Raw genomic sequence first — 144,179 nt, forward strand, 5'->3', positions numbered from 1 at the left:
TTTCAAGAATTGGTGGCAATTGGAATAGAACATTGATTGCTACATTTGCATAGCAATTTACACCAGTTGTATTGAAACATTTGAATGGACAGTTCTGTGTCTGAGTCATTTGATGGAAGTCCATGAGGTATGTTTGTAGAGGTAGTGGCCTTTGTTTGAGGAGTTTGGTATGCATTTGACTTTTCAGTACATCCTTTTGTGGTTTTGGTAGTTAATGGAATATGAGCTGATTTCAATTTTTTGGTGGTACTAATGGGAGATTATGTATAAGTTCTGGTTGCATGAATTTTCTTTTACAAAGTTTGTGTTTTTGAGGAACAGGATACATCTTCAGATGGGGTGTGTAGAGTGAACGTAGTCTATCGTATTGTACAGTACAAGGAATGTCAGCATTGACTTTACTTGCATAAAAATGTACTAGAAATAGTCCTTCAAGTATACGTAGGAGTGATAGTGCTACATAGCTCATACCTTCTTTAAACACTTTGCTGCCAATATCAATCAATGCTTGATCTAGGATTAGACCTTGCGATTTATGAATGGTGACTGCGTATGCTACAAACTGTTCTCTGCGTACATACATGTCTTTGAAAAGAAGGAATCAGGCTGTTGAGCGTCCTATCCTTTTTACGTCTGAAAGTTTGTTGACGTGAACATTGACAATCTGAATGGTGTTGTCACGTGGGTATGTTTGGAAGCCAACAACTGTACCCAGTGCTCCATTAACTAAACCTTGCTCCACATCAAGGTTATGCTTCAGCATCACTCTAGCATTTTCTCTAAACCAGCTGTGTAAGGTATTTAGTAATGCTGTGGCTTGTTGACACATAGGTATCATTTATTTTTTCAGCATTATTTCATTGAATTTTCCACAGCTTGCAAGAGTTGGCATTAAGGAAATACATTTTACATTTTTGTATGCTAATTGTTCCATGACATCTGTACTACATGTGTTATGGCCGTATAGGTAATGGATGTGTCTGGTATTCAAGATAGACTGTGCTTCCTTAGATAGTACACCAATCCGAATACTTTTCAAAATGTTTGCATAGGTGAGGTCTGCAGACTGACACATGTTTTCTGTTAGTTCTTTGCATTGGAAATGTTGCCAGAGATTTACATTTCCTATGCTGCCTAGAGTTTTGCGACACAGTTTGTGTCCTAAGGTTTTAAAAATGGGTTCTCCTTTCACTGGTGTTAATTGAAGATCTCCAAAAACAATGACATGTTTTCCACCAAAGAGTTGTTCGTAGTCTGTTTTATGGACCTCTTGCAATCTGGGTGAATGAAAGCCAACATTAGGTTGGAGACCATGCTCATCTCATCTATTAGGAGAATTTATATTTGTTTTAAAACTCTTCGTAGCTCCATAGCAGCTTCTGGTGAAAGTTTGTAGTAGTCCAATTTGTTTTGGTGCTCTACTGGAAGGAGTAGCAATCAGTGTAAAGTGACACCACCTATGTTGTAGGCCGCTAAACCTGTGGAGGCAGTTACAACAGCTGAGAGCGTGTTGTTTGTTCATTGTTGGAAGAATTTGCTGATGATTTCTATTAGGAATGTTTTGCTTGAACTAGCTTGACCACTTACATAGAGCAGTATAGGTTTATAGTCTTGGCAGGTACAAGTTTTACTTTTGTGCTGTACACCATGTTCAAATGCTTCAGTTACTTCTAGGAAAATGCTACGCTGCTCATTGTTTAAGTGTGATTTCAGTACAGCAAAGTGTTCTGTAGATTGCTCATACTGACACATGGTGTTTTCTACTTCTGTTGTGGCTAATTCTGCCTCATTATGTATGAGTGGTTGTCCAAGTGGTACTTGGCTTCCTGTTAGAGAAGGTTGACTGCTCTCAGGAGTGTCTATATTTTATTTGTTCTTGAAATTCTTCCTCTTGTTGGCGTTCATTGTCCAAAATGTTTTTCTACTGTGTAAAATGTATGTCTGTTATAGTGATTTCCCTTGCATTGAAAGCATCTTCATAGGAGGCATGGTGTTCTAATAAATCTTCTTCCTTTCTGCATAGTTTAAAAAGTTGGTGTAGGGACATGTGGTGTAGTTCTTTATGTTGAGGAGTTTTTAAAGATAGCTTCATATTATTAATGAGGTTGACTTTGGTAAGTTTAACTAGGCTGCCCTCACAAACTTTCACTATGTATTTACCTTTTTCTCATCTGGTTTAATATTATTTTTGTATGAGACATTTTGGGCTATATGGTATGGGCACATAGTTTCCAAAGCAGTACTTCTGTTTGGGTAGTATGTGTCTAATAAGTTGTTTTTCACAATGTCCTGGCTGTTCAGGTCATTTTTGGCTATTGTTTCTATCTCTTGGTATGATTTGAGAACTATTTTTCTGGATGTAGCTGGACCAAGGCTTAGCCAGACTATGTTTTCAGATTTCCTATGCAAGGCGGTGCCGGTTAAACGGTCCACTACGGCTTCGTAGCAGCCATATTCTCTATGGGAGAGCATTTATATACTGACGCTGTACAATGTTTATGAAATAAAATGATATTTTATTTATATCGCGCTTGTACACAAGTGTTTCAGAGCGCGACCAGACAAAAAGGGAGGGGAACAAGGGAGAGAAAAATCAGAAAAAACAGCGATCTTAATAGGCCCAGTGACATTTAAGAAAGCGCAAGTGCATGGGAAAGTAAAATGGGGGAAAAGTGCAAGGGGGGAGTGGAAAGTGCAAAGCAGAGGAGTGAAAACATAAATCAATATTAACGGAATAAATAATAAATAAGGGCGTTAAACCATGGTAGCACAGCCAGCAAGTGGCAGTTGAAAGTTAGCCAGAAAGGTATATCTGATAAGTGCAGATGAAACGTGGGAGGGAGACTGTATGGGTACAGATACAGAACCCTAATGCAGATGATGGCTTGGAGGCAGTGAAGGAGGGTGGCAGGGTGAGCAGATATCTGGGCCCAAAAGAACAGAGGGTGGCCAGGTGCACAATGCCATGAGAAGAAACAGATCAACAGGGAAGAAGGGGGGCAAAGGCAGAGGCAAAGAGGAAGGTCTTGAGAAGTTTCCAGAACCAAAGATGTTTTTCCTCAAGTTTCAAGGTGGCCCGGGAGGCTGTTCCAAAGGGAGGCACCAGCCAAAGACAGGGATCTACCCCCAGCTCATTTCTTTGCAAAATGACTAACCCTGAGGGAGTTAGAAGTAGAGGAGCGAAGGGCTTGAAACACTGTGTCAGTGTTTTGTCAGATGATATGTCATCCCAGAGGTCTTTCAGCTCTGTTTTCTCTGCTTTGGGTAAGTAGGCTGTGCCATATTGTGCAAGTGCAGTGGAATTGTCTTCAATGTACTTCACATCATGCATTTCATAGGAGGGCAAAGATTGTATTGTAATCATTGATGTACTTTGATGCTTCGGTTCTTTTTATGCAGTATGTGTTCTTAGGTGATTTACCTTTCACACTGTGTCTAACTGAAGACATGAAGCTGTTCACTTGGCCTGTTGCTGAAACTGGTCTAGGGAAACCAAAGCGGCATTTGGTGTAATATTTCCATTTGTTTTTATATTTGCGACGACAATATTTGCCACATTGGTGTCTTTGAAATTGCAAAATGTGGACATGTAGGTCACTCTGTGAAGTTTCTGAAGGGATTTCACTTGTGAGATATGTGTGGATGAAGTCCAAAACAGTGGCATCACTGTCTTCAGCAAATGCTGGCACATTTTTAATCAACAAAAGCACGTGGATGTGCGGTGCTCCTCTGGCTTGATATTCTTTTCTCCAAAAGAAGTGTTCCACTTGTCCGAGGGAAAGAACTGTTTTTTTACAGATGAAGTGCAGCATGGCCATAAAGCGATGATGGAAGTACCTTGATGCGTTTACTGGATCCAGAGAACAGAGTTCTCCTGGTGTTTTTATGTCAATACCTGCTTTGTTTTTGTTTGCTGCGCGTAGGAAGTCGTGCAAGTCTTCCCATGCATACTATGCGCAACTTATAGTGACAAACCATGTGGGTGGGCCAAAGTTGCAAAGCATACATCGTACATCTGCATGACGTCAGAACCAGTAGTCTTTTGTTCCACGCATGTTTGCCAAGAGATTTGTAATACTGGACTGTAAAACCTCATCTTTCTCTTGAACCTTTTGCAGTAGTTTTACAGCAGAAATGTTTAGAAAATTGTAACCTGTTTTTAATGTGTGTGCTACTCTGTAACATAGAGTTGCTAGTTCACTTTCAAACAGGAGGTGGAATATATATTCCACATTTTGTCTGCATCTGGGGTCCTCAGAATACATTCCTAAAGAGCGGTATTCTGATGCAGTTATCTGTGTGCACCTTTCATCATACCTTCCACCTTTTCCAGTAGGAAAAAGTAGTGGAAAGGCTTGTGCTTCTACGCTTTTTTCCCATATGCTGATTGGAGATCCTTTAACTTGTCGCATTTGATATGTTTCCAGTGCATCGTCTATGGTGTCCTTGGAGTGCAGTGAGTGAATTGTATAGTGGTCTAAAATATTGGAGGATGCAGTAGGAGCTAAATGTTCAAATTGTCCAGTTTCTGAGGAATCCTGAATTATTTCGGTGGTTCCCTCAGGTTCTCTTCAATGTTTATTTCTTTCTAGTATTCATTGTTGTCTTTATTAATTTATTAATTTTGTCTTTTGATGGTACACCATTCACTAGGATAATCAAAGATTGATCTATTGAACGTTGTACTCCTAGAGTATCTACATTTTCATTGAGATCTAATGAAAATAGACTACTTTGCAACAAATGCCTTTTAGTAATTCATTGCTGTTTTTGGTTGAAGGCGTATTATTGCTTGAAATGGGTGGACTGTTTGGATTATAATGTTCTCATAGAAGTTAAGCTGTTGGAATGATTTTGGGAGTGGATATATTTCTAAGTTATCACTGATTGCCCATGAAGGCATTTCGTTATTGGCCAGTTTTGCGGTGCAGTATGTGCACAGTATTGAGGGGTTGGTAATTTCATGGTTGCTTTCTGCTATAATGTAGATAGCTAATTGTAACCATTGGGATTCCTTGTTGTCTTCTATTTAGTGTATTATATCTACAGTTCTGATGCTGTTTCTATAAAAAGTTCTACGGCAACACACACATACTTGGTTTGGTACTTCGGCAGATGTGCACTTAAACTTTGTTATGTCTTTTTAATATGTGTGTATTAGAAGGTTGACATCAGCAAGGGTGTCGCTGTTCTTTTCTAGAGTATTGGATTTTGAAAGTGGTCTTAAGTTCCAAAATATTTGTTTTAAATGTGGTCTATTTCTTCGGATGAGTTGTTTGGCTTTACCATGTAGTAGAATGCTATTCAAATGCTCCCGTGCTAAAGCAGGACTTTTTGCATAACACAGCTTATGAATGAGATTTCTTACACCAGAATGGTGCGTTCCTATCATTTTGATATGGTGGAAGGTGATTTTCCAAGCAGGTCCAGAAATGCAGTCTAACGAATGTCCTCGTAGTCCTGTGTATATGCACACTCGACAGGAATCCATAGTTTGCAGTATTTTCATTTTTACTTTGTCTTTGGCTTTTATATATTGATTGATGATCTGCTGTAAAGATTTGAACATTTGTTTGTGCACTTTACACATTGATGTGCATGGCCATTTGTAGACAGGGCTTATAGGTTCGGTGGTTTGGAGACTTGATGCTAAGTTTTCTGGTTTTATTGTTGAAATCAGTGTTTCTTCTTTCATAATTATATTGTCTACCATTTCATATCCTCGCCCAGTCCTATGTATGGCAATTTGGTTTGTTTGCTTTTGTTTGTATGCTTCTTCATTAAAAAATGGTTCTGTGCTGGTGGTGATACCACTCACCTGTACAGATGTTTCCAAAGTTATCTCTGTTGTTATTGCGTTTGTTTCGAAGTAGTTGTCTTCATTTACTAATTAATTTTGTTAGTGGTTTCATTCTGTTTAAAGTTAATATAAAGATGTTCCTTTTGGGAAGCATTGCACAGTCTACGAGAGCTTCCATGATCACTTTTCTGCAGTAAGTTTTAAGGGTTAAGCGTGATTTGTCACCTGTTTTTAAAAGGTTCAGAAGGACTCTGTTTTTTGTAAAATTGATTTTTTGGAATGGTCTCTTGAGGCTATATTAACATTGCTGGGTGCACTGTTGGTACTAGTGGTTGTTGAAAGCTTCTTAGAACATTTCTTTTTATTTTTACATTTTGAAAGAGGAGTCACAGTTTCTTCCCTGCAAGCTGTTTCAGTTTGGCTTATTGATTGTATTAGGTGTTTTGTTTTAACTTTTTGTACAAATTCTGCTAGAGGTGGATGACTATTTTGTACGCTTTTAGTTTGATATGCTCTATTTCTGCGTTGCTTTCTATGGAGTTGCTTTTTGGTAGGCATTCTTTAGTGTCTGTTGGAGAAAAAAAGAAACTGTTGTTGGGAGGGTGTGCACTTTATATGCGTGCCCTGTGCATGAGTGACTGAGTATGAGAGTAGGCATAAAGGTGTGTGATTGTGAAATGGGTTGTTAGTTTAGGTTGGGAAAGCTGTACTCATATCTGTGTGTTACTGTGCTGGTGTTTACATGACAATACAAAATGTGCACCTTTTGAGGTGCAATTAGTAATAGTTAATGAAATGCTGTTACATTGATACAATTGTGTGTTGTACAATACAAGAACATTACACTATCCTAGTAATAGGTAGAACATTAAGACAGTATTGCACTTACTTTGTAGGCTGCAAAAAGTAGGTTTTTCTGGGTTCTGTTTTATACTTGAGACGCCACTGGTTTGAGTAGTGTGGTTTTCACTGCAATTGCAAAAGAAGGAAGTTAGTACATGTGTGTGTTAATGGCACAGTAATTGCAGTTGAATAACACATTTGTTAAATTTGTAGAAGGATTTCGTGCTAGGAAGAGGTAGTGTAGGTGTTGCTGTTGCAGTATTTAGTGTTGCAATGGATTAGTGGAAGTTGTAGTAGGTTGAGAAAAGGCTTAGAAAAGATGCACAGATAGAAAAGATGCACAGATTAGAAAAGAGAATGTGTATGTGTGTGAAATTCTATTAACCTTTCTGGACATACATGATTGCTGCATGAGTGGAAGTTTTTTAATTTATTTATCCACATGTCAAATGGCACTATTCTCAATGTAGACATGTGTTTGTTTATTTTTGCATTAATAGTGCGTTCTGTTAATTATGCATAGGATGGGCATGCAGTTTCCTTTGTCTGTGTGCATTCTGGGCATTTTACATAGAAGCTGTCACTTGAACCTGCTTTAGAAATGATTCCTATAGAGTTTTCTTTTTTTCATGCCCAAATATATCAGAGAGAGTGTTGGTGATGGCATTTGACATTTGAAACAATTATGCAAGTGGCCATTAAAATAAACATTTGTAAGCACACAGCTTTGTAAGTAAGTGCCATTTGATGTTAGGAGATGGGAGAAATGACAGTATGTTTGTGAAAAGTAAGTGGGAGGAACCCTGCTCAAATGCATGCAATATATGTACTTGCTATGCTTTGGTAAGATACATGGATTCATGTAGTGTGTACATTCTAGGAATTTCATAATAGGTGTGTTAAGGGGGCAATGGTTGTAAAATGTCAGAATGAATGAAGAGAATAACAGTTTGCACATTACAATGAGTGTTATGGGTAAATGAAAACTTGGAAAGCACACAGATTTAAAGTGATACTGATCATAGTAGATGGGAGAAATAACATTATGTTTTTTGCAGGTTATACAGGATAAGTAGCAGGTACCCTACACTGCAAGTACATACATTGCATGCATTTCAACAGGGTTCCTGCCACCACTTACTTTCCACAATCATACTGTCATTTCTCCCATCTCCTAACATCAACTGCCACTTTCTTACAAAGCTGTGTGCTTACAAACTTCTCTATTAACGGCCACTTGCATAATTGTTTAAAATGTCATATTTCCAATTCATTACCACTCTCTCCGATATATTTGGACATGAACAAAGGAACATCCTATTGGAATCATTTCTAAGGCAAGTTCAAGTGACAGGTTCTATGTAAAATTCCCAGAATGCACACTGACAAAGGAACAGTGCCATTTGAACAGTACATCTAAAGTGCTTAACTGAAATGACAGAGTTAGATGTAGAGTTCTTGGATGTGATTGGTGGATGGTTGTATGACTGCTTAAAAGTACCAATGAGGGAGTGGTCCACAGAGTGAAGTGGAAAGGGAAGAAGGGACACTGTGGTTGTCTGCGGACATGGTGTGCCACATCCGGGGCTTCTGATCATGCATGGCATGGAAATGGGACTGGGAGGATTAGCCAATTATGTTTTGAGGGTTTCATTCATAGGGAGAGAAGAACATCATTTGTTCATTGCTGTGTGTAGTGGAGATGGCTGTGGTTCCAAAGATGGACAGAGCTAGTGTGTGGATAGTGCGAGATGGTTTTATCACTAATCTGCAGTGGTATGCAAAGATGTATGGCATTTCTGCCAATGTTGGATTGCAGGGAGTGGAGGGTATGTGGTCTGATGTGCCAGGGAGAAATTTGGATGGTGTGTTTACACTTTGTAAAGATATGGCTGGTTTCAACACTCCGGATATCTTGGTGGTTAACTGTGGAGGAATGTATTTGGGGTATTTGAGTGCAATAAGTTTGCAGGGTGCACTGAAGCAGTTGCTAAAGGAACTGATGTACCTATTTCCATCTGCAAAGATAATTCTTTTCCAAATACCGCCTACAACTGTATAGATGTTGTGTGGTGTCTTTAATCCTCAACAAGACATAGCAAGATGCCTTGTTATTGAAGGAATATCTTATTTTATGTATTCTGTAGGCATGTCATCATTCCAAAATGAGAACCTTTTGGAAGATGGTGCAATTTATTTTGTGATGGAATGACTTTGACAGTTTGCGCTAATTTCTTAGTAATATTCAGAATTCAATCAGAAGGTTGCTGTGAAGTCATGTAGCAGAAAAAATCTGAAAAAAGCCCCAAAAAATAAAATAAAAAACAAAGGCTCTTTTCAGAGCCACCATCATAGAGGAAATGTGCTACTTTGTTGCCATTTCTGTCCTCACCCTCGCCATTTGCATGATATGTCTGCGGATACCACAGTAGTCTGCGGACATATCATGCCACATCTGGGGCTTTTGAGGCTGGCAGGTATGGAAATGGGACTATGCAGGCTAGGGGATTGGTTAATAAGGTTTTCTGGGTATGGTGTGTAAGGAGAGACTGTGCCAGAAGATTTGATTGCTGAGAGGAGAGCAGATGGCTATGACTATGGCTAGGTCTTTTAGTAGGCAAAGTGTCTGGATTTTGGGAGACTCGTGGATACATTGGTTGGAGGTGCATGCACAGAAATATGGAGTGGCCACAGATCTTGGATTCCATCATGTGGATGTGCACTTGTATGCAGTGCGCGGAATGAAGTGGCTCGATTTGGTTCCTCTTTGTGCCACTTTGGTGACATACCGTCATCCAGACATTATTATTATTCAATGTGGAGGGAACAGTTTAGGGCATGCTACTGGAATATTGTTGCAGTTTGCACGAACGAGGCACTTGGGAAAGTCATGGACATGTTTCCAAACTCCAGAGTCATTTTTTCTCGTATTGCACAGAGACAAATGTGGCTGCACTCTTCTTTATTTGGTCCGCAAATGGAGAAAGCAAGATGCAATGCCAACAAGGCTGTTTGTGCCTTTTTGAGAGATGTTGGCATGTCCTCTTTCCACAATGAAAATATTATGTTTCGTAGCACAACATTTTTTTGCAAAGATGGAGTTCATCTTATTGATGCTGGGAATCAGATTTTTCTGCGAAATATACAAAATGCATTGCGACCCTTTTTGGAAGTATAGCAATCATTTTTCCACTAGGTGTTGACCACTTGAACTCTTTGAAAAACAAAAAAACACCACAAAAAGGCTCTTTTCAGAGCCACCACTTCCTCCGAGAGAAGAGTGCAATGTTTTTGTGCAGTGCCCCAAAGATTTCAGACTGTCTGCTGACTTCTAAAAATGTACAGGGCCCTGTAGCATTAGATTGGCACTTCTATTTTTAAACTGTGAAAGGTGGTTCTGAAAAGAGCCTTTTTTTGTTTTTTGTTGTGTTGTATGTTTTTTGGTGTTTTTTAACAAGACACACAAGGAAAGGAAGGGAAGTGAGGGTAAGGTAGGCGCACCAACCACAGGGATAAGAAAGGGCAAGTGGAGGGAGGAAGATGTTGGGTGGGCCTCACTTAGGTAGGTGGCAGACTTTCTCATGCTCCCAGACTGTAGCCTCGAAAGCACTTCAAAGTTTCTCCCCCCTGCAGAGTACCGCGTTGCAGTACATACACAATACAGTGACCCTCGAAAGGTAAGGGTCCACTGCATCGCATATGGCCTGCGAGGCTGCTTCAGGGATGCACTGTCCCACAGGAGTGTCTCTTGTTTGTTTGTTTGTTTGTTTGTTTTATTACTTGTATTGTGCACCAGACCCAGGGGTAACCGGGCGCATTGCATATGACAATTTACAGCTTAGTTACAGAAACACAAGGCAAATATGGAGACAAAAATATATACAAGGCAAAATGTAATAATACAAGTATTTACACTCCTACTCAGCCAGGCAGTAAAGGTTGAGAGGTAGGTGAGTACAAGAGTACAAAACAGTGGAAGGTCATACGGAATAGGTCAGGGCAGTTGGTAGTATATTATTTGTTCACATCTTTGATCCATCTTGTTAGGTTGTGTCGGAAAGTGGAGTATGGTTGATCTGTTCGCAAGGTGGATGGTAAGGAGTTCCATAGTTGAGCTGCTTTGCCCTGGAAGCTGCAGCCACCAACTCTAGATAGTTTAAATCTAGATGTTGAGATATTGTTAGAGTTTGAGGACCTGGTGAGTCTTGTTGGGTTTATTCTCGTGAATCTCGTAGAAAGGTAACGAGGTGCGGCATTATTGAGGCATTTGTAGACGAGTGAGGCTACTTTTAGCTGGATTTTCTCCTGAGTTGAAAGCCAGTTATTGGCTCTTCTAAATTCAGTGATGTGGGCCCTTCTGGGAATGCCTAGTGCTGCTCTAAGCGCGTTATTCTGCAAGCTTTGAATTCTTTTGATAACTTCCTTATTAGCCACAATGTAGAGTGAGTTGCAATAGTCCAACTTCGATAGAACTAGGGCTCTAGCAAGTGTGATGCAGCTATTGTTAGATAGGAAGGGTTTTCCTGCCCTGATCAGTTTGCAGGTGTAAGCGGTGGCAGAGGCCATTGCGTTGACTTGCTTGTTGAAGGATAGAGTAGAGTCCAAGTAGAAACCCAAAGTTTTGACCGCGTGAGCGGAGGTGATTTGATTATTATCAATATTGAATGAGGAATAGTTAGAGCCCAGTTTTTTTAGGGTGGGGCGTGTGCCAAGGATAATGATTTCAGTTTTGTCGTCATTCAGGCATAGTCCATGAATGGCCATCCATGCCTGGATGATGAGATACACCCTGTTCACCAAGGCCAAATCCTTGTCATAATCACCAGTAAGTGGTAGGAGAATCTGAGTATCATCTGCATAATTAGTGTAGGTGATACCAAGATTGTCCAGATCATCGAAAACGGGCTCTGTGAAGATGTTGTAGAGTGTAGGAGAAACACAAGATCCCTGGGGCACGCCGCATGTGATGGGGATAGAGCCTGCTGCTGCTGAGGAGGAGAAGACTCTCATGGTCCTGTTATTGAGGAAGGATTGGATCCATGCTTTGGCTTCTTCAGAGAAGTGCGCACCCATGTCCAGATGCCTACAAAAAACCTTGTAGTCGACAAGGTCGAATGCAGCTGATAGGTCCAGGAGGAGGAGTAAGGCAGGTTTTCCTTGATCCCTCAGCTCATCGATTTGTGCCTTTAGGTCTAAAAGAGCTGTTTCAGTACCGTGCTGGGGGCAGAAGCCAGACTGCCGTACTCCTAGCGGATGGTTAGTTTCTAAGTGTTTCTGTATTTGTGCGTACGCCACTTTATCTATGATTTTTAAGAGGAATGGCACGGTGGTGATTGGGCAGTAATTCGTGGGTATGGCTGGGTCTAGGGTATGTTTTTTAAGCAGTGGGAGTACCCAGGATTCTTTTAGGTTACTTGGTATAGACCCTGTTGCGAATGAGGCGTTGATAAGTTTTGAGATGAAAGGAGCCAGGTCTCTGGCTGCGTCCTTTATCAGTTGGGCTGGGCATTGGTCTCCCTGGCATTTTGATGGTTTGAGTGACAGTATCATTTTTTCAGTCTCAATAATGGATACTTTAGAGAACTTGAAACGAGGAGTGTCAATGTTATTTCTGGGAGGGGTGACAGCTATTTTAGGCATGGTATCCAGACTAATGGAGGATTTTTTCTTGGCAATTTTGGATTGGAGTGTTGTCCCTTTGTTTGCCAGGGCTTGCTGGATATTGGTGCACCATAGCTTGTCTTTGACACAGTTGTCTGGCATTGGGATGGGAGATTCTATTTCCTTTAAGATGATGAAGAGTTCCTTCATACTAGAGTTGGCTTGGGCTATTCTATTGTTGTAAGTTCCCTGTTTAGCCGACAGTATTTCCTTTTTATAGAGGATAGATATATCCCTTAGCATGCTTTTATTTTCTTCTGAGGGTTTTAGTTTCCATGCAACTTCGCATTGTCTTTTTTTGGTACGAAGTGTTTTCAAGTGGGGGGTGTACCATGAATTGAGGTGGGCTTTAGGTTTGCTTTGTCTCATTTTAAGTGGTGCAATTGAGTCCAGTGCAGAGGACATAATTTTGTTGTACTCATTCACTAGAGTTTCAGGGTCCAGGTTGTCTGGAAGTGAATTGAGAGTGGGAAGGATAAGTGGGAGTAAATTATTTGGGGTAATGTTTTTCTTGTTCCTTGTCGGGATGGGTGGTGCTAACTGGACGCTAGTGGGAGTAGGTCTATTGGTTTCTAGAGCAAATGTTATAAGGTGGTGGTCTGTCCAGATTTGGGGGGAGATCGATAGGATGGAGGCGTTGCACTTGTGGACTGCCACCCAATCGAGTATCCTGCCTTTATTGTGGGTGGGGTGAAGCAATCTTTGTGAGAAGTCTAGTTCTGAGAGTAGATTGGCCACTCTGCTTGCCTGAAGGTCGTTTAGATCGTTAAAACCCAAGTTGACATCCCCTAGGAGAATAACCTGTGATGAGTTTTTTAGGTTGTGAGATAGAATAGTAGAAATGTCCTCCTCGAAGGTTCCAATGGGGCCTGGAGGTCTGTAAATCAAGTGGATGGTGAGGGTTTGAGAGTTGTTAATAACTAGCTTGGCTGTAAGACTTTCACAGGATTTAGTATCATTAGATGGAGCTAGCCTGGTGGATAAGTTAGATTTGACTATAATGGGCTATACCGCTTCCACGGGCTTCGCTTCTATCTGATCTTAGGATGGTGTAACCATTTGGGATAGCTAACATGATGGCAGGTCCTGCAGCGGCATGGAGCCTGGGTTCCGTGATGGCCAAGAAGTCAAGGTTTTCGGTCTGGATAAGTTCAGCAATCTCAATGGCATGAGCGATCACAGATCTAGCGTTAATTAAAGCACCTTTTAAGTGGGGGGTGGTGGAAGTAGGTGTACAGGAGATTTCCTGGGTCGTGGCAGAGGTGAGGGCATTCTGTGTCCTCAGGTGTAGGTTGTGTGGATTTTTTGCGCTCCTGTTGGGTATAATCTTGCTACGGTTTGATGTAATCAGCGTTCTAGCACGCGGTTCATATAGTTTTGCAAGTCTGGCCCGGAGTCTAGCATTTCTAGATGTGGTGTTGCACGGTTTGGATTCAAATGTAGGGAATGGTTGGTGTTCTTCAACCTGGTCATTCTGCCTAATCAGCGGTTGGAGTTGAAACTCCGTCATAGTGGGGAGGGGGGCCAGGAGTTGAGAGGTAGTGTAGTCAGTGTTAGGTGCTGGAACGATCCTAAGTTTGCAGATTAGAACTGATGTTAGTATGAGAAGAGATAGTAAGACTCGTAAGGTTTGCATCTTGCGGCGTCGTATGGTAGGGTGGGCAATCCAGCTAGATCAGTGCTATGTGGGACAGTCTATCAGGGTAGAGCAGGTTCAAGTAGAAACAGTTGACTCAAATACAATGGGCAGCATATAGGTGCAAAATAGACACAGGTGACTCAAATGCAGTGGGGCAGCGCCTAGATTCAAAATAGACACAGTTGACTCAAATGCAATGGGGCAGCGCCTAGATTCAAAATAGACACAGGTGACTCAAGTGCAATGGGCAACACATGGGTGCAAAATAGACACAGGTGACTCAAATTCAGTGGGGCAGCGCCTAAATTCAAAATAGACACAGGTGACTCAAATGCAGTGGGGCAGCGCCTAGATTCAAAATAGACACAGGTGACTCAAATGCAGTGGGGCAGTGCCTAGATTCAAAATAGGCACAGGAGACTCAAATGCAGTGGGCAACACATGGGTGCAAAATAGACACAGGTGACTCAAATGCAATGGGCAACACATGCGTGCAAGATAGACACAGGTGACTCAAATGCAGTGGGGCAGCGCCTAGATTTAAAATAGACACAGTTGACTCAAATGCAGGCAGCAGCGCCTAGATTCAAAATAGACACAGGTGACTTAAATGCAGTGGGGCAGCGCCTAGATTCAAAATAGACACAGGTGACTCAAATGCAGAAACAGTTGGCCGATATGCAGGAGCAGCCCTTAAGCGGGAGACAAGTAGGTGGTATGGGTCATCTACAATCAAAATTAGCAGGGAAGGCTAAAATCCCAGGAGGTAGATAGTCTATATGTGCATTTAAAGTGTGCCCTTGATGATTGTAATTGTTGTCTGTTGTGGGGGGATCGTTCTCTGGCCTTAAAGTAGACGAGGTTAATAGGTAATGCAAGGTGGGGTATGCATTTGAAGAGTTGAGAGCTTGGAAATGGATGGTTTACCAGGTCTCCACAGATGGTTTCAGCAGCGGGACCAGCCTTGGCCTCTGGGCATTCTCTGGACAGGCTCAGGACAGACACAAGCCTTTGTGCCTAAGCCTTAGTGCAGTGAGCCGGCGTGCGCCTTGCCGGCGCCTTATTGGTGCACACATGTGCACTGGAAGCCAATCCAAGCATCGGATGGTGGCAAAGGGGGAAGTTAGGCAGGGATACCCATTTGGGTGAAGGAGGTGGCCATCTTGGAAGGTGGTTGGCCTCGTGGTGCCTTCGGGCAAACCAAAGGCTGAAAAGGGCAATGGGCGAAATAAAGCACCGAATTACAGGCGCTTTCAATCCAGAGGCATATGTTGAGGAATATCGTCGTCTTTTCAGTGCTACTGGTAGCCGTTACAGCAGCTGCTACAAAGTAGCCCTTGTGGTGGCAGGAGCAGAAACGGAGGATGCTGTAGAGGAACTCAACCTACTACTTTGATCGAAGGGGATGACCCTCCAAAATGCCACCGTGTGGAATGACCTTAGGGGTCCCGTAGCTGTACAAACCTGGTTTGCCACGACTGAGCACAATGTTGCACTCAGTGCAGCACACCTTGTTTGCACGTGTCTTGGGTACCCCTCTAACGGTGGCAAACAGCCTCCACACCTAAGACTCAAAGTGGCTGGCAGTAGTAGGGATTTCCACTACCTCATTCTCGTCATCTGCTTCATCACTCTCTACATCTCCATGCCTGTTCCCGTCTCCAGACCCTTGGGAAGGTGGTGGGGGTGCGGGTGGTGCTGAAGCCGAAGCAGCTGCAGAAGTTGGAGCCATGATTGCCATCTGAGATGTAGCATAGGACAGCACAGTAGGTAGTGGTATTTCTTCTCCAAATGTGGCACAGCACACACAGTATAGGAGGCAGAGGTCAGCAGCCAATCAAATATTGGATATCAGAAATATTGAGCAATGCTCTCTCTGGTAGCCAAAAACAGAATGAGGAGCAGCTCTAGGGTGTGACCTTTTATATGGGTGCAGGGGAGCGCTTTGCGGACAGCCGCACTTCCGTAGACAATTCGAACACCAAAAAGGGTTAAAAAAGTTCAAAAAAGTATCCAGATTGGAAAGGGCATAATCTGGGACCTCTACAAGGGTGAAGTTTCATTGGAAAACATCTTGGATTGCCAAAAAAAGTGCTTTTTAGGTGTCCAGGGGCCCAGACTCTGTCCACTGCCAAGGGCCTATGCTCAGCGCGGGTGCAGTCACATGATGACGTTGCGGACACATTCGCGAATGGGACGACTGTCCGTGGGACACCTATTGCGCGGAGTAGGTTGTAAATATGCGCACAGGTTTTCTACGGACAGGGGTTGGGTCGCTGAACTAATTAAAAGTGCGACACACGTGCAGCGGACAGTTACAGACAGGCACGATGTTCGTAGCACCCAGAGAGTGCGCATGCGCACAAGGGTCCGCCAGACAGGGTTGGAGTCCCCAAACTAATTAAATGTGTGTCACAAATGTGCATACATGTGGACGGGTTATGTGTTCTACAGACACCTTCATTTTGATTGTGGACAATACGAACAGGCAGCGTGTCCTTAGGACACCCCCCATTTTGGATAATTGCGGACATCCCGGACAGTCGCGCCATCTGTGGACTTCCAAACGGCCTTTTCAACAAAAAAAAACACAGACACATATAGGAACAGTATACATAATAATGTATTAATATACAAAAATATAGAAACTATGAAATTATGAAAGAGAGGGGGAAGAAGAAATGTATAGATATACAGGGGAATTAGGGTTTTCTACATGTAGAGTGGTAGGGGAGGAACAGATTGAGGTCTCATCATAACGTTTTTGGTGATGGGGAATATTTGGGGATGGTTGACTGGGACATGGAGAAGGGGTACAGGTGCACATGGGACAGTGATATTTAATTTTTTCCATGATATGGTTTTCTACAAAGTGCTTAAAAATTATGAAATTGTTCATTAATTAATCCATTTTTTGTTCTAAATGCTGTAGATGACTTTCCACAGTGTCTGTTTCTTGTTCTGTTTGAGTATTATTCTTATTTTCTTTATGTACTGTTAAAGAAAACAAATATGTTAGGTACATGTAAAATAATGGGTATTACTTGGCTTACTTTGAAAACTGCAGTGTCTACCATTAGTATCACTGTTTTCACTCACTTCATCCCCGGCGAAAACTTTCTTCAAGCCACTCCAGAGTGCTAGCCATTTCTGTGTAAAAAAAATATACATTCATTTTTAGTGTATCCTACTAAAGAAAGTCTATAACTATAGGAATGAATGTAGTGTACTTACCAGTTTGTTTTTCAGTTTTGCTGTTACTGCTTTGTAGGTGTGCTGTTGATAGTTGGTTTGCAGTTTCTGTTTAAAGCATCAGAGAGGTAATTCTGCTGGAGGCATATGCTATTTTTTTTGTTGGCATGTTCCATTATGTTTCATATCCTATGTAATTGCACTGTTGGTGTCTTATATATACAGTTTGTACTTCTTATTTATTTTTGAATGTAATTTATTTATATGCTGCTCTTTGAACATGTTCAGTGTGTTTGTTGTATGATACAACAATGTAAGATACCCCCTGAGCTTTTGGACAGTGTTGATGTTGACCGAGTCCGCTGACATTTGCCTAGTCCGCGGACATTGCAGCAATTACCTTGGGACAGCGGGTTCAGTATGTTGTATGGCATATCTATATAAAAAACTATGAAATTCAGTGAAAGAATTTTGTTAAAGGGATGTTATGGTTAACTTGTGCTACTAAAAACCTATCAAATTCATTGAAAAAACGGTATTAAAGGGTTACAAGTAAAATTGGAAAAAATTCGCCAGTTATGGTAAGCTAAGCAACCATAACTCGCGCCATCACCGTGCATTGCTAAGAATAGCACCCATGACATCAAAGATGATATCACAAATATCATTGATGACATCACTGATGACATCACATGTCTAGACCCTTCTTTTTTGTTCACTGGCATATCTAGGCCAGGTGGGTTTATTCACTGACAGTCAGAAACTTAAAATTCAAAAGGAATTACATTTGCAGGCGTTGCCATTCCCTTAACAGTGTTCTCTGAGAACTCTGAGACACCATTAGTTTGCCTTTTGCTGAATTGCATTATGGTATTTGTAGTCTCCTAGTCAAGATGGGGGGGAATAATGCCACAATTGTAAACTGTTTTGCCTAACATAGTTCTATAAAGATTTATATATTTGAGTGACACTCTGGTATGTGTACTTTTCAAGTTATATTTACGAAGCAGAGTATTGTTGAAAGCCAGACATGGGGTTGAGGGGGGGAAACGATGAGAGGGCAAATAAGTCATGAGTATTTACCATGGATATGGCAAGAGAGGTTGCAATCCTGACACTTGTGCAGTTATTTTCCCCCGATTGTGACTGCTTTCCAGGGCACAAGTAAAGGACACGTGTGGCTGGACACATTAACATGTTTTGCAGAGGGCGGATGCAATCCTTTTGTTTTTTTGAGGTTGGTAAACTTGCTCAAGTATTTGGCTACCAGAATATTTCTCAGGCTGTCATGTTCCCAGTGCAGACGCTTACCAACAAGATTACAAGCACTTGTCTCATATTAACATTTTGATTTCCAGGGAATATTTTACTACAGATTGCTGGGTTTAAAAGGTGAGCACCTTTTATACTTTGCCAGCATATTTATTGGAACATTTCCTCTCTCAGGTTATTTTTCTGGTGTTCATTACTTTTATTTAAAGTCCAGTGCTATTTTGTCTTGCACACTTTCTTTGAAGGGGAAGGTCAATTGAACTACATTTGTATATTTCACTTTAAGATATATGTTCACTTACTGTGCATATATTAATGGATGCCAGCTTCTCATTTTCGCTATGGGGGCAAGAGTACCTGGGAATTTGTTATTCTTCAACCAGTCATTTTTTACCCTTTTAAGTGCTGTTCAGATGTGGTTAGTTAGGGTTGTGCAATGTATCACAACAGTCACCAAGAGACCGGCCATAAAACAATGGGCTTGCAGCATGCTGCTTAACCAAAGTTTGTGATCCTTGGCAAATAAATTAATCTCACTGCACACTGGCTAAAAAAATGGTGAGTTTTCAAAACCTGCCATCTTTCATACATAGCAATTCCACTTTCAAAACAGGTCAACATAAGTCTGTGATTGATAAACGTCTTTGAGTGATGGGTTGCAAGTGTTTTAAAATATAGAGTGGGCATGGGCGAAGGCTGTGCCTAGTGGCCATGGCCAAAGGCCAATGCTAGTGGTTTGGTTGTGTTTTAAAATAGACAGTCAGCCGTGCCCACTGGCCAAGGCCATGGTTAGTGATCTGATAGTGTTTTAAAATTGACAGTTCTCAAAGCCTGCCATCTTTCATACATGACAATACCACTGTCAAAACAGGGCAAAATCAGTCTGTGACTAATGAACGTCTTTGAGTGATGGGTTGCAACTGTTTTCATATATAGAGTGGGCATGGCCAAAGGCCATGGCTAGTGGTCTGGTAGTGTTCTGATATATACAGTGGGCATGGCCAAAGGCCATGGCTAGTGGTCTGGTACTGTTTTAAAATGAACATTTTTCAAAGCCTGCCATCTTTTATACATAACAATAACAATGTCAAAACAGGTCAAGATCAGTCTGTAATTGATGAACGTCTTTGAGAGATGGGTTGCACGTGTTTTAAAATATAGAGTCGTCATGGGTGAAGGCTGTTCCTACTGTCCATGGCCAAAGGCCAATGCTAGTGGTCTGGTTGTGTTTTAAAATAGACAGTCAGCCGTGCCCACTGGCCATGGCCAAAGGCCAGGGCTAGTAGTGTGGTAATGTTCTAATATATGTTCTAATATATACAGTGGTCTGGTACTGTTTTAAAATGAACATTTCTTAAAGCCTGCCATCTTTTATACATAACAATAACAATGTCAAGACAGGTCAAGATCAGTCTGTAATTGATGAACGTCTTTGAGTGATGCAAGTGTTTCTAAAATATGGCCTGGGCACGAACGAAGGCTGTGCCCGCTGGCCATGGCTAGTTGTCTGGTAGTTTTAAAAATGAACATTGGGCATGGTTGAAGGCCATATCTAGTGGTCTGGTGGTGTTCTAAAATATACAGTTGGCATGGGCGAAGGTCGTGCCCACTCACCATGGCCAAAGGCCTCGGCTAGTAGCCTGGTAGTGTTTTAAAAAACACTGTCTTTCTATCCCTCACCTAGAGGGCAACCACTGCAGGTGCACTGGCCACCCTAATGGCCAGAATGAAAGCACTGGACAGCACAGAGCCATCTTGCAGTAAGACCATCACCAAACTAGAAACTAGACCTACTCTTAACGAGAAAAGTAGGAAACAATTTTCTTCATGCTGCATTCCTGTCCTCTGTTACTCTGTCTCAGTGGCAATCTGGATTGCTGCAAGTCCCTTTCAGGTTAGGAAAGAGCTGAAGACCTGGTTCTTCCAACAACACTTTGGTATAACCTAGATTCTGTCTCTCTTGTGCATTCCCCCACCCATATATGTTATACTATGGTGTGCACCACCATTTGGAAATCCTAGGGCAGGAGGAAGGGCTTTATCTCACGGCGTAGAGGTATCTGATACCACACCATTTGAGCCTTTTTCGGGATGTGTGGTTGGAAGCATAGATTTCTATCCCCAATGAAGCCTAGGGATTTTGCTAAGTGGTGTGGGATATATTGACCCACTCAACAGTATTTCACCACATCACCAAACTGCATTTGCGCAAGGAAAAGCAATAAGGCTGCACTGGCTCCTGTGCACTCCAAGCTGTATTTTTGCAACAAACAAAACAAGGGCTGCAGCGTCCTGCTAAGCACACTTCAGGCAGGATGGAACAAGGGGACACACTGAAGGAGCGTGCCAGTGTTTTCTGAAACATAAATGGAATGAAGTGAAAAGGTAGCACAGGAACACGCACAGGAACACGCCTTTTTTTTTCTTTCCAAAAGTATCCAGGCTCAGCAGTTCAAAGAGACTTTAACTCTCTGAGCCAGGTCAGTGTCAATGTATCTATGCTTCAGATAAAACTCTGGCATTCAAGGAAAATGACTATAGCTACAGACACAGGGCCTCATCACAAGTTGGGCAGTAACGCCAGCGCTATTAGCGCCGGCGCTAATAGCCCTTCCGCCAAACCCTTAGTGCCGGATCACGGCTTTTTGGCGGAAAGGTTATTGCCCATTCCCCATTGGGCCCATTCGGGAATTCCTCATTCCCCATTGGGCCCAATGGGGAAAAATCGCGCTATTACCGCTGGCGGATTTCCCGCTGGTGGTAATCGCACCGAAAATTGGCAATTTTGCCACAGATTTACCCCCAGCTCGGAGCTGGGGGGAAATCCGCCAAAGCCATGATCTGGCAGACCTTTAAATGAGGCGCTAATAGTGCTACCGCCGTATTTAAGGGTTACCGCCAGCCTCGTGATGAGGCCCACAGTGTGGAATCTGAGGAAGCTGCCAAATCGAATTTAAAGAAAGAAATGCTAGCAGTTTTCAACACGTGTAAAAATGTGCTTTGCCGACTGAAGGAAAAAAATGGCCTGTTTAAAAATAAACTGTTGAATGAAAGCCTGCTTATTTAGCAATGTGAAGGGGTTTTGTTGCTGGTGAAAAGACACACATGGGGTATTTTCTTTCACAGGTTTGTTTAATCCTGGACCCAAAATGAGAAAATGAAGAGTTAAAACACATGGGCTGAATTAACAAGCTCTCAAAAAAACAGTTATTCCAGTTGTCAGCCCTGAAACATCCGCCCTGATGTAGGCAGATCACACCATAAACTTTCAGCAGAGACTAACAACCCACTGATAATTACAGGGTGGGAAAGAATCTAGTCTACAGAACCCCACTGACAATGGGACACCCAGGGCAAGGAAGTTGGAAGTGTGAAGGGGCAATAAAACCTCCAATCAAGATGGGAAACCCCCCACCTTGCCTTGAAGGAAATTACAGTTGGTTGCAGTTGAAGGAAGAAAAAAAATGATCTAGTGACAATGGACTGCCTTTTGGTTCCAAAAACTGTTTCATAAATAAACTTTAAAGACTTTTATCTCAACAGCAAGACTTTGTAAAAATGTAGAATTTTCGCAGGGTAAAATGAATTTTTGGGCTTTCTTTTCAGAATTGATAGAATTCACTGACACCTTGTAGACAGAAATGAGAGAATTTGTCAGATTACAAGAAACGCATCCGTGTTGCAAATGTGAATCTTTGCACATACATTCCTGATGATCATCCACATCCATGTATAAAGTTATAGAATTCTGAGTAATATAAATCCCATTGAAAAGTGCAAAAAACTGGTAGAAGGGCGAAACAAGGTTGCACGGATTGGAGGATCGGACTACAAGGTGCTGCACAAAATATGTAATCTGTGTATATAATTTGCTAAGAGATTGCAATTGTATAAATGTGTGTTTTTGGCAAAATCAGATTTTGGCTAAAATAACAGTGGGAGGTTTTTGGACATTGTAAAACTCACACCATAAATCTGACATCATTTTTCTGAAATCCAACCAACCGAGAGCGAGGCAGAGACTATCACCCTTGTCCAATCTTGTTGTTAGATGCGGGTTTAGTTAAGCCTGCCCCAGTCATATATTGTGATGATGTCATTAGGCATTATAAATAAGAGTCCCTGACACACACACAGACACTCTTCCTGATTTTCCTGTGCCGGCGTCCTGTTCCTGTTTCATCTATCCAGATTCCAGATCCCAACTGCAAGGCCAAAACATTGCTGACCCTACTCCAGGGCCCACTGCAAAACCCAAGCATTGCTGATCCTACTCCAGCAAGGCCTACATTTTGAAATCCCACTAAAATTCACAAATTACCAAGGGAGGCTGCAGTGTTTTTGGGAAGCATCCTGATCCTACTAACTGCGTGCATACTGCCATCCAGCTGATCTGTAGTATCCAGTGACCAGAATTGCCAATCCAGAAGTGCTACTCAGTAACCAGAACTGCCCAGTTGTTTGCCAGGCGACCTGCCAAGTAGTGACCAGAACCGTTGACTGTCCAAAATCCAAAAACTAAAAAGTGGACTGTGAGTATCAATTGCCACCCCATTTAAACCCATAGCCTTTCTTGACTTTGTCCTCATCCCACTCTCTAAGTCACCCTATCCTTATCCTGATACCTTGTTCAAACTGTCACAATCATTCTTGCAATCCTGCCCTTGATTCCTAGTGTTAGCGCCACGTTTCTCTTCATTTTTGTTTTGCATAGATCCTAAGTCATTAGCGATATTGTGTTTAAATAAATTAATTTTCCCTTAAGAAAAGGGGTACATTGCATGAAGGGTCACAACTGCAGTGTAACTTTTGAGATTCACGGGTGGCGTTCCTCTTTTCTTAGCCATTAAATCTAGTTTAAGTAAGATTTGCCTTTCAATTTCAAAACTGATTCCTCATTTCACTTCTCTATTTTCCTAAAAACGAGCCTCACTCTATCTTGCATAACTCACTCAATTTACCAGCTAGAGACCTAATTTCACTTCCATAGTGTACCTGTGATCTATAGCTACACCCCAACTAAATCAGTGTATTTCACCCGTCAAAATAGTTTGGGTAATTTCAGGCGGCAATTGCAGAATTTGCAAAGTTTCCAACGTGTCATTTTGCTACAATCTGTTTTAGCCCTGCCACTCATTTTTTAACTGTATGCTTTTGGTAATCTATGCTTTGTGATTGTTAGTGTAATTGCATTGTGGCTTTAGTGAGGAATTATATTTGCTTCAAGGTTTTTCACACACATTCATTATTTATTTGTCCATTTCCCAGTGTCATTTTACAAAAATGCAAGGGGTTTAAAATACCTTTTTCTCTCTTATTTGAGGGGGAGAGGTCAGATTTGAATTCTGTTTCCTATTTGTCATTCATGATTACCTGCTGCTTCTGTTTACCCACTCAGAATTGATTATTTGTGGGTTGAGGGAACATTGCAGGGGGAAATTCTAACTAAAAGTGCTCCTATTCTGCTGTGCTGTGCATATGTTCCCCGAGTGAGTTAAACCCAGTGCATTGCTCACCTTCTCATTGTTATTATCACCACATTGGTGATTGCTGCCCCATATTAAAAAGTGTATGATTTCTTTTGAATTTTCAAATAAATAAATAAATATTGTATTTTACCAGCCAGCCTGGTTCATGGACAACTGTGACCCAGGGTATTTGAAAAGGGGGTGTGATATGAGTGGTGTACCATCTCAATATTGAATCTAACATAATAAATAAGCATTTCAGTTTTGCACTGTATACTATACTAGGCCGAGACCAAGATGTGTGTCGCCTGATTGAGATCCTTAATGGTGGGGGAGTTGAGGGTTGTACCTGTCCAATGGCATTTTGTCCAGCCACCTTTGAGTGGATTTCTGCTTGGAGGGGAGGACCAGGAGTATGAATTCAGTATTGATGGGTTAAGCTTTAAGTAGGCACTTGTCATACACATTTGAAAAGTTTCAAGGCATGAGTGAAAACAAGACATATCTTGTGGGCCTCTTGACCTTTAGGTACAACTATATATCATCTGCATACTGACGTATTGCAATATTCAGATCATTTATGAGTGACCCCTGTGGTTACATGTAGAGGTTACTAATGACTGGGGAAAGGATTGAACTGTGAAGGACTCCACTGATGACAGGGTAGAGCTTGAACCTGACAGAGCCCCTCGAGGGGAGGAGTGAAAGATCAGAGAGACAGATGAGTGGTAGGTGGAGTAAGAAGGAGGGCAATACAGTAAGAATAAGAAGGGAAGAGGGAAGCCTGGGTGTGAGCTGTTGTGACCGGTGCCCCAGGTGAACTAAATATCCTTCTTCCCAATGGACCAGCCAGGACAAACAATACATAAATACGGGCCAATCAATACAGCAAAAGGTGAGGAGGAAGAAGGCATCACCAGGTACACAGTAGAGCAGCAAGGGAAAAAACCACAATAAGCACCAACAAGCTATATATGGCATGTACAGTGATCTTATCCTACCAATGACAACGGCACTCTGGCTTCCATGCACGGGGTGCTTAGCAAAGGAATTGGTACTGCGGAGCAAGTTGCTTACTTATATTTCTTTTAATCTAATTATCACTTCTTGCACAAAACTCATGTGCAGATCAACTTCATTGATCTGTCTGTCTTTTAAAAATGTTTTATTTATTTATTGTGTATTGGTTAAATATGAAACCTGCCACAAAAAAAATCTAAAACCAAATTACATATAATCAACCATGTGCAATTCATCATAGATTTTAAAAAGAATATTTTTGTTCAACATTTAAAACTCAAACAAATCAATTCTATCAGAAAATACATAATATCCTTAAAAACAATGCAAGCCCTCCCTGCACATTCAATCATAAAAACAGAATGAGGAATCACACACTTTTTAAAACTCTAAGGGCCTCATAACGACCCAGGGGCTGGACCATGGTGCTATTAGCACCATGGTCCATGCCGGTCTCCGGCATGGTGGATGGCGGAATTACCGCCCCCATCACAAGGTTGGCGGGGGCGGTAATTCCCCATTCACCATTTGCCCTTCCCCATTCCCATTTTGCCCCAAAGGGCATAATGGGGATGGGGAAGGCGCTAATTACGGCACCGTAAATTACGGTTGCCGTAATTAGCTCCAAGGTCCCTTAGCGGGTTGGATTTTAACGCCTGCAAAAAGCAGGCGTTAAAGCCTCCAACCCGCTAAGGGACCTTGTAATCAGGCGCTAATGGTTTAACGGAGCCGACGCTCTTTACGGCGCCGTTAAACCATTAGCGCCAGGGTCGTAATGAGGCCCTAAATCCTGCCGACTCAACAGCTCATGTGTAAGTACTTGAATATCACCCAATTGTTCAAAACATTTTTTTTTTAAATTCATCAAGACATTGGAAAAGGATAGAGTATCACCCAACATTAAACATGTCCACAGATGGCCACCAGGGGGCGCATGGAGGAAAGTTAATCCTTCTGTACGCTCCCGATCCAGAGGTTGTAAAAGGGCACCAAGCTCCTCCTTAAGCCCCCATTAGAGGTGACAAACTGGTTGCCCTCAGACGAAGAGCATCTGGAGCACCCCTGCTCCACATGTGAGGGTAATCCATGGCAGAACGGCTGAGGTAGCTGTGGGGAGAGCTCCGGCGATGGGAACAGCCAACCCGGCCTACGAGTGTGAGCGGCACTGTCCTACATGAGACCTGGACGGAAACAGGTCTCGCACTTCAAAGGACGGCAATACCGGAGCAGTGAGCGGATTTGCAGACCACCAGCGGTGGAAGAAAAGAGCAGTCGCTGCGCCAGTGCTGGGACCCTATGCTGGGACCCGGAAGCCGGGGGGGGCTGGACCTGGTAGTGTAAGGGCCTCAGTAGGATCTCCAGGAACTGGAGGTACCATAGCGCAGAGCCTGGTTACACCCCACCGGGGATTGAACAGTACACGGTGGCACACCATTAATCCAGGACGTGTAGCCTTCAACCCTACAGTCGCGGATTTATGGTCTGAAGTTTCTGGCCCTTCGTTACTATTGAGCTGGACTAGTAAGCACAGAGTAGGCAACCCCAGTGAGAGGATGATAATTCAACCTGGAAATGCAGACGTCAAGAGGCACCTACCCAGAGCCACATGGACAGGACAGCCTGCGTCCTGATCGTGGGATAAGCTCAGAGGGCGCAAGCCAAGAAGTAAGTTCAGACCCCTGGCAACAGGAGGAGGAGCCTGGGGGATATCCACATATGCCTGAGCTGACTCTTGTGGTATCCATGTGGAGCAAGCAACAAAGTGAAGCCCCCCTCCCCTTGTAATAAAGGGTATGGTCAAGTTAAGGGATTTACCTGAAACGGCTGCCTGGCATCCCTGATGATGAAAAGGAGTCCTCTATAAAAAAAAACAACCCCTCACCTTCACCCATTTCTCACTGACACTTTGAGATGTCCACAGCTGTAGGTGCTAGGAACTCCCATCCTCCCAAGTGTGGATTTGGGAGAACAAACCCCTGCTGATACAAAATAATCATTTTAGTGAAGGTAACACCTCTTCCAATGACCATTAGCTGTTGAGTCTGGCGAGCTTCGGAAAGACGGTTGGATTGGGTGAGTCCACTGTACTGGCCCCTGCAAAGGTAGGCCAAGGTTAAGAGGTGGCTGGCCTTTGAAAGAGGGGGGTGAGTACCCTTAACTGTGTCCTGGGTGGCAAGGGAAGCCTTGAGTGGTTGGACATAGATGACCTGGAGAGTCGCTGGGCAGAAATTTCAGTTCCAAGCCCATGCACATGCCATCAACACCATTGAGTCTTCCCTGGTGGTGGCTATGTGGAGGATGCAGTATCCACCAAGAAGGACATAGCCGCGCTCATGGAAGAAATCAGGGGCATTGGTATGGCGCTGGGTCAGAGGCTGAACAAAATGGAACAGAGAATTGACTCCATAGATGATAGGGTCTAAGGCCTTGAGTACAACCAAACAGCTTTAGACACGATGGAGATGCAAACTGATATGCACATTTCGGGCTGGGAAAGGAGAGAGTCGGAGGTTCGATTGAAAATGGATGACTTTGAAAACAAAGAATGGAGAAACAACCTTTGTTTTCTGGTTTTTCTGAAAAAGAGGGAGAATCCGAGAACGACATCAAGATGCTGGAGGTCTTGAGGCTTTTGTTTGGCTTGGATAAATTGCTGGGGGATGCAGCAGAGAACCGAGGACAATTCTGGCGATATTTCATTATTACTCAGAAAAAATGAAGGTACTGGATAGGAAAGTGGGCCAGCTCGACAATGGCTCTTCTAAAATAACTATCTACCAAGACATATCTGCCTTCACGTTGGCCAGAAGGAGACTATGTGGCTCCCTCACAAAATGGCTGAATTAAAAGGATGTGAGATACCATAGGGGCTTCCCTTTCTCATTGTCTTTTGAACTTGAGGGATACTCTTACAAGCTAGTCTCAGAAGATGACATCCAAAGAGTTTCCATGTAAATAATGGGAGAGCATCAGCGCCAGCTGCAAAAACCAGGAGACGGAGGAGAAGGGTTGGTGGGCCAGGACCTGCGGGAAGACAGGCAAAAAATACTGAAGTCTTGCAAAATCAAGAAGCTTAATACCCCTTGTGGTGGAAAATGGAGTCGATGACTATGTTATGATGAGACCTCTATTTTGCTATGCCCACTGAGGGGTGGCACTTTGAATGGGGATAAGGGTGTGTGCTTTGCTGTTTCTTAGCTCTGACCTGGAGGGCTTTGGCGAGTGACAACAGGCGCAATGGGGAGGGGCTTGGGAGAAATTATGTACACTCTGACAAGGCGGGGGGCTCAGGGAATGGGGCTTTGTGTGTTGGTCCTTCGATCGGGAGGACCGCTCGTGATTTGATCCTGTCTCAGGTGATTTATCTGGGAGGGTTTGGAGGCTGAGGAAGAGGTGGGGGGAAGGGGAAAGTTAATGTTTAAGAATGGTTGTGAGTTCCACGATAAGCTTTGTTGGGCACTATTGCGTGTGCAGCAGGCCCAGGTGATCTGTGTTTTATTAGTGGGTTGTCTCTGGAGCGGGAGGAGTTACGCAACATTCGGGCAAAGGGTGAATGATGACAATGGGTGAAATGGTAATCGGCTCCCTCAATGTACAATGTCTTAATTGGCTGCATAAAAGGTTGTTGGTTGTCCGGGAATTTAAAAGGGCAAGACTGGATTGGCTATGTTTGCACGTGACATATTGGTGAAGATAAGGTCCTTAATCAATAACATGTCATGCAAAGGATGGGATGCAGAATAACTCTTACACCAAATAAGCAGACTAACTCAGGAAATTGTCAAAGTCTCATTCAACTGTTTTAATAGGAATTACAACGGACATCGACGGACGTTCGATCGTGCTCTCAGCGCATTTCATAAAAATGTACATTTATATAGCAAAAAGTCATCATTCATGACGTCATACTATGTGGCAAATAAGAAAAACCTATGAGGGATCAGGATTGGATTAAGGGGAACATCTAAGTATACTTTCTATATTGGGGCGGGTTGTGATAGGACATCTACAGTCAGCTGGACAACTTAAGCCTGCCTCTGGTACAAGTCATCCTCAACACTTATTAAGTACACAGAATTCTATTGGTTCTTAAACTATGAGGCCCTTAGTTATGTGGCCCTCTACAATTGGTTGGCACAATCGTACCATGTCTGGAACATTCGGCTCACTAGCAGCACGTAAACTTATTCCCAGGTGCCGGGAGTTGGGCATGACTTTGCTTCCCACGCAATTAGCCCCACATCTCTCATCACCTATGCCCTCTGCCATGGAGACTCTCTTTGAACTTGGCCTTGCAGTAGATTCTCTTCTCTTGGGAATAAAGGGGATTATGGGTACACGCTTATCACAGTTCTGGTCTGCATGCCCAACTCCTGTTTCCATCCTTGGCTCACGTGACAGGAGACTACAATTCAGCCCATTTTATAGCATTTAACTGTCTTAAATAAATAAACTTGACACCTATGGTGTTCCTTCCTTGCACCTTGATGAGGGATAATTCGGCTTCTCACGTTCACTGTTCTTTGAGGATAGATAACCAGTTCTTGGCTGACTTAAGTCTTAACACCAGGCCAGACACCCCTTCTCGCTTCTTCCATGCACCCAGCTATTCTTTGCTGCAACACATTTTTCGATCCTTCTTTCTTCATGGGCATGAGTTTACTAAAATTGTGACACTGATGTCCAGTTTCTACGTATATAATGGCGACTTCGCCTGCAGTCTATTCACTACATATAGCCAGATTTTATGATCACTTGGTCTACTTGCATTACTACATCTGTACATTCATTGAACAGCTTGCTTTTTCTGCAGTGTGTCACACACACATGCAATCTTCGGTTTGCATAGGAACGTGCACTTGATTCCTTATTTCATCATCAGCTTCTATAAATCCATACATCCTCTTCTTCTTATCCTCTTAGTGTGTCACTCTCAACTCTCAACTCTAGTGATGTCACAAGCTTCTCTTTTTCTTGTTTTCATATTCCTTCGTGCATACATCTGGTATGGCTTTCTTAATGGATACCTTTTCTCAAACACTCGCCGGGGTATGGTCACAACTACTGGTGTCAAACATGGTGCAGTTTCAGGCTGCCAGCATATAGGCAGCAGGGGGGTGGGACTTCCTGCAGAGGCATTCGGCTGCTCCTCTACACTCTCCCCTGTAGAGAAGGAGCCAAACACCCCCACCTCAATCGCCTCGCCCATATTGCCTATATGTTGGGAGCCAGAGCATGAAACATGTACAGAGCCATTGAAACTACAGATACCAAGAAGAATTTAGAAGCAAGGTTCCCATTGAGAAAACCACACCTGCATACGAGATAGTACGATGGCTGTTTGAACGAAATTCCGGAAGAAACAGGAAAAATGAATGGCGAAGATGAATGATGATGTCACACGAAGCAAGACTGACGTTTATTGAAGAGATGCAGAGGCTAGCGAATGCAGGCAATTCTATAAGGCATCAAGAAAGTTTTGAAGGTAAGTGGCATCTCCGGCTCGAGATAAAGAGGCTTACGTGTAAATATGCAAAGAAATGCATGCAGACCAAGTATTCCTGAGGTTAGCTTTATAGTGAATAGATTGCAGCATGTGCCAACATGTACATATGAATATATTGGAGTCAGTAAAGAATGGATGTTTCCACTACGTACAATAGCAGAGCTGAGCAAAAGAAGGAAGGCCGCTTTTCCAGTATGTCGCAGTTACAAAACAAGTGAAGTACAGGAGAATCTCAGAAAGGCGAGACTGGATGAGCCAAGAAGCCAAGACCATATCAGGCTGAATTGAGCTGACATTGGATACAAATCGTGTGAAAGAACAAAGCTCCTGTAGAGGCATGGACAGAAAACAAGAAAACGTCAGAGGTCTAGTAGAAAATAGTATTTTAATATAGTAGACGCTCAATTTCATGATCTTCAGTCACGTGGGGAGAAGAAGATAGACGAGCATGATGGTCAAACCTACGCACGAGGGCAGAGCATGCCTTCACTCCCCTGAATTCTCCAGAGCAAGGAACATTTTCAAGGCCGAGGTCAAAGCCCTAATTGACAGCAGACCACTGAGGTGATGATGGATGGATATATTAATTGGTGGGAAGCTATGGTTAAGACAAGCTCACCAGCACCTGGACGCTCAGCCTGCGTGCTGCTATACGTAGGTAGGAAGGTACTGACGGAGCGTAGAAGCCAACCTATGATAGGGGACCGCTAGATTAAGGGCCCTATAGTTGTTTAGCCAATGGAACGTTGTATATTTAGTGACGTTCATAGTGACATGTTTAAGGGAAGGGCTTAGTTGCCCCACCTGATGTTAAGAAGCAAATCACATTATTTCACTGCCCTAGATGAGTACGGATTGTATACTTAGATGATCTTCTTAGACCCTATCACACTTGCCACTAGGTTTTTGTATTTTGCCACGTAGGATGACGTTAGTAGCACATGGGTTAGCGTCACCTATGATGATTTTCTGTTATATAAGCAAGCTTTTTTTCAAAATGCACTGAGATCATGATGAGAGACATCTGCTGATGTCTGTTGTACTCCCTGTTTTAGATAATTGATATTAAAACAGTTATCCTTTTGCCAACTACCTGAGTCGTTTCGATTATTGATGTTTGAATAATTTCTGCATCCCCATCCATCTCAAGGGTATTGCTACCTCATCTTAAAGAGCTAGCTGGGAACTCCAGTTCACTTGGTAGCTGAGACAGTGATTAGATATCCATCGAGATAAGTATGCTTTGGGGTCCCGGAAATATCGCACGACCTCTGCCATTCGGCTTAAAGGACGTGAGGCTCCCAGTAGGTAGCGGTTTAGTGTAACGCAAAGTCTTGCAAGCAAGGTTAGATGGGATCCTTGGTTTCATGCAAAATCCCCTCCCGGCAGGGACGTCATTTCACCAAAATGCCAGGGGTAGCGGAAGTGACATCACACGACCCTTAACCCCTGATGACATCACAGGAACTGATATCATTTGACCCCACCCCGAAGTGATATCGCGGGAAGCGATGGAACACGAACCTTTCACCCGTTGCCGAAACAGGAAGTGACATCACAGCATTGTACAGTACGAAAAATATGGTTACGATATCACTATAATGTGATGTACATTTCATGCAATAATGGATTGCCATATGTAGCATTAAGGTCAGTGTGTATAGGCCCATATTACCAAATTACTGTGAATGCAAGCAGACGTCCATGACCAAATGATAATGATGTGTTACTATATAGCACTTACACTTAAGCGCTTTATATAGAAAAAATATACACCCAATATCACCCAACCTGTCTTGGTACTCATTTATCGACCTCAGAAGGATTAAAGGCTGAGTTGAGGCGTTTAAGAACAGACTAAATCAGTGACTCACCCCCTAAAGTGTGCCTGAAATAAACCTTTAATGAGTTTAGCAATTATTGTACAGAATTCCAGAAAGACACATTATTTGGTTTCCTATTCTTTCTTATTTAGGGTCAGTGCTGAAAGTGTTAGACTTGTGGCACTCCTGTTCTTATTTGTCTTATTATTTTTTTTTTTGAAGGGCCTGAACATGAGAGCCAGCCACTCCAGGACCTTGCATTACAAAAAACGAAAAAAAAAAAAAAAACAAAACGAAATGTTTTTTTTTATTTCTTTTTTTTTTAACAGAGGTCGCAAGGGAGACCTCAGAGGTCGCAGTTGCGACCTCTGGCGACCCCCAAATGACGTCCCTGCCTCTCGGTGTCTACAGGAAGCTGAATGAATGGAAAGTTGGAGAGGCTGCTGAGGAGGCATACGATCCCGAGAGTCAGAAGTTAAAAAATACAAATGGTGAGTACAAAACCGAGTGAGGTGACGAAAGTGTGAATGAGCAGTAGGTGAAGAAAGTGATACAGGGAAAATAAGTAACAGAGGGAGGAGGGGATAACGTAACTTAAGAATAAATAGTGTTGAATTTTATGTAAAATTGACTTGAGGAGAGGCCAAGCAATTAAGAAGTATTGTGAGGAGAGTCCACGATAAAGAGTATGCCTAGATACCTGCATTTTAAAGAACGTAACAGAAGGAACAGCACCTAAAATCCCATAGAGGAAGACGTAGGAGACAAACCCAGTTAAAGACGGGTTTAAGGAAGGCTGTTCAAACTCCACAGGAGTATTTTTAGAAGCAGGAGAAGTCTTGAGGAAAAAGGCTAAGATACATGTGGCCGGCCAAGTAGGTTTGTCTGTTTGTCTGTTTTATGTGATTGTGTAATGATGATGAAATAATAGACAAGATTGATAAATGTAAAGAGGAGAAACGCCAGAGTTGAAGAATTAGGTGTGTATTTTAATGAACTTGAACTGATGATATTTTTAGCAAGATTAAAGCAAAAAATGTGATATAGAGGGTTTGGAGCCTGCGACGATTGGTGCACGCTCATATTTGTTTTGTTTTCTTGAAAGAGTATTATAGAATTTTGCAAAAAGTAAACAGTGAGCATTGACGGTCAAAAAGTGACGTGTCAAAATGGAGGCTATTACTCCGCTTATACACCTTTGCAAGAAAATGCCAAAACACGCATCTAAACTTAGACAGTATAGTGCAGAATGGGTTAAAGGAACCACAGATAAAATGTTCATGCCATAGCCACAAAGAGGATCGCTATCGAAGGCAGTTCTGCAGCATATTACGACATATTTGCATTCTACATATACGGGGTAAAAGTTAGACAAACAACTAGTGAGCTTAGAGCTCTGGAAGATGTACCAGGAGGAGAGGGAATACCTGCCTCCTGTAGATTGGATACTTAATGTATGCACAGAGGGGGGTGAGGAGCCTTCTGCTCCACCTGCCGCGCCTGAAGCAGACAGCGATAGTAAGAAAGATGACGAGCTGTACCCATTAAGGGAGCTCAAGGCAGCAACAGGGTATAGCAATCCGGCATATGAGTCGCCTTTGCAAAGCAGTGACGAGGTCCCAGAGAAGAATACTGAGAAAGATGTAATCTCTAAGATCCCGAGGGACAAGGAGAGACGTGATAAGGAGAAAAGCGATCGACCGAGTACATCTCTAGATATAGGACGAGAAATAAAGAGATGGAAAGGAGAAAAGGATAACACTGATGAGTTAGAGCTTCTACAGAACAAATGGATGGGTGGTCAGATTTTGCTCAAACTCGATGGTAAAAGCATTGAGGACATAAGACAAAGGGAAGATCGAGATGAACAAGTTAAGAAAGATAAAGAGAGGGAAGAAAGATTGACAGACGATGGGACAAAAAGAAAAGATAGACAAAGACAGCAACAGTTGTATCAAGTGGAGCAACTGAGGAAACAGGAAGAGCAGAGGAACAGACAGAGGGTGATCCAAGAGCAAGAAAGACTAGAAAGAAAAAGGAGGGAAGAAGAGGAACAGAAATTTAGGCATAAAATAATGCAAAGACGCAGAGATGAAGAAATACGAGGGGCAAATGAGAGAAGGGGCATGAAAAGAAAAGAAGAAGACAGGGTAAGGGAGGAAGCAAGGAAACGAAGAGAGTTTGACAATGAATTAGAACGAAAGAGAATACAGAGAGCACGCGATCTTGATCGCATGAAAAAGGAGGTAATGGATCCTAATCCAGTACTGGCATGGGAAGATTTAGAAGAGTTTTTCCCAACATATGAGCCAATAGCAGGTTTGTCCAGAGTTAATCTGGATGATGAGTTTGACTCTAGAAGCATTGGGGATGCAATCAATAAAGTCTATCATCATATGAAGACTAAGAAAGTACTGCAGGGGAAGCGTAAAAATTATAGACTTGAGAGTACACAGTTGTATGACAAAGAGGGCGCCTCATGGAGTTTTGAGCCCAAAGAGCTATCTCTAGATAGACTGACTCTGGATAGAGACGAAGAGGAGAGAGGTCACACAAGCTGGGCACAGGAGATGTCAGACGAAGACGGAGAAGCGCTGCGTGGGGAGGAGGGAATTAAAACATATGCACCTGAGGGATGTTTTACAATGGATAAGGAAGTCTGATGGTTGGATTTAGACCTACCTATATCTCGGGCATCAGAATCATTGACGCGGCTAGATCCACCACCCAAAGGGCGAACCCATGGTTCGAGGGGGGACTCAACATATTATGTGAGCAGGTTAAGGTCGCTGCCAGGAAGAAGGCATTGCAGAACCATTGTCCCTGCTATTGACAGACAAACAATGGGAGATGAGAGTGAATTTGGGGTCTCACAGTTTCCTTTGCTAGAGAAGGGAGGGGCCAGACCACAGTATATACCTTGGCCACAGATGGACAAGGATAATTTAAGGTCTAAACTCCCGTGTTTAACTTCTGGTGCTGGGAAATGGATACATGAGCTAGAGAAAATGACAGGAGGAAACACGTTGGCTATAGGGGATATTAAGGGTCTCCTAATTGTTATCCTTGGGGAAAGAGCTGATGATGTCTGGTTAAGATCAGGATATTCTGGTGTTACCACGGTAAACACTACACATGATGGAGCACCATTCAACAATTGCAGGGCGGCAATTTGGAAAGCGCTTAGAGTGCTGTATCCAGACACTTCAGGTATGGGAGCTATAATGACGAAAAAGATGCAGTAAGGGGACGATACACTTGTTTAGATTCAGAATTTCCAAGAGCATTGGGCTTTGGAGACACACGAGGCTTGGGGGAAATCTATACATGTGTTTTATCATACACTATGCGAAGGGCTGTCAGACCCAGTACAGAAGCAGCTCAAGAAGTTAGTGGGCATGGAAGCAAAACCATGGTCAGAGATTTAGCTGACCATCGCGCATTATTGCAGGCTTTTGCAAGAAAAGAATCGAAAGAAAGACAATATTAGAAAAGGCAAAGTGGCAAAGTTAGTGCAGAAAAAACTCTCCAAGTATGCTATTGAAGGGGCAATGTTGACAAGTGAATGCGGATCAGGTCCACAACAATCAGCAAACAAGCCGCAGGTAAATAATCAAAGGCAGTTTGACCAAGGTAATAACAGATTTATACCACGAGGAAAAGAATGCTTTCGAGGAAGAGGTTTTCAGAATATTCAGGGGAACTTTCAGAATAATCAGAGTGGGTTCCAGAACATGCAGAATGATAATTAAGGTACCCATGGAGGACAGGTGGGGAGACCTCCGCCTATATGTTGGTATGACAGGTCATTTTGCTTGCATGTATAGGAGTCAAGGATTTGTATAGAATAATCAATTTTGGAGCGGCGGTACTTCAAACCCGCCTGCATATTCGCAGCAGAATAGAGATGGGTTTGCTCAGCATCGGGCAATGCAGCAGACACAAGCGCAGGGAGTGCAGCAAGACTTTCAAACACAGCAGGCAATAATGAATCCACCACGAGGCAGTCACAGCAGTCACCTATGCAGATACAGCAAAGCACAAGCACAGGACAGTTAATGACTCCTAGAATAGGGGGGTGTCACTGTTGATGGAGGGAATCCTTTCACAGGTACAGGAATGAAAATGTATCCAAAATAGGACAGTTCACTTGGAGACTTGTTGTGTTCAATACTATCAGTAACGCCAAATCCTCAAGAGCAACCGAGGGTTGACGTTAATGTAGGAGGCAAATCTTTTTCTTTTTTAGTAGACACAGGTGCGACGCGCTCATGTATACGAGAGGGGAAATCTTCAATGTCTGGAAATGCCACGAATACTCAAGGACAGACACCTATCAATATATTGGGTCGAGATTTAATGACCAAATTTAACATGACAATTTTGTTTACTGATGAAGGCATAGTGTGCTCAACACCAGGAATGTATTATTTAAACGTGAATGAGTATGTTATGGCATTTGCAGGACAAGTAGCCATACGAGGAGTGCCATTAGAACCAGAAGTTTTTCATTACGGAGTACGCATTCTGTTGACATGACTGCCAGGCTTAATAGGCAAAACTGTGAGAATACCTGATGAATTTTTATTCAGGCCCAAGATACCTGATTGAAGAGCAAGGACAAGTCTTTCCTTTAGAGCTACAAGCAGCTATAGTATGAGCAGAATTAGCTATGCTTGACGGAGTTGATTATGACGGCAGACGATGGTGCGCCATGATTGCCATTGGGGAGCGTTAGAGATTGACTGATGTCACAGATGAAGACTTGTTTAGAGATCATCCATCTGATGATGAAGTAATCTTTGAAACAAGTATTACTTACTGGGTGAGAGCAATCAAACGTGAAGTTCCTCAGAAGACGATGTGAGCACAGAAATGCCCTGATTATTATGATGAAGACTTGGCAAAGATACTAGTTTCTTTATGGACAAAAGGCCCCTATGACGTAGGCCTCTTGAAGGGTGCTGGGGAAGTAAAGATTAAATTGAAACCAGGAGCAATTTTACCTCAAGCACGACAGTATCCCATGTCTCGAGAGGCAGATGAAGGTATTTGTAAGACGATATCTGCTGTGATGGAACAGGGTATTTTAGTGACATCAGAATCACTGTGTAATACTGCAATCTATCCCATCAAAAAAGGGAAAGGAGGGTTGTGGCGTTTAATTCAAGATTTAAGACCGGTTAACCAGATTGTAGAGGCCGAGCTCCCTCTAGTTCCTAATCTGGTGTCAATCTTATGTAAGGTGAGTACAACTTACAAGCAATGTAGTCATAGTTGCTCACCACATCTCACCACCACCAAAATATGAACAATATAACTAAAAAATAATTCTCTTTTTCTCTTATTTCTTTTCCTAAATTTCCTTCTCTATTTAACATCTCTCCTGATGAACCACGTGTATAAGACGTGGGGAAACACGTGTTGAGAGAAAAAATATACTAGTATGCGAATCAATGTATGAAGATAAAACATATACTAGGATGCGAACTAATGTATGAAGAAGGAAAGTGCATGACATTAATGCAAAAAAGAGGAAACAAATATGAATATGAATATGCAAACTAATGTATGAAGAAGGAAAGTGCATGATACTAATGCAAAAAATAAATACTATTTAAGAAGTAATCTTGTTGGTGTGACGATAGTGTTTTTTGCCAGAAGCGCACTCTATATAAGTGTTTTCTTAAAAAAGATAATTTGAATAAAATATTGCAGCAGCCGCAATATACACTTAAGGGTGCAGAATCTAGGTAAACAAATAACTAAACTTTGCACTTAGAAATCGCCAAATTAGGAAGAAAAAGCCGGCAAGGACTGCAATCAGTTATATAAAAATCTTATGTAATATACCTGTTAAAGCATAATATTTCACTGTGATTGATTTGAAAAATGTGTTTTTCTCAATCCCATTGCATAAAGACTCACAAGATCTGACGTCATTTACGTTCAGACAAACTCGTCTGAAAAGCACTCATTTACCACAGGGGTACTGTGAGTCCCCATCGATTTTCAATAGGGTCCTACAGATGGACTTAAGCAATATTGATTTAGAAAGTGTTGTATTACAGTATGTAGATGCCATATTGGTCTGTAGCACCACAGAGGAAGAGTGCATACGCGATTCAGTTCAACTGATGAGTATTCTTGCAGACAAAGGATATACAGTAGACCAGGAGAAGTTACAGTACTGTCAGGAGGAAGTGCTGTATATAGGCCAGTTAATCTCGCACAAAGGAAAGAAGGTTACTCCTGAAAGAGCTGAGGCTATACTAAAAACAGTAAAGCCAGTCACGATAAAGCACATGCAGATATTTCTGGGATTATGTAATTATGTGAGGGCATGGGTCTTTGACTACAGTTCATATATAAGGCTCATGTTGCAAGCTCTGATAAAAGCACAGCTAAATCAGGAAATAATTGTGTTCAATGAAGTGATGGAAGAAGGGTTTGATGAATTGAAAAAGGTGATTTGTACAGCTCCAGTTATAGGAATTGCTAATTATGCTGAGGAATTCTTCCTGTTTTTGCACATTGAGAAGGCTGCCAGTATAGTAATGGGATGTTCTATAACATTATTTGTTGAACATGCATTGTTTGCCATTCTGGAAAGGCCTAAAGACACATTGACATCTCAATGGGCTTCTGCCTATGAGGTGGTCATTTCGAATCCAGCAATTAAAATAGTCAGATGCAGAATAGTGAATCCTGCCATGTTTGTAGCGCAACCACTGGCAGAGGGTGAGCACGCACATGATTGTCTGAACTACGAGGAGTTCTATGATGTGCTCCCAAGGGCAAAGGAAAATGCATTGGCAGCTGAGGAGATTCTTTTTATTGACGGTTCTTCTATAATCAATCAAAATGATGGGCAAAGATATACAGGTGCTGCTGTGGTAAAGCACGTGGCCAATGGAGAGTTTGAAGTACTAATAATTGCACGACTACCGTCTCATTTTTTGGCACAGGCTGCAGAATTAGTGGCACTGATTGTCGCGCTTGTGAATCGTGCAGACCAGGAAGTAACGGTGTACAGTGACTCGACCTATGTGACACCAACAGTGCACGCAGATCTAGCACGTTGGAAAAGGAGGGGCTACTTCTGAGCGAACAGCACTTCGGTGAAGCATGCAGCCTTATTGGACAGACTCATTAGAGCACTAGAACTCCCATAGCCATTGCAGTCATAAGTGTGCAGCTCACACTAAAAAGGCAGATTTTATTTCACATGGAAATCGAAAAGCAGATGAGGAAGCAAAACGTATTGCATGTAGAGAAGTAATTATGTCATTTGATAAGCCTGATGTGAAGGAAAGTATGGTAGTGATCATGAGTGTGCCAAATTGTTACAATAACTTTTCTAGAACTCAGTTGGGAGGGATTCAAAGGGAGGCGCCCCAAGACTGAAAAGACTAGTGGATGCAGAGAGGGTGTTCTTTAAACCCCTCTGAGGCATTGTGGTAACAAGGCAGCAGTGGTAAACCGGTGATGCCTGTAGCCTTATTAAGGGTGGCATTGAAACAGCTGCACTACCCTGCGCACGTTACTAGAGAGAGCCTTACCCCAACAAAAGCAGAGGATTGGTTTGTTCAAAATATAGTATAATATTTTACTTTTTATGTAGTCAATTGTATTGTATGTAAAAAGTGTACTGCTGGGCACACATCGCGCACAATTCGAGGAGTTATTCCGAGACCTAATGGTCCCTCTCAGCATTTACACATCGACTATGTCGACATGCTGCAAGTCTGTAATGGATACAGATATATGATTGTAGTAGTATGTCCCTTTTCAAGGTGGATTGAAGCTGGACCCTGTACGCACCCAGACGCCACTTGTGCAGTCAAATTCTTAGTATGAAAAGTGTTTCCTAGATGGGGAAAATGTGAAGTATTAAGATCAGATAATGGCCCTCATTTTGTCAATGAAGTCTTTGAATAAAGCACAAGATTTCATTGGTGTATCACCTGCAAGCAAACAGTGTCTGTCAGAGACTCAATGGCCTGCTTAAAGATAGAATAGCCAATTGACTCTGAAGAAAGGATGGTTGCATTGTCTACGACTGGCATTATATGCGTTAAGAAACAAGGCAGGTTCAGACCACCATCTTACCCCTCACGAGATAGTGACAGGGAGGCGAATGAGGACACCTCTCACACCTCCGTCTATAACTAGAAGTGATGCCCAGCCAACAATAGAATTGTTATGAAAGGAGCTACGTGATTACCTCACGTGTATGACTTCAAGTATCTCTATCATTTCAGATCAGCTCAAGTGAAAGGGGTGTAGGGCAATGCAGAACACAGAAGGAGATGCCACAACGACTGGAGTGGACCAGCTTTGTCTTCCCAAACATTTTACCGGGGATGCAGTTCTAATCTGAAACTTTACTAGAAGGTGGCTGTTACGCTCACCTGGCTCCCACAGAGGCGTCGGTCGGACCCGGACAGCTGCGGTCTCCACCCACATGATGCGTAGTGCAGCGATGACTGACTGGATCTGCCCTCCTAATCTTGTCTGCTTAACCCGTAGAAATATTCTCCTGCAAGTGGAGAGATGGATTTAGCCACTTGTGGATTCAAGTGATGGCACCCCGACAGTCCTCCCCAACTAATCACCTCCGAAATGCCCTCACAGCAATCTCACCATATATTCTTGAAAGATGAGCTCTCAATCCTGCGTGTATTTGCAGGGGTGCGTTAATTCCAGTTACTTCACTGGTTTGAAGGCTCGGGAGAGTTCCGGAGAGTATTGACTCTGAGGTAGCTGGTGAGGACCAGTAAGTATTAAGTTCATAGAGTTCAATATGTCCGATGTTCACTCTTGTTCCCCCCTTCCTTTCTTGTCTTGCAGCTGGCTCATGAAAAGATGCTCTTGTGGCAGCTAGTGGAGCTCAGGTAAGAATCTGTATTACCTGGCGCTGTCCGGTAAATGTTGCACGTGGAAAACGTGTTGTTTTGTCTCTCTTTACAGATGCGGCACGTGAAAATATGGAGAGTCACAAAAGGATGCCTCTGGTGGTAAATCAGGTAAGTCTATGGTGGTAAGAATTATATTTGTTGGTTCCCTCGGCTCACCTTGTGGTTTTCTTTTGTCTCCTAGGTGCCGAAGTTCGGCGAAGAAATGATGGAGGCAGCGCCGACCCGAAGGATGCTGTGAAGACTGGTGAGTATGGCGCGGCGCTGCAGTTGGAGGTGCGGCGCGTGCAGAAATGATGTTCTTTACAGGTCCGGAGATGAGATGGACCCAGAATCAGGTGTGGAATAGAAATAAGTTTGTTTTCTAACCTTGTCCCTTTCTTTCCTCTTTGTTTTAGGAGCTCCGGATTCGAGGCGGGCGTGGCAGAAGACTGGATGCAGGCTGCAGGCACGGTGAGTGCTACGCTGCTGGATGCAGAATAACGCGAAGCGTGTGTTGCTGGTTGGGCGTGGTTTAAATAGCCTCAAAAGTAGTTCCAGGTAAGAAGTCCCTAGAACCACACCCGAGTAAAAAATAGTCCCTGTAGAAAAATAGTCCCTTTCAGGCTTCATGTTGGATTGGAGTCATTTGCAGCATGGTCTGCCTGAGGTAAGTAATGACTATGAGCCTGGCGCCTGAGGTGCCAGGACTGATTTCTACTATGAGCCTGGCGCCTTATGCGCCAGGACTGAACCCAGATAGCCCCTAGCCGGGGCTGCTGAAGTTTTACTAAATGTCTAGATGCCTGCTCCCGGGGCTGATGGGCTTGGTCCGGATGCCTGGGGTAGGCATCATGACAGCACTCTCCCGCAAGGCCCCTCCTAAAGTTGTTCTTCCCCTGGGACTGGTTTGTCTGGGAAGTTCCGATGGAGTCTTTTCACCAACCGACGTGCATGAACGTGGTCAATAGGTTCCCATGACCTTTCTTGTTGTCCGTAGCCCTTCCAATCGATTAAATAAAAAAGTTTTGATTTAACCATCTTGGAGTCCAGGATATTTTTTACCTCGACTTCAGGTTCTCCATCTATCAAGAAGGGGTCGGGTGGTTTGGTTAATCTTGTTCCTGGCTGAACTGGTTTTAAAAGTGAACCATGAAAGACAGGATGAATGCGCATATTAGAGGGTAATTCCAATTTGAAGGCTACCGGGTTGATAATGGCCTTAATAGTGTAAGGTCCCAAATATCTAGGGTTAAAAGTCTGAGTTCCCTTCAGAGGTATGTGTTTTGTAGCCAGCCAAACTTGATCCCCAATCTGGTATTGTGGAGTTTCACTTCTATGTTGATCAGCATTTTTCTTATATTTCTCTTTTGCTTGTTTCAAATATTCTGTTGCCTCTTTAAAGGCTTGTGTAATAGTAGAATGCAAATGACTAACTACAGGCATTTCTAAATGCTGAGGCGAATCTAGTTCTGAGGTTCGAGGGTGATGTTCCTGAATGTACAGAGTTATTGTATGCATACTCGGAAATCCATAAAATATCTTTCCAATTACTTTCGGTCTGGGGTAGCATGCAACATAGGTACTGTTCAAGGGTCTGGTTGGTCCTCTCCGTCTGACCATCAGTCTGGGGATGGTGAATGGTTGATAACCTCACGTCGATTTGCGCCAGTTGACAACATTTCTTCCAAAAATGTGAAATGAATTGACTGCCTCGGTCAGAGACCAATACGGAAGGAAATCTGTGTATTCGAACAATGTTTTCAAGGAACTACTTGGCCAGAATTGAAGCAGAAGGTAATCCCTTTAGAGGAATAAAGTGGGCCATCTTGGAAAAAAGATCCACAATAACTAGAATGGTGTTAAATCCATTACATGGAGGTAGATCTGTAATAAAGTCTAACAATAAGGTGTGCCATGGTGTAGGTGGAATATCCAAAGGTTGTAAGAGGCCAACTGGTTTTTTCTTCTGACTTTTGTTTTGGGCACAAATGCCACAAGACATTACAAATGACTTACGTCTTTTCACCAGGTGGGCCACCAGAATTGTCTCTTAATTTTAGCTTCAGTTTTTGCGATACCAGGGTGTCCTTCCATCAGGGTGTCATGATAATTGGAGATGACTAGTTCTTGTAGTTCCTTGTGTGGTCGAAATAGTCGCCCTTGATAATAAGGTAGGTCATTGATGACTGAGTAGTCCGAGCCTTTCTTCACCCAGTCCTGCAGGGCTGTTGGATCGAAGAGTTGTTGGATCTTTACTTGAATATCCTCTAGTGTCTGTAGAGTGGTAATGCCAGGAATTCTGTTCTGAAATTATAGGCACCGGTTCCGGGTTCGCATATGCTTCTCCCATCCCTATTCGGGGTAAGGCATCTGCCTTGCCATTTTTACAACCTGGTCCATAAGTGATCACGAAATCGAACTCGGCAAAGAACAATGCCCATCAAAGTTGACACGACGATTGGGCCTTGGCTGTTTTTAAATACTGCAAGTTTCGGTGATCGGTGATTACCGTAATGGTATGCCTGGCACCGAGAAGATAATGCCGCCAAGCCTTGAAGGCGGATTTGGTGGCTAATAATTCTTTATCAGTAGCCGCATAGTTTAACTCGGGTGCCGAGAACTTTCTGGACCAAAATGCTACTGGTTGAAGTTGACCGGTTTCAGGATCCTTCTGGGACAGGACAGCTCCCATGGCTAAACTGGATGCATCAGTTTCAACTATGTATGGAAGTTCGGGGCGTGGATGCTTTAAGACAGGTGCAGACGTGAATTTCACTTTCAGCTCTTGGAAGGCCTTTTCAGCTTCTTCGGTCCACAAGAAGCGTTTGTTTTTTCGCAAAAGTGCTGTGAGAGGGTGTACAACATGTGAGAAATCCGGAATGAATCTGCGGTAGAAATAAGCAAATCCGAGCATGCTTTGTACCCCTTTAACTGAACTGGGTGATGGCCACTTGAGGATTGCATCCACCTTTCGAGAGTCCATTCAGACTCCTTTTGTATTCAGGATAAATCCAAGAAATTCAACTTCCGTAGCATGAAAAAAGCATTTTTCCAATTTTGCATATAACTTGTGCTGGCGTAGTTTCTCAAGGACTGCACGAACGTGCTTCACATGGTCTGATTCTGAAGAGGAGTACACTAGAATATCGTCTATGTATACAACAACACAGACGTCAATGAGTTCACAAAGGACATCGTTCATAAAATACTGGAAGGCTGCTGGTGCATTGCACAACCCGAAGGGCATCACCTGGTATTCGAATAACCCATACTTAGTGCGAAAAGCAGTCTTCCATTCGTCGCCTTTCTTTACACGTACCAGATGATATGCCCCTCGGAGATCTAATTTAGTGTAGATGCAAGCGTCCTTTACTTGGTCTAGTAATTCGGGGATCAGAGGCAATGTGTATCGGTTCTTAACCGTGATCTGATTTAATGCGCGGTAGTCTATGCACGTTCTGAGGTCACCTTCCTTTTTAGGCATGAAGAACAAAGCTGAAGATGCAGGGGACTTGGATGGACGAATTAAGCCATTAGCAAGGTATTGGTCTAAGTATTGTCGTAGGTGAAGGTTTTCGGGTTCTGTAAGGGCGTAGATCCTACTACATGGAGGTTGTGTACCGGGTATGAGATCGATTTGACAATCGTATGATCTGTGAGGTGGTAGGGTGTTTGCCTGTTCCTTTTGGAAAACATCCTGGAATTCTTGATATTCCTGAGGTAACTGCACGACTCGAGTAGCGACTGTGGCCAGGCCTTGGTTCAAGGGTTTTTTCGGGTAACAAGAATGTGCACAATCCGGGAAGGTTGTTCTCTTCTCTCGCCAATCAATACAAGGACTATGTGTTTCCAACCAAGGTATCCCCAGTATTATTTGGAACTGCGGGGCTTTGATTAAATCAAACACAATAGTCTCTCGATGCCCATCCTGACCCAAAAGTGTCATCTCTGCGGTGGAATGAGTTACAGGCCCAGAGGCAATTTTAGTTCCATCGACTGTGGTGATGACATCCGAAGTGGTCTTTTTGCAGAGAGATAGATTCATCCTAGAAGCCAACTCGTGGTCCACATAGTTTCCTATGGCCCCGCTATCAATGTATGCCCTCACTCCGTGCATAAGTGATGGATGCCTTGAATCTATAAGGACCATTGGTATGATGAAGTGCGATGTCTGAGTATCCTTCTTCAAGCTCGGCAAGCGCACCTCTACGCTTGTCGGGCGTGGTCGTTTCCCGAATCAGGCTCTGTTTGATTTTTATCAGCAACTCCGACTACTCTTTTAGATGTTTTTATAAGGCAATCCCGTAGAAAATGTCCTGAGGCCCCACAGTACAGACACAATTGCATCTGCCGTCTTCTTTCTCTTTCCTTTTGAGTTAAGGGTCCCTTGACCCCCCCGATCTGCATCGGTTCTGATACATCTGTTCCTTTGAGGGTAACATTGGGTTTAACCAATACCCGATTCTCGAACTTAACTCGATCAGCCTTTCTATTCTGAAGTCGGTGGTCTAACTGGACCACTAAGTCTATATATTCTGCACAATCCTGAGGTGGGTTCACAACTTGGGCCAAAACGTCTTTGAGTTCACCCCGAAGTCCACGATGAAATAATGTAATTCGTTTTACCTCTGGCCATCCGGTTTACACCACTAACCTATTGAAAGTGGCGATATAGGTTAGTAGATCCCGGTTCCCTTGTCGTAATGATAAAAGTTCGTTATCCAGTGCCTGTCCCTGTGAATGTCTGGCAAATAGTCTTTCCATGCTCAATTGAAAACCTTGAAAATCCCGAAGAAGAGGGTCATCCTGGTTAACTAATGGAATTGACCAATCCTTTTTTGGGTCCCCAGCAAAACGTTCGGATGGAGCTAAAGGAATGCTCCCTGGTAGAACCACTTGCACAGGATTGCTCGATGAAACAGAAGTTGGATTCCCCCCGAATCCAGGTAATGGTGTTTGCCCAGCTTGGTTTTGCAGTAATTGTCTAGCAAGATCATCAGTGCGCTCCTTTGACACTATCAGTTCTCTCCTGAGGGCATTAGTCTCTTGGCGCGCGGAGTGCACTTCTGCCCTAAGTTCCCCTAACAATAGGGCTAGTTGGTCGGTTTCTGAGGTTTCCATAACGCCCGGGTGGGGATTTGTAGATAGGCTTCGCGTTCTGTTACGCTCACCTGGCTCCCACAGGGCAGTCGGTCGGACCCGGACAGCTGCGGTCTCCACCCACGTGATGCGTAGTGCAGCGATGACTGACTGGATCTGCCCTCCTAATCTTGTCTGCTTCACCCGTAGAAATATTCTCCTGCAAGTGGAGAGATGGATTTAGCCACTTGTGGATTCAAGTGATGGCACCCCCACAGTCCTCCCCAACTAATCACCTCCGAAATGCCCTCACAGCAATCTCACCATATATTCTTGAAAGATGAGCTCTCAATCCTGCGTGTATTTGCAGGGGCGCGTTGATTCCAGTTACTTCACTGGTTTGAAGGCTCGGGAGAGTTCCGCAGAGTATTGACTCTGAGGTTCCTGGTGAGGACCAGTAAGTATTAAGTTCATAGAGTTCAATATGTCCGATGTTCACTCTTGTACCCCCCTTCCTTTCTTGTCTTGCAGCTGGCTCGTGAAAAGATGCTCTTGTGGCAGCTGGTGGCGCTCAGGTAAGAATCTGTATTACCCGGCGCTGTCCGGTAAATGTTGCACGTGGAAAACGCGTTGTTTTGTCTCTCTTTACAGATGCGGCACGTGAAAATATGGAGAGTCACAAAAGGATGCCTCCGGTGGTAAATCAGGTAAGTCTATGGTGGTAAGAATTATATTTGTTGGTTCCCTAGGCTCACCTTGTGGTTTTCTTTTGTCTCCTAGGTACCGAAGTTCAGCGACGAAATGATGGAGGCAGCGCCGACCCGAAGGATGCTGTGGAGACTGGTGAGTATGGCGCGGTGCTGCAGCTGGAGGTGCGGCGCATGCAGAAATGATGTTCTTTACAGGTCCGGAGACGAGATGGATCCAGAATTAGGTGTGGAATAGAAATAAGTTTGTTTTCTAACCTTGTCCCTTTCTTTCCTCTTTGTTTTAGGAGCTCCGGATTCGAGGCGGGAGTGGCAGAAGACTGGATGCAGGCTGCAGGCACAGTGAGCGTTACGCTGCTGGATGCAGAATAACGCGAAGCGCGTGTTGCTGGTTGGGCGTGGTTTAAATAGTCTCAAAAGTAGTTCCAGGTAAGAAGTCCCTAGAACCACACCCGAGTAAAAAATAGTCCCTGTAGAAAAATAGTCCCTTTCAGGCTTCATGTTGGATTGGAGTCATTTGCAGCATTGTCTGCCTGAGGTAAGTAATGACTATGAGCCTGGCGCCTTAGGCGCCAGGACTGATTTCTACTATGAGCCTGGTGCCTAAGGCGCCAGGACTGAACCCAGATAGCCCCTAGCCAGGGCTGCTGAGGTTTTACTAAAGGTCTAGATGCCTGCTCCCGGGGCTGATGGGCTTGGTCCGGATGCCTGGGGGTAGGCACGAACCTCGTTTTAACGGCCCCTTCATAGTAGAGGACATTACACCGTCTGCAGCCAAGGTGCAAGGCAGACGTGCTTCGATATTCCAAGAACCACAGCACATGCAGACTAGGTCTATGACGAGGAAGAAGGTTGCAGAAGCTGTCAAATAAGGCAAAGAGTATTATTGGACTGTGGCTTAAGTCGGGACACTCTTTTTAGTCACTAAAAAGGAATTAAGGGAAGTTATTGTGTTCTTGAGCAACAGGAGTTTGCTGCCATTGGCCTGAGGCATGTTTAAACCTTGTGTTACACACACCTGGTCTCCGTGGGGGAGTTGGGGCGCGGCTGGAGCCCTCCCTGGACCTGGCTCCCATAGATCAGCTCTCTTCCCCAGCCACTGCATTATCGAGGACCCAGGATACTGCTTCTGATCCTTAGAGAGGATGAGAGATGGTGAAAACGGTGTGGTGACGGGATTCCCCTCAACCCTTTCGTGCCAGAAGGTTGTAAGCAAGAGTTTGCCCATGCAGGCTCACCTGTTTTGATTGAAAGATGAGCTCTCCGTCCTGCTTTCTTCCAGCAGGGGTGCTGTAGATGGACCCAGTTGCGTCACTGGTCCTGACATGAAGGTCTAGACCGGCTGCAATCTTTCCGCCTTGAAGGTACGTTTTGTAACTATGATTATTGTTCGTATTGATTGTGTTAATCTTCCGCCATGATTATTGTCCGTAACCCTATTTTGTCCTTTCTTTCTCCCTTAGGTATGAAGATGACCCAGGAATGTGTGATGACAAAGTCTACTCCGGAGGAGCTACTATTGGTAAGTGGCCTCTACCTGAAGCTCGCTGCTTAGAGTATGAAAGTCTATGCATGTGCTTACCTTGTGTTTCCTTTCCCTTTGTAGGTGCAGCTAATCGGAGCTTGATGGGCGGTTTCCAAACTCCTACAGGCGACCGGAGATGAAGATCCTCGAGGATGGTGCATCAGAAGAAGATCCTGTGTTGATGGAAGTTCGGGACTGGTAAGGATGCCGGGCGGCACCCTCGAGGGGCTGCAGATCCAGGTAAGATATGCACGTGGCTGCAGAAGGGGAAGTGATATCAGTGCTTCCAGCGATCGTGCGGATGACTCAGGTAAGAGGCACGCGTAGTTGCAGAAGTGAAGCGATGGCAGCGTTCCCTGCGATGATGCGGCTGACTCAAGGTAAGATGCTGGAGGGTTCCGGAGTCTGAGGAGACACGTGCTTAAACAGGTAAGGTCTTCTGAACAGTGGTAAGCGTTACGCTTCTCTAGGAGACTAACGCAAAGCGCCAGCATGTGGGTGGGGCCGGATTATATAGCCTGGCCCCAGCCACTCCCTTTAGGCCCCACCCTGAGGCCCCACCTTGCCACTCCTCCTGCCTTCTATACGTGCCTTCCATGCATTGCTAGGGCCCGCCCTGTCCAGATGCACGTGCCTTCAACAGTCTGTGTGCAAAGCAGACTTTATAATGAGCTTGGTGCCAAAGGCGCCAAGACTGGGTCCATTGGGGCCCTGCAAGATGTGAAGTAACTGGCACCTGACCGGTGGCCATGACACCTTGATTGAAAAGAAGAAGATACGCCAAATCAGCAGTTCCATTTCAACAATTGGAAGAGGGAGCAGTACCCAGATTCATTTCTTACTGAATTCCTGTTCAGAGGCACGCATGGTGGTTTCCAATGACAACGTTTCCCAGATCTTTCTTCCTGTTTTCTTTCGCGCTTACCCTGCGTTGGTGGGGAGGACTACTAACGTTCATCTCTTCTTGCAAGATCCTAAGAATGGTGTGAGACGATTGCTTGCAGCTATCATTGAGCAGATCCTTCAGCTTCCTGAGTTCAGTGTGGAAAGCACAAATGCCCCTTTCACCAGATAATGCGCTTAGACTGGCCAGTTTGGTATTCTGCTATCTAATAGAGGAATGTCCACATCTTGTTGGAAGCAAACCAATGTCCAAACTTTCCTGAGAGACCCAAGAAACAATGCAGCGTTCAATAAAATATTGAGAGCTATCATTATCCAGGTAAATGGATACTCTGAGAGAACGCTGAGAACTGAATAAGGCAAACAAAAAAGAAGATAAAAATAGGTCTACTGATAGAGTAACTTTTGTTTCATGCTGAAAGAAGATCTTCATGTCATCTGGTCAGAGGCCAATTCGTGGCATCCATTGGGAATTTAAGTTAATTACTATATAGTCAGCCTGCTGAAGCTGTTTGAGAAACTTTTTGAGCCGATTCAGCAGATTCCTGAAATAGTGCATGATGCTGCCCCATTAAAGATTATTTCTTCCTTCCGTAGAAGTAACATGGGCAGCATCAGCAGCAACTTCGTCATGGCAGATCACGAGAGACGTCCACGATCTGCTAAAAGTTATTGCTTCAAGTGGAAGTGTTTGTGCACAATGTACACCTGTATTTTGTTCATAGTAATACTGCTTCCACTTACAGTACAAATGGCTTATTATGTAGACATAAATAGGGTGAAGACTGCTGTGTATCCTCTGGAGCAAGAGAAGGGTACGGATGTGCCAACTACAAGACAGCCAAGACCATATGTGATTGTTCCTACTCTAGAGGTACACACGAGAGCACCTGGTCCCGTGATGAATGAACCAGGGTTACCTTTTAGAAAGAGATCACACATGGAGATTATGCAAGATATTTTTATGCCTAAATCTTATATTGATAAGATGAAACTTCTAGAATTTTCCCCTACACAAGTAGCACGCGTGAATACATCCAGTCCACTAATGAATGTTTCTATGATTGGTCCAGTAAAAATAAACTATGTTGACATACTTCATGAGATGATTATAGAGGCTCATGAGAAAAGAATGAGACCCAAGAGAAGTGCTAGGGAGGATGTTCATGAGCTAAATAATTACCTGGACAGTACAGTACATTTGGGGAATAACATTTGGTATCAGCATATGAAGGAAGTTGGAAGGAGGACCTCGAAGGAGGAATGCTTTGTATGCGCACTCCTGCTTTAGAGCATTGGGAAGTCTAAGATCTTCATAGCTATTGAAATAGGCGTCCAGACAGTACATTGTCTGTCACACACAGCACTCTGCAGAACAAGAGGTCAGTTCATGGGTCGAGATGCCTATCTCAAATGGGCAACTGAATGAACAAATCAAAATGAAGATGACTATGTGCAAGACACAAAGACAAGAGACAGAACTCATACCAAGAATCACGTGATCAGATATGAAAATCCTGGAGTGAAAGGAGCTGAAATCAGATGGAAAGTAAACAAAAGACTTGAGGGTCCAGGAAAAACTGAAGAAGACATCTGACATTGGAAGAACAGAGGCCAGATGCAGATTTGCGGATCAGTGTTATCTATTACTGTAGTCGGATCTTTGATGCACCAAAGATGAATCTTGGAACAGCAGTGATCATGGATCACTATTTGGCCTGTGGAGCCAAATACCATAAAGGAATTCAATGGTATCATAGAAGAAATGAGAGTCATACCCCTAAGGACACTTTAGAATAGATACGTCTTGGAAATGATCACAGCTATGGATGGAGGTGTTTGTGCAAAAATTGGAGAATCATGTTGCACATTCATACCTTCTCATGATGATGAGAATGGCACCCTGACAGAAGCCATAGAAATGCTGGCAAAACTGCACGGCCAGATGATAGAAGAAGTAGAAGATATTTTTGAAGCATTATTTTCTTGGGTTCCACAATGGATGGAAGACATGTTCAAGTTCCTTGGAGCCCTGATCTTTTTAGTGTTGCTGGGATTCTGTGTGATCAAGATAATAATCACACAGTGCAAGAACACAGCAAAGAAATCCATAGGGATGAAAATAATGAACGATGTTGAGCCAGGATGGAAGGCCAGAGATCTGACAGATGAAGAGATCAGAGACTTGGTGAAGGCCAGTATCCATGCACCTAAGGGAAAAAGGTTCCTGTACCCAAAGAACCATAAGAAGTATGGGGGAAGATGGATCTATTGCAGTCCAAGTGGACAGTGCATGCTCCTTACTTGGAACAAGGATGAGCATGTGAAATCACCTGGTTGCCTGAAGGGAGTCATAAAGATATGGATCCCAAAGAAGAATTTCTTCAGGCAAGGATGTCTAGATGTGAAGAATGATGGGAGTGTGGTCGATGAATCACCCAGAGGGGGGGAGTGTAGAGAAGGAGCCAAGCACCCCCACCTCAATCACCTCGCCCATATTGCCAATATGTTGGGAGCGAGAGCATGAGCCATGTACAGAGCCATTGAACATACAGATACCAAGAAGAATTCTAGAAGCAAGGTTCCCATTGAGAAAACCATACCTGCATACGAGACAGTACGATGGCCGCTCAAATGAAATTCTGGAAGAAACAGGACAAATGAATGTCGAAGATGAATGATGACATGACACGACGCAAGACTGACGTGTATAGTAGAAGGGATGCAGAGGCTAGAGAATGCAGGCAATTTCTTTTGATTTTTTTTATTGTTCTTTTAGTTTATTACAACTTTTTCAACAGCAAATTATATACACACATGTAATTTTTTGTTTGAGAATACAAGGAACATTCAACATTTGAATAAAAACAAGTACATAGTAACAGATCAAATAAAAGGAAAACAAAACATATAATACGTTAATTACCATAAACTGATAAAAACACACAATACGTTGTACAACTGAAAAAAACATCCAAGTCTATTCAATATTACATAGACATTTTATGTCATATTTGAGAAGAAACACTTGCATCGTTACAATGAGGAAACAAAGGCACATAGATGTATGTCAGTGACATTATATCTGGCAAAATCAAGTTAAAGCTAGGACCAAATCAGGGCTAGAACCCCACATACATCGCTCCCAAAACATTTGTCTACATTATTGATTATTATCAATGTAATAGATACCTAATAAAAGTGCTCTAGTATGTTCAAAATGAACACAGAATAACACAATGGGCCTCATTACCAGTCCGGCGGTAACCGCGGTGATAAAACCACCTGGTTACCGCCGGACTCGTATTACCATTCCGCCTCCGTGACTCCCGGAATCACCAGGGCATTACAGCGCCGGTGTCCTGGGAGTCACGGAGGCGGAATAGTGTAAATACCCATTCCCATTGAGTCCTGTAGGACTCAATGGGAATGGGAAAGTGGAAACACCGGCACCATCTCGTGATGGTGCCGGTGTTTCCACGTCCGCCTGCAGGCAGGAGGTGATCTTCCCGCCAGGTCAGACCTGGCGGGAAGATCACCTCCCGCCTGCCGGACTCGGGATCAGGCGGTCCGGAATTAACAGTGGCGGCGGGTTTACCACCACTGTTAATTCCGGACCGCCCGACCTGTAATGAGGCCCAATATGTTTAAGTGTCTCTGGTTCATTTTGTTGTGAGCAGAAACGCCAGTACTCATGGACATGAACAGAGCTAAATTTCGACCAATGTTTAGTGGGTTCCTTAGTAGAAAATTGGATCCGCTTGAAACGTAGATAGATTTGTCGTGCTCTGTCACATGGAAACAGACAAAAGAATATACATAGGCCTATCTTCAATTTTTCTAGTAAATAAGGCATATTCAGTATAGGTCTTATAGATGCTGAGAGAATCAATTGTCTGTGCTCAATCAAGTTTGAATAGCTTGTGTTTGACGTTAGGCAATCCCAACTTGAGATCTTCAATGGTAGCGGAGATGGATGCTAAGACTTGGGTCATGCGTATCTTAAAGTTTCTAATGGACAAGACATTTCCTTTATCTAAAAGTATGTTCAAGTCTTGAAACAAAGAGTTGCAGGGAGGAGCTTACAATAAGTTGAAAGCATACGCCACTGATACCTGCCGGAGAGAGGTACAAGGTTGAATTACTGACAAATTATAGAATTAGGTACCGCCAAAGCTAGGCTTAAAGTTTCTTTCCATATTCTCCCTTGAATATTATTGAGCACAAGATGAACGTCTAACAGACATGTATCTAGAATATACAGTAAAGTCGGCTCCACTTTCAGGAAATAAAAATTAATCAAAGGTAGTAATGAAAATGTACAATTTTGTTTATGTATGATCTTCATTTGAGAAATAAGTGGTCTAACCTTGAAGTTCAGTTGGTTGATCCAGAATAGTATGAAAACATTTCAATTTTTTTCTGTTTGTAAAGATGATTATTTGAGACTTGGCTGAATTGGCTTGAAGATTAAAATTGGCTGCATATGTGGAAAACGCATTCAATTTGAGTTGTAGACCGGATGGAGTCCTATCAAAAAATATGACATCATCTGCGTATGCCAACCAATGTTATTGGAGAAAGCCAAGTCCAACTGGATACGAAACGTGCGAATTCCATAATTCATCAAGATCACACAAGTAGAGGTTAAAAAGAGTGGAGGCGAGATTGCATTCCTGCTTTACACCATTGGCCATTGGAATTGGCGGCGTCAATGCTCCTTGCTGAGTAGTGCGGATCTGGAATGTGGTTTTTTTGGTGTAACATAGCAATGAAGTGAACTAGAGTAGAAGGGAAGCCTAATGTAATCATTTTTTCCCACAACACGTCCCTTATAACACAATCAAAGGCTGAAGATAAGTCCAACAAGGCCATGTATATTGGGCCAGAGTTGGTCAATGTTGAATTAGCCAGAAGAGAAGCTATTATTGTAGCATTTAGGGATGTACCCATGCCCTTACGGAATCCCACCTGGAATTAGGAGTAGATGTTGTTGTACGCATTTTAGAATTAAAATTGCAAAAAACCTTAGCGGCTGCATCTGTGAGGGCAATGGGGTGATAATTGCCCGGGTCATGCGGATTGCCCTTCTTATAAATGGGAATAATGATGGCATTATGCCATGAAGTAGGAATTTTATTTGCAAGACTTATATATTGAAATTTGCTGTACAAGATAGAGGCCCAAAAAAGCAGATCTGACTTCAAAATGCAAGGTGGAATGCCGTCTAGGCCAGCTGCTTTTGAATATTTTAAGCAGTCGATAGCTGTAATTTTGTCATCAATGGAAAACGAAAAGTAGTGGGTTCGACATTGGTTGAGACAAATCTACATAGTGCAAAGTTTGCTGGTAATTGAAACTTTTGGGAGATGGACAGTTGCCAACTGTCTACCGAAATGGACGAAGCTAAATCATTGTTCATAGTCTTAGACACTCCTCTGAGATAGGTCCAGATATTTCTGGTATCTGTGTTACATAATAGAGCAACCATTTGTTGATGTTCTGCTGATGTTTTAGAAATTTGATTTTGTTTCTGTATTTTTGTCTGATGTGATGTTGAAGAATGAAAAGCTTGTTGGATGACACATGTCATCTGCTGACTGCTTTTAATTCAGCCTTCTTAATACGCTTTAGATGTGCTATTTTCCGAGTTGTAGGAATTGTTGTGGCGATCCCCAGTTATAGTTGTACAAAGAGCTAGTTCATTTAGATGAAACTGTATCACCTTCGTGTTCCATTGTTCAATGTTCTCTAAGTTATTTACAGAAGAATGAAGATGAAGATATTTATGGGCATCCAAATTTACTCTGTATGTAAGCTCCCTAATTAGCTTTGAATTTCATCGCACAGACAAATAAGCCCTATGTGATTGTAACAAAGTAAGGGAGGAGTCGGTAATAAGAGATGTTAAAGGGAGTTTGACTTGCATTGATATGGGACAATGGTCACCAAGATGGAAATTCAATATATCAACAGAATCAACTAGTGGACACAAATTGGTTGATACGAAGAAATGATCGATGTAAGATGAAGACAAACCTCTCTGCCAGCTACCAGTACGCTGCCCCCTCTCGTAATCAACCAAATTTAAGTCCCATTGATGCAAATAATCGACCCATTGAGATCCTCTCTGATGTGATTGTAAGGAGTGCTTTAGATTAGATTATGCCCCTGAAGTTTTTGAGCGGGAGGAACAGGTGGAGTTGAAATCTCCAAGAATAATGTGATAGTGTGGGTTATGTAGGAAGGCTTCCTCCAAAACCATGTCCAGACTCCTAAAAAAGGAATCTAGCATGTGCATACGTGGGTTAAAATAAATACAAATAATTAAAAAGTATATGTCCGAAGAGTCCGCCTGAGAATATTCTATGGCTAAGATTTCATGGTCACTTGGTTTCATTAGTGAACGTACATTGTGTCAGTTGTTCACGAGAATAGCTAGACCACCTGCTGGTCTGCCCACAGTACCCATGATAGCTGGCAATGTATACATAGTATACCCGTCTATAGAAAAATTAGTCACGTTCATAGTTTCTTGGCAGATCAGGAGGGATGGTTTCTGAGTGGGAGAAAGAGAAAGAATCCAATGAAATAAAATTATTGGAGCCTCTGCAATTCCGTGAGACTATATTAAGAATAGTAGAGCTATAGCTGATTAGTAAGTTTTGGTATTTCCGTAATACTCATCAAAAGGGGAGCAAGCCACAGAATGTTTTTAAGCGAGCCAGCTAATGTGGAAAGTTGAGTTAGAACATCCACATTAGGCTGGATGTGCCCATTATCATTTTGTGGCTCTGCACTAATTAGTTGTGCCTCTACAAAGTCATGCACCAATTCCAGAGATTCAAATAAATGCAGTTGAAGCCCCCAGAATGCGAAATTAGATCTATGGTCCCACAAGATTTTAGTCATGATGCAGGAATGAAGCCCACAGATCATTAGATAATTGTTGTGGTTTGCAAGGCTTAACCAATCTATGTCCTGAGATTCAAGCATCCTAAGAGAAGGACTTCATTTAAAAATGTTTAAAATAAAAGAACGATGTAATCTCTGCTTTTCGTTGATGTCCGGATTACTGGACCATCCAAGTATGTTCAGAGTAGTCTCAGTTAGAGCATCCTCAGTAGTTTCAATATTGGATGCTGAAGAATTTGCAGCTTTCATAGGGGTCGTAGTAGTGGTATTGTGGGCAATTGCTGATTTGTTAATGGCCTGACCGTGATTTACAAAATTGGAAACATGCATATTAGATTCTCTGTTTGAAGCAACATTTAGCTTGATCACAGGATTTGTCGTCATTTGTGGTTGGACCTGTGTTTTTGGTTCGTAGTTGCCTGCAATACAGACTTCATTATGTTCCGACCTCCTGTCAGGACTTAATTTAGACGAAACAGATTTATTAACTCTGATCTTTTTGTGTTTGATAACAGGAAAAAATTGACCCAGGTTGCCTTTTTCGTCAAGTGAACCAGAAATGAGTGATGTGTGAGTGATTTTACTATCAATTGATGTAATTTCATGACTCTAGGAGACACCACTCAAAGGTTGTAAACTGGGTGACTTAACTGTATCCTTTGTAGGTAATGCGGATGCTACAGGTCAAAATTTTGAGGCAACTTTAGGAGAATGTTGCACTAAATTTAGCAGCGATTTAGATTCAGCGGACAATTGATTGAAGTCAATGGTGTCATCATCGTTGGATAAATTACAAAGTTGCTTGATGTTGGAATTGTGACCATCTATGTTAAGATTTCTTTTGTTTTATGTTTTTTTAGTTATGTTAACTTGTTTTTTTATGTTTGAGTTACGTTTAAGTGTTCTGGCATGAGCTCGTTTCATTTTACCAGATAGAGGTTGAAAGGCATTTTAATGCACTTCCTGATCAGTGGATGTGTTTACAGTCGACAAAACCTCTTCAACTACAAGTTGAGTCATTTCAATGGCAGCTATAAGTGGTGGCACACTGTCAGGACTGTCTTCTGACTTTTCTGAGGTATGAATAGTAGCCATGTGTGTAATAGTAACAGGCTGAATCACTTCATTGTGAGGGCCCTTATTTGTGAGTAAATAGCAAAATACATTGTCTAACTTTGCAGAATTAGTTTTTACAGCTTCTATTAAGATTGCAATGGAATTTACGCCGTTTATAGAGGAATGTCCCATAAGACATCCATGTAAAATTGACCAGTAGGAGATCAGGATGTGTTAGAACTTGTTGTCTGTGTACTTTTTGTCAAAGTTACTTTGTGTATTCTAACATTAAGAGTGTCAATAATTTTATCAAGTCTAACCAAGTTCTGTGCTAGAGTGTGTTGATTGGCAAGCATGTATCACTCAACTTTATGCAACTTACACATAATGTCTGACATAGCATTTTTTATGTCATGTAAATCAAGATGTGTCAACTCGTGACCTTTGTCTAATAAGTTGAGAATCCTGGTTATGACTCGAAAGGTGGAATCAGGAGAGGGTACTACGTCAAGAGGATTCGGTGGTGCCTGAAAGGCAGAAAAATGTGGATCAAGATCAAACTGTGTTTGGTTAGCCATAGGTGGAAGAGAGGATGCCTCATGGTTGTGATGAGGTGTGTACGAGGGATTTCTATTTCCACACTTCTCAGGAGATATAGGTGAACTTGTGGAAGGACAGTTACATCGGTCACCTATAGCATAAGGATGCCAGGTATGCTGAGCCTTGCTAAGCGTATCCTGTGGATTATGCAAACAAATGTCTTCAAGCCCTGATGGAAGGACTAAAGCTGGAGAGGCTGGGCCAATTGAAACTCTATTACACTTGGCCCATTTGACTCCAAAAACTGGGCCAAGGATTGAAACATCAGAGATCTGATTGTCGAATCGTTCCAATTGCTCAGAACGAACAAAGGGTTTTAAAGTAGGGATTGAGTAAGAAAACAGGGGTAGTGACGTTGGCTGGAAGCTTGTATCAACCCCTGTGGAAGAGTTTGGTTGTGGTCCAGAATTTCAGGGAGTATGTAGTGAGTGAGGACAACGCCAGGGTGAAGCAGGGTCGCCACCGGAGTAAGGTTCAACCGGCATTGATTGCATACTATATGGAGCTGTGTGTGAATCCATTGGACTCTTGTACCCACCTAAGGCCTTCGAGGAAATATTTTCCATTGCAGAGAATGATTCATGAAATTGAATAGGAATTGATGCATTAAGTTGCAGGGGGACAGATTGTTTTCCTAGACATTTGCCAATATGGAGACCACCCACCATTTCAAAATTGTTGCACGCTCAGATATTTAATAAATGCGCAACAAGAAACTATTCTAGTATGTAGCACAATGCCATTATGATCTTATATTACAAAGAGTGTTTCTGCACCTAAACACACAAGAGTACAGCACATGTCTGCAACAAGTTTTAGTCACAAGCGAAACTGTACAGATATATTGTAGACAAAGGATTAGAAAAACAGTAGAGACATTGATGGACTGATGATTTAAAGCGCACAGTTGCTACACCTAATCAAACAAGTGTTTCACACCTGTGATACTCGCCATTCAATTCAAAAAGCAAATTATTGTCAGTTGTTCCAGACATGAAAGAAAAAGGAGAAAAAGAGAATAGGTGAATATATGAAAAGAGGTGATACACCAAACTACCAAACAGCCAAACAGCTCAACAGAAGGTCACTTGCAGTGCTCACTTCCGATGCGCATGCACGGTGGGCGGGTACCGTGCTGTAAATAGGGAGCTGGTCATTGGAGGCGTGGCCAGAAAGCAGGACTGCTGAAGGAGATATGGGGAGAGTTTAGTAGGACATATTAAGTAACACAACTCCACCACATTTCCCACTATATAAGTCCAACATAAAAGGGACAAGCAGTTACTTTGAGTGAAACTGAAATTTGACTGGAAAAGTTTCCACACGGCGAATGATGAACGGCTTGACCTTGCTGATGGCACACAAAGCAGCAGACATACAGCAGAACGCAGCTCAACAGCAGGTCACTTGCAGTGCTCACTTCCACTGTGCAAATGCAGGCAATTCTATAAGGCCTCAAGAAAGTATCACAGATAAGTGACATCTCGGGCTAGAGATAAAGCGTCTTAGTTACAGAAACGTTGAAGATATCGAGCTATTTCACACGTGTAAATATGCAAAGAAATGCAAGCAGACAAAGTATTCATGAGGCTAGCTTCATAGTGAATACATTGCGGCATGTGCCAACATGTATATATGAATATATTGGAGTCAGTAAAGAATGGATGTTTCCACTACGTACAGTAGCAGAGCTGAGCAAAAGAAGGAAGGCCACTTTTCCAGTATGTTGCAGTTACAAAACAAGTGAAGTACAGGCGAATCTCAGAAAGGCGAGACTGGATGATCCGAGAAGCCAAGGCCATATCAGGCTGAAGTGAGCTGACATTGGATACAAATCGTGTGAAAGAATGAAGCTCCTGTAAGAGGCATGGACAGAAAACAAGAAGACGTCAGAGGTCTATTAGAAAATAGTATTTTAATACACTGGAAGCTCAGTTTCGTGGTCTTCAGTCATGTGGGGAGAAGAAGTTGGACGCGCATGATGGTCACACCTACGTACGAGGGCAGAGTATGCCTTCACTCCCCTGAATTCTCCAGAGCAAGGAACATTTTCAAGGCCGAGCTCAAAACCCTAATTGACAGCAGACCAATGAGGTGATGATGGATGGATATGTTAATTGGTGGGAAGCTATGGTTAAGACGAGCTTGCCAGCACCTGGACGCTCAGCCTGCCTGCTGCTATACGTAGGTAGGAAGGTACTGACAGAGGTTAGAAGACAACCAATGATAGGGGACCGCTAGATTAAGGGTCCTATAGTTGTTTAGCCAATGGAACGTTGTATATTTAGTGACGTTCATAGTGACATGTTTAAGGGAAGTGCTTAGTTGTCCCACCTGATGTTAAGAAGCAAATCACATTATTCCACTGCCCTAGATGAGTATGGATTATATACTTAGATGATCTTCTTAGACCCTATCACACTTGCCACTAGGTTTTTGTATTTTGCCACGTAAGATGATGTTAGTAGTACGTGGGTTGACGTCACTTAGGAGGATTTTCTGTTATATAAGCAAGGTTTTTTCAAAATGCATTGAGATTGTGATGAGAGACATCTGCTAAAGTCCGTTTTACTCCCTGTTTTAGATAACTGATATTAAAACAATTATCCTTTTGCCAATTACCTGAGCCGTTTTGATTATTGATGTTTGAATCATTTCTGCATCCCCATCCATCTCATGGGTATTGCTACCTCATCTTAAAGGGCTGGCAACTCCAGTTCATCCCTCTGATTGATTCATCAACCACTCCTTGAACAGTCTCCACATCTTGATACTTTTTCTTGAAGAAGTGCTTCTTCGGAGTCCAGATCTTCATCACTCCCTTCAGGCAACCGGCTGTTTTAACATGTTCGTCCACAATCCAGGTCATGTATCAGCACTGTCCATTCGGGTTACAATTGGCCCATCGTCCCATGTACATCTTGTGGTTCTTCAGATACAGGAACTTCATTCAAACAGGTGCTACAAAGCTGGCCTTTATGTATCCTCTGATTTCTTCATCAGTCAATTCCTTAGATTCAAATCATGATTCAAAATCAATCATGATTCTCATTCCTACTGCTTTCTTGGCTATCTTCTTAGACTGTGCAATTATTATCCTGATCACACAGTATCCAAACATCACATCATCAATATTGCTCCACAAAGCTTGAAAATGTTCGCCATCCACTGTGGGACCCATGAGAAAATGGACGTGAACCATCCGTCATCTATACTGTCTTCTGTCTCATCTTCCATCTTGTTATGCAGGTTTGTCAGCAACGTTATAGCCACTGTCAAGGTCCCATTGTCATCATCATGAGAAGGTATGAATGTGCAACATGATGGCCTGATTTTGGCGCAAACTCCTCCTTCCATCACTGTGATCATATCTAGGACAAATCTGTTCTGGAGGGTCATTAGTCGTATGGCCCTCAATTCTTCCTTGATAGCATTAAATCCTTTTATGGTGGTGTTGATTGTCTGCAGAAGCTCCCAGCGAGTGATTTGTAACCACTTTGCATTGGCCATCGTCTGAATCACAGGTATAAAGATAGTCGTAAATGCTGACGCAGTCTTGCTTAACAACCTGTGCTCATATGGGATTGCATCAAAGGCTTCTATTGATTTTGCTGTGAAGTAATTCCCTCTCTGTGTTCGTTTGAGAACTTCAAGCGATCTTCTTCTTCTTCTTAAATGAGCATCTGCTTTTAGAAATACACCAATGTTCAGGTCACTTTGAGGTGAGGAATCACTAATGCTGGAACATGGACAAGCCCTAAGGAGCACATTCCTCCCCAATCTTTGGGACTCTTCATGTAGGCTCTGGTCTCACAAGCCCAATAATGATCCATTAAGATGGCTGTACCTTCCTTCATGCCTGGTACATCAAGAATTCGGTGACACTGGTGGTTCTCTCCAACCTTCTTCCTACCATTATTTCTGAAACATAAGGACGCGTTCTTCAGGGGTAATATCTGCAATGGTCCTTCTTGATCATCAGCCCATGTCAACAATTTGATATTTGCATTGATCTTTGCATTCTTTTTCTTTTTTCTCCACAACTGCTTTCCACTGTCTGGTCAATGCTGCTGCTTTGCTCACAACCATTCCATCCACCCATCCTTTGTGAGTCAGTACTATTCCTTTAATGTGCAGTTGTCCTCTTTCCCAACATATCCGTATCTCTTCTTCATTCTTGCCTTGGCAATTTAGCATCTTATTTTCTTCAACCTTGATTCCAGCTCCATTCATTCCAGACTGCTCCTATTGTATTATTCGATGGCTTGTTACTGGCTTCTCTCTTGTCTTTAAATCGTGCACATAATTGTCTTCTCTTTCAGATGTCATTTTATTCATCCACACCATATATGCGCTTCTGCCTTGGAACTGTCCTCTTGTCAGGCAAAGTGCAAGATGCGTCAGGCAATGGACTTTTTTCACTGATACTTCTATGGCTATGAATATTCTGGAGGTTTCTAAAGAATAAGGTATGAGGCAACACACGTAGCAACCCTCCTTAGAAGTTCTCTCTCCCACCTTTTTCATATGCTGATACAACATGTCATTACCCAAGTGTGCTGCTGCTTTATCCAAGTATGTATTTATCCACTCATTATCTTCCTCCACACTTCTCCTGTGTCTCCTCGGAAACAATTCGAAAGCAGCTCTACTATGGGGAGACAACACAAAGGGTTTTGGCTCATCAGTAATGTGTAAGTCAACACTAGTTCATGGAGTGGGGACGATTAAAGGGGTGTCTGCCTTGTTTGGATCAATGAAATAAAAAAGGCAAATCAGGAGAAACAGAAAGACACAAAGCATAATTGTAAATATGTATATCATGAACCAACATATTATTCCCCACCACTTGTGCCAATCTGAAATTTCGTGGGCTTGCTCATTCTCTGAAATCGTGTTCACCTCATTATTCCTCATTTCTACTGTGAACATTTAAGTAAAAAGAAACACTTTTACTCCTGCACTTGTAGTATTTGTTCAATAATTGTGATTAGCAATCTTCTGATCACTGGCCCATTTTTTACGATCCAGTAAAAAAAGCGCAAACATCAACGTCTCTTCTGACAAGAGCAGGATAAGCTTGAAGAATAAGCACAAAAACAGCAAGCACAAGACGATGTACATCCCCGTCGCTCAGAAACATAAGTCTAACCAAATAGATACTCTGTGAAAAAACGAGTCTGGGTATTGCTCTCGTTTCCAATCTTGGAACTCAAAATCAAGATCAGGCAAATTTGTGATACATCAATATCTTTCTAACGTTCATTTTCAGAATTCCTGTGACTCTTGGCAAAGAATTGCACACCTGCTATAATATTTATATTTCCCCATTTACCATTGGCGGACTCGTTACAATACCGGCAACAACCATGGTGCTAATAGCGCCATTGGTTACCGCCGGTGTTGTAATGAGGGCCAGGGTTTCCAATAAACAATTTTGGTGTCGATAATAGTTCAGATGATCTGGTTGCTGAAAGGTTGTTATCTGTTCTCTGAGACCATCCCCCCTCTGCTTGAGTTGAACTGAAATGAGAGAGATGCTAGACGTCATGCATGTCAAATATTCATTTAATTCATTTCCTCTCATTTTTGCTGTTCTCTGGGCATCGCTTCTACTCCATGATTGAGGTGTAAGAGGCATTCTCATTCACCTCCCTGTTACTAGTTCATGGGGAGTGAGGTGATGGTCCCAGACAGGCTGATTCCTTAGGGCATACAGAGCTACAGGCAGGCAATAGCGCCATCACTTTTTCAAAGTTAACTTGATCTTGGAAATCCTCTCTTTAAGGAGGCCATTGAGTCTCTCACATTATCCGTTCGCTTGTGGGTGATAAGCAGAAGTAAATGTAGCTTAATATTCAATAAAAGCCCTATCTGTTGAAATACTTCATTGGCAAAATGTGGCCCATTATCGGATCTCAGCACTTCACACACACACCCCATCTTGGAAAGACTTTGTGCACTAGAAGCATTGCTGTGCAAGTGGTGTCAGGGGGTGTACATGGACCTGCCTCGATCAACCTGGTGAAGGGACACACCACCACTATCAGATACCTGTATCCACTACACACCTGCAGCATATCAACATAGTCAATGTGTAAATGCTGAAAAGGACCATTCGGTCGAGGAATTACTCCTCTAATCATTCTCAGTGTATGTCCAGTGGTAAACCTTTGACATTCAATGCAGTTTACTACATAAAATGCAATGTGTTGTAACAGATTTGGAATAAAGCAGTCTTCCACAATTGTTGCAGCAAAACTTTCCCTAGTTACATGCGCAGGGTAATGCAGCTGTTGAAGCGCGATCTTCGATAATGCTACTGGAATCACCAGCTTTCCAGTGCTATCCTGTCACCATAATGCTTCTGTGGGGGGGGGGTAAAGAATACCCCCATTCACTTCCATAAGGCCTGCTCTTCCTGTGGTGCACTTCCATGAATTTCCATTAATTTGGTTATCAGTAATTTACTAAACCCTTCTTGCATCACTATAACTATGACTACCTTCTCTTTAACATTTGGTTATCAAAACTTGAAATATCTGGAGAATATGCAACCCTCTTGGCTTCTACGTCCGCATCTTTATTCCAGCAACAAATAAAGTCTGTTCGTTTAGTATCAGTGGTGCATTTAACAACCGATATGCCTACTGGGAGCTGTAGTGCCTTAATAAGCCTGTCTGATAAAGATGTCTGTTGCACTGGAGTGCCGTCCACATGGAGGTTGCCCTCCTTTTCCCAACACACTAACCCTGCATGTACGGTTGATGTCACATAGGCAGAGTCACTTTACACCGTCACGTCCTGCCCTTCATGTTTCTCGAGCGCGACAATGAGCGCTAACAATTCTGCTGCTGAAAAGTGAGACGGTAGTCTTGCACTCGCTACCACTTCACATTTGTCATTTGCTCCATGCCTCACTACAGCTGCTCCAGAATGCCTTTCACCACTAGTTTGATAAATTTCTCCTCCTGTCAGTGCATTTTCTTTTGCACAAGGTATATCATCATAAAATTCAAAATAATTTGTCAACCTATGTCACTGGCTCAGCCATAAACGTGGCAGGATTAACTATTTTACACCTGACAATTTTGATTGTTGGGTTCGAAATCATTACTTCATAGACAGAAGCTCTCCGAGATGTCAATGTGCCCTTGCATTTCTCTAAGATGGCAAACAGTCATAGAGCAGCCCAACACAATACTTGTAGACTTGTCAATTGCAAACACAGTGGCTGCCAATGACTGTTCACAAGGAAAGTGTCCTTTCATAACTGGGTCTAAAATCCAACTGTAATACGCTAGAGGCTCATACCCCAATGTGGTCCTCTGTGTAAGCACTGCAGCCATGACTGTCCCATTTGTATGCCAGAATAAATAGAATTCCTCAGCATAATTAGGAATCCCAAAACAGGAGCTGTACACAACTCTTCAAATCCTTCCTCCATTTCTTCAGTCCATTCTATTGTAACTTTGTCCACTTGTGCTTTTTCTAAAGACTGCAAAAGGGGTCTTATGTACGAACTGTAGTCAAACACCCAGGCTCTAACATAATTGCATAGTCCCAAAAACTGTTGCATCTGTTTTCCTGTGTGCAGTTTTGCAGTTTTCATAATTGCCTCAGCCCTTTCAGGGGTCACCATCTTTCCCTCATGTGAAATCAACTGTCCTATGTATAACACCTCTTCTTGGCAATGCTGCAATTTTTCCTTGTCTACCTTGTATCCTTTGTCTGCTAAATTAGTCATCAGCTGAATCGAGACTTGTCTGCACTCATCGTCTGCAGTGCTACAAATTAAAATGCCATCCAGGTACTGTATCACTGTGCTTTTCAAATCAATATTGCCTAGGTCCATTTGAAGGACCCTGTTAAAGATAGATGGAGACTCACAGTACCCTTGGAGAAGCCTAGTATGTTTCAGACGAGTCTGGTGAAACGTAAATGAAGTCATGTCTTTGTGCAAAGGGATTGGGAAAAACCCATTTTTCAAATCAATCACTTTGAAATATTGTGCTTCTACTGGGATACTGTATAGTATCATCGCTGGATTAGGAACTAGAGGAAACTCAGCGTCTACAATCTGGTTAATCAGTCCCATGTCCTGTATGAACCTCCACGACACTCCCTTAGATTGTTTCACAGGATAATATGCAGTGTTGCACGATGATTCTGATGGTATCAGAATGCCTTGTTCATTTAGTGCCTTGATAGTCTGAAATATGCCCTCATCAGCCTCTCCAGACATTGGATACTGTTTTGCCCAAGGTTAAATCGCCCCTGGCTTTAACATTATTTTAACTTCCCCTATCCCTTTTAACAAACCTACCTCATAGGAGCCTGTGGTCCAAAGGATGTTTGGCACCTTGTCCAAGTCATCTTCAAAAATGCTGGACGCTGCTGCATTATTGCCATTCGCTGTGGGGCTTCCCTTTTCTCTATCCTTATCCAGTATGTGATGCTCACATGTCATCATCAGGAATGTCAGTCAACCTGTACCCTTCTTCGAGAGCTATCACTGTCCTCCATAGTCTACCCATATCATCCGTTCCTTCTGGTGTCTGTCGTGAATACAACAATGAAACAGACATATCACACTCTCCCATAGAGACTAGTAATTCATCAGTAAAAGTAACTCAACTTGTAGCTCCAGAGAACCCTTGAGCATTCATGGCAATTACCAACATTGGATATTTTCCCTCTCGTATACATGAACGAGTAGCCCCAGTATCTACTAAAAAGAAAAAGATGTGCCTCCTATTGTCACATCGACCCTTGGTTCCTCTTGGTGGTCTGGTGTCACAGGTAGCACTGAACACATCAAGTCACCCTGTGAGCTGTCCTATTGTGGGTATATGTATACCCCTGTACCTGTGATGGGATTCCCTCCCACCACAGTGGCACCTCCTATTCTAGGTGTCAATAGTTGTCCTGTGTTTGCATATTGCTGTGTCTTCATGGGGGCGTGTTGCAATTGCCCTTGCAGTGGATTAATTTGCACTTGCTCTGGCTGTGGTGTTGGTTGCATTCGCGGCACTTGCGTCTGATACACTGTCTGATCTTGGACAAACCCTTTCCTAGGTTGTGTGCTATATGGTGGAGGATAAGCAGTCCGCCCCCTTATTGTGAATTGTCCATTCTGTACTTTCCCTTGGCTCCCACATAAGCGCACAATGTGCCTGTCATCCCACAAGTCCAACATATGGGAGGAGACCTCCTGACTAGTTCCACCTTGGTTGAATCTTCCTTGCACATTCTGATTATGATTCTGTGCATTTTGAAACCCACCTTGATTGTTTTGAAATCCACATCTTCCTCTATATCCCATACCTCTGTCTTGTGACATGAACCCATTCCCTCCTTGGTCCATCAGGCTTTGATTATTCACGTGCGATGCACCCACCACCTGCTGCACCCCCAATCCTTCTCCGCTTGTCAATACCGCCCCTTCTATTGCGTATTTTGACAATTTCTTCTTACCTAATTTGGGTTCCTCAGTTTTCCTAACCTCATCTTTCTTCTTGTTTTTCTCCTGCAATAGCCAACAGTGGTGCACTATTGTCAACTGTATCTCAGCCCACGGTCTGGCTTCCATTCCCACCAGTTTATTCATGTGTCTTTGAACCAGCTCAGGAAACCCTTGACCTAAGATGTGGTACGATAATGCCACCGTTTTTTCCCACGTCTCTTTCGTTTCAATTTGCCACAGCTCTGGAATATCCTGAATGTAAGCAATAGGGTCTTCATCTTCTTTCATCTTACGTGTCATAATTGCACCCATATCTGATGTGTTAGGATACTGAACCCTGAGAACCCTCCACACATCTGCTCTACAATTCGTAGCTCCAGAGAACCCTTGAGCATTCATGGCGATTCCCGACATTGGATATTTTCCCTCGCGTATACTGAACGAGTAGCCCCAGTGTCTACTAAAAAAGAAAAAGATTTGCCTGCCATTGTCACATCGACCCTTGATTCCTCTTGGGGATTCTGGTGTCACAGATAGTACTGAACACATCAAGTCACCAATGTCAAACCTTAAATTATCCTTGCCCACCTGCGGCCATGAAATATAATGTGGTCCTGATCCCCCTTTTCCCACTAAGGGAAACTGCATAAACCCTCATTTGCAGTCAGCTCCCATTGTCTGTCTATCCATTGTTGGGACAACCACTTCTAACCGTCTCCTCACTGGTTAATGATCTTAACCTGCTCACATATGGTGGTGATTCTCTCTTCTCACTATACAATCGTCCTTGGGAATGTTCTGGATATGGTATGGGATCTGGCGTCCTGTCCTTAGTTTGTTTCAGATTCAACCATCTTACTTCATTGTCTGTCTGCAGGCTACCTTCGGGGGCGCATGTACTCCCTCCCCCCCAAGGAGAGAGTCTCTTTCTTCGTCTGACATATCTCATCCCCAAGAAGTATGACTACCCTCTTCTTCATCGTCTTCCTTTCTCTTCTATCCTTATCTTCCATCACTCTCTATTATCATTTTTTCTTTGCTCTTCCGCCCTTTCTTCCTTCTTTTGTTGCTCCTGCTGATACATCTGTTCTCACTGCTCTCTACTCTTTCTTTTGTGTTCATCTTCCTTCAATCTTTTTTCCCATTCCCCATCTTTTCTGTCCTGTTCATCTTTCTCTTCTGTTTGCCTTACTTCCTTACTTGCTTTTCCCATCTAGCTTAAGTAATATCTGTCTTACAAGCCATTTGTTCTACACAAGCGTTATCTCTTCAGCTTTATCTTTTTCTCCTTTCCATTTCTTTATCTCTCGTTCTATTTCTGTCGATACATTTGATCGCTCACTCTTCTCTTCTTTATCTTGCATGATCTTAAAGATCTCCTCTTTTCTCTTACTCTCTTCTGGACTATCATTACTGCTATAAGCCGGTGGTTTGTATATCGAATTACTATACCCTGTCATCTCCTTCCGTTATTTTAATGGAAACAACCCTACGTCTTCTATATCAACACCTTTCACTTCAGGTGAGGCAAGGGGAGCCGAAGGCTCAACACCTTCCTCCTTACGTTGGCTAAGCATCCACTCCTCGGGTGGTGGATCTTCCCTCCCTTCCTGGTACATCTTCCAAAGCTCTAAAATAGCTAGCCTCATCTCTAGTTTCTTCTCCTTGTACGTAGCATGCAAGTATGTGGTCATGTGTTGCAATACCGCTTTTGACAGTGATCCCCCTAGTGGTCACGGCATTAACATCTTATCTGCCGTACCTTTCACCCATTCCGCACTATACTGTTTGAGCTTTGCCAATGTCATACATAAATGCATCAGAGGTGTGTCACCTCCATTGTGATGAGTCTCAATTGACTGTCAATACGCTTTTCAATACTTTTAAAACAACAAATATGAGCGTGCTCCAACAATTGCTGCTCAAACCTCTACCCTTTTTCAATTATCTCTGTCTGTCTCTGAATTGGTACCGATTAGTCCACTAAGACATCTACTTATAGCTTCTCATTCCTTCTCAACAATAATTTCACAGCTTCTACTGTCTCCTCAATATTTTTACGTCAACAAACAAACAAGACAAATTAGTCGACTTTACACATATACTTAAAACTGTCCCGTGATCAGCATTCTTTTCTCCCTGTCTCTAATCAATTACTCTGTACAGAGTTTAAATCGTCTCCTTATATGAACGTGTTCATGCATAGCCTAAAAGACTCTGACTGGAGTGTGAGACGACTTCTTCTGGAACTCTCTTGAGTCAGGACTCTTTAGGCGCTACTTCTATCTCCACACCCAATATTTCCAGTTACTTTAAAATTACCACAATTCCATCCTCTTAATTTGCCATTCCCCTCAATCTACTCACCAATCGGTCGTTTGACTCAAGGTCTTCGGCAGCATCTCTTCCTCCAACAGACCACTTTCTCCTTCCATCCGCAAAGCACCTGTGGAAACCGGGTTGGAGTTTCGTCAAAGAGGGACCCCGCCCACCGTCTTGATTTTCCTGCAAGAATTCTATTACGCCGCTCTCCACAGGAAACCCTGCGATCTTCCGGCTAAATGGCAGAGGTCTATCAGATCGTCCGAAACCCTGGAGTTAACAGGTCAATGGGTCTTTAACCATCCAACATTGCTACCACGTGAACATAAGGTCCTTAATCAGTAACATGTCATGCACAGGATGGGATGCAAAATAACTCTTACACCAAATAATCAGACCGACTCAGGAAAGTTTGATCGAGCTCTCGGTGCATTTCATAAAAATTACATTTATATAGCAAAAATACATCATTCATGACATCATACCACGTGGAAAATAAGAAAAACCTATGAAGGATTGGGGTTGGATTAAGGGGAACATCTAAGTATACTTTCAATATTGGGGCGGGTTGTGATAGGACATCTACGGTCAGGTGGACAACTTAAGCCTGCCTCTAGTGCAAGTCATCCTCAACACTTATTAAGTACACAGAATACTATTGGTTCTTAAACTATAAGCCCCTTCATTATATGGCCCTCTAAACCTGGTTTGAACACTCTTAGCATGCTGCAACATTCGGCTCACTAGCAGCACGTAAGCTCATACTCAGATGCCGGGAGGTGGACATGACTTTGCTTCCCACCGAATTAGCCCCACAACTCTCATTGCCCATGCCCTCTGCCATGCACACTGTCTTTGAACTTGGCCTTGCAGTAGATTATCTTCTCTTGGGAATGAAAGGGAGTATGGGTACACGCTTATCACAGTTCTGGTCTGCATGCCCAACACGTGTTTCCATCCTTGGCTCACGTGACAGGAGACCGCAAATCGGCCCATTTTATAGCATTTAATTGTCTTGAATGAATAAACTTGGCACTCATGGTGTTCCTTCCTTGCACCTTGACGAGGGATAATTCAGCTTCTTACGTTCACTGTTCTTTCAGGATAGATAACCAGATCGTGGCTGCCTTTAGTCTTGACACCAGGCCAGACAGCCCTTCTCGCTTCTTCCATGCTCACAGCTATTCTATGCTGCGACACAGTTTTCGATCCTTCTTTCTTCATGGGCATGAGTTTGCAAAAATTGTGACACCAATGCCCAGTTTCTATGTATATAATGGAGGCTTTGCCCTCAGTCTATTCACTACATATAGCCAGCTTCTATGATCATTTGGTCTACTTGCATTGCTGCGTCTGTACATTCATTGAACAGCTTGCTTTTTCTGCAGTGTGTCACACACACATGCAATCTGCTCTTTACATAGGAATGTTCACTCGATTCCTTATTTCGTCATCAGCTTCTATAAGGTTCATACATCTTCTTCTTCTTCTTATCTTCATAGTTTGTCACTCTCAACTCTTGTGACGTCACCAGCTTCTCTTTCTCTTGTTTTCATATTCCTTCAGGGACCTATTCCAAGAGACTGTCATCTCTTTGTGCATACATCTGGCATGGCTTTCTTAATGGATACCTTTTCTCGAACACTTGTTGCGGTATGGTCACAACTACTGGTGTGAAGCATGGTGCAGTTTCAGGCTGCCAGCATATAGGCTGCAGGGGGGCGGGAATTCCTGCAGAGACATTCCTGCAGAGACTTTGGCTCTTAAATGGGACATAGGGAGTCCCATTTAAGAGCCAAAGAAGTGGGAGACGTATTTGTGGCTTTGTACATAAATAAGAGAAAGGGAGTAGCAGTTTTGGTTTCAGCCCGCCTCGGCTTCCTGGCAGAAGAGGTCTTGACTGATCCGAATGGCTGTTTTGTCTTGTTATGGGATGCCTAAATGCCGATTATGGATAACTGCGTCCCCTGCAGTTATCCATAATTTGGATTTCTATCGTTCTATATTTGTATCCCAGCCTAGATACCAAGGCTGAGCCATTCTCCCCTACACCTTAAATATTACTAACCAATCTTTTACAATTACCCATGTTTTCGTGGAATCCTGTTTGAAAATTGGTGTGCAAGTGTTACCTTGTGTTTTATGCCTAAATGCCGACCAGATTACTTTGGGCTCCATTCACACCCCAAACTCGGGGCAGTGTGAATTTTGGGAGAATGTGAGAGACAAGTTGATTGTGTTTGTGAAGGGCCGATTATTGGTAGGAGGGGATTTCAACATGGTTTCGGACCCACTGAAAGATCGCAAGAGGTTGGGCAAGACTGTGGAAGCTCAGTGTTGTGAGGTAGATTCACTACAGTTTAGAGGTGTTAATGAGGTGTTGGTGGATTAATTTCCCCCCCTTGGAAGGAGACAGACCGTTTACTTATTTTACAGCGGTACACGATTGTTACTCCCGCATAGATCTTATATTGGTAGACGCTTATCCAAAACCTTGCATATTGAACTCCCAGGTAGCCCCAATCCCCTGGTTGGACCATGATATGGTAACAGTGGTAGTGGGGGCGAGACCGGCTCCACCCCCAAGAGGGAATTGGAAGTGCAATGACTTCCTGCTTCAAGACAGCGATGTACAACAGGAATTACTCACCGCAATCAAGGAATGTTTTAGCTTTAATGACTCAGGAGAAGTGAGTGTTCAGACCATGTGGGTAGGTTTTAAGGCAACAACTCAGGGTGTTTTGATAAGGATAGGATGCTAGAAGAAGAGAGTGAGGGGCGAACAGTAAAATGTGCTTTGCCAGAAATCAAAAAGTTGCAGCCAGGGGGTGTCCAAGGGAATTATATGCGACCTCCGGTGTCGGGTCAACTGACAATATAAAGAGCAGTTCTATTCTGGTTCAGGATACAGAGAACAAACTCATGTTCTTTAAACAAAGGTACCATGAAAAAGGAGATATGGTTGATACGATTCTGGCATGGAGATTGAGGGAGGAAAAGAAGCGAGGAACGATTGGGGCATAGAGTCCAAGGAAGGGGATGTCAAGTATGATCAGCAGGGTATCGCAGAAGAATTTAATAAATATTATGGCAATTTATACACTTCTGAATGGGATGGAAATGAGGAACGAATAGACACTTTCCTAGAAGGACGTCTCCTCCCCGGCCTGAAGCATGATATGGCTGAGGATCTCAAATGCCCTATCACAGCTGAGGAGGTTCTCCAGGCCATTAAGGGCATGAAGACAGGTACGGCTTCAGGGGAAGACGGGTACTCAATGAAGTTCTATAAACTGTTTCGATCTCTACTCGACCCCTATCGAGTGATCATTTTCAATGCATGTCTGGGGGGGGAGGGTCTGCCCGACTTAATGTTGATGGCAAAAATAATAGCCATTCATAAGGAGGTAAAATATCAGATGTAGTGCTCCTCCAAGAGACCCATCTCCCTCCTGAACAATGATGTGAAGATTCTCACAAAGTTCTTTGGAGCACGGCTAGAGATGAGACTGCCAACACTGGGACACAGCGATCAGGTGGGCTTCATCCAGGGGAGATAAGCAGCAGATAAAATATGGAAAACTATTGATCTGGTTCACTGTGCTCAGATGGGGGACCACGATGCCTGCCTGGTACCCCTTGACTTGGAGAAATCTTTCTATAGGGTGGAGTGGCCCTTCATGAGGAAGGTCCTAGGCAGGATAGAGTTTGGCTTAAATTTCCGGAATTGGGTTTTGGCACTCTATCGCAGCCCCAGGGCTAGGCTGCAAGTAAACTGTGGGCTTCATCTGGGGGAGACAAGGGGCAGATAACATATGGGAAACTATTGATCTAGTCCACTGTGCTCAATGCATGCCTAGTATCCCTTGACTCGGAGAAAGTCTTTGATAGGGTGGAGTGGCCCTTCATGATGAAGGTTCTATGGAGGATGGGGTTTGGCTTAAATTTCCAGAATTGGGTTTTGGCACTCTATTGCAGCCACAGGGCAAGGCTGCAAATAAACAGGGGTATTTTGGTGACATTTAGGCTAACAAGTGGCATAAAACAAGGTTGCCTGTTCTCCCCACTGCTGTATGCCTTGACCATTGAACCACTGGCTGTTGTAGTTCATGAAAATCAACCTATTAAAGGGATATCGAGTGGGGAGATCGCATGTAAAATGTCGCTCTTTGCAGACAATATATTGGGTTAACTCACGGATGCTCAGCAGTCGCTCCCGGCATTACTGGAACAAAGCCCGACTTATTGCCAATTGTCAGGTCTCAAAATGAATGTGCAAAAATCATGTATCATGCCCATACTAATGTGATGCCCCCTATTAGGCCCACGGAAGAAATACTTGGGCATGTGAGTAGAACATAAATGTATTCCATACCTGGGGGTCCTATTAACAAGAGATTTGGGAGAGATAGTGCAAATGAATGATGCCCCCTTTTTGAAACAGTTCAAAGAGGATCTCAAATGGTGGACCCCATTAATATTGGTACAGGCATATGACCATTGTTAAGATGAATGTACTTCCCCATCTCCTGCATCTATTTATCTCCACCCCGAAACAGCTCCAGGTAAGATTCTTTCTTGACCTAACGGGAGAAATCGCAGATTTATCTGGCATAATAAGACTCTGAGGATGAAAATGACACCGCTTACACTCCCGAAAGATAGAGGCAAGTTCGGATTTCCTGATATCCGCTTATATAATAAGCGGCTCAATTGCGAATAGTGCTGGATCATATGAGGGATGATACAAAGACCTAATGGGCTTACCTTGAAGATCTGGTGGCCCACCGAGTGAAGGTTAGGGACTATCTTTAGTCCCCACTCAGATCCATCCCAGAGCATCTGCGATCTCACCCCAGACTGGGGGTTCGCTGGTCGGTCTGGCAAGATAGTGGGAGCAACTGTGTGTTCTCATCATGACCTCCGCCCCTGTCCTTGGTGTGCCCCCCCTGTTTAATTAGTGGAATCTGGGACTACGTCACTCACAGAGATGGTCAGACATGGCCCTTGAGAGGGTGGGACAACTATTCAAGGAAGGGGCCGTGAATAGACCTGGAATCAGGTCAAGTAGTGCTGGAGAGGGACACAATCTCCGTCTTCAAATATATCCTGGTTAAGAGAATACTGACTCCCCCAAAGTGGAGACGCTTGGTGGCAAGGAAGCTTACCATCTATGAGAAAGCTCTGAAGTCAGCCACCACTAGAACAGGCATTTTATCTATAGTATATAAAGCTATGAACACATCATCCCTGGCTGGGAGACAAACATTCCAGAGATACTGTGTTGACCTAGTGGGGGAGGATATATCAGAGGAGGAATGGGCAGAAATGTATAAAGTCACCTTCCATGGCGGTCTGTTTACCACCATGATGGAGCATGATTATAAAATGTTGATGGGATGGCATAGAGATCCATTGAGGCTATCAAGGATGTTTGCAAGATCCTTCCTTCTCTGTCCCAGGAAATGTGGTCAGGTGGGATCTCTTTCCTATATGTGGTGGCAGTGCCCCAAGGTTAGGGTGTACTGGGACGAAGTGCTGAGCTGGATGAAAGAAATTACAGGGATTCAGCTGGGTGCAGACCTGTTACAGATGCTTCTGGGGGTTCCAGCCTAAGAGAGGGAAGAGCATAGGCTCCCCAGAATGTGAAAAGCAATGATTAGAGTAGGAAGATTGGCCATCGCCCAAGGGTGGAAAGATGAAAACCACCCATCAAAGGATGCCTGGGAACAAAAAGTGCACATGATGGTGATGGAAAAACTGACAGCAGTGGTGAACGATAGGTTGGGGATGTTCAGAGAGGAATGGGGTGCGCTCTTAGATGGGAGGCGGAGGTAGAGAATCCGCCACTCACAGTAGATGGGTGAGCTTCTATATAGGAAATAAAGAACCTTATGGGGAGCCGACCTACTGGAGGTTGGATAAACATATGAAGTGCTCCAGGGACATCAAATTGAATGGACCTGTAACAGACAGAGAATTCATATAGATGGAACTTTAAAGACGGGGGAATGGTCTTATTTTTAGAGCATTTGGCAAACTGATTGTTAATAATTTTGGTCCCGCAGAGCTGAGGGGAACGCCTTAAAGGTAGGGAGTTGTCGGGTTACAATTCCCAGGAACCTGCAAGATCCCCAGGTTCAGAGGGAGTTTAGGGAGGTGGTGGTTGTGATTTGAACAATTGTTTTTTCAACTTGGTAAAATGTCATTTATATGTTTCGTTCCTTAACAAATGCTAATAAAAATTAAGTTTAAAAAAAAATGATATGCCTACAAACTATCACTAGAATCTGAGCATGTTTAGTGAACAAACCTAATCAATAACCTTACTCGATGATCAACAAATCACAAATAGTTTAGTACTAGGTGCCTTAAAGTTTCAATCTCCTGTAATTTAAACAATCTACAGAATCATCCTCATGCACCTGAGATGAAATTAGAAAAAGGTAATTCTAAATGATCTCGAGAGAAATTTCAACAAATAGAATCAGGGTGTCTGGGGGTTCATCGAGGTTGCCCTAAGTCTAGATTTATAAAAGTAAAAATGTGTGTGTTTGTGGCTGGGTTTGTGGCTTGGCCAAGAGTTGTTCCTTATACAATTCCACACCGTTTCACCAATCTGCACCACATTTTGCATAGTTACCTGTTAGGACCTTCTGAACAATAGTGACTACATGACATTTGGACAACCCACCCTGGTTCCTGGATTTCAACAAAAGTCAACATTTGTTTGTGGGTTTGTGGCTTGACAAAGCGTTGTTCCTTATGCAATTCCACATCAGTTCACTAATCTGCACCACAATTTGCATAGTTACCTGTTAGGACCCTCCAGACATTACTGGCTGCATGACATCTGGACACCCCATCCCTTTCCCCGGATTCCAGAAAAACTCTAAATTTGTTTGTGGGTTTGTGGCTTGGCGAAGCGTTGTTCCTTATACGGTTCCATACCGTTTCATCAATATGCACCAAATTTTTCATAGTTACCTGTTAGGACCCTCCAGACATTACTGGCTACATAACTTTTGGACACCCCACCCTTTTCCCCGGGTTTACCTAAATCTCGCGAAACATCAATGTGGTCATAGAAAGACCAGTCATCAACCCTTGAATGCATGGTTTCTGGGACATCTGCACCGCAATGAACCACACCGAACTGCACCATGCCAGAGTGAGGCAACAGGTGGGGAAAGAGCACAGTAGGTCCCAGTATGCAGCAGCACACCAACTCTCTCCTCCCCCCAACATCTGCTCCGGGGTATGTCAGCCAGCCACACACGCCCATTCTCAGGGCTGTTTACTTCAGAAGGCAAAACACATCAAGCGATAAGCGAATCGAACAGTGACCTACAGGATCATACATTTTCACTCATTGATGAGATAGTTATCATATCTGTTGTAGGGGAGGCATGGTATCACAAGTATGACACTGACACAATGGGTACAAAAGAGTAAAACCCTTATTGAAATTGTTGGGGTTGGAGAAACTCCTATTCTGCTCAGATGTCAAAGAGGGTGGGAGCGTCGGGAGCGGTGCTCCTATACTTCTTATTTTCAAGTTTCACTGTTCCTATACTTTTATTTTAAAAATAAACCGTTCTGGAATGGTTTGGTTTTAAAATAAGTGTAGGAAGAAGTTGAAGCTTACACTTCAGTGCACTGCAATGCACGTTCCCATAAATAGCAGGTGTGTGTTTGGGGGTTTGGATTACCCGTGGCAGGGGGAGTGGTAATGGGGTTTGTGGGGAGCGGGGGCAGGCCGAGAGTGAGCATAGTTCCACTACTTCTTATCGTACACTTCAACCACTGATTCTGCTCTATAACTAGGATTGGAGTAGTCTTGATCATCAAATAATAAATAACTCACTCCTAGAGGAATCTATCAAATCAAAATGGCCTACGCTAACAAAACCTAATGTGTGCCCTATCTCTTGTACAAAAAATTGTAAAAAGGAGAAATGTATGGAAAAGGAAAAGTCAGTGTTCAAATGAATAAAGAAAAACACAGGTTTGGCAGAAAAAGTCACAAAACCACAGCACTTGTATGAATAAATATTAAGAGTGCACATAGGCTGCAGGTGCCTCAGAGGTGTGGGAGTACTGCCAAGTACAACCCACTGTTGTGGAAACAATTAGAGCACGGGCAATTCTCAGTCGCACTGCGCCCAAGGGGCTGCTTCCTTTCACATCACTTTGGCTTTTCCTACTGTGCTGAAATTACCGCAATTGCGAAGCCGTGAGAGATTTTTCTGACACTGTCCTTCATTCAATTTATCTTAGGTCCCATCTCCCATTTACAGTCTCAGATGAAGAGTCGGTTTACACTCGAAACGCATGTCAGGCTACTTTGCAAATAAATCTATCGGACTTATAACCACATCTCTCTTCAATTACTTGCAAAACATGCCTATATTGCACTCTTGGGCGTGGTGCGACTGAGAATTGCCCGTGCTTCAAATGAATAAAGGTGATGATTGAACCAGCTCTCCTCCCCACGTTAGACCTCACTGAGTAGGCTGCCCCAGCAGGTAGGATGACACACTCGGGCTCAGCTTCCAATACAACAAACAGTTCCCGAATGTGGATCGAGGCCCGTCTGGCCTTCCACAGTTAAGTTTCTTTTCTCAACTTCAAAATAATGTTTCAACCAAAAAGTTCACAAAGGTCCCCCTCTGTTGGCAGGGTGCAGTGAGGTCGCCCACATGATATGCTACATCAGTGCTTTTACCAGCCTGATTTCACATGAAATTGAAAGAAAATGGGGTCCAATGCTGTGTGGACCAGTGCCCCATCCAGGGTGACTTTAAAACTCAATGCACACAGTAGAAAGGAGAGGTTGAAGGTTGCTGAGAGAAGCACCCAACTATAGCGGCCGCTGTGTCCCGTTGAGTTGTCAGCAAGGCAGAGACTTAATGGCCCTTCATTGACAAGCAGCTTGAGTGATGGAGTGATGGTAAAGAGAGCACGAAGCAGGCCGCGTGACAGAGAGACTCGGAGCAGTGCGGGAGGGCTTAAGGTGGAATTCGGGTGAGAGCGCCTGACCACTCGTGCCAGTGCTGACCTGCGAGCTGAGGCTGGCAGCAGCTCAGACCTTGCCAGCACAAGACTTCAAGGTGTACACTGAAGGTCTGGAATGCCTGGCAATTGAGTGATTGGTGCCTGGGTGCATGGGGCAGGCACGGAGTGCATACTGATGCCATGGAGCAGAAGTGTGACACCATAGATCAGGCATGCAGCGGAGATCCTGATCCGGTCTTGGCAGGCTTGGGGTGCGCTTGCAGCCTGGAGATGGCGGGGTCACCCTGGGCAACACAGTCCTAGCAGTATTGGGCACTTGAGATAGCCCATTCTTCCCTGCTACTGACCACACCGCATTAATGATATCTAATGATACCGGTCGCACCAGGTGACAGCTGAAGACATGCAATATACACAAGTGGATTGGGGCGAAAGAGGACGGGAACATTGATGGGTGGTGCCACTGGAGCTACGAGCTGGAGGGCGCACACTGGGACAGTGAGACTGCGTGAGCATTGGCTTACTGCGCTGTTGGAGGAGAGAGCTCGGCAAGACCTACTAGACAGCAAATGAAGGGAGAATCGGCGGTGCTGGGCCTACGTAGCTGGATTGGACCAAGGGCGATCCAGCAAGGCATGTTGGAAGTGTGCGCAAGGTGTGTGGGCTGCATCAGTTTTGCTCACCGAAGTGCAGTGACAACGCCCTGAGGACAAGACGAGAACACAGAAGTACTTGGGCTGGGGAGCAGTACTGGCATCCTCCCTTGCTGTGAGGTGGTGAGGACAGAGGAGGGAACTATCCAACATTAACAAACCAAGCAAGCCAGTTGACTCAGGCCACAGTGGGACGTACCCCATACATGCCACCTCGAGATGGAGCGCACAATACCCTGATGGGGTAGCCACCTGTAAGTGCAGGAGAGGATGGCGCAGCACCAAGAGGAAGACAGGGGAGAGTTCTTCCTGCAAGCTGAACATAACCAGCGACATGCTGTTTTGACGTCTACACCAAGTCTTCGAATCCAGATTTTATTTATTTATTTATTTTAATTCATACTAGAGCGCCAAATCACCTGCAGACATCATGGCAAACACACAAAACAAAACAAGACAAAATCAGAAATGATCAGAGAGAGAAAGAGACCAAAGTAGACAGATTCAGTCTGGCAGTAGATCTAGGGGGCAGTAAAAAAGTAAGTCTTAAGATTCTTTTTAAAGTTGACCAGCGAAGTGATGCTGGAGTAAATGGCTGCACCATCACAGGTGACCCTGCAAGAAAAAGGCCCTGTCCGGGCGGCAATAGCCATGCTGAAGACAGCATTAGAGCACAACATTGATGCAGTTACAGTAGATGTTGGTCTACTATTCCAGGCAATACGACTAACATTGCCAGCACTCAGACACAAGTAGTTGGCATACTTCAATGAGTGAAGATCCTAGAACACCGGTGTTACGCTCAGCTGGCTCCCACAGGGGCGTCGATCGGAACTGGACAGCTGCGGTTTCCACCCACGTGACGCGTAGTGCAGAGATGACAGACTGGACTGGCCCACCTAATCTCGTCTGCTTAACCCGAAGAAGTATTCTCCTGAAAGTGGAGAAAGGGAATTAGCCACCTGTGGATTTGAGTGATAAACCCCCCCCCACTGTTCTCCCCTCTAATCACCTCCGATGTCTCTTTTTATATTCTCACCTTAGATTTTTAAAGGATGAGCTCTCCATCCTGCGTAGAATGCAGGGGCGCGTGGATAATCAGTTACTTCACTGGTCCGAAGGAACTGGAGAGTTCCAGAACAATATTGACTCTGAGGTTCCTGGCGAGGAGCCGTAAGTATATAGTTTGTAAGAGTTCAAAATGTCTGACTTTCACTCTTGTCCAATTCCTTGCAGCTTGTAGCTTGACCCTAGAGAAGATTGCCTCGTGCAGCTGGTAAAGTTCTGGTAAGAGTCTGTATTATCCAGCACTGTCCGGTAAATGACACCTGTATGTAATGTGTTGCTTTCTCCCTTATTACAGGTGAAGAGTGAGAAATTATGGCATTTTGAGGAATAATACCTCCGGCGGTAAAATCAGGTAAGTCTATTATGGTGAAAGAGATTCCCTTGGTTTGTTCTTTCGGCTCACCTGGCTGTCCTTTTGTTCCCCTTAGATGCCGGAGTTCAGCGAAGATGAATGGAGGCTGCGCCGGCCCGTGGAGATGAAGAATGCCTCCAGCGGTAAAATCAGGTAAGTCTATTGTGGTGACTAATATTGCCTTATTAGTCTCTCGGCTCACCTTGCTGTTCTTTATTCCTCTTAGGTGCCGGAGTTTGGCGAAGAAATGATGAAGACAGAGCTGGATCGTGGAGGTGCTGCGAAGGCTGGTGAGTATAGCGCGGTGCTGCAGCAAGCAATGCGACGCGCATCAAATAATGTCTTTCTTCTTATTCGAAGGCGCGATGGATCCAGAATCAGGTGAGGAAATAAGTATTGTTCTTGTTCTAACCTTTTTCCTTCTTTCTCCCTCTTTTCTAGGAGCTCCAGACTCGAGGCGGGCGTGGCAGAAGACTTGATGCTGGCTTGCAGGCACGGTGAGCGTTACGTTGCAGGATGCAGATTAACGCGAAGCGTGAGCTGCTCTTCGGGCGTGGTTTAAATAGCCTTCAAAGTAGTCCCAGGTAAGAAGTTCCCAAGACCACACCCGAGTAAGAAAATAGTCCCTGAAATAAAGTAGTCCCCCTTCAGACCTCACATTGGCTTGAATGCTGAGCAGCATGGTCTGCATGAGGTAAGCGAAAGTAAATGAGCCTGGTGCCTATGGCGCCAGGACTGACCCCTTCTATGAGCCTGGCGCCTACGGCGCCAGGACTGTACCCAGATAGCCCCTAGCCGGGGCTGCTGGGTTTTTCCCAAGTATCTGGATGCCTGCTCCCGGGACAGATGGGCCTGGTCCGGATGCCCGGTGGTAGGAATCATGACAGCACTCCCCCCAAGGCTCCTCCCAAGGTTGTTCTTCCTCTTGGCCCTGGTTTGTCTGGGAAGTCCCGATGGAATTTTTTCACCAGTCGGGGTGCATGAACGTGGTCACTAGGTTCCCAGGATCTTTCTTGTGGTCCGTAACCGTTCCAGTCAATTAAATAAAAAAGTCTTGAGTTAACTATCTTAGAGTCCAGGATATTTTTAACTTCAAATTCGGGTTCCCCATCAATTAGGATAGGATCAGGTGGATTGGTTAATCTTGTCCCTGGTTGGACTGGTTTCAGGAGTGAAAAATGAAAGACGGGTGAATTTGCATGTTAGAAGGTAGTTCCAATTTAACGGCCACTGGGTTGATGATGGCCTTAATGGTGTAAGGTCCCAAATATCTAGGGTTAAAGGTCCGAGTTCCTTTCAGGGGTATGTGTTTAGTAGCCAGCCAGACTTGATCCCCAATCTGGTATTGTGGAGCATCACTCCTATGTTGATCAGCATTTCTTTTGTATTTCTCTTTTGCCCTTTTTAAATGCTCTGTTGCTTCCTTGAAGGCTTGTGTAATAGTAGAGTGCAAATGATTCACCGTGGGCATTTCTAGGTTTTGGGGCAAATCGAGTTCAGAGGTTCGAGGGTGATGCCCATACATGGTAAAAAAAGGGGCTTTGTCCAGTTCCTGAGTGTACAGAATTGTTGTATGTGTATTCAGAAATCCACAAAATATCCTTCCAATTACCTTAGGTTTGGTGTAGCATGCAACGTAGGTATTGTTCAAGAGTCTGGTTAGTCCTCTCTGTTTGACCATCGGTCTGGGGATGGTGACTGGTAGATAACCTCACATTGATTTGCGCCAGTTGGCAGCATTTCTTCCAAAATTGTGAGATGAATTGACTACCTCGGTCTGAGACCAACACGGAAGGGAATCCATGTAGTCGAACAATATTTTCAAGAAATTCCTTGGCTAAAATTTCAGCGGACGGTAATCCCGTTAAAGGAATAAAGTGGGCCATCTTGGAAAAAAGATCTACTGTAACTAGAATGGTGTTAAATCCACTACATGGAGGCAGATCAGTAATGAAGTCAAGAGACAAAGTGTGCCATGGCGTAGGTGGAACATCCAAAGGTTGTAAAAGACCAGCTGGTTTCTTCTTCTGGCTTTTGTTTTGGGCACAGATTCCACAAGATAGCACAAATGATTTAACGTCTTTTCGCCAGGTGGGCCACCAAAATTGCCTCTTAATTTTAGCTTCAGTTTTTGCGACCCCTGGATGTCCTTCAATCAGCGTATCATGATAGTTGAAGATGACTAATTCCTGTAGCTCCTTGTGTGGCATGAATAGACGACCTTGATAGTACGGTAGATCAATGATAACTGAATAATCTTGGCCTTTCTTTACCCAGTCCCGTAGGGCTGCTGGATTAAAACATTGCTTGATTTTTGAATGAATGTCTTCTAGAGTTTGTAGAGTAGTTATGCCAAGGATCCTTTCTTCTGAAATTATAGGTACAGGTTCCGGGTTTGAGTGTGCTTCTCCCATTCCTATTCGGGATAGGGCATCGGCCTTGCCATTTTTACAACCTGGTCGGTAAGTGATCACAAAATCGAATTCTGCAAAGAATAATGCCCACCTAAGTTGACGTGATGATTGGGCCTTGCCTGTCTTCAAATATTGCAAATTCCTGTGATCGGTGATTACAGTGATGGCATGCCTGGCGCCAAGAAGATAATGCTGCCAAGCCTTGAAAGCAGATTTGATGGCCAATAACTCTTTATCGGTAACCGCATAGTTTAATTTGGGTGCCGACAATTTTCTTGACCAGAATGCTACTGGATGAAGCTGGCCAGTTTCCGGATCCTTCTGAGACAGGACAGCTCCCATGGCTAAACTGGATGCAGCATGGTCTGCATGAGGTAAGTGAAAGTAAATGAGCCTGGTGCCTATGGCGCCAGGACTGACCCCTTCTATGAGCCTGGCGCCTACTGCGCCAGGACTGTACCCAGATAGCCCCTAGCTGGGGCTGCTGGAGTTTTCCCAAGTATCTGGATGCCTGCTCCCGGGACAGATGGACCTGGTCCGGATGCCCAGGGGTAGGAATCATGACAACCAGGCAGAAGATGCAGAGGTTAGAGCACGCATTAACAACGTCAGAATATTAGGGCTCCCAGAGGTCGAGGGGAGCAGAGATCCTACGGCTTACATTGAGATCATGCTCCTGCAAGAAGTGTGCCCGGGTACGCTGATGCAGGGGTTCACTGTTGAGAGAGTACATAGATTTCTGACGAGGATGCCTCCACCAGGTGGCCCTCTGTTGCCAATCATAGCAAAGATCATGAACTACAAATATAGGGAAAGGATTTTAGCCTTCTCCAAAGAAGGAGAAACTATAAACAGGGATCTTCAAAGCTGGCAATCTATCCAGACAACACGGCACAGAGCAATGTTCGGGCCGACCAAGGAGCGCTTAAGACAAGCAAACATGCGCTACATGTGGATTTACCTGGCCAAATTGAAAGTTTTGGATAACGGAAGGTCAAATATATTTTTTAATACACTGTGGAGGCACACTCCTGGATGGACGTGCAAGGGATACTGCAGCTCCTGAGCAGGGACAACAATGCGCCCTAGCATGGTGGCAGAGGAGCGGCCTTTGGTTTTTCCTTTATTCACCTTACAGTCCAGCTGCAAAAGCTGGCAAAATATGGGAAAGAACGTGGGAGCATGCAGAACTGGGTCACCGGACCAGTAAGGGGCACGCAGGCAGCCACTGCAGAAGCTACTGCCACCTACCCTAGTTGTACTTTAAGATGCTTTTAGCAGCGATGCATGTTTATTATCTGAAACATGTAGTCATGTTTTTACTTCTGAGGTAGTTGCTTTGATATATAGTGGTAGTTTCTTTAGGGTACTGGTGAGGCATTTGGGGGTGCCCTACGAACATCAGAGAGGTGAATCCAATATCGAAGGCCCTTCACTTTTACTGCGAGAGGGGTGGAAAACGCCACTTTCTAATAGCCATGGAAACTCAGGTTGTTCCATTTGCACACAAAGCTCTCGGCATATATTAATTTTCCAGCAGTAGCAGTTGGGTGGGCGTGGTGTCTGTTGTAGGCTGCTGTGCAGTGCTCTGTGTGTCCTGTAGGCATTGTGGTGCAATCTGTTAGGAGACATTTTTGATCCGTATGTTAGGTTTGTTAGGTACTGCTTGAATTCTTCACCCAGAACCGCTGCAGCCCTATGGGCATCTGATGCCCTTCTTACTGGGGAGATGGGTGTGTGCATTTGCCTGCCAGTTACTATTTCGTGAAAGGTGATGGTCTTTACTTGGTTCAGTGCGTAAACTGAATAGAGCCAGGGGCAGGCAATGCACCCAGTTTTTCTGCAAGGTGGTGCAGAGTTTTGAGAGTTTGCTTTTAAGAAGGCTGTTGATTCTCTCAACAACGCTGTTTGGGTTGGGGTGGTAAATTTAGCACATCCAGTGTTTAATGCCAAGTAGTGCTGTAATTTCTTGGAAGAGTTCATTGAAGAAGTGGGTGCGGTTGTCGGATTTCAGTAAGTCGCACTCGCCCCACCGAATGAAAACCTTGCGTACTAAAGATTTTGCATCGCATTTGGCATCCGGATGTGCACAAGGTCCAGCTTCATCGTGAAATAGGGCATACTATAACTATTAGGTATAGGGAACCATTACATCTTTCTCCCATTTCTCTGTACTCTATGTGTAACTCACAGAACGGCCGAATGGGGCGAGGCATGACGCCTTGTATTGTCCTGAGCATCATGCCAGTGCTGAAAGTTTGACAGGTGGTGCAGTGTATAATCATGTTCGTGAGATGCTGCTGAATGCCGAGTCTGAATAAATGGTCACGTGGCATCCTTGTGATGTGTGTAGTACCTCGGTGAGTGCCACGAGCTCCGCTGCTTATGCTGAATTGTGCATGGGTAACCTCCTCATCACTAATGTTTCATATTCTCACCATTCGAGGCACACTACTGCTGGGCATGTATGTCTCGTGTTTGCTGCATAGTCCAGAATCCATGCCCTGCAGGGTTACACAACCCTAGGAATGTTTGCATCTCTTTCATTGTAATAGGTTTTGGCGTGGTGCGCACAGATGCTGCTCTGTCTGGTATTATTCTTTTGATGTTTTCTGAGATCAGCTGTCCTAAGTAGAGCACCTCAAGATGACAGTATTGGAGTTTGGCCTTGTCAACCTTGTACCTCTTGCGAGCCAAGAGTTGTAGAAGGGTGATTGAGTCTTTAGGACAATTTTGCTCACTGTCACTGCAAACCAGCAAGTTGTCCATGTACTGGATGACCGTGCTGGGCAAATTAATGTTCCTTAGTCTTTGTGTAATATTCTGTTGAATATGCTTGGGTTCTCGCAATACCCTGGGGGCAAACAAGTGTGCTCGTAGCGCTTTCCGTCATGTGTAAAGGCTGTGAGGTACTGTGAGTCAGGGTGCAAGGGTATCAAAAAGAGGGTGTTATTTAAATCAACCACTGTGAAATGGGTTGCTTCTTTAGAGATACTACACAAAATGGTGAAAGGGTTTGGAACTAGAGGAATTATTTCTGTACTACATCATTAAGTGGGCAGAGATCCTGGTTAATTCTCCAATTGCCCCCGTTGCTTTTTTGACAGATCATATGGCAATATTGCATGGTGAGGTAGAAGGCACTATTATCCCTTGGTGTAGTAAGGCCTGTATCGTGTCTTTTATTCCCTCTTTCGCCTCCCTTGATAATGGATCCAGTTTTACTCGGGGGTAATAGTGCTCCAATTTGTAGTGTGATCTGTACTTGGGTCACTTCCTTCAGTAGCCCTACATCATGCGGGTTGGTTGTCCACAATTGTGCTGGCACATACTCTAAGTCAGCTTGGAAGAAGGGAGATGGTGCGATAACGGCCATTAGGGAGCACTGCACTCTTCTGTACTGCACCATTATTTCACAGAGGATGCACATTTCTAGTATTATCTCCCCGTCATTGTTATTCTCTGTATATTCTGGGGACAACTACTCTTTTTGCAGATACTAACAACCCTTGTAAGTCTAGAGACAGTATTTTGCCTGCTACCAATTCTGGAGACACCATACGGCAGAAAATGAAATCAGTTGGCACTCTCCAGCAGGCTTTGGCAATCTGTGGCACTGCTTCTACGAGCACTGTTATGCCATAGAAGAACATGTCTGGGTCGATGAGTATTCCTCGCACCACCACTCACATGCCATGGCATGTATTATGTCCATCACTCTGATTGCGCACATCCCTGGCATAGCGCAGACAATACCGTGATCAGTAAATGAAATCGTCATGTTCAAATTGCTGAGCAGATCTCTTCAGAGCAAGTTGATAGGAGAACTCTCAGATGTAGTAGGGGAGTGGGTACTACATTTCTCCCCACCTTTACATCCAAATCTTTAGTGTATGGACCCGTGGAAATAGCTCCAGACAATCGCTGTGTCCCCAGAGTTTTGCCATGTAACAGGAAGTCCCCTTCACTGATGCATAATTTTTCAGCGCCTGACTAACCCATAAAAATGAATTGTTTGTAGGCTGTCCTAGTCAGGAAAAAGTATTTGTCCCCAGAAATGAGAAGGGGTTTCCACCACCACGGTTGGCCCTGGAATGGGGCTACTGTGTCACTAGGCGTTCCGTTAAAGGGGTTCATGTTTCCCATCTGCTGGAAGTTGTTGTGAGACACATATTGTTGCACTGTCTGCTGTGGTTGTTGATATGTGGGAGGGCCTAGTATCTGCAGGGGCAACTGTGTGTATGCCTGGTGTATTTCATGGGGTAGGGAGGTCAACGTAGGAGTCGGCCCTGAGGTGCCCCTTGAGAGAGCATACCATAATTTTGTTGACATAACTGTCCACCATCCCCTGTCTGATCCTACACTCCCCACTTCCCACAGTTCCAACATTGCCTCATTACTCCTCCCTGGGCTCCCATTCCTCCAAACCCCCGTCCCCTTTGTCCTTGGGAACTCACCTATTCCTCACTGTTGTCCTCCTTGCCACTGCGGGCCAGGATATTTTGTGTTCCCGCCCACTGTCCCACCCCCACTATCCTTTTCTTCCTTCCAGCCACACCGCAGCTATTCTGGCATTTGCAAAATTAGGGGTCTACCCTGCCACTTCCATCTGTGCTGGCATCAACACTGATGCCTCCACAGCTACTGTAGCACATTTTTTTGTATTAGTTTTGCTTCCTCTGCTGGTCGCCTCTGAGTCATTTCCCTGTTGCGTTCTTTTATTCTTCTACAATGGTGTACTATTATGCTCTGTATTTCAGGCCATCCCTTCGCCTCAACACCCACAATTTTGCCTAGTGCCATCTGCACTTCCTTGGGTAGGCCCTGTTTACCGATAAAATAGAAGAAGGGTATTGATTGGTCCCTTGCATTACCCGTCTCGCTCTGCACATCTCTTGACCCTTAAGAATAAATGAGGCGGCGTCTTCATCGTCGCCCATAGTACAATGCATGATAGATTGTAAATCGGGTGTGTCAGGAAATGCTCCCCGCAGCGCATCCTATATTTTTGCTTGAATCTTATTAAAGGATGCTCCGTCATGTGCATCGTTCGCCAGTTTTCCACCTGGGTAACCTGCTTTTACCCATACATCAGCAGCCTGATCTCTGATGGTGGCTACTAATAGGTTTTTGATGTCTACTGCTAGGGGTGCTCCCGCTGCCTGCTTCTCAAATGGATAGATCCATTTCCCTGTGCCCGCTGTAAGGGCCAGGAGCGCTTTTATAAGATTGCTTTTGTCCATTTGTGCCCATGGCACATAGTGAGGTCTGCCAGTTCCCTTATGTTTGAGAGGCATTTGCAATTGTGCTTTGTTCCCTTCGCTCCTTTTCCCACTTCCCTTTTTCCTTGCCACCGCCATCTGGCCAAACCTACTCCTTAACTTCCCGTCCCATACACTTTCCATCCTAGGAATTTGTTCGGGTGCCTGTTCTGCCACCTATTGTACTCTAACACTGCGAACATGGAATGCATGGTGTTGAAATGTGCCCTTGCAGTCACTACATTGAGGTTAATTCAAAGCCAACAGGGGTTCATGCTCACAGTCTAGAAGAATACATTGTGATAGCTTCCAAAAAGACGCACCTGAAATGTATGTGGGTGCATATATTTGGAGTATGGGTACTGATGGAATGATTATCATTTGTTCCAGCTGTCACATCGTCAATATGAAAGCAATTCTCTCTGCACCTGAACATTCTACATTGTATGCCTAGTATATTGACTTTCATCTCTGCCAGTAACTGAACAGTTGCAGAAATTCTAAATACTATTCACATGCACTGTAATGCTCTTTTATTTTCATTTATCTTCAGGCTTCAGTCTGCTGAGCAGTTAATCACCCCCACAGTGCTTTGTGGCCATCACACATCATAAGGTGTTATACAAATATCTAGGAAGACAACATACAAGTGCAACACTCGTTCTCTCTTCCCCACGCAAGTCAAATCTAGCAAACGCTCCTTTTGTGCCACCCAGCACACATTCTGCACAGAGCCAGTTCCTGGCTCGGACACCTCAATCAGTGGGCTCGGTTTGACCAGATTCCCATCTGGCTATCAGCAGGTGAGAATTCAATATGATTATCTGATTAGTATCCCCACAACCCCCACAATCTCTTGAGCACCACTCAAAACCCTTACACATCCACTACATGACAATGTAACACTACCGCCATGCCAGTAACAGGCATCCATGAAAATTCTGCAGGCCAATAAGGGAAGCTCTCATCCCTACTTTTGATTACATTTCCTGCTGGTCAAAACACTCAAAAATATACAGGACCATAAGGACTCTCCCTTATGTTTTAAATTCCTTACATGTTGTGAGTTAAGTCTGTACTTTTCTGTCTCCTTGACCTGCCCCAATCCTCCAATTTGCTGCTCTCCTAGGGCGTTTCCTTGTTACCCTAAACACCATGGTCCGGCTGCCACCCTGGGCGAAGTGGCAAATCGCCTCTACATGGACAAGACTTCACAGATTAGGAACAATGCAGTGATGATGTGCACAGTATAATTGACAAATAACATAATACAAATGGACTATCTAGAAAGACCAGAACCACTACTGTTGCGCAACCTCTGCCAGCTTAGTCTATGTTATAATGGTAACGGTAAAAACTTATTGGGCTCATCAGGAATTAGGCAGAGCGGTACCGCCGCATTATCGAACCGCCCAATCCCGAGTTTGGGAGAAACTCTGAGCATTCACCTCCAGCTCTCAGCTGGAGGTGAATGCGCTGACTTTCCACCCATATTTTAGCGTACTTACTGCGGCACAATAACTGCAGCGGTAATTGCTCGTAAAATGCCCCATTTAGTCCCATGGACTCAGAAAAAATGGGGGCTTACCCTGCCACTGCAACTTGTCATCCGGCGCTAATAGTGCCGGACCAAGTTGCGATAACGCTAATTACGTTGGGCAGTATCCCAGCAGATTTATTGCCAGGATACCACCCAACTCCTGATAGAGCCCACTGTATTTTAAATATGATTTGTTTTTAAAATGCTGTTTATGAGTTTGCATTGGGATATGTACGGTATGGGTTAATGAAAATTTCTGTATGGGGTAAATATGGGTTATATACTCCTTGCAATAATTTCTGTTCACCCATACAATATATATTTCATGCAATACCAATTATTAATTAGGAGTTGTTTTTTGTTTAAAGTATTTAAAATTGCCTTTTTCTCCCTTACCGCCATACTCCCAATTAGCCCTACGAAATTCATCAAAGCTTTTGGTGACTTTTCATGAAAAGAAATTCATTATGCCCAGTAGAATTAGTTACAGGGCAGGGTAGGCGGGATAGAGTTGGAGATGAAGAAGAAACTATTGTAAATTTAAGGTAAAAAAAAACAATTAAAAGGAAGGACAGGGTGAGATGGTTATCGTTAGGATAAGAGAAGTAGGGAAAATGAGAATAACACCAGAAAGAAAGACAATAAAGCTCAATACAAGGAAAACGGAGAAAGAGAGGAGGAGGGAAGGTTAGATGAAGAATGGGAAAAGGAAGGGCAGAACGTATCTAAAGATTGACAATAAATCCTCCCTCAATAAAAATCATAGAATAGAAATGTAAATGACCAAGGGTTACGGCATCACAAAACCTACATGGGTAATGTCAAATAATATGGCTTTGCACATGTAAAGGATGAGGCTAATATGTCCCCGGAGGGATGTTTGCATCTCTATATTTGCAAAACCAGTCCAAATTGCTTCATGGCTTTGCCAGTGCTTGTTATAATGGCGCATATGATGAATTGGGAGCGCCTTCATAGTTTTAAGACAAGGCTCCCACATACACCCTGTCAGGATTATTTAACCATGCCAACCGTGGCAGCCATAGCGATAAGTACTAACAATAAAGTTCACCGCATAAATAACCAGCGTAATGTAGTAGAGCACAGATGTGGAAACGCATCAATCTCGCAAGCAGGTAGGAAGCGAAAAAAAGCTCTTGAAAGAAACATTCAACCACTCTATTTGAAGCAGTTCCACGCACGTACTTCATAAACATGCCTCCGTTTGCAGCTGAGCGTGCGCCATGACGCACTGGTTCGACATCACAGTGCAGCTGATTGGCAATTCAGCTCCTCTAATGTGTATCTTCACGAGCTACAGCAAAACACGGAAGCTCTCTCTAGCCAATAATAGTCAACACGGTAGACGGGAACTAACGTTAGATAACTAAGAAAGATAGTAAGCACACTTGAGAAGGTGCTCCTTCTCAGAACCCAGTGAATGGCTCTTGATAAATATTGCTTGAGTCTATTATTAGCGTCAGATCTACCATCACTCAAGCATGTAGACAGAAGTGTTTAAAGTCGCTAATCTGTTGCTCCTAAAAGACCCCTGGAATAACCATCAGGAAAAAGCGAGCGAGACTTCAACGCAATGAAAGAAAATAAAGCAGCTTTGGGATCATTTTGTCAAGTGAGCCGGGCCACAAAGGATGAGGAGATGCTGGGTAACAAAGGACGGCCTGGTGGAGGGCCACTTCACTCTATTGCAGCTTGTGGTTTTAGACTTCCCGAGGCCTCTTGGGATCAGGGCTCAAGGTCGCGCACTACTTTGCAGTGGTTCGCCCTTCCCCCTGTCGTGGCGAAGAGGCATCAGCTAACTAAATATTGACTGACTGTGCACTAGTGCTGCTTAGGATCTCTGAGTTTCAATCCTTCCTGCTTCAGCTAGTAGCGCGTGTGTTTTCTTTTTAAACTAGCATATTACTGATCTTGGGGAAGGTAACAGGCCCATAAGTGAACATAGTATATGAACCGTGCCAGAAAGCAGTAGTAGCACGTAGGTGGTATTGGAAAATCAAGTGTCATTTAAAGTAAAATACATTTTTACCATTACCACCATACTCAGAATGTCGGTACCATTTAATAGGGTCGTAATGACACCTGTTATCTGCATGATTAGAATAGGGAAAGAACCTGGTATGAAGCGCTTTACAAGAACACACATCAAATCAGTTCTCTCAAACACACCGATGGGGTCCTATTTTGTTGTAATGTGAAATATGATAAACGATGGCAGCTGCCCCTATCGCGGTTCCCTATACCATCCTGTTATATTGCATTGTTAATGGTGCTTTGGTTTACCTAGTCCCTGATCTAGTGTTGGCTGTTGTGAAACAATGGGCCTCATTACGAGTTTGGAGGTAGCCAAGCCGTTTTTAGCGGCATGGCTGTCTCCAAACTCAGGTCCGGGTTCGGGTCCCGCAAAAGGGGACTTACCGGGCCATTCCAACTTTGGAGGGCCCGGTAATTCCCTTTCGCGGGACCCGGCCCGATACGTCCCCATTCCTATTTGAGCCCGTAAAGGGCTCAATGGGAATGGGGAGGATGCTAACAACGGGCCTGTTAATGATGGGTCTGTTGTTAGCATCCTGGTCTGCTAGCGGGTCCCGCTCTGCATGTCTGGTCTGACCAGACATGAAGAGCGGGACCCGGTGCAGAACTCGTAATGTGGCGGCCCGGAATGAACGATGCCGGTCCCTTACCGGCACCGTTCATTCCACGGCCGCCACACTCCTAATGAGGCCCACTGTCTCATACATAGGCTCCCTTGTGGAATTATTACTGAGTGGGATGTGAGGTGGAGCCAATTTCCCAACCCATTAGTAGTGACAACACATCGGGCCTCATTACAAGTTTGGTGGTAGTCTTGCCATTGCCAGGGGCCAGAAACTTTTGCTCACCATTCCCATTTGAGCCCCATAGGACTCAATGGGAATGGGGAGGCTGGTAGCACCGGCACCATTCAAAATGGTGCCGGTGCTACCAGCAGTGTCTGCTTGCGGGTGCCGGTACGCCCGCCAGGTCCAACCTGGCGGGTGAAAAAGGTACCCGCGAGCAGAACTCGTAGTTTGCCGGTCCGATAACTACAGTACCGGCAAGCTTACAGGTACTGTAGTTACCGGACCGCAAACCCGTAATGAGGCCCATTGAAAGGTTTAGAATAACAGCTGAGCCGAGAGTTAATGCTTGGTCTAAAAAACAAGAGCAATGACAAACATTACGAGATAGTAAACATTTTTTATAACTCGGGCATTAGACAAATCTGAAAATACGATGTTAGAAACGTCAATTAGAGTTCGGGGAAAGTAGAAAAATTCTAAAACCTGAGTTATGTTATTTTTCTGTTTTTCTGCCAGTCCTCTTTTTTAGAAAAGTGGGGAGCACTGCGTGTATCGTATTTTACAAGGGGGGGGGGGGGTTTACATGCTTCATGTGCATAAAATATCTGGAGAGCCATGCAATTACAAGTCCTACATCGCTATGCAAAATGCAGAGATTGTGCCCAAAAACGATTGCCCGCAAAATCCTGGCAGTAAATGATTTTTCAAAAAGCATATGTTATGAGACATGTGCCTTCAAACGCACCTGGTCCGTCAAGTGATATTCCATTGTGAGTGGCAATTATTAGACATGTCAGAAAATTCCTTTTCTGCATTTCCCGCTTTGTCTCTATGGTGCCATGTGACATGCCCCATCACTGTACACAACAAAACAAAAGAGGTGATGGCTGGATGGTTTAAAATTAATCTTAACCTCTGGCATTACTCTGGGCAACCCTCCAGACCATCGTTCTTTTCCTGCAAAGCCATTACTAAAGGGGAAAGACCATATGCAAATCAGGCATGGTCCCAACACAAAAGAGGCAGTCCATCCTGAACTACTTCGTCACATCCCTTCTGCACAAGAACACAAGTATCCCCAAACATCTTTTGACCCCCTTGGGCCTCACCAGTGAGGAGTACCTTCACTGACCACAGCCTATAATGGACAACCCAATCATTGCCCATGTTCCTTGCAAATGAGAGCTTTCTGGCTGAATATCGGGTAACACTCTACATGTTTAACCCCCTTCCTCCTAAAACCCCATTTCTGGCGTAAACTCTAAGTCATGGTATCATATCCTAGGTAACGTTCAAGGCAACTAAGATTAAACGCAATAGATAAGAATGGTAATACGAGTCATCTTCCTCGTGGCAGTACTTGGCAGGGAAGTGAACCAAGTGGGCCAGCTCAAAGAAGAAGAGAAACTAGGGTCTGCTACCTGAAGCAAGAAAGTGGTACAAGTCACCTTACTTTTGGCTGTATTGGGCAGGGAAGTGAACCAAGTGGTTCAAAGAAGAAGAGAAACTAGGCTCTGGGACCCGAAACAAGAAAGTGCTACGAGTCATCTTACTTGTGGCAGTATTGGGCAGGGAATTGAACCAAGTGGGCCAGCTCAAAGAAGAAGAGAAGTCAGGCTCGCAGACCCTCCTAATACTCAGAATTGGGTGTTGTAGGTGTGAAGCCTAATGAAAAGAAGACCAGGGGCAGGGAGTCATTCCCCCTGCTTGTAAGGAATGGATAACACGATATCAAGATAAGGGAGTCATTCTCATGGTAACCCAGACTGGCAGTGAGGTCCAAAAAGGCCTGGGGAGTCATTCTCCCGGGCTATCTGAGACTGGACGTCAGGAGAAGGGAGACATTCTCGAGGCCCACCAAGGAAATATTGTTTGTAACTTCACTATCAGGGGAAGGGAACCATTCCCCCTGACAACATGTCAGAAAGTATTGTTGAACCTTACAGCCAGGGAAGGAAACCATTCCCCCTGAAACGGGTGAGAAAGTATGGGTTGGAACTTTACTATCCGAGGAAGGGAGCCATTCACCTTGAGACACAGGACTGTTCTAAAATCTGGGAACTGTTTCAACAAACCAGGAACCATAACCCAGGAGAAGGGAGTCATTCTCCTGGGACCATAACAGTACTGCCTTATTTTTTCAGTTTCTACTGCAAGGGACAGAAGTAAGGTTTTCTTGAAACAGGACAGTGGACACTTCTGAGTTGACAGACATCCTGACAGACACCTTATTTTTAGTTGAGGCATGAAAACCCCCTTTTGGAATAAGGATAGATAGGTTTTCTCTTGCTTTCTTATTTAATAACATTTATTGGCCCCAAACATGTCACCTTTTTGTCAACCTCCTTCTTCTGCACCCTCACATCTCCTAATCATATAAAATAATCCAGACTGATCTCTACTGCATAGATCTCAGATTTGCATCCTCCCAAATAATAAATGGCATAGAGCCACCCATCCTCTTGAGTATTTGGAATTTATATATCCAAAAACGCAACTATGCTACTGTAGAGCTGAGTATCAGGCCATCAATGGGTGATAAAAGTCCTCAAATACTACCTCACAGGTATGAAATTCCCAATAGCGACTGACCTTGCCCTGGTGGTGTGGATCACCACAAATTAAGATACTGGCCCTCGAATTATGAGTTAGTTCATCTCCCTCAAACCACTTATCACTTACAGTCACCCATCAAGAGGGATCCCTGCAGGAAATTGTGCACTTCCATGCCAGTACAACACCTACAGGCTTGAAGAAGGCAGGGAGGTATGTCATAATGTCCACTGTTTTGCCATGGATGTGATGGCGTGTGTGGGGGAAATGGGGAGGACTACCAAGTTTACCTGGAACCGACCTCACTCTGAGACTACTGTGTCTTCAGATGTATTCTTAGGTGAGGAAGAAGTCCTCTGGGACCCATGATCAAGAGTCTTGCTAGGAATTATGATCCCTTTCAGTTCATCTGTATGTGAGAGAGAAGCCACTATTGCGACCTACAGTTATGCAGACCAGTGAAGACAGAGGCAAAAGTATTAACCTGAGGCTTCAAGAAAATGATGCTCTCATGAGCGTCTACGTCTGCAAACATGACTCAGAGCCCTTGCCAACCAACCCCACAGGTGAGCACCTTGTACGCGTCCTGCCATGCATGCGTGCAATCGAAATTGCAAGACAGCAACCAGCTTATTATATGCCCGGTCTGCCGGGTAGAATGCTTGTATGCAGACACAGCAGATTCACACTGCACAGCCAATCACTGACTCATAGTACAGATCACACAAACATTGAGGCCATAGACTATAGCCCAACCCAGACGGATGATCAGCAGTCTAGATATACATGCAGATTGGATTAGTGATTGTGGGTAGTTTTAACAGCAAAGTGAGCAGATGTGGACAGAGCAAGGTGCAAAGCAAGCAGAGGGTGCAGAAGAAAGGCATGGTGCTGAAGGTGCAAGAGTGAGTGGAGATAGAGAGTTGGCTAAAGGTGCAGGATGATGGGGCTGCTGAACGTATAGAGGAAGAGGAGATGGAGAGAGAATTTGAAGTGTAGAAGGAGAGGAGGTAGAACAAAAGTTGAAAGTGAAGGACGCAGAACCGGTGAGAGAGAGCAAAAGAAGGGATAAGGACAGATGTTATCAATTGTATATACATATTGAGGTCTGAATAGTAAAACAGTTCTAATTGTAACTCTGCTGCTTACTGGCCACTCTGGCCACTGGGTTTAAATGTGACCCATAGCAATCAAGATGACAGATAGCATGCTTTTTCAAAAAAAGTGACATTCTTTATTCTGTTAGCATCTTTAAACTGTGCAAAAAGTTATACTTGCACATTATACACAGGACATTTTCTTTCCCTAATATTACCAACTAGTGCTGTTATCAGGGTACTATTGCACGCCCCTTGTATCCCTTGCAAATATGGTGCTGAGATTTTCTAGAATGTGTGTGTGTGTCATTTAAAATAAAATGAATGATAGTGAATCACATCCGGCCCGTACAGGTTTCAGGTTACAGAAACAGTGTCACCTATTTAGAACACACTCAATTTCACCTGAGCCACCCCAACCTGAGACAATGGTTTTCAAATTGTAGTGAAACGATAAAAATACCCCTGCCCCTTTAAATCGCACATGCAATTTCGGAATGAGCGGTTGCATGGGATTAACATTCGCACTAATTTTTACGTGACTACAAATGACTCCTTTAAGCTTCCTTCCATCCCTAAGTATCTCCATCATCCACAAGTTAATGTTAATGTTAAAGGTATTTGTCCCCAGGCGCTCAGGCGGATCTGCAAACAAGAAGGCGGGACTGGGTTAGTTGGGTGAAGAGGGAATAGGAAAGTGAGAAAGTGGTGTGCTGTTGACAGCTTCAGTTCGGTTTTCACTGTGCGCTGAGCTTTGGTATGAATATTGGACCGATATGAGACCTTGTATGCTGTTGGTGCGGTTTATGTGTTTGTTTGTTGTTGTGTTGTGGTGAAGTGTATGCAGTTTGCTGACCGAGAAGATGGTTGTGTGGATTTTCAAGTGAGTTAGTTATACAGAGATTTGAGCATGGGGTTAGTGGGTTATATGTCTCTTAGTCCTTATCATTCTTGTTCTATGTATCCGGTTGTCCTATAAGTAGGCATATTTTTACGTTTCTTTTCTGTCCATCCAATTGTTATGAATGATGGCGTGGCATGTTCCCAGCTGTGTTGTTTTGAACTTAGAGTAATAGGTAGGGCCCTGTCTTGTCCTCCACTCTGGTATGGGTGCTGTAGATTAGCAACCACCCACTCCTTTGCCATCTATTTTCTGCTGTGGTCCTTTGTTGCCTGTGTGTAGTTTGTAGGCCAAGGTGTTATTGATATATCATCCTTGCCCTTCCATCCGATTTGTGATCTCTCTTTGTTATCGTTCTATCATATCTATCACTCAGTTGGTAAGTTGAAATGCCTTAGCTTGTTCTTCCTTAACTTCTATTTATTTGTGGTAGCTTAGGGGGATTGGGAAGATTGGTTTCTTCTCTCAGCATTGTTTCAGCTGAGTATATGCCCCCAAAGGTGTTCTTCAAGTTATGGGGTGAATAGCCAGACTTTGAGGAATATTCTGAATAGGAGATGATTTCTTGTTTTACGTATCTTCTTCGGTAGCTCATTCCAGGCTTTTGGGGCAATGTGAGAGAAAGAAGAACCTCTGAATTTCCCTTTGTTTTATGGTTTTGGTTCCAACCGGATGTCGCTACTCGATCTGAGCTTCCTTATTGAGCGATGTAGGCTTAATTTGTCTCTTAGGAACTCTGCACCTTTTTTTGTGGATTGCTCTGTGCGTAATGCACATTGATTTGCAGTTTTATTGGTAACCAGTGTAGTGTTATCAGCGCTGGTGTGATGTGTTCTCTTCGGTGTAGTTTGAGTAGCAGTCTGGCCAAGATAGGAGAACCAAGATTGGTTGCCCCACATTGGGACCACCATAAACATCCCGACTGGTTCTTGGCGCATTTTGTGCACTATCCCTTTGAGCAGGGGAGTCGGGCGGGGGAGAGGGGAAGCGTAGACACATTTTCCTGACCATGTTATCCAGAAACCGTTTCCCCTTGGAGCGGTTCTGAGGGTAACTGGAGGCATAGTCTGGGCACTGTGTGTTCTCCAGAGTTGCAAACAAGTCGATCTCTGGGAAGCCACAGTATGTGAAGATGTTGAGAACAATGTCTTTGTGTTATCGCCACTCGTAATATACTGGTAGTGGGACGTCTCTGCCAAGTACGTCCCCCAGAAGATTGAGTACCCCTGGAATGTGTTGTGACAGGAACATCTTGTGTTTGAGGGGCCATTTCCATATGTTCTGTGACAGCTTGGATAGCCCTGGAGAGTGTGTCCCTTGCTTGTTTAGGTAATACATGGACGTAGTACTGTTTGTGAGGACTAGGACTGTCTTCCCCTGGAGGTATGTTTGGTATGCCTTCAGGGCCTTGAACAGTGCTAGCAGTTCCAACAGGTTTATGGGGTTGGTTGCTTCCGCTGGATACCCATCGTAAATCCATGAAATGGAATTACTGTTAATGGCTGGATACCACCTCAGAACTGGAGGTAAATCCTCCAGTGGTGTTATTCCCCATTTTGGAGTCCCACAGGACTCCAGTGGAGTTTGGCAGGATTACTGCCAGTGTCATTCTGCCATTATTGGGTGGTAAACAGGCAGAAATAGCCAAGCGCTGGATCTTTTTCCTCCACTTTACCTCCAGAGTCAGAATTTGCTGGTGTGGTAAAAGTGGTGGTAATTCCATTACCGCCACTTTTCTAAAGCACTGACAAACTCGAAAGGACCCCCACAGGATGATCTGCAAATTATACTCATGGAAAAATGTAGGGTTCAATTTAAAGAGGTTGTCATTTTCAGAGTTAGCTCCAATTACATAAAATGTTCTCTGTATCACGGTGCACACAGCTCAAAATGCATTTTGGGATTGATGAATATTTCACCTTCCCAAACCACCCCCTTCTTGGGAATTGACAGGTAAAATAAAAATGGAGCCTAGAGATATCACTTCATTCCCAGGAATCATTGTACTCACTTTAGATCAGTCTTTAAAGGCATGGAAGAAGCAGAAATCCCTATGTTTCCTAGAGAATCCTCAGCCGGCAGACCCCGCCGGTCCATTATGAGAAGTCAGTACTGACTCAGGTCCCCTTCGCTACAGGTTACCCTTGTGGACAGGATTCATTCCCTGTGACAGGAATTTTCCTTTGCAACCCATAAATTGGTCTCCCACTGATTCCTTCATCCATAATCCCTCACATTTCCCTATGCTCCCATTTATAATAAAAAATATTCTCACACTTTCTCATCATGATGCTGCATATTCTAATTGGTTAAGCCTTTCCACTGGTGGTCACAACAATCAAACACTCAGAGAATACAAACCCCCAATCGTCATTGTATGTTCATAAGTCTATATTTGTGATCATAAAAAAGGTGGGGGTCACAAACTGCTCCTAATACTTTAGATGCTACATTGTTTTTCTTGTATTATTCAGGGTAGCAACATGAAAACTGCATTACTGTAATATTTCACCATAGCCGCAGGTCTTGGTGTGTGACATAAATGTTGAGCATATTAATTTATAATTTGACCATTATTAATGATTGTATTAATTATTAAAAATCATCGGCAATGCAAATTTGATGCCAAAGCGAAGACGATACTCTGAACTTTAAAACACACTCTTCTAGTTTTCTAATCAGTTGCTCTATGGAAAATTTAATATTTGATCATACCCGGCATTTAAATTCTCGGCTAGGGCTTTGTGCTTCTGCACATGATTCATGTAAACAAATCAATACCACAAGGGTATTTACACATTTCTTTTTATTGGCAATTCCTTTAACATCAGAGATTGCACGGCAAATGCGACATAGCTCATACCTTTGCCAGTCACACATCACATGTTCCCACAGAGCTTCCAGTATGTTCAAAACAAGCACCCGGAGCAACCCACCCATGATTAAGTACATTGTTTTTCTACCTCCATGGTATATCTCACGGGTAGATAACTCCCAGCCTTCCGCATCGCACAAATGATATGTCAAGTTAGGCAACATAGGCACTCAAGGCACTCAAGTGAGAATAAGTCCTCCACCAAATGTTATATTCAATCAGAATTATCTGACGGTGGTCTCAAGCCCGAGGGTACCAGAACCATATATCGTGCCAGATGCTATACCGACCCTCTGCCTCCCCCGATACACTTGATCTATCTGCATTAATATCACAAGTTCATTGAGTGATTGATTGCAAATAAGATGGCACATCTGTTTTGCTCGGCTCGCATTAGCTTACAAATGGCCAGTTTTATTGCCAGCCAGAGTTTAAAAGTATCACTTTTAAATGACGAATTTGCCTATGAGGCTGAGTTGTAAATGCAGTAAATCTGGTCACTCCTGATGTTAATCTCTCAGAAAACCACTAATTCTATTTTTCTGAGTATTTTGCTAACATTCTTCCCTTCCAAGGAGATTCTCAAAGGTGGGGGCCAGTTAAAGGTAAAAATGGGTCTACCTGAAGTTAGAACATCAGGCTGAATTAAGCACCAGTGTCATTCAACCTAATGCAAAATAATCACTGCTTTACAACATAGTGTAGGCAACATTTGAGATCATAAGTATGGCATAATGAATGGGAGGGGTATTCCTAGACATCGAATGAAATGAATGTGAGTAGAAATGAATTAATTGCAATATACAAAAGTGGTTGTTTGTAATCAAATAATGAGAACATGCATAGGCGAAATCGGTAATGAAGTTGAAATTTACAACTAAATTACTGAAATTAATAACAAAATGTATAGAATTGGTGATTTATTTTAAATAAGCAAGTACGAGTTTTTATTCCAGAGTAAAAGATGATTATAGAGAATTGATGAATTCATCTGTAATGTAACAATTAGGAAGTGAATTTCATTAACTGTACACATTTCCAATAAAAGGTAACAGTACTCTTTTTAGTTATAAGAGCAGGTAAATTGTCAAATACACACTGACAACAAAGGTTTGAGAATTTGTCATTTAACAGATGTATGATTAGGGGCGTTTTAGGATTGTGAATTACCAAACTATCACCCATACCAAACTAGAACCCATGGTTTTTTCCTGAATGTCATTTCCTGTTTCTGTGCGTCTGTTGCAGGAATATACTCCAAAAAAAGAAAACGCAAGTAGAGACATTTTCTTTTATTTGAACTCGTGAGATAACATATAACATCCGAATTCTACACTGGCAAGAGCAGGTGGGGGATGATTGTGTGACATAGCTATATTTTTTAAAAAATATAGATTGGTTTTAGTGTTTTTATAACAGCAACATTGAAGGAGGTGAATTGTGAAACATTTAACCATAGTTGGAACAACAGCATTCTACACGAGGAAGGATGTATCTTGGCAAATAGAATTAGGTCATTATCAATTGATGTTTATCATAAATGGACTAGCAGAATAGGATTATAAATTCTATAATATAAATTGCGTATACCTTTACAGCCTTTCAAGGTCTTTCATTACTGGAAGCATTATGTTAAACGCTCACTAATCATTCAATGGGAACTTTTAAAGACAAGCACAAGTATTGTGGTGAGTTTTTCCTGGGATTGTGGTGTTAAATTCTTAATAGAATTCAACAAGATGTTGGGGAAGGAATTAATATAAATATTCCATATATTTACCGAAGAAGAAATTATATGAAGTTGATGAAATTCAGCTCATGAAGAAGAAAATATGAATTTTGAAACGTGTTGAGACAATGGGCCTCATCAGGAGTCTGGTGGCATCCCAGCGGTAATACTGCTGGGATACTGCCAGCACAAATAGCATGACCGATACTCGGTCGGGTGGTAAGGGGACACTTTTACCTCCAGTAAAAAGCTGGAGGTAAAAGTCCCACTTACCACCCAACTCATGATTAGGCCAACCCTTAAATCTGGCGATTATAGAGTTACATCTGCATTTAAGGGCTAAGGCTCAACTCATGATGAGGCCCAATAACATCTACTGAACTGTCATCAAAAGAGTGAAAAACCTGACATAGAATATTGGATGTTTATTTTTTAGAATTTAATTTAATTGTGATCTTAAAATAGTGAATTGTTACCATTGGGAGACAAAGTAAGAGAAATGTTATGTTTTTTAGGAGATATTGAAATACATTATTAGAGATGAGTACTTATTAAAGAGATAAGACATCATTATCAAATTGATTGAAGGATTACTCCTTGGGAGAGTCTGAAATAATCCAACAGATGGTTTCTGATGGAGTCCTATCATATAAAATAAGTTCAAAGTGAATCACATCAGACCCCTGCAGGCTTCAGATTAGGGAAGCAGTGTCACAGATTTAGAATGCACACAATGTCAGCTCACCAATCCCAACCTGTGACAATGGTTTCCTGATAAATTGAACACATATAAATATCCCTCCCCTTTCAAATGAAATTTGCATCTCACTGAAGGGTTGTTATGGGATTTACATTTGTGCTATTTGCATGGGAATAGAAATGAATCCTTTAAGCTCCCTTCCATCACTAAATATCTTTTAAAATATCTATGGCATCCACAGGTTTCAAATGATTAATACAGTCTCTGTCAGGCTATGAAGTGTGAACCCACGGATGACAGTCTGAACTGCCAACTATACCTGTGGAAATATGCAGGGTTCAATTTAATGAGGTGCAATTTTTAAAGAATTATGCACCAATTTCATAAAATTACATCAGTATCACCACAGTGCACGTGGCTCAAATGCATTTTGGGTTAGATTGATATTTCCTATTTAATCACTGTCCTTTGATATCACCTTTCCAAACCACTGCCTTCTTGGGACTTGACATGCAAAATAGAAATGTTGTCTAGAGAACAGATATTACTTCATTCGGCAGTTAACATATTCACTTTAGATCAGTCTTAAAAGGGATGGAACCTGCAAAAACCCTCACGTGTTTAGTCAGCATGTACCTCCTTACGTTCCCTTCTCTGCAGGTTCCTTTGTGGAGAGGACTCATCCCCTAGAACAGGATCCTTCATTTCTGCAGCCCTTAAGTTGGTCTCTCTCTGATGTATCCATCCCGAAATCCCTGATTTGTATATGCTACCATGTATAATAAAAAATATTCTCACTCCGTGCCATCAATATTCTACATGTGCTAATTGGTTAAGCCCTTCCATTGGTTTGCTTAACATGCAAATACTCCAACAGAACAGACACCCCTGATCTTCATTGGATGGTCATATTTCTATATGTCTAATCATAACGAATGTGGGGGAACAAACTGCTCCTAATACTTATCATTACTGCAATCTGTCCTCATAAACTCACATCTGGGTGTGTGACATGAATGTATAGCATATTCATTCATAATTTTAAGAATAGTAATGATCTTATCAATTAATAAAAATCGTAGGCAATGCAAATCTGATGTTGATTTGAAGAGGAGACTTTGAGCTTCGCAATCTAGTATTTGTTTTTTCCCCAAGTCACATGGCTGGCTAAAGAATGATGAGCATAATTAGCATCTCTATGAGCTGCCTCACGTCTCTCTGAAAAGGGAAGAAAGACTTATGAAGTGGTTCTTTCCCCCACCAAAGGGAGTTTACATGTTACAGGTATGATGTACATTCAAGAATGTAATACCAATGTATCGAAGAGAGTTCAGTTATCTTACCCATGGTCGAAAGACATTAGGCCTCATTACAACTCCGGTGGTAGCTCCATGGAAACACTGGGGGATTATGACCCTGGTGTTACTGGAAGTTAATAACGGTGCCGGTGCTTCCCGGAAAGTCTACAGGCGGTTGCCATCCTGCATGCCAGGCAAGACCTGGTGGGCGGGACGGCAGCCGCCCGCAGACTCGGAGTGTGGCGGTCCAGTAACAATGGTGCCAGTGGGCTTACCGGCACCGTTGTTACCGGACCGGCATGCTCGTAATGAGGCCCATTGTCAATATGTCAACACCAAACTTTGAAGTGTTAAAACAACCTCCCATCTTGTAGAATGTGTTTTGTTTTGCCTAATGCATGACTATATCAGCATGCATTGGTGTTTTTTTGGAATCCATATTAAAAACTACATTTTGGGTGGCACAGCTGTTTGTGCTTGAACAAATTTGAAAGAAGAGGAAATGCATAGGTTTTAATAGGAACTTGAGATTTACTCCAGACAGCAGATACTCAATGTGCATAATTTGAAGAACCTTTATATTTATATATCCTGGCCCACATGTGAGGTATGTTTAACAAGAACACTTTTCCATCTGCAGTGAAGAGGTGACCTGTTTTGTAGAGAAGTGTTTGGGAGAATTGATTTGGCCCCAGCAGTAAAGTGGCACCCAATCATTGCATTACTTAATTTTGATGAGTCTCTGACTCTATTTGATCTTGAATGTTTTGACTTTGTATGTATTAATTTGGTTAGCTATTTAATTACTTATGAAAATGTGGAGGACAAACCAAACCGTGCGATTGGTGACTGATTAGACTAGTTGAGTAAATGAGCTTCATTTGAAAGATCCATAGATCGGAACAGGGGCGACTTGCATAGAAGAGTGCCTGCAGGAGTAATGTGGGGCTTTGCATGATTGACTGGCTACTTGTTCTCTTGTTTACTTTTACTTTGTAATCTAGTGCTGTTTTATAGTGTTCTAGCTTCCATCTTTGTGTACCTGTGTTGTCTGTTGACTTTCTCTGTTTCTTAGTTAGTGATGCAAATATGAAACATGTTTGATTACTTTTACGTACAAGTAAAAAAGCTATTAGTTGTAACTATATCGATAAACGTATTACTCTTGTTCAGTTATTTACTTTGGATGATGTATGTGCCTTATCTGCGGGCCTATTGCTTTGCTTTCTGTTGGTGTTTTACTTTCCTTACTTAACACATTTGTCATTTGATAAGTAAATAAAACGTCCTATACAAATATAACTACTTTAAATAGTGTTTAATAAATATATAAAAGGTGCTATTGCAACCCAACCCAATAATGCTAACGTCATCAGTTTCAGAACCACTGAAGGCTGAGTCACTGATGTCAGGATTCAAACACGTAATGTAACATTTCGAGAGTGGTTAATCAACACTTTGCGCTATCAAGACCATACATGCAACACACTCAAAAGATAAATACGAGTTTGGTGAAAGCAGTAAAAACAGGTGGTAATACTGTTACCTCCTGTTTTACCACTCTGCCCATTTATGTATTTTGAAACCCATAGGCAGGAAAACCACCTGCCTGTGCGTGGTGGTATTATCTTCACTTAGAATGGTGGTAATGCTGCTAGTGGTATTACCAATTGGATTAATGTTTCCCCCACGAAGTCCTCAGGGACTTTAGAATGGGGAGCAACAAAAAGCACAGGACCCAGGCGTTTTCCCACTATGCACCCATCTCTGGAATAAGTTGCAAATGCAGATAAAACTGCCCCCCCACAGCCTACACTTCAGTAAGGATCTGAAAACCCTACTCTTCAAAGAACATCTCAAAAATCGCTGATCGCTCCACTGAACCCTATTCCCCCCTCTGGAGTTCACACTTTCCTACTCCCCCTACCTATCCCAGCTCCTCTGCTACCCCTGTGACCTACTCGTAAGCCCTGGGTGCATCCCCTTCGTACATCATGCTGTTGCTTCACAGATCGGTTTGCACTTTACAAATCCCAAACATACAACGCACATGCATAATCAGTTGGGGAATGACAATTTCCAATGACCTAAACAGTAATTCATTTCACTGCCTAACTCTTAATAATGCCCTCTAGAGACTTGAGATTCTGGAAGAGATGACAGAAGAAAAAGGTAAGTGTGAAGTAGTTGGGCAAGCACATGTGAGTTAGCATGTATATGTTTAAGATGGCAATATATATACATATAATACAACAATGTCACCTATTGGGAATCGCTCCGTTTTCGCTCAAGCCAAACAAATATGATTATCACAATTAAAAATATAAATAACATGCATACATAATCAGGCCTACTGACTTTGCCAACACTTGTGTATAATACTTCTTGTGAAATTACTTCTACAGCACTGGGACTCTGATGTTAGTAGGTCTGTCTTTTTTTCTGATTAGTTTGATTAATTGCAGAAATGTCAACGGTCGCATTACATATATTGGGGATTCTTGTGAGTATGGAGGTAAATAAAAAAAACAGGCGGTAATTCTATTAACTCAGTTAACCCATACGGGGGTAAACCCACTTTCATTTGCATGTAGATATTACCTACAAATAATTGGAGGTATTACCACTGGTTTAGTGGTTACACCCCACCCATTCCCTGATGAAGTCCAATGAGATATCAGAATGGGGACTAACAAAAATGCACAATCTGGCAGAAATTCCATTGGGCCTCATTCCGGGTTTGGCAGTGATTTGGCAGAAAATACACCAAATTACTACCAACATCTGCTACTGCAATTTGGTCCTGTGGGTTTACCGGGGGATTACAAGGGTTTACATGATTAGGGCACTGTAATTCTCTATTTCTTGAGTTCCTAGGACTCCATGGGGATTTTTGGTGGATTTACCGCTGGCGGAATTACTGCATGGTAATTCTGCCAATTTTTGTAGGTAAAGTGGAGGATTTACCTCCAGCAAAAAGCTGGCAGTGTATCTGCCACTTTTCCTCCAAATAACGGTGGATTTACAGCGCAGTAATTTCGCTGGTGGAAAATCTGACAAAAATTATAATTTGGTGATGCAGGAAAAATTATGATAATTTCGTTACTGCCAGAAAAATTCAGTAACAGAATTACTGCCACTAATTTTCACGATCGCCAAACTTGGAATGAGGCCCATTGTTACTAATAGTGGTAACTCATTGTCTGGACATACACGTGCTGCTAATACCTCCACACTCATAATTAAGCCCATTATTGTTCTAGGGTTGGGCAATTTTTCACCAGCACAGAGATGTTTTGCAATGACTTTTGAAACAACCAACCAGTCCAAAAATAACATTTACATGGACGAATTAGAGCACAGAAGATATTTTGCACCAGGCACCCAAAGCCAATGTAAATGCCTAATTGCCTGACACCAGTAGCGCATCATTTTCTGACACTGGAACAATTGGGCCTCATTACGAGTTTGGCTATATTCTGTCAGTAAATTCACCGTAATACCGCCAAATGGAGTTACTATTATCGCAACTTGTTCTCGGGTTTACCACGAGTTTACAAGTGGTGATTGGCGCTGTGAATTCCCATTTTATGGAATCCTTGGGGATTTTGGGTGGAATGGCCACTGGCGGAATTATCTCAAAATTACCTAAAAGAATCGGCAGGAGTACCACTCAGCAATTCTGCCTGCGATAATTCCACCAAATTTGTAGTTTGGTGGTGTGGGAAAATTGAGGTAATGAAATGACCTGCTCTTTTTTCCTGCACCACCAAACTCATAATGAGGCCCTATGAAGAGAGAATTACAAAAGACACATAGGCAATTTGCTTTGCCAGACAATCTGCATAATATATACATTTGACTTGCGGCTCCATTCCAGAATTTTTAGCAAAAGCGCAAAATATGTCTCAGCTGTCTTATAAATGGTTGTTTGCTGGAAGCCGAGCAGGCTTTGATTTTCTAAAGAGACACTTGACAAAAGGACCATGATAAATGAGACACGAAAGGGAATACGGCCCAGATAATCCCCTGAAAGTTCGACTTGCAAGGATGGAATCCAAATTATGCAAGCTTTAATGTGCAAAACATGAATAACTTTGTGCAGATAACCTCATAAGGACAGCTTATTTCTCAGTTGTGTGTATTTAAAAGGTTAGCCAAAACTGCCTACATTAATCTAGGACTGTATGTGTATGCAGCAGCTCTGGGTCCATGAAAGTATTAAGAGGCAAAGAGGATGGAACACAAAAGAAACACTTTTGATAGTTTAGGAGGAAAGTGGCGTGGATGCACAACAAAGGGGGAATGTCACTTCAACCCATACAGGGATCTCGAGACAAAGAAACAAGAAAGGTCAAGAAATGCAATACAAGTGTACAATGTAAGTTTAGAAAAATATGGGACCCAGACAGAACCCCACCCCACCCTGTTCTACTGTCTGGGCGGCTGACATACCATGTTAGGGAAGGGATGCAATAGAGCAATGAAGGGGCTTTAAAAGAGATATGGAATGCTTTTCTGGCCCAGATCACGTGTCCTTTGTACAGTTATTTAGTCCTTTTAGAAGTGTATTACAGCAGGGCACACCACCGCTGAACTTTGACTATAATGGCTTGCCTTGTTACTAACAAAAAAAGGTCTTCATGAATGTTTAATGGTTCATGCTACTTAATTGTTTTTGTTTAGGTTTGGCAGTTTTTGGCAGTGCATTTTTTGCACAGAGCGTCAAGGCATTTAGGGGGGAGATTAGTTGAAGGCTTAGTTAAGGATAGGGGATTTGTCAGTTTCAACTGGGAGATGGTGTGGTGGGTAAAGCGTTCTCCTTAATGAGGCCCATCTCTCAAGTGGCATTTGGAAAGTGTGGGGGGGGGCTACATCAGATTCATGGCAGAGTATCTTATGAGGGAAGAATATGCTTGTAGATATTCCCTAAATTCTTCCAGGAAAGTATTTAGGTATCAGAACAAGCACATTGAACTTGCATGTCTTGGTGGAAAGGTGGCAGTGTAGCATATGTCACATGTGTGCTTGCGACAGGGTAGCTCTTCCCCTCAGTGGCCAATGTTCTTCCTTATTACTTCCCTTTCCCCATCCATTTCTTTATATTAGTGACCCCAAAAGAACACAAAAAGAAATACCACGGATGAGGTACCACCAAGGAAAAGATGTGTTGCCCATGAGACAGCATGAGAGCTCTGCTTGAGTAATAAAACCACATCTGAGCACATATAAGTCAAGAAAGTATCTTCTTACAAGTTGATTTCTCCTTAGCAGGGCATGATAACAGTTCACAGAACTGTTACTCCTCATTGACCACATATTTGTTGCCCAAACATTCAGTATCAATTGTTTTGCAATAAAACTAGCAGAAAGCATGTGACCTACATTTAATCAATAGGAGACTTCAGGGATGTAAAGAATGACAACAGAGGTATTTCTGCTTATCCTGGCACCTAAAACAATGTAGAATCTTTCAAATAGATCATCTCAAACTCTGTGGATGCAGCTGCAAAACGAGAGCGCAATTCAATTTTCTTTTTCTAGAGGCAACATTCTCCTGTTAGAGAAAGGCATGCCTATATACTTCATGTTGGTGGTGAGTGATGCTAAAAAGCGAACCCATGGAGAGATGATGAGTAAACTGATGAGGAGGGCTGGTGGAGAAGACACAGAGAAGTCTAGGGTGGCGTGGAGCTGTGCAGGAGAGCCGGAGCAGCTTTGGTACCTGGAGTCATGGCATGCGGTGGGGAGCCGCTGTGGGGGAGCTTTGTTGCCTGTTGTCCGGGACTTGCAAAGGGGCGAGTGCTGCCTGGCCTCTGAGGAGATGATGTCCCCATGTGGCGGGTTTGTTCCCAGCTGGTGCAGGAGGTCTGGAGCAGTAGAGGAGATCATGCCGGGTGTAAGAGGGCGGGAGCAGTATTGGTGCCTCAAGCAATGGCACATGGTGGAAACGGAGCACCCTCCACCAGGAAGCAGTGAAATATGGAGGCACAGAGGTCAACCTTGCAGGAAGTAGGAGTTGTTTCCTGAGATGCTATGGAGAGCAGAGAAATTGTGAAGGAGAGGTTGGGAGGATGGAGGACTGTACGTGCTGAGGACGGTTCGCCCACAGTGTCGGTTTTGGCATGGCCGTTGGTGCCACGCAGCTCCTTCTAGCTCAATGGTCAGCAAAGAAATGAACAACAGGACAGATGGCATGTGTACTTGAGTGTAGCCAGTGAAAGTGTCCACTAGAAGTGTTGTTGGGCCAGTTCAGGAGCTCTGTACTCCTTGAGTGACTGAAGAAGAATAGTGATGTCATGGCAGCAGCAACCAATGGCCCTGCACATCGAGCTGCCAGCGATGTGATGTGGGCCAGAAGACTGTTGCTCCAGTGATGCTGTGACAGGAAGTCATGTGACCGGCTGTCGCGTGGTTCGGAATAGTGGCACGTCTGCTGGTGGTGAAATAAAGCCAGTAGTGGAACACTTGGACAGCGTCCATGGTATACCGAGGTGGAGCAGGACACTGTGGACATGGTGGCTTCCCCAGCAGGTACTGTAATCATATGTGTTTAGGAATGAACATTATGGCGGCAGCAATGGAGGACAAGAAATTGCCTTTTAGAGGCTGGAGAAATGATCAAGATTACAAATGCTTTGTGGAACCATTCTGCGCCGATGTTTGTTTAAATCATTTTCAAAGCTTTTATGTATGTCGCTGCATTCTGGAGGACAGTGCACTCGGCATGAGGAAAATAAATGTGTTTTGTTTCCCCATATCTTTCTTTTGAGTATTGCGTTGCTTTGCTGTTTTGCCGACACCAGCTTTACGGAAGTAATATTCTTCGAAGAAAATACTTCTGAAAAAACTCATCAAAATATATAGAGAGGGTAAGGGGTTAATGGGGGCGGAGAGAGGGTTGTGGTAAGGATAATAGTATGGGAAAAGTGGGGTCTTGGGGGGACCCCAACATAAAGCAAAAAAAAAAAAACATGAGTTTTTTCAAAGTAATTTCTTCAAAGAAAATTACTTCAAAGAAAATTACTTCAAAGAAAGGGTGTCGGCAAAGGGACATGGAACCGTTAACATGTTGGGGAAAGGATGATGTGTTGAGAGAAGGTCGTGCATTATTGATATATAAAGATTAACATTTTTTTGTTAAAGCAGTAAAAAGAAGATGAAATTGGAAACGTGAGCGATTGCAGGTATTGGCGAGGACTAAAAGCATTTTTGTGTGCAATTAATGTGTATTCTGGACGGAATGTTGGTGAGTTTTGGTGATTGTGACCCACGTGTGTTTTGGTAAATTCAGGTTTAAGTTGCGTACACCATTAACACATTAGTATGTACATTTGTACATTGTATTTGGATTTTGGGCATGTATGTGTGAGAGTGATATGCATTTTAGGGTGTTGGGTAGTATACAATGAAGAGATATTAACACATGTTAATGTGTAGGTTTGTACACCATGAAGAGATGTTAGCATCTTTATAATTTGTGTAATATTCTTAAAGTACCTGGAGTGGTGTGCCTGATCACCACCATACTTGCAAGACTCTTTATCTCTGTCTACATATTTTGGGGTGTTTTGGGATACTGTAAAGTGAGCTGTGCGTGAAGCAATTGGTGTAGTAGTATATCACCTGGTGTGAGGTTGGATGATGTGAGCTGGATGTTGTGATTTGGCTGTTGCCTTGTCATGCAGGAATAGGTAGCATGATGTGCAGGTCACACGTGCTTTTAATGTAGAAGTGGTGGTTGCAGAGTCTCTTGTGTTAGACGTTTGTAAATGTCTGGGAGTAGACATTAGTGCACTCTTGGACAGGAAGTTTGTAGCTGTAAAAGTTAATGTCAGAGAATAGACATTACTGCCCTGTGTGCAGGAAGTTTGTAGTCGTAAAACGGAATGTCAGAGAGTAGACATTAATGCACTGTTATGCAGGATGTTTTTAGTTGTAGGAATTCAGATTGGTGTATAGTTGTAGTTCAGTGCTTCTAGGAGTTGTTTTATGCGTGGGAGTAGACCTTAGTACACAGTTGTGCAGGAAGTCGATAAGTGTACTAATGAAGAATGGGAGTCATTTTATGTCTGGCAGTTGGCATTAGTGCACTGTTGTGCAGGAAGTCAGTAAATGTAGTTGAAGCGTTGGAGGTTTGATGTTTTAACAAGATTTTTTAAAGAAATTGTAAGTATATTGGAGTGTTACAGGGCATAGTAGTGACTAAACCGGGCCTGGGTTCGAAGTCTTGTTTCCACATGCACATGGACTAGTCAACTATGTACGTGGGTTGTAATGTGCTGCTCCCTTGCAGTTGTGTTTGTTTAATGTGTTCTCTGTCTAGTTAGTGACTTTTCTTTGCTCTTCCTTTTATTTTTTCCTATGGGGATGTGGCTGTGGATGTGGTGGGGTTTTTGGATGCGGTTGTTGTTGGGTGTGGGTGCTGTGGGTGTGTTCTCAGGACATTTAGTAGGTGGTTGATGACATGACGAGACTTTGGTTTGTTTGGCTAGTTGCTCTATTTGTTTTTTTTTTTTTTTAAATTTAAAATGCATTTGGTTTACATCTTAAACCTTACATTTATCATTCACATTCAGTTTACATTATTCTCCTTATAAAAAATTTCAAAAACAAACACCAGACATCATTTATCTTTTATCCTTCTTCACTACTGTTACTATTTTCCAGTGTAATTTTTTCCCAGAAGTGAACTATGGTTGCGACCATCTTTCTATTATTTCCTATTAAGATGTGACTCCATCTTTCTTCTTTTTCCATTTCTACTGTGGCACTAAAGTATTTGGCGCTAAAGAGCAGTCTCTTTTGGTTTAGTGCCTCGCATTCAATAGTTACGTGATAGAGCGTTTCGGTTTTCCCTCTTGTTTGACAGAATCTGCAGTCGCTATTTGCACTTTTATTTTGGCTCCATATCCCCTGCACTTGTCTTGTTGGCAGTAGGTTCAGTCTGAATCTTAGGAACATGTCTCTAATTCATCGATCCGGATATAATTTTAAGTAATTTGGAAGTTGATTAAGTGCTCTTTCTTCTCCCTCGCATTTGAGTGTCATTTTATATTGATCTTTCTGCACTTGAGTTTCAATCCAATCGTTTCTACTCAGCTTCTTTTTTGCGATTTGAGGCATTTTCGTCAACGTCTCCAGTGTGATTCCTTTTTTGTTACATATACACATGGCTGCTTCTTTCCATTTGTCCAGTGTAAAATCGTTGACGTGTACTTTTGAAGTTCTTAGGATTTCCAATGCCGGTATCTTTTCTTCGCTGTTCATTTTTCTGTAGAAGTCTATTATTTTCCATTTGATTATTGATTCTAATGATTGGAGGCCCAATTCATAGCGTATCCGTATCATAGGCACGTTCTGGGGTAGACTTAGTACTTTTCGCCAATAAATCTCTTCCAATTTCATCCATATGGTTCTATCATGGTTAATCATAGTTTCCGCACCATATGCAAGGATCGCTGTCACTTTTTGCTTATAAAAGGTTACCGCTGGTATAAGCGAAAATTTTCCGAATTTCTTATGTATTGACAGGCCTTGTCTGGCTAACATTCTGGTTTTTTCTTTTAGCTGTTCTGCCCATGGTGCTTCTGTCAGAGATTGGTTGATCCATATCCATATATATTTATAAGTTGTAACCTGGATCAATTTCTCTTCCTGGAGGTAATATTGGAATGTTTTTTTCCCATTTGAATTCTTCTTTGTTAGGTGCATGATTCTTGTTTTCTTAGTGTTTATTGTCAGTTCATTTTGTTCCATGTATTCATAGGTTTTGTTAAGAGCTTTTTGTAATCCGCATGTTGTTTTTGCTAATAAGATGATATCATCTGCATAGATCAAACAAGGTACTGCAGTCGCATTTAATTTTGGTGGATTGATGGTTGGTGTATTAATATCCTCTTCAGAATCCGACGTAAACAAACTGAACAGTGCGGCTGCTAGCGGACACCCTTGCTTTAGGCCATGCCAGGTGTTTATTTGCTTTGTTATTATTCCATCCGCTGTCATTCTTACCTGTATTTTTGTGTTGGAATACAAAAGTTTAATTGGTTTTAGGATGTCACTAGGGCATCTCCATTGTTCTAGTTTCTCCCACAGCAGGTCTCTATTGTTTTTATCATAGGCAAGGCTCAAGTCGACATACGCTACTATTGTATTTGTTTTTGTTCTTTCTGCTTCTTGTTTCATCAGATTTAGAATCATGAGATTCACATGTGTTCCGACATTGCGAACAAATCCTGTTTGGCGCACGGCTTGATGTTTTGTTTGTTTTGCCCAAATGTTTAATCTTGTCAGTATAAGGTTAGCAAAAATTTTCACTAGCGGATCCAGGAGTGCCAGTCGTCGATAATTCTTTGGTTCTTTTGATGATCCCTGTTTGTATATTGGGATTAGTGTTGCTATTTTCCAGGACTCGGGTACCTTTTTCGTGCAGTTAATCAGATATATTATTTTACCACAGAATTGTGGCCAAACTTCTGGATTTTGTTTTAATGTTGCATTCGACATGCCATCTGGCCCCGGTGCCCTTGATGTATTTAGTTTTTTTATTATGTTGGTAATATCTTCAATGTCGTATCTAATGTTCCATTGCTTTGGCAAATGTTGTTGAGTTTTCTTTATTACTGTTGTTCGTTCTTCGTAGAGAGCTGTGAAATACTCTATCCACGCTGCTTCTGGAACATCCACTATCATTGCATTTTCAGCCTTTTTACTCAATTTCAAGAGTTCCCACAAACGTCTGGTGTTACGATTTTTCAGGGAGGCCATCGTGGATTCGGCATTTTCTTGGTCTTGCATCATTCTGGCATTTTTATGCCAATTTTTACATTTTTGTTTTGCTTGGCCAATTATTCTTTTTTTGGTTTGAGGTGATTCTTTTTGTGCTTCCTTTTTTTCCTTTTTCTTTTCTGCGATATCTTTGTTGTAAATATATTTTCATTCAGGTTTGGATGGATGATTCAATCGCTGTTTCATTTGGAATTGGTCGGTTAACCACCCATAATTGATTTTATTGGAATCTTCTTTCTTTCAATTCATTAATGTTTCTGTTATTTCGGTTAGTCTGTTGTGCGGGATTCTCAACCGGTTCATTCTATTTACTAGTGACAACTTGGGGATATTTATTTTGCGTTGTTCTTCTTTGTTCATTTCCCAGGAGCGCTTTAGTATGTAATGGTTGCTATCTTCACTATATAGATTTTTGGCTTCGATTTTTGCTTGGGTAATTCCCTTGCTAGTATAGATATAATCTATGATTGATTTGTTTTCCCCTCTTGACTATGTTGGCATTGTTTTTTTTGCTGCATTGAGGGCATCCCATCTTTCAAAGTTTCTGTTGCGTGTCTCTATTATCCACTTTCGTGCTCTATTTTCCAACAGTTGATCTGCTATTAGATCTCCTTTGTCATCAAATATATGCAGGTTGAGATCTCCACATATAATGAATTCTACATCTTGATTCTCCTGTGCAATGCTGTCTATCTTAGTGAAGATAGAATCTATTACCATTTCTTCTGGTACTTTCTTTGGATTCCAATATATATTGGTGATGTTTAGATATTGGGTCCTTATGGACTCTTTGTTCCACTGTAGTTCTAGCATCGCTTGTCTTTTGATTAATGTGTTTTGCACCCAATTTCCAATATTCTGGTATTCGATCATTTCTGTTGTCAATTCTTGACTAATTAGGGTAAATAAGTCCTGCTAACGGTCTGCCTCCATTGTTGTTAATAGCAGGATTCATGTATGTTAGAAATCCTTCACATACTGGTGGAGTTGTTAACCATGTCTCTTGTAAACATATCACCTCTGCTGAGTTTAACTCTGGTCGTCCGTTTGGAATAGATGTAAATGTCCCCTAGTACTCCATGAGCATACAGTTACTTCTTGTATGTTATTTCCTGTTAGTTGTTACTGTCTCGGTTTTTTGTTTCTTCATTTCTGCTCTTTTCCATACTAATTTCCCGCCAGAAGGGTGATTTTCAAAATTCCATTTGTTCAGTGTTTTATCATTGTTCTGTTTTGAGTTCCTTCTTTTTTGCTCGTCCTTGTACCATCTTACTTCCTCTATTTCGCTCCATCCTTTATTTTCATTATGTAAGTTGCTTTCATCACTGCTGATATCCGAGTATGTTCTATTACTCTCTTGCTGCGTCATACTGAATATTTCTTTCGTGTCGTTGTCCGTTTTATCATCATTTGACACTCTGAATCCTCTATCTTCCAGTTCTTCCGCACATGATGATATTAAACTTTTCAATTCTCTTGAGCAACAATATATCCAGATGTTATCCAATCTCTGTTCGTCTCTAAATTCAATCTGTTTCAGATCTTTTGCTTTTAGTTTTTCCAATTTTGGTATTGCCTTAAAGAGGCGTAATAGATTAGTTCTGTTCATCACAATGTTAGCCTCTTTTTCAGATCTTCCTTCTAGCTTTAATCTAATTACACTTTCCTTGTAGTAAGGGTCAACAAATTGGAGTTGTTCAAGCTTTGATCTTTCTTCGTTCCTAGCCTGTTTCGTTCTTCGGTCAGCTCGTTTATCTCTGTTTTTGTGTGTTTCTTCGGGCTGTTGTTCCTGGTCTATTCTCTCTTTTCCTGTTGTGTTCAAAGTGCTATTTCCTGTGTACAGTTCTTCATCTGAAATTTCTTCACAGGATAGCTCAATTGATATATATGATTCTGCAATTGTTTCCTCATAACAGTCAATTACCAGCATAGATGCAGGATTTGGTTGTTGTTCCTGTTGCCCTTCTGCGCTTTTGTCTTCATTTCTAACCTTCTCTGGTTCCTGTGTTGAATAAGTGGAAAGGTTCAATAGTGATTCAATATTTCCTTCTTCACTTGATGAGACGCTTACAGACTGAATGTTATCGCCCTCACTTATTATTTCTTGGGTTTGGGTGGATTCTTCTACTCCTCTTGTTCTTGATTTGCTTTCTTTTGTTACTGAATCCACTATACTCATTTCTTTGTGTTTTTGGGGCTGTGGTTTTTTACTATTATCTTTAGTACTTTGGGCAAGGTTCCTGAGAAATGCTCTAGATCCTCTTTGTTGTTTTTTTGTCTGTTTTTTAGCCGTTAGCGTTTTTGTTTTATTTGAATTATTCATTGGCTGTTGTTCGAATATGCTATAATTCACATTCCCTTGTGTTGTCTCAGGCTGCGGATATATTGTATGTGTTGTTAATTCCGCTATCCGGTTTATAGGTTTTTTATTTATTTTTGTCTTAAGTTCTTCGGGTGTCAAGTATATTAGGAGCATGTCGTTCTGGTTCTCTGTTTCATCATTATAATTGTTCTCTCTCCTATTCTGTGTGCTGTATCCTATTATCTTAGCGGAGCCTATCTTAGGTTCTCTCAACTTTTGATCTTTCTCTTTTTGGTTTTTTCCTTCAATGTTATTCTTCGTTATGGATGTTTTTGTGAACGAAATTAGGGCTTCCATAAGGGTTGCTTTGTCGGTTCTATCTTGTCTTGCTATCTCTGCCAGTCTTTGTTGTCATATATAGCTGTTTTCTGCTTCTATGCTGAGCCGTTCTTGTATTTTGTATACTAGCAGTTCTAAATTCTTTTGTTTGGTGGATATGGAATTGAGTATCGTAGTGTGTTCTTTCATTGTTTCATGACTTGCTTCTTGTAGCTTTATGTAAGGTATCATTGTTTGCGTTGTTACAGCTATCAGCATGTTCTGTAGATCCAGCATTGATGTAGCAACGGACTCTTGTTTATTTCCTGGCTTAGGTGGACAATCGCCAACAGATTCCTCTGGCTTGTATTCTGTTTTCTTGGCGTTTGTTTCCTTATTTGCTCTTTGTATTTTGTTTGTGGTTGTATAACTTAAGTCAGTATAGTTTTGCCAACTATTGGTTTCATTACTTGTTTCTAATGTTCTTTCAGCTAAATTAGCTTGTTTTTTGTTGTTCCTATTTATTTGTTGTAATTCCATCAATGTTTCAATTTCTGTTAAATCCAGCGATAGACGTTCCATTCGACATTGACTAATTGGAGCAGTTTCTTTTATAAATCTTTCTGATTTGGTCGCTCTTTGATAGTATCATTTCCATTGCTCTTTTGTCTTAATTGCTTTTTCTTTCTGTGATACTAGTGGCTGGTCATGTTTACTGCTATCACTTTCTTGCTTTAAACTTTTTGCACCAAGCTTTTGTTCGATGGATGTTGCTGGTTCTTTTATTTCCTTTTTGTCTGTTTTTGCCACTTGCTCCTTTCCCCTCTGCATCTGGGGATTAATTGCTTCTTCAGCATTTGTTGTTTATGGATTTGTCCCTTTGTTGCTCTGTTGGTCGCAAATGTGTTGCATAGTTTTTCCTTTCTGCGTATCACCTTTTTTGTCTTTTATTGGTAGCAATACTTCATGGTTTTTGCTGTTTGTATTATTATTTTCTCCCTTAATGGTTTCTTTCTCTTTAAGGGGTGTGCAATCCAGTATTTCCGCCTGGCTCAGATTTTGTCCCTCTTCCATAACACTGTTATGGCTCTCATCCTTTTTCTTTGCATTTCCTAACATTAATTTAGATGTTTGTCTCGTATTTCTTCTTGGTATTTGCAGGGTTAATGATGCATTGGCTTCTTCCGCTAAGGCCGTCATTTCCAATGTTTCACCCTGTTCTTCCACGGGCAGCCTAGATCTTCTCAGTCCCTCGTCCCTTTCCCCCTCTGCTTTCTTTCCGTCAGATGTTGCTCCGCGCTCGGCCCACGCTGCACGCGTGTAACAGGCACCGCCTGTGCTCCCCGTCTCTCGCTCCACACAGGCGTCCTCTCTCCCCGTCGGCACGCCCGCGCCGCAGATGGACTCGGCAGCCTCACTACAACGTAGGTCAGTGTCGGGATATTGGGAGGGGGAAGGTTGATGTTTCTTTGGGCTTGTGGGGGTCAAAGGAAAGACTCCCGCAGTCCCCCCACACTGTTCTCTTCCTAATATGCGGTACACACCGTACCTTGGGTGCAACGTCAGTGCTACTCGCATTGTTCAGCACCACGTTTCTCGATCGAAAAGCAAAGTACAATGGCTAATGGTTTAGTGTTTTCCTCGTCTTCGATGTATTCGAAAACCCTTATATTTGTAGCGAGGGGGTCAAAGGACAGATTCCCGCAGTCCCCCCTCGCTACACTTTTCACCGATTTTAAACGGGATTCCGTAGTCTAAATTTCCTTTGTAATGTCAAATCACTTCTGATGGCTTTCTGTTATACTCAATCAGCTGCAATCTATGGCTCTCTTTTTATTTTTATTTTATAAACACTATTCCAACGTGTAGTATACGGGCATGTTCTTATTTCAATCTATGGTGCAGTTGTTTCACCTGATAGAATTTCTATCAATATTCAGTGTTTATTTTCACCTTTCCACATGGGCTAATGGGCGTACCATTGCAAATTGAGTCTACACCGCAGGGCTGTTCTTACCTGCCTGGGTATGTCCGCCGGTCCGCTGATCCCGCGGACTCCTGCAGACTCCACACTCTGCCTCCACACTCCGCGGCCCGCTCCGTGGCCAGTAGTGGATTATGAACAGTTTTCTGTTGCCTCCTCCAAGAAAAGACAGAAAAAACAGAGTTTGACTCCTGCAGACTCCACAATCTGCCTCCACACTCCGCAGCCCGCTCCGCGGCCAGTAGTGGATTATAAACAGTTTTCTGTTGCCTCCTCCAAGAATAGACAGAAAAAACAGACTTTGACTCCTGCAGACTCCACACTCTGCCTCCACACTCAGCGGCCTGCTCCGCGGCCAGTAGTGGATTATAAACAGTTTTCTGTGGCCTCCTTATTCGCAGAAATCACTGTCAGTACCTTGCCTCCCTTTCCAAAAGCAAACCGCGCAGTCAGGAGCCCTTGCTAACACAGCCAATTACGTTGCATTCATTCTTTTGGGCCATCATCAGGACACAATTTCTTCCACAGAGGTCGATCAATGACTCTATACCCCACTTGATATTTAACGTGGTAAATTCTGGAAGCGGATACACTCGCATGTGGGCAAACTGAAAGCGGAGTCGCAATTTGGTTACTAGCACCAGTGGGACTGTGCATTGTCTGGATTAATACAATTCATTCTCTTGCCTTTAGCTCCAGTTGCTCTATGTAGTTCAGCGGGGTTGTGCTCACGAGGGGCAGACCTGGTTGCTCTTGTAGGTAATTTTTGCTTGGGTGTGGCAGACCCAAGGGCCTGGTGTGGCAGGCCAGGGCATACGTGTCATGATCACCTACAGAGTTGCAGGGTTAGGATCAGGTATTCAGGCCAGAAGAGGGTCTTGTTGCAGATCAGTGGGGGCTAGATGGGTAATACCATGGCAAACCCAGCGTTCCCACATTCCTCAGTACCAAAGTTACAATGGGCTCTCATAGAAATCCAATGGTTACAATTTCCCTTAAGAAGGCCACCCTGCGGGTCACTGTCTAAGTAGCTATTGAGAACTAGTAGTTGGGCATTGAGGACTATAAAAGCCCCGCCCCCGCAGTATCGCACGTTAGTTCCTCTGACAGCGGTGTAACGCTACCGGCGCTCAGCTCACAGACCTGTAAGACAATAGAGAAAGTAATGTTATGAACTTGTTAAGTTAACAGAAAAACCACAGACCTAAGTCTTCAACGTACCTGATAAGCATTTTCCACAGCAGCAGTCCTCCGACAGGTGATTTCATTCTCTGTAGTTGTGCAGTTCAGTCAACAGTTTTCTTCCTCAGCCACGGCTTCTTCACGGAATCCTCAACCTCCGAAAACCTGCAAAGACAAGGTACAATAGTTAATTAAAGAACATTAAAGACATTATAGCGAGTGAAGATAAAACAATGCGCCTACGTACCTGAATCTCCCACGAGTTTTTCCAAGCGTTCCAAAGTCTTTCCTCAGAGAAGGTACCATACCTTGGATACAAAGGCACGTTAGTGCTGCACGCCTTTCCAAAACAACATGAACATACTTGCCAAAAGTCATTAGATCTATGTCAAGAGAGAGATCTCTCCTCAGAACTTTTATTATTTTTTCTCTCAGAGACTTTAACACCCCACTGACTAAAGACTAAATATTCTGCCAAGAGTGAAGTTACTTACCTTCAGAGGCCTTTTGAAAGTCTCCCAGCCAGAGTTCTTCTTGATTCTCACCACCAACGCACCCCTGTATGAAAGCAGGATGGAGAGCTCCCAAATATCAAAACACAGGTGAGGAGGAGGAGAACGGGGAACATAGAAACTATAGCGGAGTCAGCAGGGTGGGAATAGCGTTGAGCCATAGTATCTTGATCACATAATATTGATCCCAATATCCCCCCTATTTTCTCTCTCTTTCATGACAGGGTCCTGTTTAACCAGTATTGGCAGATAACCAGTGTCTCAAACCTTTTACGCTCCTGCAGGGACAAGGTACGCGTTACAATAAGGCAGTATCGGTTTTATTTTGGAATGTAAGTTTTCCTGTTGTGCAATGGCATCTGTAAGGTGTTGGTACTGAGTGGTTGTGTGGGCTTGAGTGTTAGCTAAGTTCTTGTGTTCTGTTAGGGAAGGAGGTGTTTGGTATCTTGAATGCTTGTGTGCTCGATGCTGCCTTGACAATGCCTTTGGAATGTGGAATCCAGGGTCTGGGAGTTCTGAGAGTGACTGTGCATATCTGTGGTGGCATGTTTTGACGGTGCAGACTTGTGTGACAAAAACCTGCAAGTAGATGTCTCTTTGGATGGTTTATTTCTAGGCACAAAGCAGTCAGACTTTCTGCCACCCTTTTGTTAGACGTAGGGGAGGCATGGTATCACAAGTATGACATTGACACAATAGGTACAATTTGTAAAAATGTATTGAAGTTTCTGGGGTTGGCAAAACTCCTACTTTGCCCTATAACAAAGATGGGAGTAGTCTCGACCATCAAACCATAAACAAAATAGTCCTAGTCTAGTCAAATCCAAATGTCCTATGCTGACAAAACCTAATGCTTGCCCTATCTCTTGTACAAAAATATGTAGAAAGGAGCAATGTATGTAAAGGAAAAATAGTATACAAAAGAATAAATGTGGCTGAATCAGCTCTCCTCCCCACGTTAGATGATACACCCTAGCTCGGCATTTCAACACAATAAACCGTTCCATAACATGGACTGAGGCCCATCTGGCATTCCACGTTAAAGTCTTTCTTTCCAGACTTCCAAATAATGTTTCAACAAAACGTTGACATAGTCCGCCCTCTGTCAGGCTCAGACCTTTCAAAACATAGTCATGATATGATTGGTTATTTACAATGCGCTTAATACCAAGAGGTTACCAAGGGTGGACCTGGGGATCAAACCTGTGTTGCTCAGTGTCTTACTGCTTCCAAGGTGAGCGCATCGCCACTGAGATATCTTCCCGAGATCACGTGGGTCCCCCTCTGTCGGACTCAGTCCTCTTCAGAACAGTGCAACAAAACTTGCAAGGGGGCTCCCTTCCCCAAGCTTATTATAATTCAGTCTCCTTCAGTCGGGCTCCGACCGCTAACAAATGTCGAAGACTTTCGAATGTGCGTGGCTTTCTTTACGGACCTCTGCAGGACCACTTTGACTAACAGAACAAAGTTCATATTTCACTCTGCCCTTCTCTAGAAGTTAATTTAGCTTACTTCGCTTTTTGCAGTTCATTTGCTTTATCGTTCTGAACAATGCACCTTTCACACAGACCTTCGAGTGGGGTACTTCCTTTTGCCAGACCACTCCGTTACTCAGTATCGCTCACTTCACAGCTGTCCTTACTTAAAAGTTAATTCACAGGTCTGCCTTTCTTTGCATCTCATCCACACGCGTGCAGCCGGCATGTGTGATATAATGTTGCCACTTCAAATTTTCTTTAACACACAACAGTCTCTCAGGTCACTTGCCAACTTACCGGCTTTGTCTGTTTCTTTCTTGGTTTTACGATTTCCAATTCACGAGTCAAGGTTAGCACCACAGGCTTGGCCTCGCCTCCCCATCTCTGCTGTTCACCGGGAGGGTTGCAGGCATCCCTGAAACACAATGCAGCCTTCTGATGTGTGATCTGGCCTTCTCCATGTGTCTTTTGTGCCCTGTTAAAGGCAATGACCTCCAGTAGGGAACTCTTGGGGTTTTTGTCCCAGTGCTCTCATCACTTGGTCGCTCTGCTCCAGTAGGTATGCCTTCACCCGGAAGTTCTGCTCATACTCGTTTTTCGCCTGGCTCAGAGTGGGTCTCTAGGTTTTGCCTTTTATCTGTGTGAGGAGAGCTAATTGGTATCAGGTGTATGCACTTAACGTCAAGTGCCTGACCCGATTAACGGGACATGTCCAGTACGATGTATGAGAGCTAGTCTTGTTATTCTCAGTCACCCTCTCCTCAACCCAATATTTGTGTAAAAAGGGTGGGGGGCGTTGGGGCCTCGGAGAATCCTAAAAAATAGGATGGGTTAGAGGAACAAAAAAGGGGGGACTACCATGTCTCACCATCAGCTGCCTCATCCCAACTCCCCGAAGACCCCTTACCCAGGGGATCCTTCCGCACTGGTCCTCCCCCAGGGTCTGGATCCAAAGGCGAAGGTCATGCCCTGGCCACCTGAGAGAGAGATCCCCGGAAACTAGCGGGTGAGACACCCTCTAGTTTCTCACAAACCTTTTGAGGTCCATAAATCACTATTTTCAAACTGGAACTGGGTCACCCCTAAAGGGAGCAGGAATGTATATGCCTAACACCAGTGTAACTTTATTAGTGAGGTACCTCAGATGAAAGGCATTAGGTTTTCGTCTGGTTCCTTTTTTGGCATTTGGGTTACCTCTTCTCCTAGGAAGCACTCATTCTGCAGCAGTACTACTCCAGCAGCTATTTTGGGTAAAGCTCATTACTCTCAAAGTCTCTTTGCCGTTTCTCCAGCCACTGTGTCTTACACTATGACGGCTTCTTTCACCCTCAAGCGCTACCTGTGCAGAATGTTTTCACCTTCACTACTGAGGTTTACTACTTACTGTCATTCACCCCAGTTTTCATTCAGTAGCAGAATGCTGTTTCTGCCTCCTTCACCAGTCCAGCAGGTCACAGCAGATGCCTCAGTGGCCCGGTGTCTTCTGGGCCCTCGTGCATGGTCCAGTACTACTCCAGTAGCTATTTTGGGTAAAGCTCATTACTCTCCAGGTCTCTTTGCCCTTTCTCCAGGCACGGTGTCTGACACTATGATGGCTTCTTTCACCCTCAAGCGCTACCTGTGCAGAATGTTTTCACCTCCACTACTGAGGTTTACTACTTACTGTCATTCACCCCAGTTTTCATTCAGTAGCAGAATGCTGTTTCTGCCTCCTTCACCAGTCCAGCAGGTCACAGCAGATGCCTCAGTGGCCCAGTGTCTTCTGGGCCCCCGTGCATGGTCCATTGTGGCCGCCCCAGTACTGGAGGCACTAGAGTGCCTGGACTCTTTGGGGAAGGAATCACTTTTATTGGGCCCCTCTTCCTACAAGGCCCAATCAGGATAAGCCAGCAGGCTATTGCCAACCCACCTCTCAAGGCCCCACACCTAAGGCCCTCTCCAGGCCTTGTTGGGCACGGATGGGCACCCACCCCGTAGCCCCTCCTCAAACAATGCTTTAGCCTCCTGTGCACATGTTGCTGTTGAATGAACTTGGACCACAGCACCACAGGCCCCCCTTCCTGCGCTAACGTGAGTGATGGCTGAACTGTATATTGCCTCCTCCAGCTATCTTCTTGAACCTTTAACTGTGCCAATCCTATTCTGCCATTCTCCCTTGACCACCTATTCTTGTCCCTGCACTCTGTGTTCTACAATTGGTAAATTCATTCAAGTTGTGTTTCTCCTTTTCCTCTCGCATCCCTGTGTGCACTACATTCAGATTGTGCTTTTCATCTCGCTTCCTTTTTTTTTGCACTGCTTCTAATCCATTTTAAAATCGATTCTAGGTGGGTGTTGTTTCATCTCGCTCCTTTTTTGTGGACTGCTTGTAATCCATTTTAAAATCAAATCTAGGTGGGTGTGCTTTTCATCTCGAATCAATTATTGTGCACTGCTTGTAATCAATTTTAAAATCGATTCTAGGTGGGAGTGCTTTTCATCTCACATCTATGTTTGTGCACTGCTTGTAATCCATTTTAAAATCGAATCAAGGTGGGTGTGATTTTCATCTCGCATCCATGTTTGTGCACTGCATGTAATCCATTTTAAAATCCAATCTAGGTGGGTGTGCTTTTCATCTTGCATCCATTTTTTGTGCACCTTAATGTACTTTGGCTTGATAACTTGCGTTCTTGTTGTTTACTGCCTTGTATTTCTTTTGCACCTGTAATTGTGCCCTCCTTACCCCCTGTGAGTAAGTGTCCAAGACTGTGCAGTGCAGCCCCCCCCTTCCTCCTTCTCACATCTATCCTCTGCCACTGTGATGGCTCTCACCATCTCTCCAATCTTTTCTAAATGCTTCAATATCACCTATCCTCCCTCTCTCACGAAATCTGTAAGGAAAAAGCACAAAAAAGACACAGTGGGTGCATATCCTGGCCTTCCCTTCACTGACACCTATGTCAGTGCATCTTCCAGAGAGATCTTCACTGATATCCTCTTCTCTGTCCCCTCTTCAGACCTTTGGACTCCTCATCTCATCTCTACAATCTCTCATTTCTCATCCTCTCCCATTAATGGTGGCACCAAGTGGGAAGTCCTATTGGTCTGGCTTCTTTTCCTCACGCTGCATCATTAATGTCTATCAGACTGGCACTATTCTGGTTCAGGGAATGCAGACCAACATCCTTCTCTTTGACCGGATCCTGCCATCTCTCATTAACTTTCTTTCTTCTCCTGCCTCTCCCCCTTCTTCACCTTCTGTCCCTCCCCCATGACTGAAGTACCACGCCCCTGTAGTCCATCTCAGAAAACCTTCAAAGGTAGAGACCGCCTCAGCCAACAAACACTCTGCTGACATCTGTCTCCTTCTTGAAGACACTGATCTTGACATTCTAGTTCTTACTCAGACATGGTCAATACTAGCTCACTCACCGCTTTCGACTCCCTCCTACCTGATGGTTTTAAGAAAATTTCCAAGCCACGGCTTCACCCTACTGGCGGTGGGGTTGCCTTAATCTTCCCTCTTCCATCTTAACCACTCAGCTCTACTCTTCCTTTGAAAGCCTTATATGGAAGTTAGTCATTTCCCCCTCTTCCACCATAACCATTGCAACAATTTACCGGCCTCCAGACGCTTCCTTCCTCTTCCTCTCTGAATGGTTTGATTTCTCTAAATGGGCTGATTTCTGTTCTTCCTTACTTTCTACCTCCTCCAACCTGCTCCTCCCGGGGGACTTTAACATCGAATTGGACTCTTCTGGCACAGCGTTCTCTCTTTTCATTGACCTCTGCACCTCCTTATCCCTCTCCATTCTCCCTTCTCGTCCAACCCACTCTGGTGGATACAATCTGGACTCCCTCATCCACTCTGACAACCCTCTCTCATCTCCCATGGTCACCCCTCTCTCTTGGTCAGACCACTCCCTTCTCTCCTCCCACCTGGGTCCCTATGGCCCTGTGACCTCACCTCTAAAAGCCTTGCCAACCACGTTCACGAACATTTGCCTGATGAAACGTGTATCAGTTGCTGCCTTCACTTCCACCTTTACCCCCCTTGCCCCAACTCAGGTTCTACCACCGACACTGTCTCAGCAACCTCCACCTGTCCATCACCAACACCCTTGACATTCTTGCCCCTGTCATGAGGATCCACTTGAAACCTTCTAAGTGCAACAATTAGTATGACTCCAAAATTGCAGCCCTGAAACAAAGGTGGAGAGCTGCGGAACGGAAGTGGAAAACCTCAGGCGCATCCTCTGACAAACTGGCCTACTGCCTGCTCCAAGGCAATACAGGCTCACTATCCGTGCCAAGAATAGGGCCCACATTCAGGCATGGGCATCTGGCTCATCCGCCAACACTACTGAACTTTTCAAAATCTGCAGGGAAGTAGCCAACCCTTCCACAGTATCCTCCTCCCCTACTCCCTCTCAGGCCCTCTGCAATGCACTCTCCACTTCACCACCAAAACCCAGGACATCCTGAACATCCTTGTTACACACTCTCCCATCCCTCACCCCCTTGCCACCCTTGGCATCTGCCCTCCCCCGTCCTCCATCTCCTCCTTCCCCCTTGTCTCACCTGATGAAGTCACCAGAGTTGTCCGCCCCATTAAGGTGGTGGAAGGAGTTGGCCAGTTGCCTTCTCGAAACAGGTTTTCCCTTGCTCTTTGAGAACCATCAAGGACAACATTGGCTCTCTCGCCCCTGCACTTGTTAATCTCTGTAACCACTCCTTTGCTACTGGTTCTTCCCCTGCTCCTTCAAGCACTCCCTTGTGCGCCCCCTCCTTAGAAAACCATCAGCAGACCCTAACTGTCCAGCCATCTGCTGACTTATATCCATCACCCCCTTCCTGGGGAAACTGCTGGAGAAGTTGTCCCTGTCCCAACTCAACTCTCACACAGAACTTGTTGGTGGTCTCCACGACCATCTGTCTGCATTCTGTATGGAAGGATTGGTCCAAGAGACCCCCCTCCCCTGCAGCCTCTTCCCCCTGTGAAGTCCATGGCTCGTCAGGGGTTCCCCCTGCCACCAGGGCCCAGGTGGCGGGTGGACCACTGGCTGAAGACATTGACCAAACATGCTGTATTTAGCTAGGCCCTGGAAACCATTTTGTGAAATCAAAATGGTTTGAGCCCTGTGCACCACAGCGCGGCCCCCACCCCTGGAGAGTCTCACTTGTTCCTGCGGCCGCAGCTCCCTGGCAGATCCGCTGAGAGCCTGTTCCCACAGACGGACATGAGCTAGTGTTAGATGCAAACACTGTAACATTTCACCTTCCACAGTGTATCAATGTTCCCAGTATGACCCGGCCAGCAGGGCAGGGGTGGAAAAGAACTGTAAAATGCTCCCCTGACAAAAGCAGAGCCCCCAAATACTAATGAGCAAACTACCTGTGAGGAAACTCTTCTCTCCATGACCTTTCTGACTAAAAACATGTAACCTCCATAAAGATGGCAGAATGTGTGCTTATATGGCATTCGGGTTGAAGTACCCACATCCCCGTAGCTATGCGCAAATGGTAAAAGTGTCCCTGGGTTTTCATGTTATATGTTGAGAAGACTGCACCCCAAGGTCCCAGGCCATAACTGAACTAATGCTGCGAGAGTGCAAAGAAAGACAAATACAGCCCTATTGGGAGCTCATGTAAATGGTGCACGAAAATGTACAGTATGTATGTCCAAGTTCACCATGTGTCACTGCCATCAGTCTTATTAGCCGGTTGTTCCTGCGTGCTCCACCAACCTTACTACTACCTCGCTTACCGCGCATGTATAGAAATGTAACAAAATGTTGTGGTTGTTAAATGCTTAACATATAGGTAACGCATTTGAAATGGCCATGTAAAAGGCACTAACAATGTTGAAAACATAAGCTTTGAAAAGACTCAATGAGTATTGTATATTATATGAATGTTTATGCCTCTTCCACTTAAATCTGCAACACACGAGGAAAATACCTTTGTGGGCATATCCAAGGCCATTCCCCCTTCCTCCCCATTGAAGCCTGCCAGACGGAAAAGCAGAGGCCTGTGCTGCTCTGCTCCACCTCCCCCAATTCGGCTGGAGCCGCTTCAAACATTCACATTCCCCCGCAGCACCCAAGGCCACGGCCTGCCACCTGAATTATTTACAACCCAGCAGTAAACCGCAGCCATAAACACAGGCCCGAAGGCGCCCTTTCTTAGGCTCCACGACCCACCGGCTCACTTTAGGTTAATGGCCCCTGTAAAATTAGGACACCCAATATTATAGCAACACTACAGGAACACATTCATAATGACTTCTAACGAAACATGACAACTCGGACAGCTCGTCCCTTGCCCTGAGACCCAACCTTGCGACCTATGATACCCGGTCAACAGGACGATGGTAACCATGTATTGATGTATCACCAAAAGACCCCACTCTAGGTGCATTCCTCCTGTGTTGCACTAACCTGTACAATAACCTAATGGAAGATTTACCGGGGAAGATAATATTGCAATGTTGAATGACTGCGGTCTGCGTGGCCTTAGGGCAGAAAGCCAGGAAAGACGTTCATCACTGACACTGGTCACGGCTGACACAACAACACCGTCCAGATGAACCCAGCTGACCTGCCAGGGCCGGCCCGGCCCACGAGGGTAACCAGTGACGTCCACCAACCACGGCAAACCACATCACAGCGGCACCTATAGTTAGTCGTCGCCACCCAATCCCCACGAACTTGTGCCCCCTATAGTATGTAGGTTCTTATGACGTTTTTTGTAAATATACAAGCCTGTCTTTGCTATTGTCAGACAGAGCACTCTCGGAGTTTGCAGAGTCCTTTGCATGCCCTATTCTGATTGATAAACTCCCATTTAAGCTCACCCGCACTTTGTCTTAGCCTCATTCCCATCTTGGGGGAGTCCATTATTGTCTCTCATTCTGGGGAGGATCGTGCTATCTGGGGGACGCTCGCCTTCAATTCCAAGCATCCAGAGGCACAAAACTGCTCTTATGAACACCTGTGAAGAACTGCTTGCATCCCTGGATTCCAACTCCCCAGCTGTCCTCATCCTTCTTGATCTCTTCTCTGCATTTGACACAGTCAACCACTCCATCCTCATACAAAGGCTCCACAACACCCTTGTTATTTCAGAGCGGGCACTGGACTGGCTGAATTCCTTCCTTACTGATCGCTCCTCTCAAGTCACCCTTGGCATCTTTTCCTCTCCTACTTCCTTCTCTTCTTGTGGTGTGCCCAGGGCGCACTCCTCACCGCCCCATTCTTCCCCAACTTCCAGTGTTATGCAGACGACACACTGACTGGCTTTCTGCCATCCATGCCTGGTGCACTTCCAATGAACTCTGCCTCAATGCCAGCAAAACAGTGATCCTTCCCATTGGGACCCCTGCGCCCGACTTCTTCCCATCACTCTGACCTTCCCCCATGGGCTCTCCCCCTGCTCCCTCCTCTGAAGCCAGAAACCTTGGAGTTATCTTCGACTCCTCTCTCTCTCTCTCTCTCTCTCTCTCTCTCTCTCTCTCTCTCTCTCTCTCTCTCTCTCTCTTTCTCTTTCTCTTTCTCTCTCTCTCTCTCTCACTCTCTATGTCTCTCTCTCTCTCTCTCTCTCTCCTCTCTCTCTCTCTTTCTCTCTCTCTCTCTCTCTCTCCTTCCTCCCTTACAATCAGGACATTGCTAAGAAGTCCCACTTTCAGCTCTTCCTTCTCCAAGGAATTCTACCTTTACTCACCTTCCCAGAAGCTCAATGTTACCCGAGCCCTGGTTCTCTCTAGGCTTGACTATTGCAATAGCCTCCTCCTTAATCTTCCTTCTTCCACTCTGCGTTTTTGCCAGCTAATCCAGAATAGGTCTGCAAGACTTAACCTTGGCCTCAAGCCCAGGAACAGCATCTCTCATGCCCTAAAAAGTCTTCACTGGCTCCCGGTTGCTTCATAGATTAAATTCAAATCCCTCTGTATCATCCATAAGGCTTTTTGGGACCGGGGACCACACTATCTGCAACTCTCTCTTACTAAATATTACCCCGCTATACCCCTGCGCTCCTCTGACACCAAATCTTTATGCATAAAGCATTTTCTAAACAGAGGGCAGGAGGTCGATCTCTTTCCTCATCTGGCTTCCTTCTTTGGACCAGATGCCCCCTCCCCTTCATCTTGAGCAGGACTTTCTTATATTCCGTAAGCTCCTCAAGACTTTCCTCCTTACCTCCACCTCCCCCCCACTCTCCTCTGCTAATCTCACAGTTGCTTGTTTGGTATTCAGGGCCTCTTACGAATCCCTGGGGTCCTGACCTCACACACTGAAACCCCCCCAGCTTCTGTCTATCCTCAGCACTTGCTTCAGCTCACCCTACACCCTGGAGGCTCGCACTTACCTTACATTGCACTTCTTTTGTTGCTCACCCATGAGCACCACAGCGCCTATCCCTTTCCCCCTCACTTCTGCACTTGCACGTTCTGAACACTCACAAGGCATAGTAGGTTTGTGTCCCCTGCCGACCCAATATATTAATATTTGTATGTATTTCAATCATTTTTACATCCCCTTGTCCCCTCCCTGTTGCCCTGTGGGCACTTGGAAACAGTATTTACTTCCTGTATAATAACCTAACAAGCAAACAATAAATACAAATAACTAAATAAATCCTTCTGTAATGCACGTTCAAAATCCCACCTTCGTTGCCAGTTTGTGGTGTACACGAGTATTGAGTACACTTTAGAATCGATGGGAACATATAATACTGAGCCGATATGCTGGGTGAACCGTCTTTATTCTCTCTGTGTGCAAACTGAACTTCTCGCACAGGATATCCACATGCACCAAAGACCCTTGGCTATTGGCTATCTCGTATGATGTGATTCCCGTCGGCCACAGCTGGCTAGCTCAAACCGGTCAACCTCAGGACATGACACTGCATACAACTTATCTAACCACACTTCGTCTATCAAAGCCTCTAGGAACTATGCTCTACACTTTCAATCCACAGCCTTTCTCTACTTATTCATTAGCTTCCTCAACATAGTTTGCCTTTGGTTTCTTCTTACTATGCCACTGCCTCCTGTGTTGAATCCTGTGGAGTTATTACTGAAACCCAGCAAGAGATCTCCCATGTGGTCAGGGGATGGCAGCCGCTACCTGATCCTGACCATCAGGGTGGTATTATGAGGGATGATCACATGGAAGGAGATGGCTGTCGGGGGAAGGTGGTGACCCCCTCAGGAGAAACGCAGTATTCTTCCCTTCCCAGAGAGGAAGACCCCATAATTTCTAATGGCTAGTTATCACTATACAAATCCTTCCCATGTTAAAACCCCAAACCTCCTAGTGAAAAACATTCTAGGCAAAATACTGTTCACATGTCATATATATATAATGCACATATAACATCTCCTGTCTCTGATGGTTTTGTGCTAACCCGTAAATCTTAAACAAAATCACCTTAGAACTCCTATACACCTTATGGACTCCAACTCCCATAAAGCCTCAAGTACTGAGACGAGGGAGAAGGAGTTAAAATTGGACCAAATGCTACCAAAAGCAGATGAATACTATTGAAGAAGTTAAAAGGCTGAACCTGAACAAGCCTCCATATATGATATGTCAATGTAGGAAGAGTTTGAACAAGTTAAACCTAAAACCAAGAAAGCATAAACAGTGAAGGAATGCAACTATGCTATAATAAACAACAGTGAAAACATTAAAAGAAGCTCTGGTGAACGAAGCACATCAGGCAGTGATCATTTGGGGATAAGATACCTGGCAGAGAAGCATACCAGAGGATCTGCAAGCCCCAGAAAGGGATTCCTGGCAGAGAAGTACACCAGGCAATCCGTTTGAAAGCCACAGAGGAATTCCCTACCTAGAAAACTAAAACTGAACATCACTCTGTGTTTCGTCGTCAAAATTATATACACTGTCCTTGTGTCCAAACATCTGACCCTCACACTAGAAATGAACACCTGAAGGTGGAAGGGAAGTGTCTCTGGTGTAGGTTTGGTAAAAAGTGTTAAAAACAAATGGCTCCCTCCTATGCTAATTCTTTCATGCACAAATTCGAATCAGAAAAAATACTACAAAATTAACATTGGCATTCGAAATTGGGCCTTTGGATAAGATATATCGATGATATATTTGGAATATGGGAAGACACAGAGGAAGAGTTGCTTAATTTCTTTGCATATTTGAAAAGCATAGATGCCCGTATACAATTCACTCATGAATACTCGCTTACAAATATCCATTTCTTGGATGTTGACATCAAGATTACCACCTTGGGATATCAAACCACTATCTTTCGGAAACCAACAGATCGGAATAACCTCCTACAACGCCTCAGCTTCCATCAACCGAGCCTCATAAAAAACCTTCCATATAGTCAAATGTTGAGGGTAAAAAGACTGGTAAGTGACCCAGAAGATTACCAAATGGCTATCCAAGAAATGGGCAAAAAGTTCTTGGACAGAGGATATTCAGAGGAAGAAATAACCACAGCTCAATCTCGTGTAGCCACCCAGAGCAGAGAAGATTTACTTAAGGTCAATACCAAACAAGAGCAGGCTCCACCACTCGTCTTTGTGTCCAAATACTCTCATCAAAGCAATCGCATTAAGTGCATTATCAAAAAACATTGGAACACACTCCTATGCGATCATCGAGTGGAACACTTGTTTAAAGAAGCTCCCACTTTCGCTTACCAGCGGAGTCAGAATTTAAAGGACAGATTAGTTCAAACAAAACCAGCCCTGAAAAAGAAACTCACAGCTAAGATCGGTACATTCCCTTGCTTGAATTGCAGCAATTGTGGATATGTCATAAAAGGAGAGACGATTAAGCATCCCTATACAGGGGAGACAATCAAACTTAAGAACTTTGCTACATGTGACTCTCATAACGTAATCTATGCCATAAAATGCCCATGTGGTTTGTATTATGTGGGTCAGACACTCAGAATAGCCAAGACTAGATGGAATGAGCATAGATCATGCATAAGGAACCACAATGCTAACTCATCGGTATCAAGACATTGGGATGAGAGAAAACGCAACCTAGCCCAAATCCGCTTTGTAATTCTGGAAGTGGTCTTCAGAAGAGATACCCATGAGAATTTTCAAAGGAAGATGGACCAAAGAGAAACCTTTTGGAATGACCGTCTTAGCTCCCTTACTCCAAAGGGGCTGAATGAAGAAATAAACCACATCTGCTTTTTGTAGTACAAATCGGAGAAACTGAACCAACAGATGTTACCAGATTTTGATTTTTTACATGTAAATGTGGACCCGCTGCTCCTTGTCTCTATGGCTCCCTACTATAAGACTTGAGTGTATTTACAAATACTTTGTAACAATTTATTCACTCTTAGATTTAACCTTGCTGCCTCCCTTTTAGTGGTGGAGCCCATCGAACACAGCATGTTTCTTTATATATATTTTTTCCTATAGATCTTGAATTTAAAGTTGACCTTGTCGGTCTCACGTTTAGCTTATAGCTTTAGTGTCTTTTCGTTATTTTGCTTATCCAGATCCGACTTGTTTACATACGAACATGTTTCACAGTGACATACCCTTCATAAGTCTACTTTGGACCCTATGTACCAATCTGCATTACAACTAATACTTATGTGAACCTATAGACATCCACAATCCCCTTCTTTTAACACTCATTAGACCTAACGTTATTTTTGTCAGGCAACCGTACATCTTCTAGTAACTTTCACTATACCTAACGTGATCTCTGTCAAAAGGCAGCACTGGCGCTACTGTGCATTACTAGATCACATCGGTAAAGCAATACCAACATTAGCTCACATACTGCATTACATTCATATGCGCTTCTCTTTGCAACGCGCAACTTTTCGAAAACGTGCTTTTGTCCTTTAAGTTCGCACATGCACTGCAATCACGTTCAGACACATCCCGAGTGTCCATCACCATGGAGACATACCCGCCCCATGGCTTGCGCCAGGGGGTGGGGCGCGAGGTGTACGTGCTCTGCACAGACCACAACGCCTCGCCCCGTCTCCATGGTTACATTTAAAACAAAGTAATTTCCACCACGAGCGCATTGGAAGCTGCAACCACGGCTGACACGTCTTACAAGTAGCCGGGTAAGCATGGTTACATCCAGCTATACTGAAGCTCTACCCTCTGCATATTTTGCGAGGATTACTCACAGTGATACTTAACTTCTATTTTTTGTAGATCCTCCAGTTGTGCTCACGCACAACGATATGATCCATGTGCTCTTTGACTTGATTAAGGTATGACGTGCCTTTATGGCAGATACACTGATAGAAGATGCATAACCATTGCAGCAAACTAATTGAAATACTTTTTGTTTCTTGTTTCCTTTTTATTTTCTACCAAAACGGATGTGGTTCACAAATGGGTATGTGCTTTTATAAACATTTTTGATAATATTTGCTCTGCATGTTTTGCAATGCATCTTGTGAACATTGTTAGAACAACAGTTATGAGATATCATTTATTGCAATAATACCGCCCTGATGAAGGTTTTATCCGAAATGCATTGGCACCAGAGTATTATGGACAATTTCAGATGACTACTCAATGTGTAATTCACACAGATGAACTTTACCAGAAAACATTTCAGAAATGTGCATTAAACATTTTCTGTTATGAAAACACGTGACTTTCAGAACTTCTTTGGAATAACATTTGGATACTTTTTACAGTAGACTATATATGAGCAACCTAATTGGGGCTAACTGTGAAGCGCCTTTCCTAGCAAAGTGGAGTCACTTTGTTTTTGGAGATTATATGTTTGAATAGGTCCTGGTGCTACAGGACCATTTATGGACTGGCAGCTCCAGGCAAAGATATTTTGAAACACACCCTTGGATCTCTAGGATATTTGATGCAATAATCCTAAGTTTTAATTTTCAAGTGGTGCCCTCCTCTCTCTTTTCATTTTTAAAAACAAATAGATACATCCAACAAAACAATATTTGGATCCAGAGGGTGCTTCCATTCCCCTGGATGTCTCAGGTAGCATGGAAAAAAGTGTCTCTTTCAAACAATAACTCGTAAAGATGGAAAAAGTGTCTCTTTCAAGCAACCACTTCTTAAGGATGGCAAAAGTGTCTCTTTCAAACAAACAACTTCTTAAGGATGGCAAATGTGTCTCTTTCAAGCAACTTCTTCTTAAGGATGGCAAAAGTGTCTCTATCAACCAACCACTTCTTAAGGATGGCAAAAGTGTCTCTTTCAAGTAACCACTTCTTAGGGATGACAAAGGGTGTTTGTTCAATTTCTCAGCTTCCACTCGCCTGTTTTCTTAGAGTCTTTGATTCACCTGTTTTGCCATGTTTTCTGTAAAATTAAGTAAGTAGATGTATTTGTATGACCTCAGTGGACTCCGTGGCATGCTCCCCTGCCAGGGATCCTTTAGAAGCTTATCAGATCCCTTGGTATACCCTCCTGCCAGGTATCTTCTCACAATAATAATTCTTTACTGTGATATAGAATGAAAATAAATTCAAACTTTACACATAATACAAATTACATACATTAATATCAGATCAAGCAAAACAAATCATGAACAAATGTAATATACAGGGAGAATAAAAAGGAAAAACAAAATTAATTAAAAATATTTAAATAAGCAGATAGGAAAAGCATCATGTTAAAATATATATATGTTGTTAGCTTTTCCCAAAGTTCTATACAATCTTAGCGGCATAAAGTAATAGAGGAACATCTTTCCACAAAGCTACTTAGAGTCAAGTGGAAAATAAACTTGGTAATAGACCTCTTCCCAGACAGTGTGACATGTCTGTTCTTGACACCACCATTCTCAGATAACTCAAATCAGGGAGGCCAAACTTACTTCAATGTGTTGCCAGACATTATACAGTGCAATAAACAAGTGCATTTTGCAGGTGTTAGTGCAATAAAGCCAAAGTGATGTTTCACAGATGGTTAGAGGATTGTGTGCAAATTCGCCAAGGTATAATAAGATTATATGATTTAATGTCTGACATTCAGTTAGAAGATGTTTGGCTGTCTCCAGGCATTCTGGGGATTTACACAGGCGACAGACTCGCTCTTTGACAGGGATATTTTCCCTGGCTCCCAGGTTGCTCAAAGTGGGCAGTTGTTCCAGTCTGAACAAGATGATAAAACGTCTGAGCCTTTTAGTAGGGCAGAGATACAGATATGCTTGGGGTTTCATAAAGGTGTATAATCTGTATTTTACAAATTGGTAGGTCTTTAGTCTGCTCAAATGTGAGAAATTCTCAAGCCAATCCCACAGTTCCACCTTTTTCCCAAGTGCATTTAGAACTTCCTTGGAGATGTTTACCCCTCTATGTGTCCAGCCTATGTCTACGAAAAGTTTGGTCATGGCTTTTAGTAGGGGTGAAGTAGTATGTTTTTTGATCACTTCCTGGTGGATCACGGACAATAGGGGATTAGTAGAGCAGCCAATCATCTTAAGCACCATGGCTTTCAGTGATGGAAGGCCCAGTTCAAGTCTAATCAGGGCCATCGGTACTCCAGGGGACAACCCCAGTATCCAGCACCAAAATTTGCCCTCCATCACTGCAAGCAACGCCACATCGAATGAGAGAAGCGACTCAAGGCCATAAATGATCATGGGGCAAACACTTGGATATATAAGTGTCGTGTACCCCAAAGAGTGAAGCCATCCTGCTTATTAGTGTATGTGGATATTATTGCGGTGACTTGCGACGCCCTGGTTATGCGTGCCTGTCTACAGTGAAGGTAATCGCCATAGGGCTCGATTTCCACTTCAAGATACCAGTAGGAGGGGGCGTAAAGTATGTGATTTTGATGCACCATCAGGTTCACTCGGGATGCTCTCTTCCTGGTAAATCTAAGCACCTTGGTCTTATCTAGGTTAATGGTCAAGCCATTAATCCTAGCATAACCCCATAGGGTGGAAGCAGAGCATCTGAATCCACCTATGATGTTATCAAATATGACCAAGTCGTCCGCATACGCCAGGACTAAGCACAGTGCCTCACCAATTTTAGGAGGGCAATTGTCAACCTCAGCTAACACTGCAGGAATATCATACACATACAGGTTGTAAATAAGGGGTGCTGTAACACATCCCTGTTTTACCCCCCTATTTTGGATCACCTCTTTGGTCATGCTGCCTTTGTGGTTTAATCTAAGACGAGCGGAGGTGTTCTGGTGCAAGAGTCTCAGATAGTATAAGAGACCTATGGGGCATCCCATTGTTTCAAGGTTAGCCCGTAGTCTCGCTCTGGGGATAGAGTCGAAGGCAGCCTTGAAATCAATATAGAGGGCATACAGTGGGGGCTGCCCCTTGCTGAGTTCCCGGGTATGAAGTATATCCATCACCAGTAGATTGTGTGAGGTGGAGAATCCTGCCGAAATCCACACTGAAATCTACTGAGTATGTTAGTCTCTTCTACCCATTTCTGCACTTCGCTTAGCAGTAATGAGGCAAAGAGTTTTCCTGTGATGTCGAGCATAGAAAGAAGCCTATAGTTATTCGGGTCCGTACGACTGCCCTTTTTGAAGACAGGAATGAGGATTGCGGTTTGCCAGGTTCGGGGAATTGTCCCCTGTGCTAAAATCTTTTTAACGAGTAGGGAGAATAAGTCGGCCCAGAATACAGGGTAGTTCGTGATTACTGCATTAGCCAGCCCATTGGGGCAAGGGGCTCTAGAAGACTTAAGAGCAATTATTTTGTTCAAGATGGCCATCGCTGAAACATCAAATGGCAGAAGGGTAGGGGCCTTATTCGGTGATATACTTATAGGCTCCTTCTCCCCTGAATTACGGCCTAGTAAGAATTTTACCCATACCTCCTCGCTAATAGGGTTGGCTAAAGGGCCTTTGACCTTCTCTCTATTCTCATTTAGGCGTAGTGACCAAATACTGCGAGAATTCCTAGAGCAGATAGTCTGTAATAGCCTTTGATATGTATTGCTCCTCTCTGCTCTTTTTATGCTCTTAATATTAGCTCTATATCTGTTTTTAGCTTTTCTTACTTTCTCGCCGTAGAGGACTCCCGATAGGCTCAAGGTTTTAAGGCCCCGGATCTCTGCTCTCAGCCCTCTCTTGGCATCCCTAATTCCCTTATTATAGGGAGATTTAATGCCCTCAGTTCTTAACATATACCCCATTTTCGCCGTGGCATGTTTGCCTGAGAATCCAATGATCCAATCTTCTATGTCATTTGCAGTCATGAGATTGAAGTCAGGGAAACCATCTGCAGCGGCGGGTTTGGGAGCTTCAGTGGCCGATCTTATATTCTTCTCAGACCAGGCTATTCTGGATCCTGCGCAATTGATTTTAATGCTGCCAATATTCAATAGGGAAGTCGAAGGGATAGGAAGGCGGAGTGAATAGTGAAGCAGCGCATGATCGCTCCATTTGTTAGCGGTCACACTCATGTCAACAACTCTACACTGCATCTCAGGGCACATAAATATGTAGTCCAGAGATCTGAATGATGTTCCATTTGACCAAGTATGTTTCCCGGGCCTGTCTCCAGGAGTACGCCCATTAATCATCGTGAGGTCCCAAGAATCAAACAATTGGAGCCAGCCTAGTCCTTCGACCTCCCTTTTTCCATGGGTCATTAGACATATTGCACTAAGATTAGGATTAGTAGATATGAGTGCATCACCTGTCATGTGGCAATTAAAATCCCCCATAACAGCTACCGCAACATTACCATTAGAGGACAGTAGATCCTGTATTGCCTCTTGTAAAAGTTCTCTCACTACCGCTCCTGGAGGGTTGTACAAATTAATAAGAAGAAACCTACATAAGCCGCTTTCCTCATGGTACTCAACCTTTACCGCCATAAGATGGTCCTCTGCTTTGCTCTGAATCTTACGTGATATGACCGTGTTAACCACCCTGTGAGTAGACCCCCGTATGGGTGACCCTTATTGCCCCGTTTAGCAGGTGATTGATATATAACAAAACCATCTAGCAATAAAGGGTCAAGTGACCAAGTCTCTTGAAGACAAATACAACTATGTTTGGACAATAGGTCTACAGAGCCCTCCGACCACAATAGATGGGCAAAGCCTCGACAGTTCCAAGTGAATAATGAAAAACATCAATGGTTCTGCAGAGCTCTCGGGAGGGATTCCAGAAGTGACTTTAGGACGTGTTGTATTTCGACCAGGACGAGATTTTCCCCTGCCGCAGGCTTGAGACCATTCGATAAGGGGGCAGGAGTGACAGTGTCCTCTGATTCAAAGCAGAGATCATTCTCATACGGGTCCACATCAATATCGATGTCAACTGCCCTCAGTTCCTCTTTGTATTTCCTAATCAGTCGCGCAGTAAACAGGAAAGTACAATGTAATGCAGAGACGTGGGAGTTGGGACTCTTCAGAGGTTCAACAAACAAAAAATCATCCGATTTTAAGACACGGAGTGGGGGATGTAATAGAGTCTGACTAATAACTCGGAATGCGCTAGACAGGGGTTTTGACCGCTCGAGTATAGCTTCTTAATAAAACAGATGGGTTCTCGTTAATGTCCTTGGCTACGCTCTTCTGGTCAGGCAATACAGTCACAGATGATTCTCCCTCCACGACTGACCCGGGAGGTTGCTCAGGGCATACTGACAAACTGGATACAAAGCCCTGCTCCGAGTCTACCAGAGAGGCTTTGTCTGGGTCCAGGCAGATGGACTTCTTTTCCGGCACAAGCCAGCCTGTAAGGAGTCCTTTGGTCATTGACGCCCATGCAGCCGCTCTTGCGAGTCTTTTTCTGCCTTTTTTCGAGTGTGTTTCTGGGACAGGCCGTGGTTCAACAGTCGGGAGTGGGGCACTCATTGTAGATTTCTTATTTTTAAGTGCCTTCTTTGCCAATCTACGTTGTTTCCGTGAAGGGGGAGCCAAAGGGCTTTGTACTGGCTCATGGTCATCTACCAGCTCTGATGGCACATCCTCAGCTACAATGCTCCTGATGGACTCAGAATGCTCAGCTACCACCTCTACCATGGTTTCCTGATCTTCTATCCCCTCGGCTAGATGCAAGGCGGCAGATAGATTAGCTTTAGGGGGAGGATTCACAGGGAAAAACTCAGTGATGGCACCTTGCACCACCGGTTTAGAGTATTTTGCGTTCTTCTTGGGTTTATCACCCTTCATGTTGGTCTCCTTACACTCCTTTATAGGTTTGATTTGACAAGACTTGATTTTCCGCAAGTTATAAATCGAATGGGAAGACCTTTTTCCCCGCTGCATATCTGCGGTGCAGCTCACTGTCTGCCAAATGTTCACTTGTCAGGATAAGGTAGGGCTACAGTGTAGGATGTGATAGTGGTTGCTGTAGTCAAAGAGGAGGAATGGTTATTCCAATAGGCCACACAGAGGAAAAGGGGTGATGTACCACCGTCCTCCGGGCCACCCGAATGATTCCTCTCACCAGACAGCCCTGAACTTAATCACACGATGCCTATGTTAAAAGCCCAGGATCAAAGGCAAAAAGCCCACAGTCTCCGGGACGTACCCACTGAATCCAGTTCTCCTCAGGATCAGCCCAGGGACAATGATATATGAAAAGGCACTGATTTGTGCAGAGGTAAAGCCAGGGATAAGCAGTCACTCAGAGGGAGTCCTAGGGCCACCACCTCTTTATATCCAAGGGGTCCCTCCCTGTCTTTCAGGCTGCTATGTGTCCTATGTGTCCTATCAGCCCGTATCAGACCCTGTCTCAATGAAGTGGGCAGGATCAAAGGGTGACTCTCCCCGCAGTTTCCTGCTCACTTTTGAAATATAGCGTTGTGTTGTTTGTGCTCTACAGTTCCTTACAATTCCTGTAAATATACAAGCTCATACAGACACACACAGTGTCAGCCTCGCAGTTTGGCGCTGCAGTACCAGGCCCCAGGCGGAATCTCACCTTCTGATTCACCTGCTCCACCAGCGGTGACAGCGGTGATGGCGGGACCGTAATCCCCCCCGGGGCACATTAGTACAGCGCACACGCTGGAGCTGTGCTGTTGAGCACTTCCGTACTTCCGCACCTCCTCCAGACCAACCAAAAACCCACCAACAGCGACACCGCCGGGGACCACCTGGGGCAAACGCTCTGCTCTGCTCCGGCGAGTTCAGCCGCACCCGGCACTCAGCGCCTGACACGCAGCGGCGATGTTCCGAGGTTAGAGATTCGATTAGAGTAACAAACCCTGACAACGTAGACAGTGCACGTTTATCCGTGTCAGTCCGTGTGTCAAGCCGCACCTCCAATGCTCCAATGCATAGTGAGAGAGGCCGCCTCCGACACAAAACCAAAACTGAACCACACCTATGTGTTCTCACAATGTCAATGTGCTTATTTAACCTTCAACTTGCCTGGCGCTTAGACTGCCAGGACGTCTTGTCATTTGGTTCTTATAGATTACCTGATAGAGTACACCAGGCAGTCACAAGACTGTAAAGGGAGTCTTGGTACAGAAGTATCCAGGGCAAGGATAAACTGAGTAAGATAAAGAAGTTAAAATGGTCCCGAGAAGGATATATAAGGACCAGCCCAAAATAATCCAGAGAATAAGGAGTTAAAACCTGGCAGGAGAGTACACCAGGTATGCTGACAAGAGAATTATAACAGTTTTATGGATAACATTTGTTGTTGAGTCGAGAGAAACACCATGAACTGTTACTTGTGAATTTATAATGCTGTGATGAAGAATCCAGGGGAAGGGAAGTACCCTCTGGAACAAGGATCCCCTATCCCTGAAAGACTTTTTGTTGGAGTTATACCTTTTTCCTTTTTGGCCAAAGACATTACCCTTTTTCACCTTAGAATTCATTTTCTTAGAATGTGAGCAACAGAATAGTTTATTGGACACAGCATGGTTTTGTTTTGGATATTCTGACACTGCCAGCTCCTTAGTTTTTGGTTGTAGGTAGGGAAACACCTCTAGAGCAGGGGCCTCAAGGGATTTCCCCTCCCCCTTTAAATAAAATTATTTAGCCAGAACCATTTCGAACTTGTGTCCACGTTTCATTCCTGACTCCTCACAGCATACTATTCAGCAGTTCAACTGCAGCATGCAACTGCAACATTTAACCCTGTGTATTTATCAACAGCTCCTTCCCTCATATAAGCATGGGGAGGTTATAGTACATACCCTTCATGACATGTTCTTATCTGGTGATTCTCGACCAATAGAAGATCAGAAAACAGGATCCACTGTGATGTACATTAATAGCATAGAATCATGGAAGAGAGCACTGAAATACACTAAGGTTGTGATGCCATACTCTCCATTAGTGCATCTTATTAGTCCCATCGTACCCAGAAAATGGAATGGAATCTAATGAGATAGATGCAATGGCAGTGTTGATTGCACCATTTGCACCATTAAGGCTTATGCTGTGCTTTTCCAATTTGACAAATTGGGAGTAGCTGGAACCAGAAGGTGGCGACATTATGTGTATGGGCTAGGCAGAATATTTTATTTATTGTTCATATCAATCCCTCCACACATCCCTTTTGGGTTGCAGCCAGTATAAAGCAACTCAATGATGAGCAGCACTGAGATAGACTTGAAGTTCATGAAATTCACATCCTTGAAAACTTGAAATGGTGAGGCTTTGTTGGCCTTTTTGAACTCAGGCAGAGCTTGTATGGACAACATTTTCTCAATTGTAAGGAAGACTTCAGATGCTGTCATTGGCCTTACAACTACTATTCAACGTAGTTGTAGTACACATCAAATGCCACAAGGAAATCTACCAGGAAGGGTACCACCACATTCGTGTAGTGCCATGGGTTCATCCTTCTTGGAGATGATGTGGTGGTAACGGGTTGACTCGATGTTCCTCTAGTCTGCCAAATTATGCATTTTTGACAATTTGTTTCTACCGCCACATCCAACGCAAGAAATCATACTCTTTTCCCGAGGCAGACATTTGTCTTGGCTGTCCCGTCATGGCTATCATGAGCCAAAGTAATCATCCATTCAGTTAGACACCAAAGAACAAAATTCCAGTCCTTTAGCACTAGTTGTTATGTTGTAATGAACTATGTTGCTGCAAACAAGCTCTGTGGGCTAGCCACAGCAGTGCCGGTGCGATGTTTGTGCTTGTGCATGAATGCTTTCCACCAATGTTCCTGAATAACCACCTTCAAAATGCCCATGCGTTCATCATTGCTAGCCTGACCCAGGTTTTCTAGAAGCAGGGCCCGTGAGACCCCATGTTGCACCAAAAGGTGAACATGCTTGTTTGTAAGGCCCTACTCCTTCCTTCTTTGTAGCTTCGGTGGCCTGAGGGGTAATCCTCATGATGGTCAGCTTCAGGTTCGAATTCCCAGAAATAAATTATTGTACTCAAGGCCAAGGAGACATTTCTCAATCCTGGTGCTGCAGTGCCATTTATTTTGAGCAGTAGCGGCTTGTGATTAGTCACCACCACAAACGGATTGCCGTACAAATAGAGATTGAAGCGATAACAGCCCTACAGGACAGCGATTGCTTTATTCCTTATATGAGAATATCTCTGCTCATTAATATCAGAGTGAACTTGGCATATGGCACCTAGATTAATAAAGTATTCTCTCCCATTTGAACAGAACATTCTCTAGGTCACATGGGCTGGCATCAGCAGCCAATTGAGTCTGCTTCTGTAGGCTCAACAGCCAGGGTAAGGC

This window comes from Ambystoma mexicanum, chromosome 8, assembly GCF_040938575.1.
Source record: "Ambystoma mexicanum isolate Mex_15411 chromosome 8, UKY_AmexF1_1, whole genome shotgun sequence".
NCBI classification, from domain to species: Eukaryota; Metazoa; Chordata; class Amphibia; order Caudata; family Ambystomatidae; genus Ambystoma; species Ambystoma mexicanum.